General features: G+C 28.4%; 4 protein-coding genes across 6 annotated transcripts; 3 read left to right on the forward strand and 1 right to left on the reverse strand.

The window, feature by feature from the left end:
- Positions 1-32059: 32059 nt before the first annotated feature.
- LOC136084619 (uncharacterized) lies at positions 32060-64384 on the forward strand. Of its 2 annotated transcripts, none has more exons than XM_065804941.1 (5): positions 32060-32162; positions 58956-60787; positions 60909-61040; positions 61126-61324; positions 61429-64384. In XM_065804941.1, the coding sequence occupies exons 2-5, from the start codon at positions 60165-60167 to the stop codon at positions 62353-62355; spliced, it is 1881 nt and encodes a 626-aa protein (XP_065661013.1). In that variant the 5' UTR covers positions 32060-32162; positions 58956-60164; the 3' UTR covers positions 62356-64384. The 2 variants fall into 2 exon arrangements, with proteins under 2 accessions (XP_065661013.1, XP_065661012.1); XM_065804940.1 differs by lacking the exon at positions 32060-32162 and adding an exon at positions 58693-58832 and having other exon boundaries at positions 61429-64072.
- Positions 51679-119723, reverse strand: LOC136084618 (uncharacterized). Its single transcript, XM_065804939.1, has 3 exons — positions 116233-119723; positions 77653-78166; positions 51679-52063 (listed from the first exon to the last, which is right to left on the reverse strand). The coding sequence occupies exons 1-3, from the start codon at positions 119658-119660 to the stop codon at positions 51746-51748; spliced, it is 4260 nt and encodes a 1419-aa protein (XP_065661011.1). The 5' UTR covers positions 119661-119723; the 3' UTR covers positions 51679-51745.
- LOC136084617 (uncharacterized) lies at positions 101640-107684 on the forward strand. 2 transcript variants are annotated; one of them, XM_065804938.1, is made up of 8 exons: positions 101640-105629; positions 106086-106183; positions 106287-106417; positions 106489-106622; positions 106839-106908; positions 107032-107122; positions 107210-107362; positions 107499-107684. In XM_065804938.1, the coding sequence occupies exon 1, from the start codon at positions 103128-103130 to the stop codon at positions 104373-104375; it is 1248 nt and encodes a 415-aa protein (XP_065661010.1). In that variant the 5' UTR covers positions 101640-103127; the 3' UTR covers positions 104376-105629; positions 106086-106183; positions 106287-106417; positions 106489-106622; positions 106839-106908; positions 107032-107122; positions 107210-107362; positions 107499-107684. The 2 variants fall into 2 exon arrangements, with proteins under 2 accessions (XP_065661010.1, XP_065661009.1); XM_065804937.1 differs by lacking the exon at positions 107032-107122.
- A 15989-nt stretch (positions 119724-135712) lies between the features above and the next one.
- On the forward strand, positions 135713-136267 carry LOC136085320 (uncharacterized). The gene has a single exon (XM_065806615.1). The coding sequence runs from the start codon at positions 135713-135715 to the stop codon at positions 136265-136267; it is 555 nt and encodes a 184-aa protein (XP_065662687.1).
- Positions 136268-144179: the final 7912 nt, after the last annotated feature.

Raw genomic sequence — 144179 nt, forward strand, 5'->3', positions numbered from 1 at the left:
TATATATATATATATATATATATATATATATATATATATATTATATTATATACACTTACTCTTGCCGACAATAGTGAGCAAAACATGATTAAATATGTTACCTTTCTTTAAGTGTTTTTTTTTAAGAAAATTTTAGTTTATTTAGTAGTGTTTTTTTAGAAAAAAGAAAAATAATGAAAAAAAGCTGATCCCTGCCCTAACCTAAACCTTTCAATGTGCTATCAACTTCCTTGCAGGTTCTTCCTAAATGAGTCTATGCATGTACCCTCATCTATCTCTAAATCAATGTGATGTCAGTTTGATGTATATATATATATATATATATATATATATATATATATATATATATATATATATATATATATATATATATATATATATATATATATATATATATATATATATATATATATATATATATATATATGTATATTACTATGAGATTTACAAGAAAAAGCTAACAAAAAGTTTATTGAAGTACTATCTTAATAAATTAAGTAACTATTAACTAAAATTTTAAGCAGAATTAAAGTAGTTTTATGCCATTAATGTTTTAAAAAGATATGTGGCCATGAAAATAGACTTTTATGTTGAATATTTATGTCAACTTCTTCAGTTGCTTTCTTTATTTCGCATCGCAATGAACGAGTCTTGAAGGTTTTCTTTCTCATCTTACGTTTTTCAATAATATCTTTGGGATAAGAAAATGAACGAACTCTTACAAATAATGTAATTAAGTGAACTAGCAAATTCTTACTAACTTCAGTTGATTCTGGATCATTGCAAACTTGTTTATAAAGGGATAAAACAATATAATTTGTCGACATGGATTCGATTAGAATTTCAGGATCTAGTTTTGAAAAAACTTGTGTTGTTTTTCTACGAAAAATATCTCGCAAGTCAGAAAAAGATCTAGAATTGTATTGTTTACTTTCCACAAACCCCCTCTATCTCTAATATTTACAAGTGTCTGAGTATCATCTTCCATAACCCTCCAGCGAAGTAAAATTGAAACACACTGTTGGCTACTTACATACATTTTTATTACTTTTAAATTTAGTATACACTCTCTGAAAAATATATATAATTAAGATATTGTAAACTCTTTCTCTCTATATCAGTTATTTCCTGAGTTGTATTTACAGATTCAATAGTATTTGGTTTTATATCAGAAAGATTGTTTAATATAAGAGAAGACATTTCAGTGAGTAGTGTATTACTGAAAGTTAGATCGCTGAAGTGCGAAGCTAGTAGATTTTCGCTCAACAATCAATAATAATCTTGATAAAATAAATCACTATTGTCTTTAAATTTTTCTATTATTGGTTTTAACTTTTGCCAAAGATTTTCAACATCATCTATTGAATAACTAAATTTCTTGCATGAGAACTGTTTTCTTTTATCAAATGGCAGACACATGTCCATTTGCAATAAACTTGCACATTCTTCGACTATGCTTTTCAGCTTTAGTGGTGACAATGTATTAGAAGAGTTCTCCTTATTATGCATTTTGGAAGAATCTTTTTCAAAACTCTCTAAAATATGCTTCGATGCAATGTGTCTCTTTAAACCTCTAATTGTCTTGTAAACTTGGGGACACTGAATGCATGCATGTTGTTCGACATTGTCTCTATAAATATCGATATCAAAAACAATAGAATCTATATCTGTAATTAAGTTAATGTCATTTTTCAAAAATCCTTCTTCAACCACGTCAAACAAACATTCCAAATCACTATTTATCTTTAAAACGATGTTAAACAATGCCATTTTTTAAACTTGTGCAGGTTCGCCGGGTCGTTGTGCAGTTTTCAAGTTAAAATTGAAAAACAATGGAAACGGTTCCTGTTTCCAGACTATGTATTCTTATGACTATGGTGCTATGTAAATCGAATTTTAACTATATTTAAATTGAAGCCATTGCAATCAGTCTTTCCGCGCAGGTGGAATTGCAATATGAAATTTCCATTTAACTTAACCTAAATTTTATAACAATTCATTTTTTATAAGTTTTATAACATTTCATGTTATAAAATTATAAAAATCTAACAAAAAATCTTACAGAAAAAAAAATCTTCTATTTTATCTTAAATTTTTTACTTAAAATTTTGCAAATAATCTTCCTTTTTATATTTTGTCAGTGTTTATATAAAAGCAAATATATACTCTGGGCCGCCGATTGCCGTCACGCCGCCTAGGACAGCAACCCTGATTAACGCCCTTATTTATCAAAGTTTTCCTATATTATAGATGAAGGACCTTTTTTTTTTTTTACTTTTATCATATATATATATATATATATATATATATATATATATATATATATATATATATATATATATATATATATATATAAGTCCTTCATCAATAGTATAGGAAGATAAAAAATAGAATAATAAAAATTTAAAGTCTGTTGTAATAAATTCTAATTGTAATAATAGATTCTGTTTTATGAAAATCGACGGCGGAGACAGGAGTTCGATTCGCGGAGAAATTCATATTGAACTTTTTTTTGTTTTAATAACGAATCAAATAAAAATAAACTATACTTAAGACGGACGCTTTTTCAGGCACCCCTCTTTATTAAGTAAAAAACGAGTCTTACGCAAGATCAGTAATATTGAAAACAAAGGCTAAAACCCAGTGCCGAGGGTAGGCTACCCATACCCCTAATTTGGAGGGGGAGGGCAGCAAATTTTGTGCCCTTTTACTAATTTAAGAAGCTTTTTATATTAGCAAAACCTAGCGGTAAAATTTGGAAGATTTAGAGACCCTAATGACACGTTTATTTGGGGGCTTCAACCCATCAACTACACCCCTGCTAAAACCTGCTTTTTGTCGACTCAAAATATAGGTTGCCTGAAATACGCCTTACTCAGGGCCAGTATATAAGGGGTGGTATGTGTGCATGGGCGCCAGCAGGATTTTGATGTTCCACCTAGAACACTTTCATACATCGTGCAAACTCCAAATTTAAGAATGTTTATATGCCAAATGCGGTGACCTTGCAAAAAATTGAGATGGCAGAGATCTGGGAACAAAAAGCCCTATAACGCTTGCCTCCCCCCTTCCCGACCCATACGTGAGGGCAGTATGTAGTAAAATTTTCACCTTTACCATCTAAAACTAAATTTAAATTTATTGACAGATTTTAATTTTTATAGAAAAATATTGTAGGTTACAAAAGTTATGACCATGCAAAATTTACACCCCTCTCATTTTGGGGGTCGGAGAATTTGGATGATCGTAATTTACAATATTTTTCTACAGAAACTAAAATCTGTTGATAAATTTAAATTTAGTTTTAAATGGTAAAGTTGAAAATTTTACTACATTAGTGCCCTCGCGTATGGGCAGGAAGGGAGGGGGGGGGGCTTTTTGTTCACAGGCCTCCGCCATCCCAATATTTTGCAAGGCCTCCTCATTTGGTATTGGTATAAACAGGCTTATGCTTGGAGTTTGCACAATGTGTGAAAGTGTCCTATCTGAAACACCAAAAAATCCTGAGGACGCCCATGCATGTGTGTGCATAGAAGGAACCTTCTACTTCCTGTACCATACATCTTTTTATGTTGGCAAACTTTAGTCAGAATGTAATTTTTCTATTAATTACCTGGTTAATTTTGATAAATCTGAAAATTGAAGTACGTACTTTTAAATTAAACCCTCTTCCTCCTCCCATACGCTTAGGTGCGCTTTTTGAAGACCTCCCCCCTCACCCCTATGAGCGTACGTACTTTATGGACAGCCCCTTACGTTCACCGTTATGTTAAGTTAAAATTATGTTTAAAGCGTTATAACGAATATATGATCATTAATTAATTGTTGGTTATTAATTATTTATAACGCATATATGGTTGTTAATTAATTATTGGTTATTAATTAACTAAATTATTGGTATGGTAATATATATTTGTAAAACGTTTGTTTAACCGTTATGTTAAACAGTTTTATATTATCAGTAAAAAATAGCGCGAATTTTAAGAATCAATGCAAATAAATTTTATGTTCATAAAGTCTTTTGTATTTTAGTTTTCTTATTTTATTTACTCAAGGTATTTACTACTTAGCGATTAAACAACATTTGAACTGTTAATGAATAATAATATATATTTATTATAAACCTCCACATATCAATAGGCCGGATTACTTACTTTTTATCAATAGATTATATGTTCTTTTAATTGAATTAATTATTTTTAGATTATATTTATAGTCCATTGTACCTGGCCTCATTGGCAATATGCAATGATGTCCAAATTTTCTCTAATTCGTCATTATTTAACATTTTATCAGAAACTTTAACAGATTTAATATTTTCTTTGACATATATGCATACTCCTCCTCCTCGTCTACCTACTCAATCTTTGCGAAATGTATTATAACCAGAAATACTATTTAATGACATTTCATTAAACCATGTTTCACTTATAAAATGTATCTGTGGGTAAGATGTGACTATTTCAGCAATTAATTCATTGTATTTATAATTTAATGATGTAGCATTTACAACATGATAATATTTTAACGTCGTTATTATTAATTGTTGGTTTTTTTGTATTTTTATATAATATGTTTATTGACTTGTTTATTGACATATAATAAGTTTATTGATTTTTTGACTCGTAAGTTATTTTTTTAAATATTTCTTAGATGATTTTTTTGTTCCTGTTGGTTGATTTATGATAATCGATTTTGTTACTTTTATAGTTTTATGGTAATTGAAATACATTGATTTTCACTACTCGATCATATCTGATGCTGAAGTAATAATTATTTTTATTTCTTTGTTTTCTTTCAGTGTTCATTTGGTGACATTCTTCTCTTAAGAGTCTTGCTTTATGTCTTTCTGCTTCTGTAAGATCAGGATTTATAAATCCTGATCTTACAGAAAAAGATTTAAGAATTCTGGTAAAAATGTCAGGTTTAGTAATAAACAAAATTCAATTGTACTAGAGCTGGCTTGCAGGAGGCATGTTTATGAATTACATCTAAAAAATTGCTGTGAAAAATAGTGCAATGAAAAATTGAAATCTCCAGAAAACTTAATGTTCAAATGGTTCCAATTAAACTGGAATAACATTAAAAGTGGCATAGACTCTTTAAAGTTTTTGAAATATGGTACCAAATCTATTGCTAACAATTTCTTTGAAATCCATACACTTGACGCTGTAAAGTTTTGCTAGATGGCTCTAAAAAAATTTTTTTCCCTAAATTACAAAGAGCTATTGAAACTGACTCTTATGTACTTACGCCCTGAAATAGTTTTTTAAATTCAAGCTCCAGGGTGCGTGTCGCAAGTGTTTTACGTAAGAGTCGTATTTTAAAACGAGTTCAATAAATTAATATATTATAATAGTATTATTATACAAATATGCGATAAACACAAAAAAGAGATCGTAGATCACAGTTATTAGTAGAAGAGTTGCTCGAGTCCGTTGTTGTTTAATCGGTTACTCCAAGAGGGCGAGGCTTCAATAGACACGCTATTTATACAAATTCCCAAGGGGGACATTAACAGTTATTTACAATCAGCCAATCCAAACGTTTATTACAATTTACGTTTATTACAATTTACGTTTATTACAATTTACGTTTATTACAATTTACGTTTATTACAATTTACGTTTATTACAATTTACGTTTATTACAATTTGATTAGCGCATTAGTTTATTACAATAGTTTATTACAATATTACATTAGTTTATTACAATAGATTAGTTTATTACAATTTGATTTACGTTTATTACAATTTGATTAGCGCAACAGCATACACGTTTTATGTCCAAAGCAATTTATTATCTCAAAATTCAGATATTGAGTTCGTCTTTGAGTTAACTTTCTTATGAATTGACAAATAATCAAAAGAAAGAAGTGCATTTTACGGCCGAGTTTATCTCAATCTTTTATTCCGTCTAGTTTTTGAAACTTCTTTACCTTAAGCTGCGCCTTACCTAGATATAAAACGACTATGCAACAATACCACGAGGATTGTTTAAGTTGAAGAGTTACCATATGCTTGCTATATACCATATCTTGCTAGCTGCCATATACTACCATATATCATATCTTGAGGCAACAAAACTAATAACAACAATACCACTTTTAACGATGTTGCGGTAAGTTCATTAAGTCTTTTTATCTTAAAAAGAACTAAAATAAATTATTCCTATTAGGCTGTTAAGGTTAGCGTTAGGGTCAGTTTACCTGCGAGGATAAAAGAAAAATTTTTTTAAGATATATATATATATATATGAAGAGTACACGGGATAAAACTTCACATTTCTTTGTATAAAGTTAGGTAAATTAATAAAAGTTAATAAAAGTTACAAATATTTTATTAAAAATGTAAACTTCAGATTAATTAATCAAGAAATAACTTTTTCTAATTTACTTCTATGCTTTATATGAAAACTTTTATAAATGATAAATATATACATTCTCAAAACTTTTTAAATGTGACTGCCGTTTTTTCCCATATACTCTTCATATATATATATATATATATATATATATATATATATATATATATATATATATATATATATATATATATATATGTATATATGCCATCATCAGTACGTAAAACGATACCTTTTTTGATGATATATATTATATTTAAGTTATTAAATATTTATACTATAATATTATTACCATATTAATATATGTTATATCAGCTCGTAAAATAACACTTTTCACTATTTTGATGATGCTGGTGAACTCTACCCAGTGAAAATGTCTCAAAATAAATTATTATTTGTATTAAGAAAACTCGTAATATTTGATGTTTTCATAATAATATACCACGCACTTTTATACACAATGTAAACACTTAAATCATACCCTAGATTGGTCCAACGTTGGGCTAATGCATGGTAATACACTGGCCCAAAGCTGAAATTCGTTCGATGTTGGCCTAATGCAGGTTTAATCACTGCTTAGGCATTGGCCTAACGTTGTGTATAACATCGGCCCAATGTTGTATACAACGTTTACTCAACGTTGTATACAACATTGGCTTAATCTTGTATCCAACATTGGCCCAATATCGTAGACAATAATAAGCTAATATTGTATAAAACATTAGGCGAATGTTATTATAAAATAACTCTATACTAAGTTTAACAAAAAATGTTGTATATTGGCCTAAAGTTTTATGCAACATTTGATCTTCGTTACAAACAGATGATTTGTATCGCTATATTGAAATTTACAGAGAAATAAAAACAAAAATGTATGATGCAAGTATAAAAATTCACCTATTTAATTTACATAATTTCTCCGTTAACTATACATATTACAAACACCAAACCTAAACGAAAAACTAATACATAAAATTTAAAAAAAAAAGAAATTCCTAATAACATTTATAGATAAGTTTCGATATTAGCTAAGGTACTTTCCAGACAGCAAGCTTACATTGGCTCAACGTGAGTTTTAACATTTGCAAATTTATTCCGTTAGGCCAACATTAAGCCAATGTTTTACGATTACGATGCAATATTTCAATTCTGCAAATCGGTTTTTCGCAAACATTAGGCCAACATTTAGCACATATTTTTTTTTCGGCATAATATTTCAATTATCCAAAGCTGTTTTACGCAAATATCGTTCTATGATGGGCCAACTGCTCATCACTTGTGTCATTAAATATAAAATTCTATATATGACTACTACAGTGGCATTGTGGTTGTTAAAAGCTGATGTTTACATTTTAAATATGTTTCTTTTTTTTTGATTTTTTCTGTGTTTGATTGTGAAACCCTATCTACTAACATATCAAAACAGTGTACACAAAGGAATATATACAGGATTGCTTTGATTTAAATTATGAATAAATCAGTTGAATTAAATTATGATCTACATCGGATGAATAAAAATCATGATTTAAATTGAGTTTTTTTATTTTAATAGTTTTTAATGATTATTTATTGCTTTAATCTCATAATTCATCAACTATTATAGACTAGTCATTGGTTATATATTAAAATGCTGGCAATATTAAAAAGCTCTACATAAGTAGAATTTTGATTCTAGTAGCATCAGCTTTTAAAAACTGTGTTAATATGTTTGTAGATAGGGTTTCACAGTCAAACACAGAATAAATCAATTAAAAGAATTATATTTAAAATGTAAAACATCAGCTTCTTACAACTACAATTCCACTGTATTAGTCATTCAAAAAATAATAACACAAGTGAAGCACAATTCGCAGGTAATATTAATACATTAATCAACTAAAAATTAAACTGTTATGAATAAATTAGCAAAAAAAAAGTTTTTTTTTATACTTATTACTATATGACATTTCAAAAGATTAATTTTTTTTAATAAAGAAGACATTTTAAATGTCTTCGTTATTAATAAATCAAACATTTGAAATGTCAATACAGTAATAAGTATTGAAAAAAATAACTGTAACATCTCACACAAAACCAACTTGATTATTGCCTTTTCTATTAAATTTAAAATTTAGATTGTAGTAAAATGTTATAAGCACTTTATTTAAATGTTAATTAATATTTCATTATTTAAAAAAAATAAAGTATCAAATCAGGAGAACCTCATGAAGTGAATTCTTATAAGGTAACCTAAGATTCTTAGAAGATTGATAAATACTAGCTGGCCGGACCCGAAAATTGGGTCACGTTAGGTCTGTTTCACACCTACCATTTATATACTTGTTAGAATAAATAGTTACTCTTTATTTCAATTAAGACTGAAAATAATTCATTTTGGCTTTAAGTTAACTATTAACATTTTATAACTTTAAATTAACTTTATATCTTTAATTAAACACCGAGGTTAGAAACCTAACACTTTTCCGACTTCCTCTTCCCTCCCCACTCTTATCGTTTATGAGTTTTAATGTAGAAACATTAAAACTCATAAGCGATATTAGATGAATTCCACACGAGAGTAAGGGTGGAGGTCGGTTGGAGGACTTTTAATAATTTTTACTTGTTATCAACAAAAAAAACAATACCACAAAACTTAAAAAAAAAAAATTTAAAAAAGTAAAATTTTTAAAAAACTTTGATTTTTTAAAATTAATAAACTTTTATTTCTTACCATAATTTAAAAGTTATGTGAGGATAATAAACTCTATTAAATTATATTGAAACAGCTGTAAAAAAAAATTAAAAAAATGCGCATTTGAGCGCAAGCTACACCCTAGACTATACTCCCCTCCCTTTCCTTGTGTTACGCCCCCTAAGAAAAAATTAAAAAAAAAAAAAAAAATTGTTTTGCAGGATTTATTTTTCATTAACAAATTGTTTCTTTTAAGTGTCAAGTCCGTAGCAGCCGGGTGGGCAGCAGGGACATTAGCCCCACAATAATTTTTTAAATAAATAATTTTGAAGAAACTGACTGAAAAAATGACTGAAGAAATAACTTAAAAAAAAAGAAGGTCTTTAAAACTATTTCAGAGTAGTATGCCCCCCCCCCCCTCCCACTATAATTCTTGTTCCAACGAGCCTGAGTGTGATTTATGTAATTTAGTAGAAACTTTAATATCTCAAACTATAGATAAAAAAGGCATTATCCTAACAATTTTCATTGTGTATTTTCATGTTTTAAGGCATTTTTTGAAAATTGAAAACTTCATTTGTTAGATTTGAGAAATATTTCAGCACAATTGATCTGTGAAACGGGCCCTGGTAGGTTGCTTTCACACCTAACACTTACATGCTGATCTCTTTGTAGTCTATTCATTTCAATAGGTTTTAGGAAATGGTAGAAAATAATGATAAAAATATTTTCGATTCTCAAATGTAATAAGCCACTCCTACCTGTTTATTGTTCAGGCAAGAATAGTTATTTTAAAACTAAACGGAAATTAAAAAAAAAATAAAAAGTATATAACTGCAACCAAATTAAGACAACGTAATGAATGTCAATTTAGTTCTCTAAAAAGCCCAAATACGTCATTAATCTAAAAGAAAAAAGTAAAGAAATTAAGATATATAAAAATAAAGGTGCATCTTATAAAAAACCTGGATACTGATATAACTATTTTCAATAATCTGTTGTAATACAACAACATGAGTTGTTGGCAGTGGCGTCGCTAGGTGGTGCTGTCAACACCGGGTGACACCATCAGAGGGTTGACACTAAAATGAATATAAAATGCCTGAATTTTTTCTAAAGCTTCTTTTTTTTCCAGAAACTTCTAGATATAAAAGACTTTTTTTAGTTTTTAGTCTAGAGGGGTGACACCAAAAGTTTACCGTTCCGGGCGACACTAACCTCAGCGACTCCGCTGGTTGTTGGTGCTGCTAAATTGCGTAATACAACATTAAAGAGATAACAATTATAAAGAAGTCACAACTTTTGTTACAATTGCAGTTTCCATTAAAAAAAAATTAGAACCAATATTTATTGCCAATAGCGAGGATGATTAAATATTTATCAATATATTAATATGATTGTAAATAAAGTTAGTTAAAACAACAACAACAAAAATTATTTCACAAAAATAGAAAACAGATAAACTTTATAATGAGATCTTTTTGCAATGGTTTCAAAATACTTGTTAAAAAGCTACTATGTTTAAAAGTGCAAACATATTAACACTAGCTTTGTAATAAACAAATGTAACATTTGTAATAAACAAATGTAACATTTTCTATTTTTATAAATATTTAATAGCGAAATGTCTTTTAGTGAATGATTAGAAGCAGTGAGTTCTAGTAACAAAACTAAGTACTAACTATTTATAACTTTTTATGATTAAAAACAATAAATTAGGAGTTTGTGGACTATATTTACTTACTCTCCAAACTTTTAGCATGCAGTGTATGTATAAAACGAATGACTAAATAACACAGATTTTTATTTACTAAAACTGCATTTTATTTTAAGGGTAAAATTTAAATTTTGTATTAGACAATATTTTGTTAGATTAACGCCTTATAAACATAAAATGCGCTAACATCTGTTGAGGTTAACTTTAACGCTGTTTTAAGTTAATTACTTTAAGGGGTCGTCCATAAAGTACGTACGTCGAAAACTTTGAAATTTGACACTCCCTGTTACCATTAGTATTTTGAAACTTGACACCCCCCTGTTGCCGTTAGTACTTTTTTCAGGACCCCACCCCTTTAAAAGTATGTACTTCCCAGTGGGCACGGTACATTTTTACAACGTTTTTTAGACGTTTTATAGGGTTTAAACCTAATAAAAACGTGCAAAGAACGTTTTAAAAACGTATTGTGTCCACTGGGTTTTTCAAATACTCTCCCTTACTTTTTTTGTTTTTCATTAAAAAAATTTATATAAAAAAACGGTTGAGGAGGTACATTAGTTACTTTATACGATCAAAAAGTCCTTTGTTTGCGGTACAATTTAAAAAACGTCTTAAAATATATTCAAATATTAATTTTAATAAAGATAAATTCTCTGTTTGCGATGAGTGTGCTTGACCGAGAGTTTAATGATATATACTTCGACGGCGGTGTTAGGAGATCGATTACCGGTCAAATCCTAAAGTACTCTTTTTTGTTTTAATGACGATCAAATAAAAATAAAGTATACTTAAGACGGACGTTGTTAAGGCACACCTCTTTAGTAATTCCGTTAAAAACGAGTCTTACGCGAAATCAGTAATATTGAAAGCAAACCCTAAAACCCAGTGCCGAGGGTAAGCTACCCATACCCCTTAATCGGGTAGGGGGAAGAGGGGGATAGAAGGAGCAAACTTTGTGCCCTTTTGCTAATTTAAGGAGCTTTTTGTTTTAGCAAAATCTAGCGGTAAAATTTGGAAAGTTTTAAAACCCTAATGACACGTTTTTTTAGGGGGCCTCCGACCCATTAGCCAGGGTACTGCTCAAACCTGTTTTTTGTTTACTCAAAAATAGGTTGTTTGAAATACGCCTTACTCAGGGCCAGTATATAAAGGGTGACATGTGTGAATGGGCGCACGCAGGATTCTTTGATGTTCCAGATAGGACACTTTCTCACATTGTGTCATAAAAACCTATTTTAAAATGAATTATATTTTTACATAACAGCCCAAGTAGCAAGCGATATTGGTGCAATATTGTAAACAATATTGCGCCAATATTGCATGTGAACATTTTGCTAATATTCGCCAATTTTGGCGGTACAATGTTGCGCCAATAATGTCAAGTCATTAAAGAAGCATCCATTTCATATGCATCTTTGCATTTTGGATGTACAAATACTTTCTTTATAATGAAATTTGGTGAGAGACCAGTCTTATCAAGATTGTATCTACTACTTGGTACAATATTATTATTATAATTTACATCAGATAAAATAGTTAAAAATTTATCTACAACTTCGTATGTTAAACTTTTAGGTCTGGACAATGTAAGCATTTTAGGTTTACGTTACCGCAATTTGTTAACATGACGCTTCCTAAAAGAAACTGCCGAATCTTTTTCAGGAATTCCATTTTTAAAATGCGTTTTAATCCTCATTGTTGTGCAAAATTGGACTACTAGATTACAAATGTCAGGAGAGTCTAATGAATGACTATATTTTTAATAATACTGAGCCGCAGCTATATTTTACAAACATAGATCAAAATTACCCCACCGGATTATATTTTAAATTTTAAACAAACCACATACATTAGTGTCTTAAAGCTAAATTATCTTGAAAATTTATTAATCTAGCTTTCAAATTAACCAATTTCTATTTCCTTATGTCTTATTTGAATATATTTTCTCTGAAGTTTAATAACGGAGAAAAAAATGACTGTGTTGATATATCTAACATTTTAGCTAAAAAAGTGCCGTTTGTAACGGCTTAGCTGCGTTATATGTTAAAATTAGTTAGCTTAATTTATTATAACAAAGTGGCAAAAATAAAAACGTTATACCTAAAGCCATTATTAATATAAAAGATAAAAACAAGTTAAACCCATATTACTCAGTAGAGCTACATTACCCCACCAAATATAATTATTAAAAACTACGATTACGATTTGCCAAAAAATAAAGATGATGTCAAAGATAAAGAATTATTTTACTATGTATACTTAATGTTTACTTAATGTTAAATTTGGTAATATTCCCATTTGTTGTAACTTCCCAGTAGACATGCATCGTCCGGGGGACGTTTGTTGAACGTCTTACGTACGTTTAAACGTCTGTGAGTCGTCCCCCAAACTATGCAGGTCCGCTGGGTTCCGACCTTTATAAATTGATAAAATTAAATATGTTGAAGGCCACTGCTTGGTCAAAAAAAATACAATTTTTTAAAAATTAAATTATTTTTGAGCTTATTAAACTAAGAAAATTTAAATTCATTTAAACTAGAGTTTTCTTGTGAAACATAACAAGAAATTCATTATCCAAAAAAAATAGTGTAACGTTTATATATAAAAAAACTAGATGCTCAATCCCTTGAGACTAATACTGTAAAAACTTGATATTATATTTTATTATTGAAACTATTAAATAACGTAGTTATTTAGTAGTCTCAACAATAAGGTATAATATTTTTAAAAACAGCTTAAATAATCATATAAAAAATCCATATTACCCCATCTGATTATGTTGTAAGTTACAAAAAATCAATGCATCTTTCTGTCTTACTAATTATAAAAAATAAAACTACACAGCCGGCATTGTATAGTGTACACTAAAAGAAATGTTGAATTTATTGCTTTAGGGTAGGAAATATAATATGCCTTTATTAAGGCATAGTTTTCTACGTTATAAGATAAAAAATTATATTAAAAACAATGTTTTGTCATAAAATTTTTACTTTATTTCTACCCTTCTACTTTTTTATTCTACCTAAAGGTAGAAAACTATATCTTACTTGGGTATATCACATACCCTATCCTAAGGTAGAAATTTTTTTCTTCTTTTTTTAGTGTGTACAAAAAAAACTTTTACCTAAAACTTTTCTCCAGAAAAATTCGTAGATAACAATTAGATGAACATTACCCAACCCTAACCTACGACCTGAAACTATGTGATTGTTGCCTCAATGGCCAATTATTAGACCTGAATATAATTCAACACGTTTAAAAAAAAGTATAAGTACTGCAATTGTTTTTTAATATAGTTAAAATATAATTGTTTTTATATGTTTATTTATATTCAGGTACAAATCTAAGCAATGGCTGTTGTATACCGGTAAATGGTAAAAAATTTATGTACATACGCGGTCAAAAAGTACAACATTCTATAAGAATATCATCATATATTTTCTTGGAATCATCCTTAGAATTAAAATTCTAAGAAACTTGCATTAACTGAGTAAATTATTTAACTGTATTGTATTATATATTCGAATATTTGATTATTACACCTTTGTTCGAATTAAAAATATGATATAACGACAAAATAATTTATTCTTATAAACAACAATCTCGTCTATAAAAGCGTTCTATATTGAAACAAAACACTTTCTATTAATTTTTATGTTTATTTTTACATACTTTAACATGAAACTAAATATATTTTTAGTTTTTGTATTTATTTTAAAAAAGCTATGTTTTAAATTAGCGCATTTCTGTATTAATTTTTAATGAGTACTATGGTTACAATGACGAACAAAATATTTTACAAACTAGCAACTTTAAAGTTGCTAGTTTGTAAAATATTTTGTTCGTCATTGTAACCATTGTTAAATATTGTGTTTGTTTATGAACGATCATTTAAGATCTTAAAATATTGTTTAGCTATACAAGAACTGTAAAGAAAATTGCAGGACTGACATTGAGAAGTTCTCAAATAGCAATGAAATTCGCAATTTTTTTTTTTTGCTTTCCGTAAGCGACCGGTCCCTTTCATATATTAAAGTATGTCTTTAAAAGCTGTTTTCGAGTTAGATAAAATTGTTTTTCATACTTTTAATTTCAATAAAAATTCAGTATCAAAGTCATTGTACTCTAATATTTCTCTCAATAACTTTATTTCTATTCTTAAACAGTTTGAATTGCTTTAAGTAAAAACGAATCTTGGGTCAAGCTTTAAAACTAGGTTGGTAAAATCTATCTTTTATTACTGTAATAATGGAATACAAAATCTTAAATTATATCTTACGATAATGTTGCTTTGGACATGATAGATGATTTACAGCTTATGAGAAGTAATCGATGTTAAAATCTTCAAACTTTTGTAGGCTCTCATTATTTTTCCTTCTTTAAAGAGAGGTTGATTTAACGAAGTTAAACTATTTTAAGCTTTAAGTTTTAAGAACTAAAATCGTAAATTGTTTTAATCCTAGATCTCCCCGATTCTCATGACTTCATTGAGAAGTTATACAGTTCTTGTTGTTTATCTTTTATTGATAAAAATCATATATAAATAAATGTGGTGATAAAATATGGCGAATAACTGCGACATTCAGTAACAAAGGTTTTTGATTGATTGCTATATGGAAATCTGTTGTGCTCATTTTTCTTTCTCATTATATTACTTGCTCCGTCATATATCTGTCCTCGCAGACCTTGAATCAGTAACTCAAATCTGACTCCTTTTTTGCTTACATAACTGTATCACTTTTAATATTTGAAATATCATATTACCCTAAAAAATCTTCTTTGGTACATAGAATTTCATCTATCCAGCATACACAAAGAGATAACTGCTTTTTATTTGTTATGTTAGTATATCATTGCAAATTATATTAAAGAATTTACTATCTTCTATATAATTCAATTTATTACTTAAGACATCATTTGATTTACAGTTAATTTTTGTAGTCTTGATGATTGAACTTTATTTTGGTTGCATTTGAGTTAGAAAAGTTCTTTCAAAAATCATCGGGCCATCTTTATTCATCAAAATCAACTGTTGCGTCAGGTTATCAACATCATGATTAGATCCTTTCAAAAGTAGCACTTGGTGAACCAGATATTTGATGCACTCAATTACTGCTTTAAGATATTAACGTTCTTCGGATTTTGTTTCTTCAGCATTGTGGAAGTTTCTTCAGCATTGTGGAAGAATTTTCACAAAAAGGAAAAATTTTTATGAATGTAGATGCAATCTTGTGACATTTTATTTTAGTGAGTTTGCAAATAATTTGGCGCTTTTTTCAAATTTCTGAAGCCAACTGATTTGTACGCTGGCTCTTCTTTCTCTCCACTGTTGACTTTATTTTGAGTTTCATACAGTTACCAATAAAAATATCAAAAAAGATTCATACGTAAGCTTTTTCAATTCCATAATGTAAACAAAAGTAATTTTCAAACTATAGTTTGAAAATTATAGGATATATAGCGCAAAATCCTTTATCAACTATATAGTTGGCAAAAACGATTTTACGCCTATAATTTCATCTATCCTATCTTTGTCGATGGAAAGATAAAAATTTTTTTTGGAGTTTCTTTCTTAAGTGACACTTATTTATTACCTTTTTCGGAGACATCATACACATCTAAACTGCTTTTTCTCATAATTAAACAGCTACTCTACATTCTGTGCAGAAACTATAGAGTCAGTATTTATATCTGAAGGATGAATAGCTTGATTCGTAGTACGGAATAAATTCGTATTAGATGAAGTTCAGGATGAATAGCTTGATGATTTGATGATGATTCGTAGTTTACAAAGATTACAAATTATTGTTTTTTTGTTCTTTATTATTAAAAAAAAAGTTATTACAACTTATATACAAAACGACATGAAGAATTTCATTTGCATAAAGAATGCCATTTTTTATTTCTTTTTTATTTTTTAAAAATGATTTCAAAAAGACCAATTTCATGTGACGTAAAAGCGAAATGTAAACAAAACACGTGCGCATACTGGCAGGCAAAACAATTATAAAATAGCGTTTTTAACTAGTGTCATTATTCACTTTTACTTGAAAAACACAGCATTTAAATATTAAAATCATACTTATCATTGCTAAAAAAAAATGAGTTTTACAAACGTGTTCAAAGAATTAAATCCGGAAAATTTTAATGAACGTGTTTGGCAGAAAGACATTACAATGTTTCGTGACATTATTTTAATAATCTTGTTCTTTAGAACAAAATTATTAAACAGCCTAAGAGCATCAACTATGTTTTAAGTAAGTAGAAACTATTCTTATACTGAGCTATCATTTTGCATATCGGCCATATGCAATAAGTGTGAAAAGTGGTATAAATGTGAATGAAAAAGTCTCAGGATTGTATTGACGTAAAGTTTCAAAGTCGCTGATATGAAATATGATAGGTCAGTATAAGAAAAGTTTCTGTTTACTTAAAACATAGTAGTTGAGAATGTTGAAAAAGTTAGGATTCAGTTTTATTATTGCAGGTAGGATATAAAAAAACTAGTTACAGTCTCTGGTTAACAACTTATCTCATCTTCTGAATCTAACTCATTAACTGAGTCAGATTCAGAAGAATCTGACTCAGTTACTGGTAAATAATAGATAAGATGGTTTTCATATTATGGTTGATATGCTTTTTTTAGGAGCAGAATATTATCTGCTCTTGTCATGGAAAAGGTATTTTAGAGGTATAAGTGTCTATTTTATAATAAAAATGTTTTTTTAACTAGTAAAGTGGTGATGAATTTCTTCTTGACAGTGATGGTCTAAAATCAAATCACCCTTTATTTTTTACAGATACAATTACTGTTTGTTGGCAAAGTTACCTTTGATGAGTTTTTTATGTGGTCCCCAGTTTAGTTGAACATTTATTTTCAGAGTACTTTACAGTGTAATAATGCTTTTCTTGAAGTTTCTTTATGTTATGGTAAAGCGTATGTATTATATTTTTATTAGATATCGTAGTACAACACAATAAAAAAGTTTAATATATAAATAAAAAAAAGTTATTTATTACAACAACAAATAGTATGTATCTTTCGATTCTAAATTACCGACTGCAAAATGCCTTAGGCTTGTAACATACTTTCAAGGTAAACAGATCTGCAACATTATTAGCTGTATGATTCATTAGTCTCTGTGATGTTAACACAACTCAAATTTTCCTTAGGTTTTTATATAATAAAGTAAAACTACCACTTGTTATATATAAATATATAAATAGTCGCAGTGAGTTAATTATAGTTTTAACTTCTTGCAGACTAAATTAATGTTTTTCTTTTAAAAAAATTGGAAAGTAAAGGTTTGTTCCTTTCTCTGCAAGCTCATTTTTAAATAGAAATCCGCTATCTGCTAAAATGTAATCTCCAAAATTTATATATTTGAGAAACTTGGATCAATTTGCTTGCTCTTAGTGTGAAACTCAGTCCCCCAATTACCAGAAATAAAGTAATTGCAAATGTTGAACTGATACCTATTAAATATTAAATTGTGTTTGTATGAACATTACTAAGCACAAGTTTTTGGTTTGATGGTCTCTCAATAGTCTCAGTCAAATCAAACGCCAAGCATGCAATGATAAAATGGTAGAAGATTTTGATTACATATTCGGTGGCGTAACTCATTGGACACGCATGTACCAATACTATATATATATATATATATATATATATATATATACACATATATATATATATACATAAGGGTGTCCCAAAAAACAACATTTTTGAAAATAATCTGCTCCCACCCCCTAAATGAGTTCTATTTAATACAAAAACACTAGGTCTAAAACTTTCTTAAATAAAAAAAACATTTTAAAAGGTCCCTCAAGACCCTCGAATATTTAATGGGTCCCTTAAATTTTCAAAAAAAAGTTTTTTAAAACTATATCAACCTGGTAATCAAATAAAGTAAAATTTTTTTTCAAAATAAATACTATTTTTGATATATTTATAAAACTTCGCCACATTTGAGTACCAGGTTAACATATTTTTTTAAAAAAAAAGTTTTTGAAAATATTTGGGAACCATTAAATATTCGAGGGTCTGGAGGGACCCCTAAAAAATTTTTTTATTCAAAACAATTTTAAACCTAGTATTTTTGTATCAGAAAGAACACATTTAGGAGGTGACAGCAGATTATTTTCAAAAATATTGTTTTTTTTTATAGTATATATACGTATATATATATATATATATATATATATATATATATATATATATATATATATATATATATATATATATATATATATATATATATATATATATTGATTTTAATAAAAAAGGCAGCGTATAACTATTTTTGAAATATATTTTAGATATAATAATATATTAGCAATATTTCGTAATTAAGCATCAGAGTTATATTTACTTCACCTCCTAATTTAAATAACATACTATGCAACAACAAAACAAAACTACCACCGAACTCGAACCCGGGTGTTTACAATCTTAAATGCTCATGCGGAAGTATATATATATTGGTGAGACGATACAGAAAATTATTTCAAGAAGTGCGGAACACCAAAGAGCCAGTAAAAATCAAAAATAGTCGAGTTTAAGAGCCACAGAACGTTCTAGAACATGCCGTGATACTTTTGATTGGCTGAATCCTAAAACCTTGGCAGTCATTCCAAAATACAGGATAAGAAAAGTTAGAGAATCCCTGGAGATAAATAAAGCTAGAATTCGACACGAGATAGCTATTGGGCAAACTGTTCTAAATAGAGATGACGGGAATAATGTGAAAACAAAAACTTGGGGACCAATTTTGACAAAAACTTAACTGACGTCACTTTTATATTATATGAATGCTTTTTATAATTTACGCTTTTTAATGTCTTCTTTTTTAAACAGTTTGTTTTATGTTGTTTGTAACGTTTTTTCATTACCTGATGATGCTGACCACAATAGGTCAACGAAATATCGTTAATATATTATTATATCTAAAATGTATTTAAAAAATAGTTATAAGCTGCCTTTTTTATTAAAATCAATATGTATATTTATAAACATATCGTATAACAAGAAATGACTTTTAAAGGTATATATATATATATATATATATATATATATATATATATATATATATATATATATATATATATATATATATATATATATATATATATGGCCGCCTAGAGGTAGGGGGGCGGGAGGAGATGGGAAAGATTCACGGGGCCCCGTGTGTGTACAAATAATTTTTATTCATGAAGTCTTATTTATTCATCACTTATTAAATCTTATTTATCGCTTCCAAAAAATCCTAAAGACAAAAAATATTTATAACAAATATGCTTCTTTTTATTCTTGCTATTTTTCTTTCGTAATATTAAAATTCAAATTTTTTTAATCGAATTTTTTTTAATTGAGTTTCAATTGAACTTAGAATTCGAATTTTTTCAATCGACGTTCTTAACTTTTCATTTGTTATTTTTCTTTTAAAACGTAAACAGTTGTAAAGATTGCATAACTTGATCATTAATGCTGCATTTAAAATTTTTTGTTTTAGACGCTCCTGATGCTTTTTGTAAGCGTATATTTTTAATTTTAATTTTAGTTTACATTTTGTAAATAACATATAGGTGTTAAATTAAAACTTTTGACAAATTATTATTTTAATTAAAAATATTATTATTCAAATATTATTATAATTAAAAAAATGTTATTACTCATAAACTTCAATTTGCATTAGTTATTTATAAATTCTGTATAAAGAGCTACGTTTTAATTTCTGAAATACAGAATATGAATTCTCGCCATAAATCTGGATACGAAAAACGAAAAGAGCGACAAGAAAGAAATGAAGAAAGTTCTAGAGGTATGAGAATACTAGAAAATTTCTTCAAAAAAGCAGAACGATGACTATTGCGATAATTGAAACATTGGTTCGGACCCATTAAGCGCAAGAAATTATACGAAATTTGTTGGAATTTCCACGCAGTCTGATATTTCGACACTTTCTTTGTATACCGACTGTGCCAACATCGATATTGGAATGGTAAAAGTAAATGTAACACCAAAAGGCGTAGAAGATGCTATTCTAAGAGGTCCAAAACCACACCCAACAACATTTCATGTAGATAAACGCGGTTGTCAATTCCTATCTATTTATTAAGCTTTCATTTAAAAAATAAAGAAATAGTTCCCCGTGATTGGTTAGTTTTGAGCAAATCCAAAAATGCTTTGTTTTGTTTTCCTTGTCGTTTATTTTATAAATTTCATGAGCAATAATCAATTTTTGCTACAGAAAATGTTTAGCAGGCTAATAGAGGGTACAAAAAATTATAAGACTGATACCTGACTATGAAAAATCTAGCAATCATAAACCTTGTTATATCCAGTGGTGAAATTTAGAAAAAAATATTAATAAACATACCACAATTGATTGCTTTATAGTAAAACAAATACAAAATGAGACACAGAAATGGAAAGATTTATTAAAACAATTATTAGATATAATTTTGTTTCTTGCTGAACGTGGATTGGCCTTTAGAGGTGTTACTCATTTGATTGGAGATTCGAACAATGGAAATTTTCTAGAATTATTAGAACTTTTAAGTCATTACGATCCGCTTTTAGAAGGGCATTTAAAAAACGTAAAGCAGACACAAATCGAAAAGTAGAGATTTCAAGTACATAACTTATCGCCAGACATTCAAAATGAGTTCTCATCATGCTGTACAGATTATTTGAGAACTTTTATTTTAAAGGAAAGAGAAAATATGAAGTATTATTCCCTTATTGTAGACGCAACATCCGATTCTGTGCAAATAGAACAAACTGCATTCATTTTACGGTACGTTACTATTAAGTCCAACAAATTCGAAATTATGGAAAGATTTCTTGCATTTGTTGACTGCAATAGGAAGACTGGAGAAAATATTGCTAATTTAGTTCTTGAAACGCTACAAAGGTATGATATTTCTATAAGTGACTGTCGCGCAGAAGGATATGATAAAAGATCTAACATGAGTGGATCATATAAAGGTGCACAAGCTCTCATTTTGCAAATTAATTTTAATAAAAATAATTTGCCATTTCAATTTTTTCTCCTTGTGCATGTCATAGTTTAAATTTATGTGGTGTTCATGCAGCAGAATCTTGTATTCATGATGTAAGATTTTTTGGCACTATACAAAAATTATACAATATATTTAGTAGTAGCCCACAAAGATGGGAAATATTAAAAAATAATACTGGATGTTCTTTGAACACTATGTCAAATACACGGTGGTCAGCATAAATTAAAAGTGTTAAGCGATTTGCTGAAAAAATTAATGAAATTAAAATAGCAATAAACGCTGTTTTGGAATTAAACTTAACGTCAGAAACTCGATCAGATCTTATCAGAATAAAAAAATGTATGGAGTCTTTTGAATACTTAGTACTGGCAAAAATATGGCACAGAGTTCTTGCATCTATAAACTACAGAAGTTCTGTTTTACAATCTCGCAATACAACAATTGATGTAGAAATAACCAATTTGTCAAGTCTTCTTGTTGAGTTAAATACGATAAGAGATAGCTGGGATACTATTTTAAATGAATGTAGATTGTTGGACACATCTTTACAGATAAACATAGAATTTTTGGAGAAAAACTATACTAAAAGAAAAAAAAAAACACATACGAGTTAAAAAGAACTCCGGCAGAAAAATTTAGAATTTATGTTTTCAATGTTTTCATAGATAGCATTATTGGAAATATGACAGGAAGATTTAATGCAGCAAAAGAAATAGATTCTTTATTCAATATATTATGGTTGTTCCGTGACTTAAACGATCAAGAAATGCAAAGTGCGAAAAGTTGCAAAAAATGTATGAAAATGATACTGATGATCATCTTACAGATGAAATACTACATTTAAAGTCAATTTATGATGCCAATATAAAAAATATTTCTCTTCAGCCCGCTGAATTGTTAAATGAAATTAAAAAAAGACATACTGGATGTGCTGTTTCAGACATTATAATTGCAATAAGGCTATTTTGCACAATTCCAGTGACAGTTGCCCAAGCAGAAAGATCTTTTAGCATGTTGAAAAGAATAAAAAACGTATTAAGATCAACAATGATACAAAATCGTTTAAATGACTTGGGACATTTATCTATTGAAGTCGAAATATATATATAGATACTACTTTGTTAATATTGATCCAAATTTAGCTACTTAAGTTCCTTTTAACTCTATTCCATATGATTTATATTGAAAAACTTAAGATGAACTTATAGACTTATACTTAAAGAACTAATTTAAAACTTAGCGAGCTGAGAGATGTTTTAAGCAAAAATAAAAAAAGTAAAGGATTTAATAAAATTTGTGTTGATATAGTCTAATCACCCTAGTAGCAAGAAATCTTGGTGCAATAATGGTGCTATGTTTGATTATTATATCTTGTCCAATATTGGACAAGGTATAGGATCTTGCGACCATAATGGTAAACAATATCTCGACAATACTAGTATACCAATATTGGCAAGTATTAGCATACCAATATTGCTCTAAACTATTTGTTCAATATTAGAATGGTAATATTGGAGCCGCATTCGCATCCACATATTGACCAAACTAGTAGCAAGCAGCATTGGAGCAATGTTGGTACAAATTTATCTCAATGTTGTTAAATTTTGTTAGCAATATCACATCAATATCAAGTTTCTACATTTTGATATATATTGCCAATATTGACGTACAATATTGGTTATACATAAATTGCAATAAAATGCCAACATTATTTTTTTAACATCAATTAAAAAAGGCATAATTAGAATGAGTCATTTTTATTCGAATACAGTCGATGTATATACATGTACATGCTTATACATGGGTAAAGAAATATAAATTTCCAAACAAGAATTATTGCACTAATACTTCTGGCTATTTGAAAATATTGATATGCTAATATTGGCAGATTTTTTTAAATTTGTTTTTAAAATCTATTATTATTTTTTTAATTTAATATTGGCTCGTTAGGGCAGTATTTGATGTTATTGAACCTTTTTTATTTAATGTTTTTGATCTTTCTTTTAAGTTTAGGTATTGTTCCTGACAAATTTAAAATTGCTATCTATCTATAACTTGCTCACTTCCTCATTGCTTTTATGGCCAATTTAGGACCATTTTTATTTCTATTGTATATAAACGACTTATACATAACAACAAATCTTTTAGGCTTAACTTGATTTACTGAAAATTGCAATCTTTTTTGTTCTCACAGAGGTATAAAAACACTTTTTAATATAGTTAATGAACAATTATGTAAAGTTAATGAGTGGTTTGTATGTAACAAACTACCAGTAAATGTGGATCAAACAAAATATATACTTTTCCATTAAGTAAATAAATCAGAATACATTCTTCCTAAATTATTAAATCTTATTATTATTAATATTTGTATTAAAAGGTAAACAAACTTAAACTTTTTAGAAGTATGAAATAGCTGGATGAAATTTTATTGTGGTATTCACAAATAAATAGAATTGAAACACTCTCAAAAAACATATCGCAATAATATATAAGGCTAAGGCTTTTCTAAATACAGCATCCATGAAACATTTATGTTTTGCCTTTACTCGCGAAATAAACTACCCAATATATATATATATATATATATATATATATATATATATATATATATATATATATATATATATATATATATATATATATGTTTTAAATGTTGACATCTTGTACGAGAGTATATATAAACTAATTTAAAACATCAATTAATACGAATTCTCTCAATACTAAATAATTTATTTGAAATTTTCACCGGATTATAGGCACCGGCATCATTAGCATTTAGTATAATATAATTACAAAAATTGCGAGACTGTGAGAGGAAGTCAATCAATATTAATTTAGATCATAAAAATAAAAAAGGTTTAAGTTCTTTGTTGCTATTGAGTTGCCCTAAGTGTTCTTGGAAAACAAAGTTTTATACTAGTAAAAAAGTTGCAAGTAAAATTTCTGAAAAGTCTTTTGATATAAATATACGTTCAGTAGTTGCGATGCGTGAAATCGGAAAAGGGCATAGTGCATTAGAAAAACTATGTGGTTTTTTAAACTTACCACCTCCAATTCAAAAAGCCACGTTTAATGATGTTCAAAATAAAATTTTTCTGTCATATAAATATATTGCAACGCAATCAATGATTAATGCTGCTCTTGAGTTTAAAATGAGAGATGATACTGGAGTTTCAGATATTACTATTTCTTGTGACGGTACATGGCAGAAATGAGGACATAACTCTTTAAATGGTATAGTAACTGTTATTGCAGTTGATACAGGAAAATGCCTTGACTATCGTCTTCGCACAAAAAAATGTAAAGCTTGTGAACTCTGGGAGGATAAGTTTAACTCTGGTGAATATGAAGAATTTATGCAAAAACATAAAAATGACTGTCACCTTAATCATATCGGATCTGCTGGATCTATGGAAGCAGCAGGACTTGTTGAATGTTTTAATGCCTCTGTTTTAGAAAGAAAATTAAGGTACATAAATTATCTTGGAGATGGTGACTCTAAAGCATTTTCAGTCATTTAAAAACAGAATCCATATGGTTGAAAAGAAATAACCAAGCTTGAATGTGTTGGTCATATTCAAAAAAGAGTTGGAGCAAGGTTAAGAAAATTAAAAGCAACTAATAAAAGCTTATTAAGTGATGGTAAAAAAATAGGAGGTGTTGGTCGTCTTACGGACAAAAAAATTAACAAGTTACAAAATTATTTTGGAATTGCGATTCGTCAATGTTGTGGAAAATCTGTTTATGAACTAAAAAAAGCTATAGGAGCTGTATTATTTCATTGCTCTGAGGCATCATCTTCTGATGTAAGACATGCTATGTGTCCTCAAACTAATAATACTTGGTGCAAATACCAAGCAGATAAAATTAATAAAACAAATGTTTATAAAGAAAAACCTGGACTGCCTATTGTTATCAGAGACATAATTAAACCAGTATTCATAGATTTATCAGATGAAAGCTTGTTAAAAAAGTGCCTTCATGGAAAAACTCAAAACAATAATGAAGCCTTGAATGCAATAATTTGGAAACGGTGTCCAAAAGATGTTTATGTGGGGCAAACTGCTTTAGAGATAGGTGCATCATCAGCTGTTATTAATTTCAATGAAGGATTAGCTGGTATGTTGAATGTTTATTTAGAGCTTGGTATAAATCCTGGCAAAAACTGCATTACATTTTGCAATCAAAAAAATAGTCAAAAAGTTAAAAATATTGCAAAAAAATTGACTGATGAGGTAAAGCAACGTCGGAAACAAATAAGGGCAAAACGAAAAGGTTATAGTGATCAAGATGAAGAAAGTGAAGGAATAGCTTACGGTTCTGGATGTTTTTAGTGATTTTACTATTTTTTAATTAATATAACTATTTGTTTTAAAAATTTAAGTTTGGTTATCATAATTTTACTTTTTTTAAAAAAACTTTTTTTTAGTTCAAAATTTTTATATTTTTCTTAACATGGATACTAAACTTTTTATGGTACTTATAAAATTAATTAAAACTCATTATAAACTTAGTTTATTAACATTGTTGTTAGCTAATTCATTGAAGAGTGATTAGAAATCTTTAGAAATAAAATCAGAGCTTATTTTATATTTTAACTTGTTTTTTTCCATGTTAATTTTTTTAAATTGCTGTTTTCTCAGAACGACATTTTTGAGCACAGTGCGATTCAGAGTCTCAACGTGAGAGCACCAAGTTGATGAAGTATTTGTTGTACTGTTCTTAACTAGACTAATACTCATCAATAAATTTTAAGTTTCATAGTAAAATATTTTAGCTTTCAAAAATTATGATCATATAAAGTTTAAACCCCCCTCAATTTGATGGGGTTATAAATTTTATATGGTCATTATTTTTAAACGCTGAAAAATAATACTATGAAAATTAAAATTTATGAATGAATATAAGTCTAGTTGAGAACAGTACAAAAAATACTTCATCAACTTGGTGCTCTCACGTTTGGGGCAGGGGGGGGGGGGGCACAAAGTTTGGGGCTTTTTTGTTCCCAGCCTCCAATCATAGCAAATTTTTGCAAAGCATCCTTATTTGACATAAGTATAAACATATAAATGTTTGGAGTTTGCTCCATGTCTGGAAGTTAGCTATCTCAAAGATCAAAAAATACTGGATCCGCCACTGTGTAGGGTAAAGGAAGGTATGTTCGTGATAAATTAACTAGATGTGTAATTACAAAGTCAATTTCAGTAATTTTACTTAATTACTTTAATTGTTTGATATACATAGAGTAAAGTTACTAGAATCTATGCAGTTTTGGGATTTTAAGTCCTTTGATAAGTTTTTATAAAAGCTCAAAAGTCATTGAGAAAAGTTAGGTAATTTTGTGATATGATATTTAAATTCGTGATAGTGGTTAGGTAATTTCGTGAATACACAATAATATTTAAATTTCTAATTTAAATTATAAATTTAAATTTTATTGTGTATTCACGAAATTTAACAAAATTATAAGTTATAAAATTATAATAATACTTTCATTACTTTATATTTATATATAAAAAAAATATACTTTTAACATAGGTAGCTTAGAAAATAAAATAACAGACCTACAAAAAACTCTTAATATAATAACTATAATATTAACCATACTTATATCTGATTAACTTATTTTTCTAAATCACATTCTTGTTAACAACATGTATCACACATAAATACTTCACCAATGTCCTCATATGTTTGACAACTCTCATGATAAGGTACTAAACAATAGGAACACTGCACCCATTTTTTTCCATTTTTTTTTTTTACATCACTGTTGTAACTTTTTTTACAAACACCGCACTCCCAATCATCATCTTTTGAAGCATTTTTATTTTTTTTACTTTTTTTAGAACATACAGGAATAGAATCCTTTGAAGTTAATGGAATAGGTTGATCAGGAGGAGTCAGACACTTTGCACTTGAATCCCTTTTTGGCCTATTAGGGTTAGGTGTGGTTGGCTCTACAGATGGAATAGTTAACAATGTTTGTATAGCAGTATTACTGTGTGGTTGAATTTCTGTACTTTGAATCTCTCTGTTTGTTAATTTTTAATGTCATTATATTTAATAAAACAATTTTTAATGTCATTATATTTAATAAAAGAAACATGATTAAAAATGTAAATTCATTTGAGGTGAAAACGTTAAGAAAATGTGTAACTGCGATAAGGAATCATAAGTTATAGGAAGTTAATAAAAAAACAAAAGTTTTACCATTAAATCAAGCATCTTTTCTAGTTTAATATTTAATAAAAATAATTTACTTACCTTAAAACACAAGTCTGGAAATAAAAATGTTGGACAAGTACTCCAAACAAATGTGCTGAACGCACGTTAAATAATGCTAAAGAATGTAAAAACTGATAGTAAACAATTGACGTATCACACGCACCCAACGACTATTTGTGAATCGACAGTAGTACCCCGGGGTACCATTTGACGCAATTTCGATGTTTTTGACTAATAGGTATGTTCGCTACAAATGCCGAGCGAAATATCACGAAATTACATATATCACGAACATACCTTCCTTTACCCTATATGTATATATATATATGTATATATATATATATAAATATATATATATATATATAAATATATATATATTTACAAATATATATTTTTATATATATTATACATATATATATAGATATATATATATACATATATATATATATATATATATATATATATATATATATATATATATATATATATATATATATATATATATATATATATATATATATATATATATATATATATATATATATATATATATATATATATATATGTATATGTATATATGTATATGTATATAGTAGATTGCAACACTATGTGATTTTCACAAATCTAAATTTCATACTGTTGCAATCATCAGGTGAAATATAAATTAAAGGGTGTATATTCTACTATATTACAGATCTGACTAAGTTCATCGAGCACTTTCTTGATAGTATATGCACAAAACAACATTACTACACACACGCACACACACACACACACACACACACACACACACACACACACAAATATAACGGGTGACAACTAAAAAACGAGACTAGATTTAAAGACACATATTTCTTTAAAGAGGTAAGATAAAACAAAAAGGAAAAATGTTCTAGAAAGTATTTTTATTCTAGTTTTTAAATATATAATCAGTTGTTCTCAATTAAACCATTTCTTCTGACTTTATCAACTAGGCCTGGTATAGACTAAGCTAGGCTCCGTATGTGCTCAATATCAATATTAAGGCAATACTTGATTGTAGAACGTAATTTTTTAAGATTTTCGGCATGCCGATTATTATTTTAGACAAGACCTTTCAAAAAAAGTTTGCAGGGTTATCCGCTTTCTCAACATGACTCACGTTTTCCTTGTGTAGGTACATGACTACTGTTTTTGCATAGTGAGATGATGCTAAATCTGGCCAGAATACATATGCACCATCTGAATGATGCTTATTGATGAATGGAGTAAGTCTCTTCTTAATATATTTGCTTAAATAGAATTTACAGCCAGTTCACTTGGTACAAAATAAGATTGAGAAATTCCAATTTCAGAAAAAGCAATCCATAAAAGTAATTTCTTTTGAAAATTTTGTTTTGCTTGGTATTTAACTGTAGATGGAGTAGATTTTACATCATTGGTATAAAATATTTCATTTCCATTGATACTTGGTTTAACGTGAAATAAGACTCATTGTCAATAATTGGTTTACAATTTTTGAATTTCTGACACAATCAACTACACTTAGTTTTAACTGCTGCTTTTTGATGGTCAGAGCGTTTTGGAATCGTCTTTTTTTTTTCTTGATTTAATATTCGTTCTTTTTTTTAATGTTTTACTTATGTGTTGCAGAGTACTGTTGAACTTTTTAGCTGCCTGTTGTTGAGAAACTCCGTCTTTATGGTCAAACATGAGTTTGAGCCTTTCAATTTTTGTCCTGGTCATTTTTTTAGCTTTTACTCCACTTTCTTGAACTCTTTGGTACCCAGATTCACTTTCAACACATTTAATATCTAGTACGCAGGATAAAAAGTTTTATAGAGTTTCTATAAACTCTTGGAACATATGGTCTATAGAAATTCTATAGAATTTTATAGAGTTTCTACAGAACCTCTGTTAATTTCTATAGAAATTCCAATAGAACTTTTTTTTCTACTTTTTATGTTATAGAAAAAAATGTTTTATAGCAATTTCTATAGAAATTATTAGACATTCTATAGATTTCTATAAAATTTCTATAGACCATATGTTTCAAAAGTTTATAGAAATTCCGTAGAACTTTTTTTCCTGCGTAGATAGTACTTTTAGGTATATTCTCAACTTTAAAGTGGTCATGAGTAAACTTTTTACCAGCATTTTTGTAATTTAAATAAAATTCATACACATGTTTTCTAATCTCTTCTTGTTTTGAATTTATTTTTTAATTCATCTTTCTATAAAAATAAAAGCAAATGAAATATTTAAAAACTAGAACAAAAATACCTTCTAAAACAGTTTTCCTATTTCTAAAATCTTATTCCTTTAAAGAGATATGTGTCTCTAAATCCAGTCTCGTTTTTTAGTTGTTACCATATATCACATATATATATATATATATATATATATATATATATATATATATATATATATATATATATATATATATATATATATATATATATATATATATTTAAAGTATAGTATATTTACGTATACACTTACATAAATGTACTAGGTTGGTTTATTTATGTGTGTGGATATAATTAGTATAAGGTTAGTATATTTATGTGTGTATATACATATACCTACTTTTATTTTTAAAAATTATATTTTTAAAAAAAAAACGTGTTTAAATTATATCTTTATTGATAACGCTATAGGATTTTTGAATTTTTATACGGTACTTCTATCGCAGTTGGAAAACTACGCCACCATCTTGGTAGGGCAAAACTGGCTTCAAAAATTTTCCCTAAATACGCTGTCTAGTTAATATTTTGAGATCAGTGTGCAAAATCTACAAAAACTAAAAAAAAAAATGATGTCATTACAACGTAGCAGATTTAGACTTGTTAAGTCTAATAAAAAGTGGTTTCCGTTGGCGTGTCATCACTAAATTACCATTGTCGCAAATAAAAATAACTTTTGTTTTACTCCAGTTAATTGAACCACTAAAATGTTGGGCATGTTCAACTATTCCTGATGTCTTCCAGCTACCTTTAGTTAAGTTTTTCTCGTGTTCAGTAACGCGTTTGGGAATTTTTTTTCTTGTTTCGCCGACATAACTCGCACCACATGAACTAACTGATTGATACCAGGATAAATATTTTGATCCAATATTGATATATTGCGACATAAAATATTAAGTAAAGAATTACAATAGCGAAAAACAGTCTCTATACCTACTCTACTCTCTCTCTCTCTCTCTCTCTCTCTCTCTCTCTCTCTCTCTCTCTCTCTCTCTCTCTCTCTCTCTCTCTCTCTCTCTCTCTTTATATATATATATATATATATATATATATATATATATATATATATATATATATATATATATATATATATATATATATATATATATATATGAACTAATCACTTTATATATACTAGCATGGTTGCAACTTGTAGTTTATGCAAGTTTAAAACAATATAAATAGGGGCCTATCAATAAAAAAAAGAAAAAAACGATGTTAAAAAAATGGTCTTAAATTTGTTATACAAATTACAAGCAAATGCGTAGCAAATCTAGCATGTGGCAAAGTACCGCTTTGAATGAATTTACCGTTTTAATTGAATTTACAACACCGCTATTTTAAGACGGCTAAGAAACACAAAATTTAAAGTTTAAACAAACCGATTGTATAACAAATTGAAAAATGCAAAGTATTAACATAAGTTGAAAAACCTAAATTTAATTCATTATGTAAAAGTTTTACATAAATTGTTATGTATATATTAAGTTAATATATGAATAAGTTATATATATATATATATATATATATAAATATATATATATATATATATATATATATATATATATTTATATATATATATTTTTTTTTTTTTTTTTTTTTTTTTTTTTGAGTGTGAAAACATTAAAAATAACTCTCACTTTGAATAAAAAAATAATTTAATACAAATAGATGAGCAAACAACAAGCGATTGCGAAATTTTTTGAAAAGAACAACAAAAAACTTTTTATTTAAGTTATTTTTAGCGATAATTCAATAGCGAGTAAAGCTGTTTGCATTTGTTTCAATAGCCGAGTCAAAACATTTCTACTAGAATAATACGTTATTGCATATTTGATAGAGGTTGAATATAATTAAAACTTTCAACGCTGTGAAATGGAAACGCAAATTAACTTTTTTTTCTTAATTATTTGGTTAACTTTTTCAGGTATGCTTCGTTAAATTATAAAATGCCAAAGTTTATTTATAGCAGGTTGTATCAATTATTTAAATGAATGATTGTTTTGGTTTATGAATTCTAATCCTCAAAGTGAAAGATTAGAATGTAGCATAAAACATTTATATTGATAAAATTATAAGTTCTTATACTGAATGTTAAAAAGTTTTTATTATCAATTCTTAATTTTAATTTTAATTATCAATTCTTAAAGAGATTGCGCTCAAAATTTGGTTTTTCTAAATATAAAATATTATATCTCAATCATTCGTTCAAAAATGGATGACATTCATGAAAAAGCATTTTTTCATGGAATTGGTAACTTTATTAAACTAAAAATATAATTTTATACATAATAATAAATTCAAAAGATGTGTATATACGAGGATTGATGTGACAGATGGTCCAATATCAAAAACAGTTTTTGTTTTCGTTTTTTCAAGTTAATTCACTCCCAGCAAGACTGCGTGTACCTACAATTCAGTTAGGACTAATAGAGTAAAATCATGCGATTTTTTAAATGACGAGTTGTGCACGAGAATAACTTTTGATTGATGAAAGTGGTTCGGTTGAGCAGCAACCATGATAGTATTTATAGAAAAGAAAAAAAGATGCAACCATAATAGTATTTATAGAAAAGAGAAACTTACGGCGATTAGACAGTAGCTCAAGCTTGGCTGACGGAGTAGTTCCAAGACCATTAGCCATGCAATTTTCAACCTTGTCTTGTAATGAAAGAGTATATTTAGAATAACCAGCCCCAGTGTGATAACAGTATTCCGTACAGTAACAAATAAGATATTTGTAGGGGTTGTAGAGGAGTTGGGATTAATAAAATAAATAACAAAATAAAAGAAACAACTTTAGCAAATGCTAACTTTGCATTTTATATATGGGTTTATATACTTCAAATAGTATATATGGTTTCCAAGAGGTCAGAAGTGAATGATAATCCAAAAAGACTTAAGGGAGAGAAGTCAGTTTGAGGGCTGCCATTCTTCAATTCAAGAATATCAATAATACAGCTACTTGCTGTTACAAGAATGTCAACAATATTGCGATAGCTGCTTGTTCACAATTCGCTGCAATTCACAAGTCGCTGCAAGCCTCAAGCTATTACAGAAGGGAATTTAGATTCAAGATTGGCTGCCTGCTCTAAACAATAAAAAAAGAACACTTTTTCAAGAAAGAAACATAAAGTTAAGTTGTTGGCAAATAGAGCCACTTGATGTAAGATTGTCGAGAAAATTATTAAATTAGGCAATAAAAGATACAGAATCAAGGATAGAACCTCGTGGTACATATGAAATTACTGGAAATTAAGATGAGAGTCAGACTTTTTGAGGAAAACTTTGAGACTGTGGTAAGAAATAAATAAACTAATGCTCTCAAAAAATTTCCCAGATGCACCATATAATGCAAGTTTTTGGAGACAACTAGCATTTCATACTTTCTCAAAAGCTTTTAATATGTCAAGAGCAATTGCTCTTGTTTCGTCGCCTCCATCTAAGGCACAAAACATTTTAAAGGTACAGCAATTAGAACGTCAACTATAGAATTAAATGATTGAAACCCGTATAATTGTCAGAGAGAAAATTATTAAACTTAAGGTGAGATATTATAAGTTTGTTGAATAAAAACTCAAAGACCTTATTATTAATATAGAGAAGACTAAACGGATAGTAGTTGGAGGGGTCATTGTTCTCCAGAATATTTTAAAAACGGACCACAGATGCCATTTTCCACCAGGTAAAAAGAGTAAGGTTCATTCAAGTCTTATTATATAGTTTAAGGAAAGTTTAAGGAAGTGAGAGATTTTAGTAAAAGAATTTTTACCTTAAGGTGGTAGTATGGTTAAAATTCTAAAATCGTTTTTTTTAACCAAACAATATTTATTTTTTCATACAATATTAAAAAACTGCATAAAACATAAAAATAAAAAATAAAAATTTTACATTTAAACCCAAGTTTTGGGTCGCGAAACCTAAAAAAGTCAAAAGGCGCTGCGATAAATATTGAGACAATGGTAGGTGCTATAAAACTCAAACTTTCAGTGTTCACTTGTAATATATTAAAGAACTCATGGAAGCAAAATTATAAAGTTAGCTTAAAAGACCAAGGAGATACAGTATATACAGCTAACGGGTCAAATTTTACCCCAAAACAGCCCCCTTTAAGAGCCCATAACTCTGCCAAAAAATAATATTAAAAAAATGTACTGCTTCAATGAGTTTATCATATATATTATTACAACTGCACAAAATTTCAAAGCACCATAACAAGTAGTTCTCAAGTTATTTATCGCACTGTGCTCAAAAATGTCGTTCTGAGAAAACAGCAATTTAAAAAAATTAACATGGAAAAAAACAAGTTAAAATATAAAATAAGCTCTGATTTTATTTCTAAAGATTTCTAATCACTCTTCAATGTATTAGCTAACAACAATGTTAATAAACTAAGTTTATAATGAGTTTTAATTAATTTTATAAGTACCATAAAAAGTTTAGTATCCATGTTAAGAAAAATATAAAAATTTTGAACTAAAAAAAAGTTTTTTTTAAAAAAGTAAAATTATGATAACCAAACTTAAATTTTTAAAACAAATAGTTATATTAATTAAAAAATAGTAAAATCACTAAAAACATCCAGAACCGTAAGCTATTCCTTCACTTTCTTCATCTTGATCACTATAACCTTTTCGTTTTGCCCTTATTTGTTTCCGACGTTGCTTTACCTCATCAGTCAATTTTTTTGCAATATTTTTAACTTTTTGACTATTTTTTTGATTGCAAAATGTAATGCAGTTTTTGCCAGGATTTATACCAAGCTCTAAATAAACATTCAACATACCAGCTAATCCTTCATTGAAATTAATAACAGCTGATGATGCACCTATCTCTAAAGCAGTTTGCCCCACATAAACATCTTTTGGACACCGTTTCCAAATTATTGCATTCAAGGCTTCATTATTGTTTTGAGTTTTTCCATGAAGGCACTTTTTTAACAAGCTTTCATCTGATAAATCTATGAATACTGGTTTAATTATGTCTCTGATAACAATAGGCAGTCCAGGTTTTTCTTTATAAACATTTGTTTTATTAATTTTATCTGCTTGGTATTTGCACCAAGTATTATTAGTTTGAGGACACATAGCATGTCTTACAACAGAAGATGATGCCTCAGAGCAATGAAATAATACAGCTCCTATAGCTTTTTTTAGTTCATAAACAGATTTTCCACAACATTGACGAATCGCAATTCCAAAATAATTTTGTAACTTGTTAATTTTTTTGTCCGTAAGACGACCAACACCTCCTATTGTTTTACCATCACTTAATAAGCTTTTATTAGTTGCTTTTAATTTTCTTAACCTTGCTCCAACTCTTTTTTGAATATGACCAACACATTCAAGCTTGGTTATTTCTTTTCAACCATATGGATTCTGTTTTTGAATGACTGAAAATGCTTTAGAGTCACCATCTCCAAGATAATTTATGTACCTTAATTTTCTTTCTAAAACAGAGGCATTAAAACATTCAACAAGTCCTGCTGCTTCCATAGATCCAGCAGATCCGATATGATTAAGGTGACAGTCATTTTTATGTTTTTGCATAAATTCTTCATATTCACCAGAGTTAAACTTATCCTCCCAGAGTTCACAAGCTTTACATTTTTTTGTGCGAAGACGATAGTCAAGGCATTTTCCTGTATCAACTGCAATAACAGTTACTATACCATTTAAAGAGTTATGTCCTCATTTCTGCCATGTACCGTCACAAGAAATAGTAATATCTGAAACTCCAGTATCATCTCTCATTTTAAACTCAAGAGCAGCATTAATCATTGATTGCGTTGCAATATATTTATATGACAGAAAAATTTTATTTTGAACATCATTAAACGTGGCTTTTTGAATTGGAGGTGGTAAGTTTAAAAAACCACATAGTTTTTCTAATGCACTATGCCCTTTTCCGATTTCACGCATCGCAACTACTGAACGTATATTTATATCAAAAGACTTTTCAGAAATTTTACTTGCAACTTTTTTACTAGTATAAAACTTTGTTTTCCAAGAACACTTAGGGCAACTCAATAGCAACAAAGAACTTAAACCTTTTTTATTTTTATGATCTAAATTAATATTGAATGACTTCCTCTCACAGTCAGGGCATGTTCCAACTTATGTAAGAATTTGTACAATTATATCAAGATCAATTAAAACATAATTAGACTCGTTTTTATTACTTTGAGGTTGTAGAATAGGTTCATTATTTGCAATAACATTGCTAATTGATGTTGTGAAATTAGTTAAAATGCTTAAGTTATTTCTGTCAATTAATGACAATTCTTTGCTTGCAGAAGTATTTTCATTTTGAGGAAGAATTACCAATTTTGATTTTTTTGAAGTGCTTTTTCTTTTTTTAAAAACTCTTGAGGCACCAATTTTTCTTCTTCTTAATGCTTCAGTTTTCATTTTAATTGATTAGAAATAGTAAATTTATTTTAATCTAAAATGAATAATTTAAAAACAATAACAAAAAATTATACTCTAGCTATATTAAACATTAGTAACTGAAATAGATAACATATGCTTTTATTATGCAAGTCACCTAACAATCATAGCAACAAATTAGTTGATAACAGCTTACATAAGTGCTGGTTTTAATGTTTTCACGGCAAAAAAAGAAGCCAAATATTACTAAGTAATTTCTTAAAACTTACTATAGAAAATACTTGCTAAAGGCAGTTCAATAAGATGATATACATGATGTTTACCTTTGTTGCTATACCGTTGCTAAGGAGAATTATTTTTTAGTACTATTTTTTATATGAAAAATAGATGGTTTTATAAAGAATACATTAAAAAATAAATAACACTATCGTTTTCAGCATGAATGAAAATGCCAAGAAAAGTTATATTCAAAAAATCAAAAAATTTGAAGTTTTTGACCATACTACCACCTTAATTTTAAGATATATCAAGTGCATTTATCGTATCAAGGATGGGGTGTTTAAACATACCCTCTTCCTTCTTAACCTATTCAGTCTAAAAAATTTTTTATTGAAATGAAAATTGTAATTTATTTATAATAAATTATCAAATTATCAACAACTTCTAATGAACTGATACAATTGCTAGTCAACAGTCGTAATAAAAAATTATTGAATTCAAAACCTTTCAAAAAATTATTGAATTCAAAACCAAAAGCAACCTTTAAAAGTTTAAATCTTTATATATTTACATCGGAGATTAATTTTACGCCAATTTAAACTTCTATTAGGCTTCATGAAGTTTTATATAAGGACCTATTTAAATCGGGTCAATATTGTTTGTAATCCAATTCAGTTACGTAATTTATGACAACCTTAAAAACAAGTTATATTACTAATACTTTTTTCGGCACATTTTATTTTTATGTCGTTTGTTATAGTTTTAAACTCCAGCTTTTATGTTTTTTGCTTTGGCTCAGTTTCCGTCCACGTTAAATATCTTTTAAAACTTTCGATTACATATTTTAAGTATTAGAAAAAAAATAATTTTCCGTTTCCAAATTTCCATTTCCATTTTCGAAAATCATCCCATAATTTTCATACCACATAGACATAAAATGAATGGAAGGCCATTCCATAAATATATTACGCAATCAATAATTTAAACTGAAAGTTTATATTAAATGTTGCTGAAGGAGCCAAGGAAACAGCAGTTTTTCAATTTTTTTTAATTCAAAAGTCTACAGCATTAGCTCCGGCTCAGGCTCCCCACCCCTGGTTGTAATACACATCCTTAACATCCTAAAAAGTTATATTATATCACCACCGCAGTTAGCAACTATTAAAAATAATGTTCTTTTACCATAAATAACATTTTATTTAATAATGAGTTTTATTAATTTATGTAAACAAAAAAAGTGCAATGGAAAAATTTATAAATTTGACAAATACATAGCATTTATGCTAAAAATAAAAATAACAACCGTTACACAGCAAACATCCCGGTTACGGACCATCATCTGAAATGTTGCTGCTAGCATTTAGATAGCAGTACATAACTTGATTTTTCTACAAAATGCCAACAGAGATTACACGTTGGGCTATTTTTGTTTTTGTAAAGAGTGGCGATTTCGTCAATGCAGCATTAAAGTCTATTTGCCTAAGATAAAATCGCTAACTTTACCTATACATATAGTTTAGACGCATTATTTTTAATATAAAACAATATTTAATATGCTATAAAAATTGTGTTATATAGTACAAAATTCAGTGAAAAATGCTAAATTATAATTATGTTAACGGGTTCCTTCGAAACCTTAAAAATATACTACTTAATAAACAGTTTTCAAATATGTTTTTCAATATTGTATTAAAAGATTATACAAATTATATTTAAAGTATTTTTGATAACTATTTTTTGTAGCAATTTATTGTCTATAGGCACTAAATTGATCAGTTAGGCACTGATTTGTTTAATAATTAAAATAATAAAACATTAGTTTTTCTTACTTATTTTTGTTTCTAATGCGCGTAAATATAGAAAGAAGACAAATAACATAAGTAAGACACTAAACTATTAATAATAAAATTAATGATGTTTTCAATTTATTCTTAGACACCATATATTGTTTAAATATTTTTTTCAAACATTTCTTTGTATAGAAAAATAAATAAATAAACGAAACAAATTATGGAATAAAAAATAAAATAAAATTCTGTAACGTTAATACCAGAAGATTTACACAAAAAGAAACATTTACAAAACTATGCTTTGGTTTATTGGGACCAAGTTTAAATTTAGAATTGCACTCTCTTAATTGAGAAGAGAGTCAAAAAATGCAAAAAACCCTCAAATAATAAGCAAAAAATACCTTGATAACTAATAAAACGCAAATAGCTACAAAGTAAAATACTAAATGAAACAAATCAAAAAAATATAAGGACTAATTTATAAGCTGTATCATCATATATACAGTGAAAAAAAACAAAAACTTTTTATTTCTAAAATAATAAAACATTTGTAAAAAAATCTTTTTTTTATTTTGTCATTTAAAGTTATGTAAATAAAAATAAAATGTTACTTAATGATTAAAAAAGTGTTACTTAATAGTATATAACAACATTTGTGGATTTTTATTATATGCTATACTTTGGTAATTATTTCATTTTATATATATGACGAATTTGTATTGTTTAAAAAATTAATAATAAGAAAAAAAAATTTAAATAACTGAATTATTTTGTCAAAACGTTATTAAATGTAGGACTAACCATTATGTTATTTATTTTCCGTAAATGTTCACTTACTCACTTCTATCGTTCATGTTAAAAATTGGAATAGTATTTCTGATCGAGGTAAAATGCTGAAATTTTTAACGGGTAAAATGCGGAAGTTTCTTTTTAGCTCCTAACCATTTTTCTGTTTTAACCCAAACATGATTCATGTATTAGAGCTCCCGAGCCCTAAACTTTTTTTCCGCACTTTGTTCTCGCATTTTACCCGTACAAAATTTCCATACTTCCGCATTTTACCCATGAACAGTCCGATCCGTTGTGCATTGGTAAAATGCTGGTGAGGGGTTTTGTGTGGTAGTGTAAAAGTGTGGCAAAAAAACCGTACAAAAAAATCCGGAAATTTTATCATTTAAAAAAGCTAAAATTGCTTAAAGTTGATAACATTTAGATAGCATTGAAACCATTATTCAGCATTTTTTATCTTTTTATAGTAATAAAAACTAAGAAACTGTAACAAAGCATAATTTATGTAACTTTTATTTTGTACAAATTTGAAGCATTACCAATATTATTTATTTCTTATATAATTCCAAAAACCAATAAAGTTATACGTAATCCTTAAAAAAAGCGCAACAACAACCAGTTAAAAATGAAGGAAAGGCAGTGAATTTTATATTTACTGGCTAGTTAAAAGAAATTTCATTATTCAAAGTTTATTTTATTGCAAAATAACTAACTTTCATTTGAAAATGAATAGAATATGTCTTATGAATTATATAATTGATAATACTTTGTTGCATAATGATGATAATTTACACGCGTTAAATTTAAGTTTCGTTTCCGAAAGCAATATTAAAGAATTTAACAATATTTTATCAATTATTTCGAAATTCATTTACTAAGAAAAAAGTGGAATAAATCAAATAGAACAAGCGCAGAATTTGACTGGAAAAAATAAAAATTTAAAACGAAAACCTGTGGTACGTTTACTTTATCTATACATAAAATTTATTATAATGTATACAATTTGTTTGTAAACTTCTTATGATAGTTAAATTAATGTAAACTATTGTTATATTTTGAGGTAAACGCGTGGAGGTCCATCAGTTTTGTTTGAAGACACGCCTGTTGAACGAAACATTGCATAGTTTCTGAGCTTTTGGAGATGTACAACTCGAACGAACTTTTATATGTAGCGATTAAAAGTTTAGGGATCTCTTACGCCAGAAATGTCATTAGCGTTAGTATTTTATGCTTAATTATCCAAAGAAACTTTTCAGAATTTAAGAAATTATGATCTTTAATTTAACTCTCTATACCCATCATATCATTTATTAAAAGTGGCTAAAAAATCTGATGAATCACTTTTTATTACTTGCTTAGTTCTTTAGAACTATATTGTTTCTAAGAACTTACTCTTTAGAACTATGTTGTTTCTAAGATAACAAAAAACAACTAGTTGCTGCAGGCCTGTCAGATTTATATTAGGCAAAGATTTTTATCTCAGATTTATATTAAGAAAGATAAAAGCGTAACATTATCCGTTGTATCTGTTCTGTTGGAGGACGGTACAATAAAGGATATTTAAGTACAGAATTTTGTAAATTTAACAATGATGAACGGAGTTATTCAATTAGTAATTGATGATCATTCGCACAAAATCCCGGCTTGTCGAACAGATAACAAGCCAAAAAGTATAAAGTTTCAGAGTTTTTCGTCAAGAAAGTTCAGAAATTTTACAATTTTAAGTCTTATCGAGCCATTGAATATCCAAACCAATCAGATAAGGAATCACTGACAGCTCAAACTTGAGCACGAAAGCTTTATGACAAAAGACTCATTAAAATAATTATTGATGATGAAACGTGAATTGCGACTTCAAACAGCTCCCAGGTCCAAACGTGTATACTTGTTTGTGGACGTGTCAGCAACAAGTTTAAGTATAAATCATTGAATAAATTCGGTAAAAAACTTCTTTTGTGACAACCAATATGCAGATGCGGTTTGAGACCTCGAGCTTTCGTCACATTATCAACTTTAAACTCGTATGTTTACAACAAGGAATGTTTGCTAGCTAGAATTTGCTAGCTAGACTTTTGGCATTTTATTCGAGTCAAAAAGTCCCCTGTTATTTCTGGCCTGATCTTGATGCTACTCATAATTCTAAAAACTCCGTAGAGTGGTACAATTCGAGAGACATCAAATTCATAAAAAAATGCTTGAATCCACCAAACTGCCCACAGTTCTGTCTCATTTAGAAATTTTAAGGGAATTGGCAAAAGATATTTACGCAAGAGTAGCAAAATAATAAGTACAGCTAAAAATTTGATTAGAAAGTGGACATTTGTTGGAAAAAAAAAATTTAATTAGAAAGTGGACATTTGTTGAAAAAAAAAATTGCCGAAGACACTGTGCAGAAGTTAATGTTGTCAATTAGTGTTAATGCTCACTTATTTATTCGATGCAATGAAAAATATTAAAATAAAAAATATTTTTATAATCTTCAAGTTCATTAAATTAATATAAATGTTGAAGTTTTTGCATTATTTTAATTATTTTATACTTTTTTTGGATTTATCATTGTTCTAAATTTAACGATCGCATGGTTTATTCTGGCCACAATGTATTTTGCTATGACATTGACTCATCAAAATTTAAAATATTCTGTTGGGAAATTGCCTCGCTCTATGTAGACCTATGGTATCCTTTGACCAAAACACTTCATAAGATTCAGATTCATGGCTGTATAATAAGTCAAAGCAAATGTAAAATTCTTTTCCGCAAATAAAAATAATTTTTTTTTTACAACATATAGTCTTTTTAAACTTACTTAAAGTATGCCATTTGATTTATTATATATATATATATATATATATATATATATATATATATATATATATATATATATATATATATATATATATATATATATATATATATATATATATATATATATATATATATATGTATATATATATATATATATATATATATATATATATATATATATATATATATATATATATATATATAAATTTGTTGAAAATATATAAACAAAAATTTTACTCATTTAACACTGTGTTTCATGAATAAAGACTCATCAGAAATGCATGATCAAATTAATAAAACTTCAATTTATACCAAAAATAAATTTATAGGAAGTCGCAAATGTCTTGACAACTGTAAATTATCACACATTTGTGATGCTTGCTTACACTAATATAGAAAGAATTCTTTAGAAATGATTACTTATGCTTTTTTAAAAAAATATTTTTTAAAAGGCGGATTTATTAAGATTATTATTTCAGCTCACCTATTTTTATACTTTTTTAGGAGAGACATTTTTGTGCCTGCATTTAGAAAAAAATTCAGATTATTTGTTTAATAAACATTCTTGGTTTGCTTGTGTAATTATTTCAAACTTTTCTTTTAGGCATAGTTTTCATTTTTTAGAAATATTGTTACATGAAGGTGCTGTTTCAAGTATGGACCAATACAGTACAAAATCATCAATATTTTTATCTTTTAATTCCCATATATATTTAGACAGTATGGTGTTTTTTAAATACTTTTATTTTTAAAAGATTGCTTATGATTGGCAAAACGTTTTTCCTATTCACTTTCTGTTATGCAAATACATTGTTTATCTGGTACATTCTTAGAGGAAAAAACACATTTATATATTATATTTTTTGATAAACAACTTCCACGCAATGAATCGTTATTTTTTGTTTACAATTATAATTTTCTGTAGTATTTTCATTTAGGACTTGTTTTTTGTTTAACGATAATTTTCGTCGCGATAAAGTCGTAAATCATTGATATCGATTATTTTACTTAAATATTCTAAAATATATAGTCCAACAAATTCACAAATGTCTGCTCCGTCATAACTGCCCATTGTTACATTAAAGCAGTCATGTATGTTCTTTTGCACTTTTAGCAGTCATGTATGTTCTTTTGCACTTTCATGTATGCTCTTTTTCCAAGTTTCCTTATTAAAATAAAGTAAGGCTTTTCTACAATGTTTTGATACACTGATTGTTTCTTTAGGAATAACTATGAGGCTTTTTGCAAACTCGACTGTTTTATCTAAAATCTCTGCGGTTATTGAGGGGTAAAAATCATTAATGTCAAATTGAATAAATGTACAGTCATTTTTATTTTTGATTATAGAGAACCAATTTATAACATCACTGGTATTTTTCCACTGTTGCAAGTTTAATTTTTTTCTAAGAATATTATTAACTTAGTCCAATTTTATATTGCTTATATGTTTAATCTCACTTTTTGAAGGAGCCAATAACCTACAAGGAAGTTTGTTTTAAAAATTTGGTTTATTGTCTTTTATTCATACAAAAGCTTGGGCAGGGACAGTTGATTCGATTCTGTTATCAAAGTTTAATATCTTAGCAATACTTTGCTTTTCTAAACAAATTGGAGTCGCCAAATGTTTAGGGGCTTTCTCGTTGAAACTAGTAATATTGTCGCGTAACATTTTTTCATTCGAGTTAGTAAATGTTAATTGTTTTATCAGCAAGAACCAAAATATTGGGTTTGATTTAATTTTTTTAACATCTAACTTTAGATCTGTTTAAAATTTGTTTTTTTATAGGGCGAAACTTTGTTTTATTTATTAACTATTGCTTTAACTAAATGCAATGGGTCATTTTCAAAATTTTGAAAACAGAACTTTTTATAAATATAAAAAAAATGGAGTTTTTTGATAACTAGCGTAATTATTAATAAAATTTGAAGTTTTTTCAAAACAAATTTTTTACGCATATTGTGTTTTTCAATATAATAAATCATGTCTAATAAAAAAAAAGTTATACATTTTTTGTTGGTTATATATATATATATTATATATTATATATATATTATATATATATATAATATATATATATATATATATATATATACATATATATATGTATATGTATATATATGTATATATATATATATATATATATATATATATATATATATATATATATATATATATATATATATATAATAATGTATATATATATATATATATAATTTGCCAGGAAACTATTTCTTAAGAAGATTCACTCATTTGGCTATTATGCACAAGTCCAAATAGCAATGAGTTTATTTGGACTGAATCAATATTTGTTTATAGATATGTTTGTTTATGAAATTACTTATAGTGGAATTATTATTGTAAACATTAATTTGATAAGTGTGATTTTTTAGACGTTGTAGATAAGTTGGAGTATTTTTATGAAAAATGTATTTTATCTCAATAATAAATAGTACATTTCATGTATTTTTACAGTTTTATAAGAGGATCTATAAAGTAAAAATGGCACTTTCTACATGAATTTGTAAAGCTGCTATTGTTTGACTTTCTATAACTTCTTTGTGTAATAGTTGATTTCTTCCATTACGTGTTATACCAAAAAGCTTAAGCAAATCCGATATTAAAAATCTTTATCATTACAGAATGTCAACTCTTCTATAGCTCTCTTTTCAAAAGTCTAAGCCATGTTAATAACAAGAATAGTTGGTCAATCATGTTTCACCTACAACCAGATATGTAAAATATGAAGGATATGTAAACAATTCTTTGGGTAACTTTTCTTTAGAATGATGTTCAGGATGATAATACTTCATACTTTCACGTTCATTTCTAGGATTTAAATATTCAAATAAAATGCCAAAAATTTCTTATCTCATGCCAGTCAACGAGCTAAAACATTTATCGTCTTTTTTGTAACTAAAAATATTATTTTTCAATTGGTCGTTGATTATTTTTAAACTTTTATATTCTTCAGGCAAGCTCTTTTAGTTTTCATAAATTACTACAAATCTTTTTTAAAATACTTCATTTCTTTTTTTAAGATTTTTTACTGCAACTAATTTTTATCTCCTAAGGCCTAAAGTGAAACTCCCGCACTTTAGTGTGTTTCATTATTTCAAAATTATTAGCACCTTCTTTACGTCTATATTAACATATTTTGTTACACCAAGCTTTGTGAACATCGAGTTTTTTCTGTTGGTTCGGACCGATATCAGTTTTTTTGATATTGTTATTATAAAATGAATTTCTATACAATGATATACAGTAATACTTCCCTCTTCCACTTTTTTTCAATATTAGTCTGATAATGCTAGAGTTAAAATAAGACATTTTTATTTAGTACGAATATAGTTTGTTTACAATTTTGTCCTTATTGGCCTCTTTTTGAAGCTGAGAAATCAGTTGCGCAATCGAATTAGAGAAATGTCTATTGATTTAGCGTTACCTATCAATGGATGCGCCACCTAACTTATTTCTGGCAAAACGCTTTTACTCTACTTTGCCTGTAAAAATTTCACGTGTCTTTTGAAACATTTCACGTGTTTTTTTGAAACATTTCACGTGTCTTTTGAAACATTTCACGTGTGTTTTGAAACATTTCACGTGTCTTTTGAAACATTTCACGTGTCTTTTGAAACATTTCACGTGTCTTTTCAAACATTTCACGTGTCTTTTCAAACATTTCACGTATAATTTGTTGTGCTTCGTGTGTCGTTTAACAGCTAAAATCGTCCTGCGAGATTCATAAAGTTTTCTGTAATTTTACAAGTTAAAAGGATGATCAATGAACGAAATTTTTAAATCAAGTGATATGACCATGTTTCCTTAATTCGATTAAATGCGAAGTCACCGTGAAATGCGTTTAAGAAAAATAAACTTTCTATAATTCGAAAATCTCTCAAATTCTAACTTTTTATTTTTCCCCATAAAATTCGAATTAGAGAGATTCTAATGTATTAGCCTGCTTCGTTTCTTTTTGTTTTACGAAATGTTTTCGCACCAATGATTAAATTTAGATATTTAACATAGTTTTTTTTGAAAACAGATGAAATTCCCTGCTTACATGACGCTGTTCACAAAAACAATAAAATTCAAAGGGATCCCGTTTGCAATAAGGAGATGAATTTTTCTGTAGATAAAACAGTTATTCGAATAAATTTCTTGACCATTTCATCGTATTATGAAATTGACATTCGTTTCCTTATGATGTGTTGTCTTCTTTGAACCGAATATTAACACAATTTATTTATTTTTTTATAGGTGGCATTGCCTTTCAGCATGATAATTTTAAAGGAAACAATTATATTCTTTTAAGATTTATTTTTTGTCTTTGTTTGTTGTTTTTTTTTTTTTTTATCTTGCTTAGATACAGCAAACTCTAAATACACATGTGATAAACGAGAAACTATTTTTATGAACTTATTCTTTGTATTTGGAATATTATACTTTATAATATTTTTATTTTATTGGCATAATTAAACATACTTGCTCTAACCTTTTTAAACTTGTGTACGTAGTTGTTATATATTTTCATCTTGCTGGGATGCAGGGGCTTTATACATACACGTTTTGGACATATGTTTGTAATTTGTACTGTCAATGTTATGTTTTTTTAATCTTGCTTTCAAGTTCTGTCCAGCGTTTGATCAGTTCATTATCAACGGTTTATAAAATATATTTTTTAATTTTCCAACCTTACAAGCTGTAATACTGTAAGCTGTAATACTGTAATAGCTGTAAATTAACAATAAAATTCAAAGCGGTCCAGTTTGCAATGAGGAGATGAATGTTTCTGTAGATGGAACAGGTAATCGAATAAGTTTCTTGACTATTTTATCATATTATGAAATTGACATTCGTTTCCTTATAATGTGTTGTCTTATTTGAAATAAATATTAACACAATTTAATTATTTTTTTATAGGTGGCATTGCCTTCTAACATGATAATTTTAAAGAAAATAGTTAGACAAGCAAACGGGGTTCAGATTATGTTCGACATATGGTGTTACAAAATGTTATCGGTAAATTCAACCACTTACTTATTAAATTAGGCCATTCAAATTTTTATAATCTATGTTCCTACGTAAACTAAATATTAACCAACAACGTTACAGTTTTCATTATTATATTTCAGATGACGTAGCCTCTCAGACTGATGGTGTGAAAAACGATGGGGGGGGGGGGCAATCGTACAGCTGAGTACAAATGAGGTAGCAACTTCAATATATAATAAACAGAGCGATTGAGGTTGTCTACTGGAAAAATTGAAATGCTGCCTAACGAAGCACTTACAACCGTTTCAGATAATACTTGTATTCGACCAAACGTACCTGCGAAACTATGCACATGTTTGAAGAAATGTGAACCTGGACGATGGAAAAGAAATATTCCATAAGAAAATAGGTACCAATGTTAGCCATATGAAAGTAGAAAAGGTGTTGCAGGACTTGCAAAAATACCAAAAGTAATAGACGGCTTTTCATGTAAATTCAAATGCACAGAAAAAAACAAATGAGGAGCGAATTCGTATTAGAGAAATCTACTGGGGACTTAAAAGTTTTGAGCGGAAGAAATATTTTATTTTAAGGAATGTGGAAAGCAGCGTCCCAAAATATCGTAAGGTGGACACCCCGGAAAATAAGCAAAGAAAAATTCTAAATTTTACTAATTATATTTAAACACCGATTCAACAAGAGAAAGGGTCTGCCAAAAGTTTTTTTGCTCCACTTTATGCATTTTCAATACTGTCCTTTTAAATGCATTTAGTAACCGGGATGACCAGAGGGGCTTCAAGGGGAAGGACATGAGAGGCTGCAGAAGTCCTTCAAACAAAACAAAGCAAGAAGACATAAAATTTGAAAAAATGAGCGTATCCATCAATGGAGAGCCGTTACGCAAGACCTGCATCCATGCGCCAATATTTTGATAGCAGCCTCTTAATTAAAAAAAATGTACATACAGCACCAAGAGTATTGTCATAATCAAATAAAATCTGTAAGTCAAATTACATGTAGACAAAAATTACATATAAATCAAATTACATATAAATCAAATGAAACCTGTAAGTCAAATTTCATATAGACGAATATTTGGGTTGCAGTATAATCTCAGCTTTATTCACCCTAAAAAAGACCAATGTGTTACATGTGTAAAATACAAAAAATCATCAGGAGATGAAAGGACTGCGTTAGAGACAGAATACGTGAAGCATATTACTATGAGAGAACCGGCTAAGAAATCACAAAATCTTGACAAGGAGTTAGCAAACAATAATGTTAAGTGCATTGAAGCTACTTTAGATTTGCAAAAGGTGTTGAGAGTTCCGTCATCATTGGTTTCTTTGATGTATTACACGAGGAAATAAATATGCTTAATTTTACTGTTTATAAAGGTGCGCTCTCAAACAGAGGCTTTTGTTACGCCTGGAAAAAAGTTGACGGAAAACGAGGGGCCAGTGAAATTGATTCTAGTTTGATGAAATACATTACAAACAAGTTCCCAGAGCATGTTGAACATCTCATTTTTTAATCTGACACGTGTGATGTACAAAACAGGAATGCTCATATTGCGGCCTTTTTTTTAAACCTAGTCCAATCTAGGAATAATCTGCGGCTTATTGAACATAAATTCCCAGAGAGTGGACACACTTAAATGGAGGTGGACAACATGCATAGCTCTTTCAAACTCTGCCAAAAGTATATGGACGTGTTCAGCGTACAAGACTGGTTAAATATATTTATAATGAGTCAAGCAAAATATGTCAAAAATAAAGTAAAGCCACCCTATGAAGCAACATGGTTAAGTTTTTTAGATATACTTGACTTAATTACATTATCTTCTACTTTAATTAAAAACAAAAATATGAATACCGAAAATGAAAAGGTGAATTGGTTAAAGATTAAATGTGTAAGATATGAAAAACTTTCCCCAGGTTAAATATACTACATGTATGGTTATACTGGGGAGTGCAAAATAAACAATTTTATGAAAAATCGTTGTATACGAATCACAAACCATGAACTCATCGATATTCCAAAGGCGTATGATGCGTAGCTACTCCTTAGTAAAGACAAGAAAAGAGATCTTTTCAGTATGTGTGAAAAAAATAATTATTCCTCAGGAACTACATAACTGGTATCAAAATTTACCAGTCTTGGAAACTGTGAAGAATGTCGCTCCTTAACCATCGGAGATGAATTCGGATATCGAGTCTGAACAGTAGTTTCAAATTTTTATCTGTCTCTATTGTCTTCTTTTTCCCTAGCTTTTGTATCTATTATCTTTTTAATAATGGTGCATTTTGAAAATAAACAATATAAAAACATGTTTAAGACTTTAATTACTCTATTATACTATTGCAGTACGAGATATAAATAATACATATTTTAAAAAACGCAGTAATAAAAATGTCAAAAAAGGAAGCAAAACTAATAAAATTAAAAAGTTAAAATTTAATGAAGGAACAATTTTCTTCATTTAACAATAAGTAAATAATATAAATTATTATTATTTGAATTGTGTAATACCTAAATATATTATTTATACAAAAATAATGAAACCAGCCAGTATAAAACAAGTGACAGACAGACAAAAAGCACTATTACAACTTTTTGTTAGAACAATAATTTCTGGCAAAAAATCAATAAGTGTTTTCAATTTGGAAATAAACTTAAAAAGCTATTACTAATAATTAAAATCAAAAAAAAGTAAAAGCCATAAATATCTTTTTAAATAAACACTTAACATTATGGTGTTTTTAATGTCAACACCTAATGCAATTTCATTACATTTTAAAAGTTTCAAATTGGTAGAAAACTTAAATGATTGATTTCTCTAGTCACGGACTTTTGAGTTGACGTTTTTTGCCTGTTTACCCACGATATATATATACATATATATAACATATATATATATATATATATATATATATATATATATATATATATATATATATATATATATATATATATATATATATATATATATATATATATATATATATATATATATATATATATATATATAAGGGATATTATTTGTTTGGCTTCTCGGAAGTGATAAGTGATTTTTAAATTAATGGAAACAGATGGTTGTACGACAATTATTGCAGATGTTGTTGCGCGACAGTTGTCGCACGACTGTCGTGCGACTATATGGAAACCAACCTTTATAAAGCAAGCGCTCTAACCACTGCGCCACGGCCGCATAATTACTGGAACGCCATGCTTGAATGCAACTTTTCTCAGTGATGTTTTATTTCCTTTCATATCAGTTAATGTGGCTAGTTTATCGTCTTCCTTGTATGCTTTTTTTTTAGTTGACATGTTAAAGTGAGTGAGTTAAATTGTTTTAAGTGAGAGATGATTGTATTGAGAAATAATACAATAATTGGTTTTTAATAAATAAAAGTCTATTATATTAACAAATAACATTTCAATATTAACAAATAATATTTATTATTTTATATAATATATATATTTTATATATAGTATATAACTATTATATTAATATATATATTTTATATAGTTATAATGTTAATATATTAATATATATATTTTATATAGTATATTGTTATTATATAATAATATATACATTTTAAATAATTTTATATAATAATATATATAATTTAATAATATATATTGTTATTATTTAATATTTCAATATTAACAAATAATTTTTCATTCACAATTAAACTGGAATTAACTTTAAGTTAATTAGATAAAGATTAGCACTTCGTCACTTGCGAAAAACTAAACTAAGTAATTAATCGAGTGCGCGGTTTTATCAGAAAAAAGAGCTTTTTTTACTTTTTTGATTTTTTATTAAACTTTTTGTTCTAGCTGCATAAAAGTTATACTATCAGAATTAAAATTAAATTTCCAACAAGATAGTGCTAAAACTATTTTTATATCAGTTTCGCCATTTTGTTCGCAAGGATAAAAACTTTATAAAAAATTCTGACTTCCGTTGTATAAAAGTTGTATAAAGGTTTGTATAAAAGTTGTATAAAAAAAAAATAAAGTAGAGTTAAATCGGTATATAATTTTATCAATTCGAATAGAGGAGATAGTTCTGTATTTGAACCTATTTTTATTTTTTTCATAGCCATATCTGTTTAGTTTTTATTTGATAATTTCGATCAGCGTGCAGAATAATATGGTGTGCGGTTTGACCCAATTTTACTCTACTTTTTTAGAATCTGAGACTTTTTTGACACCGCATTTTTTGTATATTTTTGTATATTCGCCGTTATACGTGGTTGTTATGACAACATAACTACATGTAGTTTGACAATTCTATATTGTTAAGTATAATCTTTCGTATGGTCAATATCAATTTTGTTAATAAGGTTTCAATTAATATTTTCTTCTAATGTAATTTTTAAGGGGGTATGCTACCTGAAAGTTTATATTTTCAAAATTAATAAAATAAACAAAAGCAACAATAAAAACTTAGCGTTGTAAATTCATTTATATTTTAACAATGATAGTTTAAAATTTTTGTTTTATTTTGTGCTTATTATATATATTTTTTCTGTTGAATATTTTCTTTTGTCTTTCTTTTTTTAATCTTTTTTTTTATTTTTTTTTTTTGTTGCGTTTCTGCCGTTGCTTCAATTTCTTCTTTATCTTTAACTTTGCATTGAGTTATTTCTTTGTTATAATCAGTCGTAATAAAACTACCAGAAAATTTTAGTTCAATCTCTTTCAATTCTTCCAGATTAAGGCCAGGATTAATTTTTTCCGGAATAATAAATGACCAGGTTGTAAATACGGTCGGAGATGTAAACAAACCTTCAAATTTTTTGTGAATATTTGCTGTATCAATAAACGTTACCTGAAAAAAATTAAGATTGAGCTAGAACTATACTTCATATAAAATAACATAACTTTTAATACTTGTTTTATTTAAAATCTTTATTATCACTTGTTTTTATAATATTTATAATATTGGTTGATTAAATGTAAATAAAAAATCAGATTTTTTTACTTTACCCTAAAAATAAATTTTAATTTTATTTTTTTTATTATTATTTATCAATATTAAAATATGTTGTCTTTCATTCTTTTAGTCATCCATACATTTTTTGCTTTGAATCCAAGGCCAACATGAAGGAGGTATTCGGAAACCAATAATCGGCAAATTAGGATCTTTTTAAATCTCCAGTGGCCCAGTGGGCATTTGGACGTCCAATGACGTCCAGCGGACGTCCAAATTGGACCTAGGACGTCCATTTTGGACGTCTAATGGACGTCCGGTAGACGTCCAAATGAAACACCTTTCGTCCGTCCATAGCGGACGTCCAAGGACGTCCTTTTTAGACACTTTTTGGACGAATTAAGACGTCTAGCGGACGTTTAAATTCGTCCAAAATTGACGTCCTATCAAACGTATGGTCGTCGTATTTAGGCATGACTCCGAATAATTTCTTTTTTCAAGTTAAAAATTTATTTACTTGTTTAAATGTTATAATACATGCTACAATAGAAAAAAATTAAAGAATTTTTATATTATTTAATTCCTTCTTTTTGCAATTTCGGCATTGCACGTTTTAACAAGTCGTCAACAAGTGTCTCAATGTTGCCCACGTCAAAACCATCTTTTTCTGAGATGAGCGCTTCTAAAACAAGCAAAATTTAGAACTATTTTTCATTTATATTTAAATGTTATTATGACTTTTTTGTTCTTTATAAAATATCTGTGGATATCCTCCTTTTAAATACAATAAAATACAACGCATTACTCCTAAACAAACTAGATGCATATAGTTCAATGGAAACTGTTGAACAAGATCTAGTTGTTGAATTTCATACAATGGAGTCACTATATGCTGATGAGATCTGTTTTCATTATCTAGTTGAGCATACTGACCCGAACATAACCCATAATCAGTTCTTTTTAAAACCAAACTACTATTAATTGTACCATAAACTATACGGCCTTTAACACACACAATAGCCTCATCACATTTCTCACAGGCATAGTAACCACTATATTGTACAATAGCGTTCAGAAGACTGCGAGCAGGCGAACCACATGGTATTGCAAAGATTGAGACATAATAGGATTTACCACATAAAACAACTGTTTTATTATGCAGCTCTTTCAGCTCATGTGTAAAATTGGTCAAAAACTCAATAGGATTTGGTTTTTTCTGACCACCATATAAGGCAACAGTAAAAGGTTGAAAAACAGAAAATTGGGATGTAATGGGCCATAATTGGTATCCCGATGATTTAAAAATAGGGAGACCATCTACATTAAAGAGTAGCTTAATTTCATCACAGTTATATGCACTGCGCTTTAAAATTGTTTTAAGGCCTTCCTTTATGCCAAGGTATTTAAATTCACCTTCATTTATTTCGGTTGTATCAACTTTGTTCAATGTTCCTAAAACTGTTCTTGAATCTTTCGAAAGTTGGTGCCCATAATTTCTTAAAATTGTTAATAAGTCATTAATATATTCTCGTGTAGTTTGATGTTTTAATACCCAAATGCGAATGTCTTTTAATAATGATTGACTATCATCCGTTAACTCACAAAATTCAGTATCTGAAGGATAAATGAAATTATCAAAACTTTGCGAAACACTATTTATTTTGGGCTGATGATCACAATCTGATTTATTCTCACTTTCTGATTGCAACAAACAACCATAATTAAAAATTTTTAAAGCTAAGTTTTCACTAAAATTTGAATCATTTGCTGGGGAATCAATACATTGTGAAGTTACATACACATGAATATGGTTGTTATGCCAGTTAGTTATACGCTTCCTAAAAAAACACTTTGCAAATAATAAACTTGTGTAAAATATACACATAATAAAACTGATTTAAATAGAGAAAAGGTGGTAAATTTATTTTACTCAATTTGTAACTAATATCATTATTACTAAAAACTTTTTCATATATGTAATATTAATTTATTATAATAAAGTTGAAATGAAAATTACGAAAAGATGAAGTTGAAATTAGTTGAAATTTAAAACACATTTAGAATTAAATATACATCATTTAAATTAGATATATCTTTTGAATCTTACCTCTAGGACTCCTAGAATTAAAATTACCAGAAAATACTAATATATATTTTAAATAAGTACTCCAAAATTTCAAAAAAGGATAAAAACATGGAAGCTGTCTTTAAAACATGTAGATAATTTTAAGGTATTTTAGTCTATTAGATTAAAATATTTATACGAAAACTCTTTTATATAGTTTTAGTATAGATATTTTAGTCTGATAGAATAATATATCTGTAGATATTGTAATCTAGAAATACTACTAGAAATATACTATATATTATACTAATATAAAGCTATAACTATAGACTATAAAAGCTGAAATAAATGTTAGTTAAAAAATTTTATATACTATATACTTATGTAGTTTTTCAACTAACATTTATAACAAATGATAATAAATTCAGCTTTGTTTTACTCAAAATTTACTTGTACCTTTGATATTTTTTACTTGAATCTCTTTGAAATCTTTTCGTAAACGTTTTGCGTTCCATTATTTAATTTTTCAGGAAGACAGAATGATCAACTGTAAGTAATGTGTAATGTAGGAAATCAGAGTAAGCAACTGTAACAAGCAATGTTGCAATTAGCTCGCTGTTATATAACAGCGTAAATAATTATATTCAAAAACACAATTACAATGGCGGTTTGCGCAAGCGTGTTAATACTTCGACGTCCGTAGACGTCCAAATTTAAAATTAAGACGAAGTTCGACTTATTTGGACCTCCAAGGACGTCTAATTAGGTCTCGGAAATCCGTACCAGATTTGTTTGTCTTTGGACGTCCGAGGACGTCAAATGCCCACTGGGGGACACTCTGTAACCTTTTTTAAATACAGTCAACAAAACGAGACTTAGACTATTTATCTCAAATAGCACATTTAAGAATTTTTTTAAGGAATTTTTTTTTTATTTAGTCGGCGTAACCCGTAAGACACAAGTACACATGAAACCTTGAAACCTACATGCGCCGGCCCTTTTTCGAAACGCTATATATTCTTCAACGGACGAGTGGAAACTGGTCTATACAAAGAATTTTCTGTGTAATTCTAAAAAATTATTCGTTATTAAAACGCAATTAATTGTTTTAATGACAATTGAGAAGGCCATCTCTTAGTCACTTTTTTTAGTTATTTCCATTTCTATATTCTATATACTGAAATCTATCGTCTATTTAAATAATAGTTCTATTAAAAGGTTCATAAAAACAAGCAAGGGAAATATCAACACGTTTTCAAACCTCGTCAACTGGGTAAAAGCTTCAAGAGCCAATAAAGTCAGGAGCCAATCACATATACTTATAGTAATATTAACTTAAAGTATACAATAGCTATCTTATAGTGTATAATAGCTTTTTCTTCACGCATCAAATCACCAAATACAAACTGGCTGAAATTACAGAAAGTTTTATAGCTGTTGGAGAAAAAGCAAACAACCATCTCACTAATGCAATTTAAAAAAAATAAGACTTTAAATAATGAAACTAATTATAAAAAATGCAAAAATTGTTTTGAAAAATTTAAAAAAACTATTACTCATATCTGCTCGAAAATTCATTAGAAAAAAATGGGATATAATAAAAAAAAGTAACTGGAAAAAAGAAACAAAACATAAACACTGTTTTTCCCAAGCGTTTAGAAACAAAAATGAACACAGATGTTTTTGACAGAGACAAAGTTGCTGGTATGTTTAATAAAGTCTTTATAAACGTTGGTAAAAATTTAGCTGAAAATATAATTCCGGGAAACAAAACCCCTAAGTCTTTTTTTAAAAAAACACACTGAGTTATAAATGAGTTTGAAATATCCTCGGATGAACTTTAAACAGCTTTAAATTTACTAAAAACCAACAATGCAATTGTATTGAAATCAGTATTTGATATTATTGAATCGCCTCTTTTAACAATATTCAATTTGTTCTTAAAAACTTGTGTTTTTCCTAATCAATTGAAAATAGCAACATTAGTCCCTGTTTATAGAAATGGCTCTTTAGCACCCAACTATAGGCCTATATCAATAGTTTTTTGATTTTCATTACTTCTCGAACGTGTTATTTATAATAGATTATATAACAACCTTGGAATAAAATTCTGTGTAGCAAACAGTTTGGTTTTCGCAAGAGCCACTCAACATATCATGCAAAAATTGAATTAGTCAATAAAATTTTGAATGGTTTTGAAAATAAAAAATATACTCCAGCCTTGTTTATTGATTTAACCAAAGCATTTGATACAGTTGACCACGAGATCTTCCTACACAAGCTAGAGATATATGGAGTAACAAGCAACAATCTAAAATGGTTCAGATGTTACTTAACAGGAAACAAGGAGTATCGTACAACTCAGTATGAACACGGTTACAAACAATTAGTTGTGGTGTACCCCAAGGCTCAGTTCTTGGGCCTTTAATATTTTTACTCCATGTAAACAATATCTACTTAACTTCAAACTTCTTAATTTTACTCTTTTTGCTGATAATACCAATATTAAACATCCTCAAATTCATATATATTTTCTTTCACAAACCATCTAACTCTGTTAATTTACCACTTCAGCTTCCCCAGCTTATGATCATCAACATTAATATAGAAAAAAACCAAAAGTTGGAAGAATCATATTTTGCACATAGAAAATAAAATCTCCAAGTCAATCGGCATCATGCAAAAAGTAAAACACTTTCTAAATAAAACTTGCTTGAAAAATATATATTATTTGTTCATCCACAGTTATATCAACTAATGCAATATCGTTTGGGCGAGCACATACTCTTCAATACTAAAGAAAATATACGTAAAACAAAAGCAAGCGTGTCAAATAGTATGCAATGCTAACAGATATACCCACGCAAAACCATTATTTAGGGAAATTGGAGCTCTAAACATTTATGAGCTAGCTATTATTTACGTTTCAATCGCAAAACAACATGCTACCAAAATACTTTGAAAATCAATTTTCCACCATTGATCCCAAATACCCAACAAAGTACTCTTTTTAAAACTTTAAAATTTCGAAGACTTTATATAAAATAACTGACTTCTCTGTGTTATCTCGAAGACCGCGGGTATGGAATTAGATTCTTACAGAGGAAATAGAAAGCGCACCTAGTGCCGTCAACATACTCTCCTATTTTTAAAGTTGAATTAATAATAACTAACTAAAAATAATTTATCCCTTTTTGGATTACTACAAGCGATGATTACACCACAATTCTACTTATGAATTTTTAATGTCACGTTAATCTCAAGTGAAATTGTATGTCACGTTTTATTGTATTACTATTGCTGAAGAGTGATGCCCGGGTGTGTAAAAAATTTAGTAAAAATAATAAAAAAATAAATAAATAATAGTATATATATGCTTATAATTTATTTTAATAACTTTAAGGTTACTCAAATGAGAAGAAGGGAGGAGCGACTCTACGTAAAACAGTTTAAAATGTTTTGAATGTTATCGTGGAATATAGGCATTATTTAGCTCCTTATTATAAATGCATAAAAGGTGAGCATTGAATGCGAGTTTGTAGCTATTGCATCTTATATACTGAAATATTTTTGTTAACAATAAATAGCAGAATGTGAAGCAGTAATACATTGCTCATTTTTTCCTATTTATTATTTGCAAATATATTTGCGGTTGTTTTTTATTTTAATTTAGTTTTTCATATCTATGCCATTCCAAAACCAATAACAAGTATTTTAATATGAACTTTTATTGTGAGTGTCTTTGTTGAATTTACTGTTTCTTTACTTTGCTTTTGAATTTAATATTTTACTTTTGGTTTTCTAAAACATGCTCTATGATTGACAGACAATTTTATGATGAATATTATTTCTTTAAATACTATTGAATGTGTCCATTTGGTTATCATGCAAGCAACATCGAGTGTGCAATTGATGACATATTAAAACGAGCCGAAATATCAGGCCCGGTTTTAAGCGTAGGCGACGTCGGCGACAGCCGACGGCGGCACTTTTCTAGAGCGGCATTTTCTTAATTTATTTTGTGTTTTCCCAAAAAAAAAAAAAATTTTTAATTTTTTTTTTGTAACAAGAAATTATTTTTTTTTTTTTTTAAATTTCCAAGTTCTTCTACGTACTCACTCCATTTTTATAATTTAAAGTTATGGATTTTGTAGATTATAACATTTCCTATTTGTCCACAAATTTTTTGCTTACGCGGCGTTGTATTTTACGGGAACTTTAATACATACTAATTTTTTCAAATAAATAATAAAGTAATAAAAGCGTTTGTTTGTATACATGTTTTACATTTGGGATTTGGCGAAGAAGAAACAGTAAAAAAAAGTTTCTTTTTTCTTTTTCAGGGATGGATGTTAGCAAACCGCCAAATATACAAACAAACGAATTCTATTGGTTCATAAAATACGCTGACTAAGCAAATTAAAGTTCCAGAATATTCCTAAGAAACTTTCTTAAAAATTTTATTGAAGTTATCTTTGAGATATCTATTGTAAATTGTTATAAAAGTGTATTATTAAACGAACTTTAACTTTGAAAAAAAAAAAAGAATTATTATACCCTTTTATAAATTGAATAATATTTGTCTAACAATAATTTTCATAAGTAAGTAGTTAAAGTTTGTTTTTTCGTTTTCTTTTTCATGTATTCGAATAAACTTATTATTATTATTATTATTATTAAATATAAAAATTTAGGTATATGTATCAATGCTATATTTTTTTTAAGTTTAAATTCTTTAAACGATACAATATAATGGACCGTGGTAAAAGACAGCGCTTGTCTGGGTCACAATACAAGAAAATTAGGCTTCAACGTGAAGCAAATTCTGCCAAACAGAAGAATGCTTTGTTGCACTTTTTGAGCAGGTCATCAAGCGAAAAAGCACTGGCACCTATAGTTAGGTACTTTAATATCGGCCGTAACTTTAGTCGGAAATTGCACTTGGTTTTTCATATACTTAAATAAACCCGATTTTTAGTCATCTCTGGATAGTGTGTTTTTTTAAAACCAGACTGCTCTTTAAATTCTCTAGATTTTTAAATATGCTTGTTTGTATTTCAACATTGAATACTTAATCTTTTTATAAATAACTTGGAAATCCTTCATCCAGTGTGTTGTTAGTGAAAAATTTGATTTTCAAAACAAGGTAAGTTTTTATTTTCGAAATTTTTTGCTTTTTGTGCTAGATAGTCATTTTTTTATTAAATTTGCATAAGGATGTATGTATCTAATTTACTTTTGTGTATTTTTTATGTAAATAAATTACCCAATTTTAAAAATAAATGCTTTCCAACGAACTTACCCACTAGTAACCGGTTATTAATACCGATAATGGGCATTTGTGGTGTTGCACAATCCTATTTAGAATAAATACAAGTTTCAACACAAGTTTCTTAAACTACTATTGTTATTTTTTTTAAATATGGTTGAATTCTAATTTCATAAAATTTGACATTTTTTTTACTTAGTTATAATGATTATAAAGTGTAGTAAATTGTGCTTAGCTTAAATGGCATAATAATTAATAAATCAATAATAATATAAATAATAATAATAACTTTTCAAGTTAAGAGAGTAAACCAACTAATTAAAAGAACCTCACGCCAGATCTCAAAATATTAGTTGAAGGCCCAAAAATATGAAGCTGATGTTATATCTTTAACAAAATCCTTGAAAAAGTTGAATCTCAAATGCAAAAGTTTGGTTAAAGAAAATAAAAGTTGTAAGAAGAAGATCCTGACATTAGAATTTACTATTTTAGATTTAGAAAAAAAACTTAGAGTTCAAGACTTAGCATTGAAAGAAAGTGATATTACCATAGACCAGCTAAACTGCGACATCAATCAAATTGAAAAGGGTTCAATTTTTACAAAAGAAAAGAAAAGTTTCAATGCCTCATTGCGTCTGGTTGTTTACCATTGTATTGAAAGCAACATGCCTGTAGATGCCATACCTAAAGTGATCATGTCATGTTCAAGTCTTGGTAACGTGAATTTGAAGCCTCAAGATCTCCCCAATCTGTCAACGATTGCGCAGATGTCCAGAGAAATGGGAGTAATTGCTCTGCTACAAGTGGCAGAAACAATAATAAATGCTGATGTTGTGACATTAGCATTTGATGCAACAACAATTAAGGGCATTCACATAAATCAAATTCATTTTGCTACTAAGCAACAAATCCTTACAGCCAGCATCACTGAATTACCAGGAGGCAAGGCAGAGGACTATGTAAAACACATTACTGATACCATTGAGGATTTAGCCAACACATATGCAGCATATTATAAATTAGAGATTGCTGATGTAAGGAAAAAACTAATGGGCAAAATAATGTCAACGTTGACAGACAGGGCCTCAGTTAACCATGCAGCAGTTGTGAAGCTAAACAGCATACTTGAAAAAGAGCTGTTAGAGTTAAACTGTCATCTGCATCCACTTGATGGAATAGCCAGTGAGACCAGGAAAGCACTTCAAAAGCTGAATGATACAATACCCAGTACCACTTATGGGTCAGATTGCAGAGCTGCAAATCTTTTGTACAGCATTTCAAAGTTAAGGTCAATGTTTGAATTATGTATTTGATCCAAATAATGTAAACAAACTGCATATTGTTACTTTTTTTATAAAATCAGAGTTTAATTGCTTGCTATATTTTAAATCTGCATTATTGTATTTCAGATACAAGGCCAAAGGAGATCCGCATGGTTTTAAATCCTTTCTCAAGCAAAGTGGATTATCTTGCAGTACTTTTCCAAGGTATGGTGGCAACCGATTGCACATACTGTTTTGTTCAGCTGGCATTGTATACAGGTACTGACAATTGGTATTCAACTATCTAGTCCATGCATTTGATTTTCCAATAGCAAATGCATAATTTGTTTTATTCTGTTTTTAGGCACAGACAAATACTAGTCAACTATCTGGAGAAGTACTGCAACAACACGACTTTACTGAGGACATCTCTACTAAGAGATTTCAAGAATGAGGAGATAATGATCCATCTACAAGCCCTTGGACTCTGGGGCAAATTCTTAACTGGACCTTGGATGGCCCTTTTTTATGCAGAGGAAAAACAAAGAAACCATTTTGAATTGGTATGCAATTTTTTTTATTCTTACAATGTAACTTAAACATTTAATGCATGTATTAATTTATGATCTAAAAAAATAACTTCTAATAAAAAATAACTTCTTTTTAGGCTGAGTATCTCAAATCTGCAATTAAGGTTGTGGAAATACTTTGTAATGAGCCGGAATTTCTATTGTCGTCACAGTTAGATGCATTTGGTCGCCCACTGATTTCTGATGAGACATTGGTTACATTACGCATTATTGAAGGGAAGTATTTGGAGCAATTGCTTTCTGTTTTAAAAATAATAGCTAATGCTACAGTGACAGTTTTAAAAAGGCAGCTGTCAAGGTTGACTGGTGAACTCTCTACACCGAGCCAGTTCATGCAAGATAAGGCAGTTAGTGCCCCTATTAATAATATTTGGGCTGAGAAAACCCTTGGCATGATAGACTTTTTTACTCGGAGAGCGCCTAATGCTGAAATTTCATTTTTAGATGGCAAGACAAAGGTGAAGGTGAACAAATCTCTGGACTGGCTGTATAATAATACAAAAAAAGAGCAAGAAAAAATAGTTAAATTTTGTATATCTAGGGGGGCAGTTTCAAGAAAACAAAGTAAAGAGAGAAGGTTGAGAGGAGAAGAGTTAGCAAAGTTACGGTTAAAAGAAAAAGGTCAGAAAAGAGAAATGGAACAGAGAAATAGATTAGCTAGAGATATAAAAAAACTTATTTTAGAAAATAGTTTAGATATTGTACATAATTCCATTTTCTCTTCACTCTCAGAATACCAAAGAGTCAAAGTATTAGAAATGTTAAATGAGGATCCAGTTAAAATTGAAGGAGCTAGAGTTGAACATTTATGGAATGAGGAGGGGAATGAAGTAGCTTATAAGGGAAGAATAGTTATGAAGTTACCACCAGTTACTGGAAAAGTTGTTAGTTTTATAATTGCATATTGGAAAGAGGATGAAGAAGAAGATGATGCAGAAGACTTTAAAATACCAGTAGATAGCCTCTTGGCTGACGTTGCTCTTGGTGATTTAGTTTTCTATTGATTCAGGTTCTACATTTAGTTACCGGTATTTAAATATTAGACAAATGTTTACAATAGTATTTTATTTTAGTTATGCATTTTAATTTTTTCGTTCTTTTGAATGTATCATTTTTTATGATTAATTGTGTTTAACTTTATGTTGTTGTCAATTTTACTCCATTTTAAAAGATTTTCAATATTATATTGATAATTAATATTTATATGAGCCTCCTTTCAGCAGACTAGTAATTTGTACCTTAAACATAAAGTTAATGTAATGAGTCATATACCTTAGAAAAATAAGTCTTCTTTGCACTTAGTTTGTGAACTATTAATTTTTAAATTGCATCCTCGTCAAAATTCACCCCCACTCCACTTTGTTTTTTGTATCTGATAAGATGAAAATAAGCTATTTGATCCATAAAAAATTTAATAAATTAAAGATCTAATAATGATGAATCACTGTTTTAAATTTTATTACATTATCTCAGTCGGTTTTTTACTTATGCAGTTTTTAGTGCCAGTAACGCAAAATATTGGTCACGGTTTTTCTTAATTTTCTATAGCAGAAATTACCACTTTTACACGCGGAAAAAAAATCATAACTTCCGTCATAGTTAACATAGACAGGCAACTTAGGCGTCATTGGATAGCTCTCATTAAGCTCTATGTAACAGCATAAGTTTTGTAATAGTATTATTATATTGAATTTTTTATCAAAGTACCTACTATAGTAGCTTCAACTTCAAACCAAAATGAAGTTGAAATTTCTAATTTGTTTGCTCCTTGGTATTGTGGTATGACATTTTATTCCAAATTAATATTGTCAGCAAAATGCTCACAGGCTTTAGACTTGTCGCTTGCTCTAGAGCATTTAAACGCTACCAAATCTTTCCTATGCGATCATCGCTGTGATTAAGCATTTGCCGCAATGGTTGAAAATGCAAAAAAATTAGCAGTTGAACTAGAAATTTTTGAAGGATTTGATGTGGATGATCCCGTACGCGTACGCAGAAAGAGTAGACAATTCCTATACGAAGGTCGTGATGAACCGATAGTATCACCAGCACAAAACTTCAGAGTATCTTTTTTCAATCGAATATTGGACATCGCAATTCAAGCAATAAATGAAAGATTTACGCAATTATCGGAATATAACGAGTTATTTGGGTTTCTTTACAATATCGGCAGCAAACACTTTACGGATGATGAGTTATTGAAACACTGTAAGGACTTGCAGTTAGCGCTTATGTCTGATGGCCAATCTGATATCAACGGGGTCGAACTTTGGTATGAAATTAAAGCTATTCGGAGACGACTTGATACTTCTAATAGCGATCCAAAAAGTGTATTAAAATGTATTTACACATCTAATGTTGTCGAAGTATTCCCAAACCTTTCGATAGCTCTTCGCATACTACTAACGTTACCAGTTTTTGCTAGTGCTAAAAGAAGCTTTTCAAAGCTGAAAATAATAAAATCCTATTTCAGATCACAAATGTGTCAAGATCGTTTAGTTGGTCTAGCCACGATTTCCATCGAGAAAGAAATTGCTGATCATTTGGACATTTCGCAGAATTAAAAGCTAGGAAAATTCACTTTTAATAACGATTTGTTTTTTATTTTTTCATGAATGGAATTTGTTTTGTTTTTTATTTTTGTATAAATTCAGTTTTTTTATTTACTTTGTTTTTGTGTAATTTTTCGTAATAAAATAAAAATATATTAAAGTTTGATTTTCAGTGTTTTTCTATTTTCCTTCAAATTGGAAATTATTGCATTTTTAATTTTTGCGGCGGCAAATTTGCATCTCGCCTACACATAGAAAACTGTTAGAACCGGGCCTGCGAAATATAATGATTTTGCTAGATTGTATCTATATGTTAATATTGTCATAAATAATACTCTTTTTATTTGTTTGTAATGATTTGTGTCAATACTGGGATTTATTTATTTATGAAGTAACCTTATTATTATCCTAATGAGGGTTGACACTCGTGTTGAATTCCAAAAACACTATATATTAAATTTAGGCTTTGTGGGAAAAAAAAGGAGACTTTATTTCTTATATCAAAACTCAATTTTTTGTAGTTGCTAGAAATAGAGTCGGTATGAGAATAAGCTGATAAAAATTAAACGCTGCACAGTGGAGTATTTGTATGACAAAATCGCTCAAAAGTCAAAAAATCAAGTTCGCACAAAAATCTCATTAACTTTATTATTTTCAAGCTAGATAATTGCTTCATTAGGTTATGTAACAGAAAATACTTCTCGATTTTTCCTTTAGTCGTATTTTCCTTCAGAACGTGGCGTTGTTATTTAAAATTTCGTGGGAAAAAAAAATAATAAAAAATTTGTGACATTTGCTATTGCAGCTATTATTATAATATTGTTTAGCTTCGAAAAAATAAACGGCTAATTATGGCAGAGCAAGGTATGACCTATATTTTAAAATAAAATTACATTAAATTTCTGTCGTTATTGTGCATAATATAAAGCGTTTTTATGATGGACTATTTGAGTTTTAACTTTTATAAAAAATTATAAGGTAATAATGTTTTTGTTAGCAAGTATGGTCTTGTCAAGATATAATTTTTTTACGAGCAATAACTGTAGGCTGTAAACAATCAGATACTTTTGTAAAACTATCCGCCAACGTCCGCCACTTTTTATTTTAACGCTTCAAAAATAGTGTGTAAACCATTTCGTAATATACACAATCTCGTAAAAAGTCTTGAAACAGCTATAAAATAAATTCTTGTTGTCTAATTTTTAAACTTAACCAAACTACGTAAATCTTAAATTGTATCTAATATATTAAACTATTAAACTATAAAATCTCAAACTAAAAAATATATTTTATTAGTCGTTCATTAAGGGCACACCACCATGTATTATTTATCATGTAGGTTCGACAGAAGTCAAAAAGTTGTTCACTAGAAGAGAGTTATATGAAATAATAAAAGATTGTAAAGGTAAAAATTTTGATGAAAAGTTTTCGTTGTTGGAAGAACACCTTATAACAGTTATGAAATATCCAATAGATCAAAAAAGTACCATAACAAGAATTTTAAAATTCTTTAAGAGCGATTTCAAGAAAAGATAGATAGCTGCATGTTATAAACAAGAAAGTTTTATAAAAAGCAATAAACAATGGCTTAAATCAAACATCGAGCTACCTTATTGGTCAATAAACATTCGACAGAAACCTGAACGACCATCAAAATCATTTATAGAACTAAGTGGTTGCAGCCAGCGTCGAAAAACTATGGATTTACGCAAATAGGTATCTGTTAATGAATTGACGTATGCAGCCAGAATGAGCCAGCACACTTCAGGAAATTCTGGTGTTTCAAAATTTATTAAAGAAATTACTGCCACACCTACCAGAGCAAAGAAATACCGAAAAGCATTCAACTCTGCTTTTAAAAAAGTAACTGTCAATAAGTTAACACCTCAAGAGGCACTGGCACTGTTTGTAAAAGGCGATTTTACCAGAAAAAAGTGGGAACTTATTTAAAGTAGAAACAAAATTGTCTACCCCTGCTACTCAATAATACAACAAGCCAAAAAAGAATGTTTCCCTAATAAGGAATTGATACAGGTAACCGAATTAACAGCTGAAATTCAACTACAGGCATTACTTGACCATACCACATTACGCTTTTATAAGTATGTCTCGGAGGTTGTAGAAAAGTGTTCAATTGAAGAACTGAAAAATATGGTTTTATTATCAAAATGGGGCTTTGATGGATCACAACAAGCAAAATTTAAGCAAAAATTTCAAAACAACACCGACAGTGATGCAAATATTTTTTAAAGTTCTTTAGTACCTCTGAGAATGATTGCTAAAATTGATAGCCAACAGAAAAAAAGATATGGCAAAACCCAGTCACCTCATCTCCAAGGTTCTGCAGGCCCATTCGAATACATTTCATTAGTGAATCTAAAGACGTAATAATGGACGAGATAGAGCACGTAAAAAATCAAATAAAGAATCTTAGGAAAACAAGGTTGCCCAATGAAATTGGAAAAACAAAGCATACCTTGCTTTTTACAATGGTAGATGGTAAAGTGTGCAACGCTGTAACTGATACTACATCATATGAGGTGCTACATTTATGAATAAACATCGAAAGATTTTAATAAATTGATTAAAAAAGAGCCAAACAATACAGAAACCATCTCGTTTGCACTCTCGATTCTTCATGCAAAGATCCGCTTTTTTGAATTACTTCTTTATTTAGTTTACAAAATACCTTTATAAAAGTGGCAAGCTCAATCAGACGAGGAAAAAAAAATTGTAAAAGAAGCAAAGAAGAAAATACAAACATCTTTCAAAGAAGAATTAGGGCTTCAAGTAGATATACTTAAAGCAGGGTTTGGAAATACAAATGACGGGAAAACGTCAAGAAGATTTTTTTCAAACCCGGAATTATCTTCACAAATAACTGGTGTTAACTTGGATTTGATAAAAGATTTACACGTAATTCTTAAAGTCATTTCAAGTGGATATAAAATTGATGCTGTTAAATTTTACGCTTTTGCTCATGAAACTGCTAAACTGTATATCAATCTGTATGGTTGGCATCCCATGTCTCCAACTATGCATAAAGTTTTGATGCATGGTGCCAAAGTAATAACTCATGCAATCCTCCCTATCGGCCAGTTATCCGAGGAGGCAGCTGAAGCCCGAAACAAACACTTTCGGCAGTACAGACAAAATTTTAGTCAAAAGTTTTCTCGTATCGATTGCAATACAGACGTATTAAATAGGCTGCTATTGAGTTCAGACCCATACATAAGTAGTTCTAGATTAAAACAGCACAAAAAAACGTTGCCTTTTTTCAAAGAAGAAGTCAATATGATGATCTCAGCATAAAGCTTTGATAAGCGAATATGTATTTTTATTAATATTAAATTACTCTTTAAAAAATTTCATTTTTTTATTTAAACATTTAATCTTAATAAAATTCTGTGTTTTAAACTAATAAAGTGAAAAAAAATCGTTAAAATATTTTTGAGCGGTTTTGTCATACAAATACTTCACTGTGCGATAAATGAACGGACAAAATTTAGACGTCTGCTAGACGTCCAAAAGCGTCTATTGTAAACCTCCTAAGGGACTGTTTTTATTTTTATAGGTTTGAACGCCCATTGAACGTACCAATTGCAACAACTTTTTTCCGTCCAAAATGGACGGAAAAAAGTTGTTGCAATTGGTACGTTCAATGGGCGTCGACGGGCATCTATTTTGGACGTCCTTAGATGTACTATGGACGTCCGTGTGCCCATTTGGTAAGTACAGTTTTGATTTCGTTTTCTTTTTGCTTTATTTTATTAAACTAAAGTAAAAATTGCCAAAATTAAGTGAAAATAGTAGCAGAAGGTTAAGTTTGGCAACTTTCGCTATAATCTGTAAAGTAAAAATTTTTAACAATATTTGCTGGTAAAAATGTCGTTGGTACATGTTATATGAAGAACACGGAAACTCGAAGAGGATCGTAAGATCCTGTCACCGAGAACCGTTTAACAATATAAAAATAATAAACCAATTATTTCAAAAAAATATAAAATGAAACGTAAATACCGTTTAAGAAAACCTTCATACAAATAAAATAAGGCACCTCAATTATAAAACAGTTTAACAAAACAATAAAAAATAAAAATCAATTATTTTAAATTAGCAAATACCGTTTAAGAAAACTTTCATACAAATAAAATAACGTTTAACAAAACAATAAAAATAAAATATTTTAAATTACATTTAGATAACACTTATAAAAGACAAACGAGATCAGAAGAACTCAAAAATATTTTCTATTGAGAAAATAACTTTTTTCAGTTTGTTTTTAAAAGTAAAAAAGTTCCAAGTTTGGGAAAAATCAAAATTTTTTAAATCTATTTGGTTCCACAAAAAAGCTCCGCGATAAGATATAAGAGACCTTCCAAAATTTGTTTTTGGGCTTTATTGCATATAAATTTTGAAAAGATATAGGTGTTTAGTTTATCTTACATTTGAATATAAAGCAAAGAATGTTAAAAACATTTAGTTGGTATATAATAAGAATACCCATTTTAAATAAAAGTGGTTTTGCATGAGTAAAACGATCTTTAAAGTTTATGAGTCGTGCTAGATGCTTCTGTTGCCGATAAAGGGGATCTAATTGACTTTTTTTAGCACTACCCCATGCGATATTTGAATAATTTAGATGACATTAAATAAGTGAGTATTATAGTTGAATTAATGCGTGTCTATTTACAAAACTTCTCGCTATATATAATACTTCAATATTTTTTAAAACTTTGTTGCGCAAGGTTTCAATATGATTTATCCACGTAAGGTTTTTATCAATTGTTTTATTTTAATATTATTTATATATATTTAAGGCATATCATTTGGTATAAGACATTTTTTGGATTTTGGATGAAATAGAGTCTGTTTAGTTTTGTCTATGTTAATTGATAACTTATTTGAATTAAACCATTTTGAAATTTTAATTAGCTCTATGTTCATGTCATTAAATAGTGTTATGATATTATTGCTAGACAGAAAAAAGTTTGTGTCATCAGCAAACATTACTGTTTTTAAATTCGAGGCATTATAATGATCATTGATATAAATGAAAAAAAGAAGTGGTCCTAGTATAGACCCTTGGGGGACACCATCTTTTATATCTAGTAAATTTATTGTAAAGGATACATCAATTTGCACATACTGTTTACGATCGCTTAAATAGCTCTTAAGTAATTTTAAAAAAATTCCACAGATTCCATAATTTTTTAGTTTTTTTAATAAGAACCTCATGATTTATCGTATCGAAGGCTTTTGATAGATTTATGAAGAGTAAATTGTGATTTTTCAAACGAATCTGCAATATTTCTAGTCAGATAAAGCACTGCGTGTTCAGTAGGATTATTTTTTTAAAACCCATATTGGGTTGTATTTAGTATTTTATTTTAGAAAGATGATCATAAATTTTATTGTAAAGGATCCTTTCAAAAATCTTTGAAAAATCAGAAAGTACAGAAATTAAACGATAATTAGTTATATTTAATAATCCCCCCCTCCCCTTTTAATATTGGTGTAACGTTGGCTATCTTTAGTTGATCAGCAAATATACCTTGTTTTATTGAACAACTAAAGATCTGAAAGAGTATAGTTTTTATGATCTCGTGAACTGATTATAATGTTACCTATTATTTGATCTGGGTCTATCGCTTTATTAATTTTTAGCATTTTGTAAGCACATTCAAACTCTTTAATGGAAAGTTCAAAGTTATTAAGTATAGAACTTTCAGGAATAATAAAATTATTTAATGTGTTAGTTATAACTGGAATATTTTTTGCTAAATTTGGACCAATAGTTACAAAAAAGTTATTTGTTTGATTTGCTATATCTTTAGAATTATATAAAAAATTATCATTGTTTTTAATAAATTTTGGTAAGTTGCATGTTTTAATTTTTTGATTGCCAGTAATTTAATTTAAAATTTGCCATGTGCATTTAACATTATTCTTAAACTTCTCTAATAAGTTTGGATAGTATGTTTTTTTTATGTTTTTTTTTGACTTTCAAAAATCTTTACATAATTTTTATAATTTTCCTTATTTTTATCTGTTTTTGACTTTAAATACTTTATATACAATGCGTCATATACATTCGTCTAAATTTATGTCACCAATTATGTAATTTAATTTCTTTTCTATTATACATTTTATTATAATATCAGTAATTAAAAAGGACTAACAAACTATGTATTTCACCTGATGGTGGGCGATAACAGCGGCTTTAAAGTATATCTTAAGTGTTTTTTGGCTAAAATTTTAATTGTTAAAACTAGAGATGGGCCGATTCCGAAAAATACCGATTCCGATTCCGATTCTCTGTTGCGATTCCGATTCTTTACCGATTCCGATTCTTTTGCAATTCTTATTATTTTAATAAAAACTGGTAGTCAGATTGATAATTTAACCGTTTTATAATGTTAATTTAATACTTATGCAGATTTTAAAAGTGAAAACACCAAAAATAGTTATATTTGTACAGGTAAAACTGGACCAAAGACACCAAGGCCCTGGAGCATGCTCCTTTTAAAAAAATTGACTTATAAATAGACATTTTTTTTCAAAATAAGGGAGTGTTTTCCCTCTATTTTGAAAACCGTGTCATCGGCCCTGTGATAGCAACTAAACAAGTAACATAATATTAAACAATATATATGTTTGTATGGAACTTATTGTTATTAAGAAACAAATAATATAGTCATAAGTAATGGTAAAAGTGATCAGATACACAAAATGTTGTCTTTTCAATCAGCTTTTACATATGATATTAGTACCGCTAGTACTGATAGTTAAGAAAGGGGAGGTTCTTGTTCAAAAACACAAGCATTTGCACTCGTTCCGGAGTTAAACGGCTTCTTTTCCGGTCGCAGATAAGACCCGCAGTACTAAACAACCGCTCCAAAAACACTGTACATAGAATTGTCCCTAAATATTTCTGTGCTAATTTTTTCATGTTAAGAAATTTGGATTTCCTCCAGGATTCAAAGACGTCCGCGTGACTTGCAAGTAGAGGTACTTTCAAGTACACTGCTACTTCGTCTGACATTGTGCAATGCGCAGTATAAATCTAAAACATTAAAACAATTCATATGCTTGCAATACTTAAAGTACAATACTAATATAGAAGCACAATACTTACTACAGAATTTGTGTTGATCAATTAGTTATATAATGACCAGACAGCACCTGGAGCAGTTGCGGTAGGTTCTTGATTTTCGGCAGCTTTAATTTCATGACCCTCGTCTATGTCCAATGCATTTAACTCGCCAAATAATAAATTAACAGCTTTCTTAGCCATTGTCCTGCTCCTAAAAATGTTGTTTTTAAATCTGGGATCTAGTATTGTTGCAAAAGCATATATAGGTTCATTCTCGCAATCTCCGTAACGTCAATGCAAAGATTGACACAGAGATTCTTTGAAATTTCTGTAGTCTTTGATGCGATCAATTGACATGTTAACTGCATTTATTATTGGGATGACTTCTTATGTGATCAATTTCGATGAACTTGCAGTAAGCGTGACCTCTTCAAACACTTTCAAAGCAGCAGCGAGAGGAACAAAACTATCCCAATCTCCGGTTGACAACTCCTTGGTTTGTTTTTGGGAAACGTGACGTTACCAACAATCGCATCTTTTTGTTCAATTAAATGGTTCAGCATGTGAAAGTTGTTATTCCATCTATTTTGCTCATCTTTGAGTTTTTTAAGTAGTCCCCAACGCTCAAGTGATTCATTCATAAAGTTAACAAGATTGGTTGTGGTGTGGGACTCATAAGGAAAAGGTACCATGTCAAGACAAATGTGAATTTGTTTAATATCTTCTGTGAGGAAATGTGCTGTAAGGCTCATCAAATCAACATTGGCTGTTGAGCTTAACATGTCAGTAGTTATACTAACATGATTAGCTTTTTTTGCCAAGAACTGAACTTTCTTTGATACCTTCTGATAAATGATAGGAATTTCAATAGTCGAGAAGTATTTTCTGCTTGGTATCGTATACCTTGGCTCCAAAAACTGTAGTGACCTGTGCATATTATTTCAGCAATAAGCCTTGTAATTTTTATTGCCTTCGGATCTGTAGATGTAAGAGGCCTGGTCTTTGCAAACCTTTGGTGTATTGTTGGTTGTTTAGTAGATGAAGATCTAGGCTTCATTTTTATAGAACTAATTGTAAAAGAAGAGCTTTTAGTATTGATCTCCGCATCCTCAGACTTAGGGTTGAGACTTGTGAATGCGGATGCGAGTGTAGTAGATCGAGGTTCCCTTGGTATAGGAGTTTCAAAAGCAGGGTTAGGACTGGATTTACAAGATGGTCCTGCGGTAGAGCTATCTTCGCATTATTAAAATCGATAACGCTAGCTTTATCATGTTTCTAATTTTTGATTTCAGATTTATGAAAGGTTTTTAAATGGTTTAGCATGTTCGATGTTGTGTATGACTGACAAACTCTGCCACCACCCCTGGATATAACAGTTTTGCAAAAGTTGCATATTGCAGAGTTAGTGTCATTTAAATTAATCACAAAATAGTTCTATAGCTCGCTTTTTTCACGTTTCGGCATGATAAGGACAATATATATATATATATATATATATATATATGTTTATATACTGAATTTAAAACAGCATTTATTATAATACATAATAATAATACTAACAATAATAATTATTATAATAAAACAAGGAAATAAGATTTTTATAATAATACTTACCGTTGGTAAATTGATTAAAATTGAAAAAAATAAATCAATTGAAATTTAGACTATAAACTTTTACTTTTATTTTCAACGTTTACTGTTGTTAAGATTTTCCTTTACAGTTACTTAACTTCAACGATGATATTAAATGCGAAAGTAAAGATTTAACGTAAATTAAACAAAAAAAATCTCATCGGCAAAGAGTGTTTATATTAACTTAAATTATCAAGAAAGTAACAATATAAGAAGTGAAGTCGTTAAAAAGTTTTTTAAAATGAATCGGAATCGTTAAAAAAAGTTGAGAATCGCGATTCTTACGATTCCTTAAGAATCAGTGGAATCGGGAAAATCGGAATCGGAATCGGCCCATCTCTAGTTAAAATCTCATTATCGGCATCAGAAATACACATGTCAGGCCTATTTATAAACCGCATTACTTTACTTACATAAAAAAGTACTCCACCGCCTCATTTTTTTGTTTTACGTTCTAAAGATACAGCATTAACACCTGGCAGGTGAAGATTCGAGTTGGATATAGCCTCGTCAGAACTACGCCATGTTTCTGTTAAGCATATAACGTTAAAAATATTTAAAGTTTCCTCAATATTATTCTTAAAATTTTCAAAATTCTTTTTTTAAAATGTATCACATTTAAGCAATCTCGCTCAAGAAATTCTTTTAGTTCATTGTTATAAAAATAAGAACAATTGTTTAACAAAGCACCTGCTTTACTAAAATAAATTGAATCAGTTTCATTGTTTATTGTTTGAAAAAAGTCAAAAGTATTAAACTCAAAATTGTTTGCATGTTTTGAGTCCATTTTTTAGTTTTCAAATATAGAAATAAAAGAATTTTGGTAAGAATTTAAGCTTAAGATAAACGTAAATGTTACATTCATTTAAAAATATCAAGTTAATAATTTAAAGAATAAAAAAATTGAAAATATCCCATAAAATAACAAGTATCAAAAAATAAAAAGTATAAGACTAATTTGGCGATTTTTTGCATTAACTTTCTTTTCTGCCCATTCACGAATGATAAGTTTGTCCTAGGAGATAAACGCATTTTTTCCTTGTTTTCTTTCTCTTAACATTTTATCTCTTAAATGTTTTCGTATTTGAACAGTTTCGTAACAGAAATCCTCGTTGATATAAATGTTCATTCCTTTAAGCCTTACAGATTTCTTCATTATATCAATCTTATCTTTATAGTTCAGGAGTTTTAAAATTATTGTTCTATTTTTTTTGGCATCTCTTGGTCCGGTTCTATGTGCTCGTTCAATTTTAACATTTTTGATTTCAAGCGTCTCCTCAAATAGTTTTGAAACTTTTAACTCCCAGCTTTCGTGTTCACTTTCTTTTATTCCAATTATCCTTAGGTTATTTCTTCTCGATCGATCTTCTATTTCCCTTAACTTGTTGTTTATTTTATTAACAGCGCTTTTATCTTTTACCTGACCATATACTTCTTTGTTTGCTCTTTTACTTTTTCAAACATTGATGCAACTATTTCATCGTTTGCATGAATTAATTTTTTAATATCATTTAACTCGTTTTCTAAGAACGATATCTTATGATTAGATAGTTCCATAGCTTTTGTAATACTAAAAAATTTTTGTGGAACTGTTTATAACGACTGTTTCAAGTTTATTAAATCTTTTGGTGATAATTTTTAAATTAGCAGTCGTAATTGCAGTAAAACTTTTTTCTAATTCTTTTAATAGCTTATGACTTTCTTCAACTATTGTGTTTTTTTGTTGTTCCAAAAGTAAGTAAGTTAATTGTTCTATACTTTCTATTGTAAGATCCATTTTTAAATTTATCTATTAAAATTGCCAAATTAAAATAAAAAAATGCTAAATTAAAGTGATAATTGGACAACTTAAACGCAAAAAGATGAAGAGTTTAACACGTGTTTTTTGAGGTTTTAAACTCAATTTTTGATGAGGCATGCTTCTATCAGTGGTTTCAGATTCCTTACCAAAGTTTACTATAATACTATACTACGTTTCCGTACGGTGAAACCGATTATATTTTAACTAGACCTTTTAGTATTTAAGTTGGCTAAATTTCACTTTAATTTGGCAATTTTTACTTCACAAATTAATGTGAAATTTACCAAACTGAAATAAAAAAATGCCAAATTAAAGTGAAAATAGTTGTAGAAGTAGATTAAGTTGGTCAGTTTTCATTTTAGTTTGGCATTTTTTAATTTTAATTTAGCAATTTTCACTAAAACTTGTAAAGTGAAGTTTGCCAAACTAAATTGAAAAAATGTCAAATAAAAGTGAAAATTGGCCAGTTTAAACGCAAAAAGGTTTACGGAAAACGCAAAAATTTCACGGAATGAAAACCATTGTTGGCACGTGTTATTATTTATTTTTTTGAAGGTTTTAAACAGGCAACAGAAACCAAACGTAGCTTTATTTGAGTTGTACCAGCTGGAAAGCGAGAAGCAGCAACATAGCTACAATTATATGCCAAGCCCCTTTACGATAAACTTTTGTCAGGGTCACAAATAACTATTTCCTCCCGATAAAAAAATGATACTAAAACAAGTATATAAAAAAATGATTATTCAAAGCTATTTCGTAAAAAGTCTTTCTTTCGAAAAAAATTCTCGAAAAAGCGCGTTTCAATGAACAGTGTCTTAGGCAAGCGTTGCATGCATGGGAAGCAACCAGTAGCATTACAAGAAATTATGTCCCCTGCTCTTATCCCCCCCCCCCACCAAAGCGTCATTATTGCCACTAACTTATTTTTGCTCAACAAAAATATAAAGTGAAAAATCAATTGTTATTTAGGAGCCCTTGCCCCTTTCAGCACTATAGCTCTCATGCGGCAGGGCCCCGTCTCTACGCTATTGGTATACCCGCATGTTGGCTATATTTACCATCTTATTATATTTGAATCAACCTTTATGATATACGTAAAAAAAAATTCTTTAACAATGCTCCACCTCAAACACTGACCACATATATCAGAGTAATACCTAAAGCATTACCCAAAAGCACCTACAAGCATGCGATGTTATTGAATACGCTGATTCAAAGTTTATGTTAAATCGACATGAAATAACTGTTTTTTGAAGAAGTTAGCAATATAACTTACATTTTACTTACTTACAATTCACAAATAAAGTAAAGTAAACAATTTCAAAGAAAAAATTTACTTTTATTTGGAATTGTAAATAACGATTTTTTTTAAATTACTTTTATGTAAGTTGTCTTTGCTAATTAGTTACTTTTACACATGAAAGTAATTTCTTTTTACGATGTATTTTTGTAAAGTAAGTGTTATGTTTTTAAACATTATATTTACATTTATTATTTAAGATTAATTCAAAAGTAACTTTAACATATAAAAAATACATTATATTTCAATGTAAATATTTTACGTAACTATAATCAAAATAACTTTTCAAAGTAAATTACTATACGCTACATACCATTAGGGGTTGCCCATGAAGTACGTACGCTTTTATTTTGACCTCCCTGCATTTTACGGTACCAAAGGGCGGTTTTAGGGAGGTGGAGGATACTCAAAAATGCATACGCTTTTTTGAATACCCTCTATCTTCCTAAAAGTATGTACTCTTTTAACCTACCTACCTAACATATTTATAATATTTTTTTTTAATTTAGTGTCTTGTTACTTTTATTATTGACCACCTGCTCCCCATCTCATATAGACCATTTACAGACCCCGTCTATCCGAGCGTACGTACACTATAAACAATCCCTTCAATGTAAATTACATTTTTAAGTTAAGTCTTTTAATGCAAATTACTTTTACCTAAAAATAACTTACTTTTTCAAGTAACAGTTACGCATTTAAATAACTAAACTTATGTAATTAAGTTTTACATGTTATATAACTTTATGTAAAAATAAAAGAATTACCTTTAAATGTAAATAAATTATATATTTTAATTTGAGTTATGTAAAGTAATTTAAGTTTAAAAGTAATTTGCGTTTTTACATCAAAATAAGTAAAAGAGCTAAATAAGTAAAAGAGCCATATACGCTACTAAATATAAGTTTTTAAAAAACCAAACCACCGTCATAATCTGTGCATAGAATAATGATTAACAGTGTCGCTTTTATTAGATTTTATTCGCTTTTATTTTATTTTCAATATCCAATTTTCTTAAAGTGCAATTAAAGCCAAAAACAATGAAAACCAAACTACATGAATTGGTCAAGCACGTCTAACTATCTTCGCAGAAAATACTCTGAATATAGCTGTTTATTTGTTTTTGAAATCTGATACGTACCAGTATTGCAAAGAAAACAAAATGCATAAGAACAAAGTAAATGGCAAAAAAAAGAGCAAAGTCACAGTTCTTATGATAACTGTTTAACATAAAAGTAAAATAACCGAGCGCATATAACGGAACAGTTTACCATTGTTTTGCACCAAAAGTTTTATCATAAAATACAAAAAGATTTCATTCAAAATTTCTTTAAATAGTAGAATAATTTATTTAACATATACCTTATATAACTATGTGGTGCAATTTTTTTTGTTTTGCACAAATTTCGAGATCAATTTTTTATTTAGGAGTGCCATTTTTTAATGAAGATAAAATCCATATAATGAAGGTAAAATCCATACAAGTACAGAAAACATGATTTAACATAAAACTAGTTTAAGTTAAAACATGTTTCTTTTAAAACAGTATTTAGTGTGAAATGGGTATTTGGGTGTTTATGGGTAAATGAGTAGAGCAGTCGTGGCACAGTGGTAACGCACTTGCCTCAGACGCAAACCCAGTGACACGGTACGTTTTTAAAAAGTTTTTTAGACGTTTTTATAAAGTTTAAACCTAATAAAAACGTCTACAGAACGTTTTAAAAACGTACTGTGCCCACTGGGAAGGATTCGTGACTCAAACCCCACTTCTTCGGGCAATATTTACGACATAGGTTAGGAAAGATGCCTGAACTTTCTATTAAATGCTCATCCGGGGTGCTCTATGATAAAACCGTAAGGACTTCTTGAAGCACCTTAAAAATATAAATAAATAAATAACTTATACAAACTTAAACAAACCTGATCATAGAGTTCTCTTTCTAACAATTTAACCAAGTTCGGCGCAATATCTTTTTTTTGAGTAACATCTGTATTAGCTTCATTTGAAATGGAACTTTTTGAGTAATAAGATAGCAAGCGAATCCATCTATCACCAATAAATTTATAACATTGATCTTTGTATCGATCTTCAGAAATACCGGTTGATTCAGCATATATTTTGACAATTCCGTTTGTCGTTTTTGCGCCTTTAAAAATAACTTTAACTTCGTCTATCCGTACTCGTTCATGTCCAATAAAATAAGACGAATCAATGTCTACTTTATAAACAAACTGCTTATTCTTTTTGACATTTTCAATAGGGTTGTTTATACAATTGTCGAGTAAATCATTAGCTATTTTTCGTTCCTTCAATTTTTCTAAATCTTCATTATCAATATGCTTTTTAGTTAAAATGGTATTTTCTTTTAACTTTTTATAATCTAAATGAGGTATCAGACATTCTTTAACACTTTCATACATCTCTTCTACAGCTCTATAAATAAATGTAATTTTATTATTTTTTTGTAAATTTAAAGCAAACAAAAAATTAACGTACTTTAATTCAAAAAACTCTTAATAATAAATAAATAGGCTTATTAATAAACAAAGTTTATCATTTTGTTTGACACAATTTTCTAGTTTTTACTGCTTTATGTTACCCGTTTCTAAATTATCGATAATAAAATATTCAATTTCTGTAAATTTTTCTATTTAACCCAGTAAACACAGATCGGTTTAGAAATGGTCAATATTTAGTCAAAATTGGTCGGAATATGGATGAAACGTTTTGCGACCTATTATTGACATAAAATCGACGCTTGATGTTAAATGCATATTTCAAACTTTTTTATATACACGTTTACTAAACGTCGATCTAACGTTTAAAATACTGACTCACATTAGTCAATATTGTAAACCTATAATCAAGCTTTATTAAACGTAAGCATTTATAGATTTAAAATCTACGCTTTTAATCTTTTTATATATACGTTTATTAAACGTTTACATTACTGACTAATATAAGTCGTTATTCTAGACGTCTGACAGACGTTTAATAAACGTTTATTATATTATAATATAGTGTTATAGGCATTGGTCAGAAGACTCACATAACAGCTTAAGTAACTCGGTTTAAATAAGCATAAATAAAACGAAATAAAAAACTTATTAAAAAACTGATTTTTATTGGCTAAATAGTTAAATTAGACTTGAATACGTTTTCAAGATTCACTTCCTTTCAACAACTGAAAGCAAAAAGACTTATAAATAAATAACAAAAAAATGTCAGGTGCATCATTTTAATTCATGGAATTTAAAAGCTCTTATCGCGACAATCTACTTTCTAAATGCAACAAGTCAATCGACTCCGATGTTTTAGCAATTATTGATGGCGACATTGACACAGTTAAAAAATATGAGTTGCTGGTCTCTCATTTTGAAAGTCCTTCAGCAAAAACTTTTTTCGTAAGTTTTTTAAACAGTTTAAATTTATTTTTTAAATGCGTATAATTGTGTAACAGTTAGTATTCATTTTTACAATAATTAAGAGGTTTCATAATTAATTAATATTTAATAACTAAACATTTATTCCACTTAGAAAATCCTTTATATGTAAGGTTGTTCTCTGTAATACCATTATTGATTTATGAATGTACATTTAAAATGTTAACTATTTTATCCTAGTTTTTTGTGGTTACAAATCAGATTACAAAATCAGACGATCATGATACGAATGTAGAAGATGATGTTGCACAAACAGGTGCATTTTGAACAAGCGGTTGACGGTATTTTACTGAGATTTTTAATAATCCATAAACCAGAGAAGACAGTGCTTCAAAATATTTGTTTTTGAGTTTAATAATTCTATTAGTAATCTTTGACTTAATCTTAATGTAAACTTTTATTTTCTGCTAATGAGAATAAATTTTAAAAAGCATGTGATGAAAATTGTTACTATAAAATTTCTACTGCAAAAAGCTTAATCATTTAATTTTTTTTTAATTATCGAAACAAAAACTAGTATAAGAAATGTACCAGAAAAAATCTGCGCGTGTTCCAAAATGGTGTTTACGGAAAGCGTGCATCATTTTAAATAGCTAATTGTTTTAAAATATCATTGTAGAAGTGTTATTCAAAATATAAACAACTCTGTTATCAAAACAATTACTTTAATTTGAATTGTTATCAAATCAGTTCCTCGTCGTGAAGAATAGCAAGAAAATGTCGCAATTCATTGTTCAAAGCTGCTCTATAAAAAATTATATGCCAAAAAAACTTGTTTGATTATTGAAGATGAAACTTATTGTGCTGCATATCCAGGACACCAATATTATTCAGCAAGAAACTGATTTCCGATTTCAAATGCATCGAAATGCAAAAGTTTCCTAAAAAAGTCTTAGTTTGGCAAGCAATTTGTAAATGTGTTGAAAGAAGCTCTTGTTTTGTGACTACAGGAACAATTAACACCAAAGTAAACATAAAAGAATGCCTCAAGAAACGGGTTTTGGCGTTTTTAAGACCACACACGGGTAACGCGTTATTTAGCCCCCATTTAGCTTTGTGTAACTACTCTGGGAAAACTTAAGCTGAATTAGAAAACATAAAGTAGATTTCGTTAAGAAACACTGCAGTCCACCAGGTTGTCCCAAACTACGTCCTAACGAAAAATATTGGGCTCTCGTCAAAAGAAAACTAAGGTTCAATGTAAGAGAAATCAAAAACATTAAAGACTTAAAATATAAATGGATTAGAGCTACCAATAAAGTCCAGCCGAAGACTGTGCAAAAGCTGATGTCGAGTCTAAAACGCAAAGTGCGTGCGTTCTCACATAAAAAACTTCACAAACTTTCTTAAGTGAAATTAAATGAAATTAACACATGTACTTTAAAGATATATATTACATTCAATATCGACATACAGTAGTTCATTAAATAACCTTTAAGATGTCCGCGCAGATTTTTTCTGGCACATGTCTTAGTGCACAAATATTTTTCTTTAAAACCCCAGATGTTTTTACGTTTAAAGGTCACCCATAAATAATGTCAGAAAATATAGAGGAGGAGGGGGATGTGTAAAAGGAAGTGCTGGAAAGTTTGACACTAACTTACAATAAGGAGGGGGTTGTTGAGGCGAAAATGATGTTAATTTAAATATTTCTGTTTAGTTTTAATGAACAGATTTTTACGGTATTTACATCTACTAAATACTAGAGAAATAATGTTTTGTTTGTGGGAAAATTAATATTAAATGCGGGAAATTTGATATTATATTTTATTACATTATTTATAATATAATATCATAAATTAGTATAATAAGTTTCCCAGAGACAATAAATAAAAACTATTAACGTAAAAAAAAAATTACTATCGTTTTACTAATATATTACCATATGACTGCGAATCAAATTATGTTAGAAATATTAATTCTTTGTATATAAAATTCACAATCGTTATTCGCTCCCTAGCGGATTATAAAATGTGGTTCGAAGTAAACTCATAAAAGTAAACTCATAAATTTGTCTTTTTTTGAAATTAAACTGTCGTTATTTCAAATACGAAACTCTAATTGCGCTCTAGTTGATTGTAAAACGTGATGCAATGCAAACACATAAAGTCTATTGAAAATTCGAAACGCTAATTTCTCACTAGCGGGTTGAAGAAACTCTTTTAAAAAGCTTGCGCTAACAATGAGCAAAATCATTATTCTGATTGTGATGTAAACAATACTAGTAAATCAATATTAAAGTATGGATAAAACCGCATTACTTAACTTATTGATGGTCTCGTATGGAAATGCTCATCCCAATAAAAAAAAGACTTATATCCAGAAAGAAGTCCATAGCATATGGAATTTATTGAAAAAAAGAGAAACTGGTGCATAAGGATCTTGAATCAAAAGTGATGTATTTAATCAATTTATTTAATGAAAAGGCAATGAAGTTCAAGAGCAAGCAATTATCATTTTGGGCCAATACTCCAAAACAGTCTGCCCCCACGTATACTCCACTTGAATTTGACAAGAGTTCCTCACAGTTTGTTGAGCCCACCAATGAGCGATCTGTTATTGATGATCAACAAAGTGCATTAACTTTGAGTTTGTTGACCACGAAAAATCAAAAAAATGCAAGAACAGTGGCTCAAGATCGACTCAATTCTGAGATTTAAATTGTGAAGTTGCTGGACTGAAGAATAGAAAGAGAAGTGGATTCATTGCTGAAGCTGAAGAGGATGATTTGAAAAAGAAAAAGAATAAACTAGCTCATCTATGTAAAGAACTGGCCAAAAAAAAGTATGATCAAGCTCAACAGAAGAAAACTAGAGAACTGATAAAAGCTAGAATGGAGGAAATCTGCTTGGAGCATCCAGAAGTCAAAGAAAAACTAAAAGACAGAAAGAAACCTGGTCAACCGTCATTGGAAGTAGATCAACCTCTTCTTTAAAAGGCGATTATGGATATTGCTCTCCATGGTCCGTCCGTTGATGAAAGACGTCGGTCAGAGGTTCTTCGGGTAATGATAGTTTAGCTATGTTTGTTAATATTGTATTTGTTAGAACTTTACTCTTAATTAGTACTTGCACTATTGTAAATACCCTTAAAATGTTAATAACTAGTTTCAAGATTTGATTTGAATATAATTTACGAAATAAATCCCGTTTTCTGTAAAAAAGTTAATTATATCCAAATGTATTTCTTTATTATTTAGAGCATTAAAACTCTCGATAAATTGGCATCCGAAATGAACAAAGTTGGATTTGCAATCAACAAGAGCGCTCTCTATACTCGTCTACTTCCGAAAATTTACGGAACATTAGAAGACAAAAGGCACGTCAAAACATTGACTGTTCAGTAGAAGACAAAAGGCACGTCAAAAGATTGATCAGTCCTCAGACTATATAACATGTGGAAAAAGTTTGTTCTATTTTAGGGCCAGATGAAGTGTTTTTCATTAGCCAAGACGACAAGGCTAGAGTGTCAATTGGAATCACAGCGGCAAAAAAACAGCATTTGGAGTACCGGGTAACTCTCCCGGACCACGACTGGGTCGTGGATGCTAAACACACGCTTATACCATCTGTATACGCTGGAATTGCGATCAAAAAAGATGGTCTCGGAAAAAACAGATGCTGTTACTTATTCTGGACCTACCTACATTGTTGTTCGATCAGGAAAACACGCATCCTCGACCGCCTTCGCTCATGAATTAGACTTTCAGCGGCTCTTGGATATCAAAGAATTTGACTCTATTACCAGAGATCCTCAAACTAATATGGTTAAGCCTATCGTTGTGTTTAGCGTCGATGGAGGACCCGACGAAAATCCCAGATACCAGAAAGTAATGGAATTTGGGATTCACCATTTATTGAAGAGTAACCTTGACGCTCTTTTCATCATGACAAATGCTCCAGGCCAGTGTATTCAACAGAGCTGAGCGACGAATGACACCTCTAAGTAAAGAACTATCTGAGGTGATTCTTCCGCACGAACATTACGGAACTCATCTTGATTCTCAAGGTAATTACATTGAAAAAGTTAATTTGTAAAAATATTAGTATAATTTTTAATCTATAATAACCAACATATCTTTTTAAATCAGACACGACACTATATGAAAATTTAGAAAAACAGAACTTTGGTTTTGCTGGACAGGCTTTGGCTGATATTTGGTCTTATCTACAAATTGACGGTTAGAGCTAGAGTCAGGGAGCCTTTTATTACAAGATCAACGTTGGATTGCTGATCATCTTCGTACAAGTCAATATTTTACTCAAATTGTGAAGTGTGAAAATCGTTCTTGTTGTCGGACTATTAGAAGCTCTTACTTTACTCTAATTAGAGCAAGATTTCTTCTGCCACCTGTCCCTGTCAACCAAACGAGAGACGGGCTCAAAGCAGTAGATGTCTCAGAAGGAGCAAAAGAATTGTTTCCATCATCCGTATTTATGCTCATTGCATCAAACATTGAAAGTGTTCTTCCTCGTACTGCCAAAGGATTTCCAATTTTGCGGTATGATGCATTTTGTCCATCAATTCAGTCTAGCCTAGCTGATAGAATCTGTAAAAAGTGCAATATCTACTTTGCCTCTCAAGCTATGTTAAAAAATCACGCTTCTTTCCATTCTTCTGATATAACATTCCTTCTAATCAAAAGGGTTTAACCTGTTCCTATCGCTGCCAAGCGTCAGACAGAATTTTTGGCAGTCATCGCCTTGCAGAAGAGCTCGGAAACTGCTGAATGGTTAGATGCAAATGAAGTTGACGCAACAAATTTGATTGTAGCTCAAGAATACGATATCCTTTTAGAGCGCGGAGAGCATTCCCTACCTATTGTTTCAATTGATGATCACTTCAACAACCTATGGGAAGATTATTTCAAAAACATATAATACTATTTGCAAAAAGGGGAGGAGGAGTCGAAAAATTGAGAAAAAACACTGACATTATTTATGGATGACCCTTTAATAGACGTTTGTGTGTTAACTGAGAAATTATTAAAGTTTTTTTAAATCATTTTTTTTAGCCTTTTCTAAATTTCTCTTGGAAAGGTAATAATTTTGATGTTTATTAATTATATATTGTGTATTATCATATAATAAATTTTGCAAATAAATGGCACTAATGCTCATTTGTGCGTGTTTGCGCAGAACTTGCGGTACCCATTAAACGAGTTAATGGCGAGAAAGAGTCTCTCGGCACTTTTTTATAATATAAAAATTGTGAACAAAGTTGTATAAAAATATTTAAATTATGCTAATTGAAATTATGTTAAAGTTTATTTTAAGCTTCCCTATTTTTTTTTAAAAGTTGTTTAAAGTTTTTTAAATTAAGTTCGCGTAAGGAAAAGGGAATCTAACTTTTTATTATTCTGTTCTTATTTTAAATTTTTTAAAATTACGTTTCGTCATATATAAAAAATTTACAATGTTCTTGTTTTACAAGTTTTAGAACGAGACAGAAGTCGTTAACCCTCTACTCGTTAAAAAAATATAGCCAGACGTCTAAAACACGTATTATTACGTACTTTATACATTTTAAACGCATCTTGTATCCACAGATAGCAACTACCCAGCAAGCAAACAATGTTGTGATAACGTGTAAGCAAATTTGAAGTTTTTAACGTTGGAATATTCAAGTTTGCCTCAACGTTAATTTACCCTCGATAAAGTAACGTTGAACAACACGACTTTTTTCAACGTCATAGTGATGTAGAAAGTATAAAGTTGGACATTTCCACGTCATTTCCACGTTGATTTATAGTCAATAAACTAACGTTGATTATTCAACATTAAAACGACGTGTCTTTTTTATATCTATTTGATATCGAGGCAGATTATTATACGTTTTTTAAAAAATAAAAATGGCTTTTCGCCGAAGTAATGGCTTTTTAGTTGTATGTTATTTAAAAGTAATAATATTTAAAAATTATTCATAACATCATACAATATTTTACTTGACATTTGTAAATAGCTATTTACAAATTATCATAAGTATATTTTAGACTTATGGATAACAATTAATAAAAGTTTTTTTTGCTTTATAATTTCATTTTTTATTTTGTTTGCAGAACGTTGTCATGACTTAATGCAATTTTAATGTTATTAGTAATAATTCTTGAGCAGAATCCGTGTTTTGTAATGTGAAACTGTTTTACATAGCTTTAATTACAAATTGACATATTTTTTGTTTGTAATCAAACCTAAAAGTGCTGGTAAAATAATCAATAAATTAATAAAAAGAGAACTCAAATTGATATTGATATTTATATATGATATATATTAATTGTTTTATATTAAAGGTGCATCAATGTCTACTTTTAGCAGATGCCGATTGGTACAAGCCGATAATGCATTGGCATTAGCCCTAAATTTGAATTTGTACTATTTTCGATTTTTATAAATAGGTAATGGAGCCTCTTATGATAAAAAATTGTTCAAAAAGTATTTTGAAATGTTTAGTGGTTGCAGATACGTCTATGGATTTTCTTTTATTGAATATATATATATATATATATATATATATATATATATATACATATAAATATATATATATATATATATATATATATATATACATATATATATATATATATATATATAATATATATATATATATATATATATATATTTATATTTATATAAATAAAAGTTTAATTGTTATTACTATATTTATTTATTTGTAATAATAAAAGTATTGTTGCTACGGGTTTTGAAATCAAGTTTATACAAAGTATGCAATAAAAACATTTTTATTCTAACACTCTATAATGAACATTGTTACTCAGCAGTTGCTCCTTGTTTATTGACTCGATTTCTACGCATACATAGCGCATGAGCACGCTTTATTGCTATCATGTGCTCTTAACAAGTTTACTAATAGTCTGTGCTACAGCCAATTTTTGTAATATCTTATTTTAATAAAAAGTGCAATTGTTCTTTCAAAAAGAAAAGAACCTTCTAAAAGACTATACCAAAATAAGAAATCAAAGTTTCATGGAAACTGATACGAAAAGGTCTGCAAAAGTAATAAAAACACTGCTATACCTTTAGAGCTTTATGAGCTTTACCTTACTTAAAAAGCAACAATGGTTCTTAAATGCCCATTGTACAGAGTTAGCTAATTTGCAGTTTGATTCTTCAAAAAAATATGGCCTATGCATCGGACTAAAAATTTGTTGCAGTGGTTGTGAATGGAAAACGGTTTTTTTTTCACCTGCTAAAATGGATAAAAAGAAAGATTGTGTTGGACTTGAACGCTTTGACATAAACACTCATATAGTAATTGCATTTCGTGAAATGGGTAAGGGATTTTCAGCAATAGAAACTTTTTGCGGAATTATGAACATGCAACCTCCAATGAATAAAAACTGCTATAATGACACATTGCACATACTGTTGGATGTATATCAAATTTTGGTTGATAAAAGCCTGACAAATGCAGCAAAAGAATTACTATTAATCAATAAAACATCTACAGATATAACTTGTGGGTTTGATGGATCGTGACAAAAACGTTGATACATCTCAAACAATGGATTTGTAACAGCTGTTGCTGTAGAAAATGATAAATGTATTGATTTCGAAATAGAAACAATAACTTGTAAGTTTTTAAAAATACACACATCATGAAGAATATAACAAGTTTCACTCCTTACATTATCAAAAGTGCAAAATCAGTCATACCGGTTCAGCTTCCTTTATGAAATCAAGTGGTATAATAAAAATATTTTTGCGTTATGAAAAAAAAAAAACAATTTAAGATATACATATTTCTAGGAGATGGAGATAGCAATTCATATGTTAATGTTGTTTTGGTAAAACTTTATGGAGATATTGAAATAAAAAAAGCAGATAGCAAAAAGTTTGGAGGAGTAGGTCGCTTAACTGAAAATGTAATAAATACACTGCAAAATTATTATGGCAAGGCAATGAGGCAAAACGTTGAAAATTTATATAGAATGAAAAAGAGTGTTGCAGCTGTACTTTTTTACTGTTCTGAAAGTTGTGATGACGAAACACGTCATCAGTTTTGCTTGCGTACCAAAGATTCTTGGTGCAAATTCCAGGCTGATAAACTGACTGGAAAAATGTCATATAAAGAAAATATTTGTATTACTGCGGCTGTCTGCGATGCCATCAAACCAATATTTATATTCTGGTAAACTTCTTGAAAAATGTTTACATGGAAAAACGTAGAACCCCAATGAATCTTTAAACCAGTTGATATGGAAGAGATGTCCAAAAGATGTATTTATTGAAAGAACTGCCCTATGTATAGGAGTAGCGTCAGCTGTGCTAAATTTTAATGATGGGCCAATGTTTTTAAATAAGTTGTTTAATGAACTTGGAATGGAGTTTGGTATAAATGCGCAAAATTACTGTTTACGTAAGGACAATAAACGAATCATTAAAGCAAAAATATAATGTAGTTCTAAAGCAAAATCAAGAAGAAAAATTTTAAGAGCAATAAAGGAAGGTTTTAGTGACCAAAATGAAGAACTGGAAGGTGTACCGTATAAAAGTGGAGAATTTTGAACTATTTTTATCTTTTTTTTTTTTTTTAAATGTTTTTTTCTTAAAATCGCGTTTTTGGGTCTGGCGACGGGGATATTTTTAAAAACCAATAATCAAATTGACTTAAAATTTGGCACACATACTCACTACATTAGTATCTACAACATACACTAGAATAATTTGCACTGCTTCTCTCATTCAGTAATTTTTAATGATTTTTTTATCAACTACCCCCAAAATTGCATAAACTTACACAAATCAAAAATTTTTTATTTTTTTTGACCATATTAAAACATTTTGGTCCATGACACAATGCCACATACAGTATAAGACAAAAAGTTTGCAACCAACATCGAACAATGCTAAAAAGTGTTCCTAATTTTACATGTCATAAAAACGAAACGAACTATACTACCACAGCAAACATTTCAGGAGTGTCTGGAGTCGTAGCATGCCATGACATGAGCAATCAGCTGACAGGTGACAGCACACAGGCAGAATTTTGTTGACAAGTGCCATTTTGCAGCGGACAAAACAAGTGCAACTTTTTTGGTTTGTTTCATTTTCTTAAGTCTGGTCCGTGTCAACGTCACGGAAGTTTTTTAATAATTAAAGGAAGTATCCAGAAGTTTCCAGAAGCATGCAGAAGTTTCCAGAAGTTTCCAGAAGAAGCATCTGGAAGCATCTAGTAGCAACCAGAAATATCCGGTAACATTCAGAAGCATCCAAACGCATCCAGAAGCATCGAAAAGAAGCATCTAGAATCTTCCAGAACAGGTTCACACAGTCTTCCAGAACAGGTTCCGACAGTCTTGGATTGGAACTAAGAAAGAAAATTATTGGCGACTACGTAAGTGGAATGTCACAAAAAAGTATTTGTGAAAAATATCGCGTGAAAAAATGGACCGTATCAAGACTATGTTCCATATATCGTTCTACAACGAAGGAGGAAGACCGCGTTCCACCACTTCTAGATAGGATTCTATGATCGTCAGATCCGTCATGACGGATCCCTGGATATCATCAGTCGAGATACAAAAGCAATTTGAGCTGCCTGTATTGGACCGAACAATCAGACGACGTGCTGTTTTCACTAAAAAACCAGAAGAAAAGACTCCTGTTTGCTACAACTCATATTTAATAGAATGTGCAGAAATGGCAAACTGTCCTGTTCAGTGATGAATCGAAGTTCAACATCATTGGGAGCGATGGCATTTGCCGTGTACGTCGACCGGCCGGAAAACGCCTCGATTTACGTTACTGCCATAAGACCGTGAAGCATGCTGGAGGCAATGTAATGGTATGGGGGTGTTTTTCTAGTAACGGTCTAGGTCCAATACATCGAAAAGATGGAATAATGGACCGTTTCATGTATAAAAATATCCTGAAAGATGTTATGTCACCTCATGCTGAATGGAATATGTTAATAAAATGGATTTTTTAGCAAGACAACGATCTGAAACAAACTGCAAAAGTAGTCAAGCAGTGGTTTCAAGACAACCACCTATCGACAACCTGTGGGAGATCGTCAACCGCAGAATTGATTGTGAAGGTGTTCGTAATAAGGATCAACTGTTTGAACAAATCCAAAAGGCCTGGACAGCGGTTCCACAAAGTTTCATTGATCACCTAATCGAATCTATGCCTCGAAAATGCAAGACTGTGATCAACAACAAAGGATTCGCCACGAAATATTGATAGCGAAATACAGCTTGGTCAACATTTTGTCGAGTTGCACTTGTTTTGTCCAGAAAGAAATCAACTTTTTTTAATTCTTTTGATTAATTTATTAATTTTCGTGTACAAATAATGAACTTTGTAATGAATAAAACTTGAAGAACTTTGTCTCTGCACAGTTACATATTTATTTCTCTAAATTGAAAAAATGCAGTACTTTTATATAAAGAAACTAAATTAGCATTATTTGGTTGCACTCGTTTTGTCCGATACTGTATGTAATATCACCAGCCAAAATTTCAATATAAAATATATAATGGTTCATGAAAAATCTCTGTCGCCCTCTACCCCATTTTTCGGACCTTTCAAGTCAAAAAAATTTTTTTTTTTGTTTTTGCTCATTGATGTTATATTACACATTGTAGAAATTTTTTTTGGTAAAAATTGTTTGATTTTTTTTTCTAATTAATATACTACCACCTTAAACAATATAGAAAATAAATCAGTCAACATGAAAATTTTACTCTTCAAGTATTTATATGAAATAATATAAATTGAAAATTTTCTTTCCTCTTTTCTCTTCAGTTTTGTTTGCTTGACTTGATTTGAATATTTTTGGGTTTATTTTCCAAAATCGATTATGCGCTATTATGCAAAAACAACAGACGAAGAAACTCGTTCATAATTAGCCTCCTGCTTGAAGTATGCACCTCATCTTTTAAATGGAGGTAAACGGAAATCCTATAAGCACAAAAAAGAAGATGAAGAAGTTAATAAAAGAAGGTGATAAAGAATATCAAATAGATGATTAAAAGTGTCATCTTTCAAAAACGTCTAAAAAACGTAATTTATGTTCAACGTTGTTCTTTTTGATATTGAACCAAGGTTGATATTTCAATGCCGCTTTCTTTATTCTAATTCAACACTTAAACCAACGTCGGTTCAACGTTAATTTATTTCAACGTTAATTTGTTTCCAAATTAACAATTTAATCAACGACCTTAAACGTGTTTTCAAAGTTAAGTCAACATTAAAATGCTTGCTGGGAAATATCAATTGCATTCCATGGGTGATCTCTCGTCAGCCAATGAACTATATTATTTACCACCTTTATACAGTATATGTGACAACTGTGCCAAAGCATTCTAAATAATTTTCATATCAGGATATCCAGCTAGTCACTTTAATATTTCAATTTTACTGTTGCTGAAATAATCCTTAACTATCTTAGCTATATGAAAGCTAGAACTATCTTGCTAAAAACCAAAACTTTAACCACCAATGACAAATGATTCATATCGTTAAAATTCTTCGACAATAAAAAGATAACCTTTAGCCTTCATTTTTCCGCCAGTTCCAAAATGAATTTCTGGTTTACCCAATCTCACACCAAATTATAACACCACCACCACCCATTTGACGTCGTTGCTTTACTGTTGTATTACTGGTTTTTTACGCAAATTGTGATAATAATAATTCTATCTATCCGGCCCATTAAAATAAAATTGTTTTTCTTCAGAAAATACCACTTGTTGACACTCTTCTTTCCATGCTAAGTTCAGGTATTACCTTTTTCCAAATATTTTCTGAACTCTGAATATTTTTCTTAACTTTAAGCTTTTCCGGATATTTAAAACATTTTCCATACATACAAGTTAAGGCATATATTTTTGTAATATATTTGTTTTTTGAGCTTTTTTACTCATCACTCGTACAAGTATACTCGACTCTACCATATATCTTTATTTGCTTTAAATAAACATTTTTATCTTCAGAATGCAACCAAAGTCCATCTCCTTTTGTTATATCTAATAACCATCAAAAGTACCTGGTTTTTTGATTTTTGTTTGTCTCTTTTTAATTAATTTTTTTTTTTATACTCTCGGCACCGATCTTTTGTCTATTGTTGAAAAATTCAAACTATTTTTTTTTTAATTGTCGTTATTTTGTATTGGTTAATTATTTGACGATTTGTTGGCATTTTATATATTGTTCCTAATGATTCTTGAGATTGACTCTTACGTATTTTTTTACTTTTCTCAAAGTGAATCAAATTCTTTTTCCATACGTCTCTTGATATTTTGGTTGCGGTAGAACTTTTCTTTGACATATTGAATGGTTGTGTACGAACTGAACTTGTAGTGCCTTATAAAATTTATTACTTGATTAAATTGAATTACACATGCTCATTTAAAACTCTGTATCTATGTTACTATATATATTAAATATATATATATATATATATATATATATATATATATATATATATATATATATATATATATATATATTTAATTTAAAAAATTTTTTTATAATGAATAGTAATGAGTAGTTAGTAGTTATAATGAAAAGTAGGAATTGTACAATTTTATCCATCACTTAGTACTAAAGAAAAGATTGGCAAAAATGCGTGCCAAAATTATTTATGTATGGAAAACGCAGTGGAACTCCCCATATATCGTGGCAGATAGAGGTCACTGACGCCATCACGAAAAATACGGAGATATTTTAGAATAAAGGATTGTTGATAGGTGTTGGTCTTTGCAATGTTCAAAGCAAATGGGAATCTGTTTGGGTTTCTGCTGTTGATGTGAGATAACTTAGTATTAACAGAATAGCATGCGTCAGCAAGGATCTTTTTAAGAATAATAATGTAGATCTTGTCTAGTAACTCTTCAATAGAAAAATTAATATTTAAGATGCTCGAATTGGTTATATCAATTCCAATAATGTTTAGAGCATTTTTATGGAAAAGCTGCATCTCTTTTTTTGTAGCAGGACTACACGAAGTAAAAACTGGAGCAATAAATATCAAGTGACTAATTGCTTAATATCTATAGGCTAGTAGAAGGTTGAGCTGAGTGTGTCTGATTTGCTTTAGATGTTTGAGTAAATAAGGAACTAATTTTATACTGTTGTTCACATTTATCCATTGTTCATTCCAATCAAGATTCTCATTCAGCATGGTTCATAAGTGTTTGTGGCTGTTGACTTTTTAAAGCTCAGTATTGCTGAATACAAAAGAAGATATAACTATAATTTTGGAGCACCTAGGATTAATTCTAATGATTTTAAATATAAAGCTATTAAGTTTCATTCCATTTACAACAGACCATAGTCCAAACACCATTTATAATAGATTGAGGTAAGTTGGCCGGATCTTTATCATAGATTATATAAGTTAGGAAGTCATTAGCATATTTGGGAGAATGGTTTCAGAAGCGACTTTTTGTCGTTAATGTCAGAAATAAAGAGAATGAATAAAATTAGACCAAGAAAACTACTTTGAATTACTCCGACATTTATACATTTCCATTCAGTGTTGAGATCATATTGTTTAACTCTTCGGCGAAGATTAGATAAACATGCTGCAATCCAGGAAGTGAGCCAACTAGGTAGAATATTTATTAGCTTTAGCAGTTATTTTTCAGACTGACAAGGTTAAATGGTTATGCAAAATTAAGGTATATTGCAAAAATTGATTTGTTATTATCTTTAACATAACTCCAGTACTCTATAGTTTGAATAATAGCGTCCATTGTACAAGATCCTGGAAGCCAACCAAACTGCTTGTTTGAGACCCATATGTGCTTGGTGTGATGAATAATGAAACTGATAATAATGCGTTCAAAAATTTTGCATAATGCAGATTTAATGGCAAACGGACAATCAGTAATGGCAATCGCAAATCAGATATATATATATATATATATATATATATATATATATATATATATATATATATATATATATATATAAATATATATATATATATATATATATATATATATATACATATATATATATATATATATATATATATATATATATATATATATATATATATATATATATATATATATATATATATATATATATATATATATATATATATATATATATATATATATATATATATATATATATATATATATATATATATAAATATATCTGATTTGCGATTGATTAATACATAAGCTGGCATTTTTTTAATTAAAATATGCGATGGAACTTTTTAAAAAATGGAATTTTTGACGTCATAAAATATCCTTTATTTAATTTTTGTATTTATTAACTTTTTAAAGCTACCACAATTTACTAAGTTACCGCAACATGAGTTAAAGTGAAAAATAAACATAATTAACTAAAGAAATGTACACATTTTAAATGTAAAACTTTTATTTTGCTTTTTTTTTTTTCTATACCTGTCTAAAATTTAAAAAAAAAAAAAAGTCAAAAAAGTCAAGTTGTAGGTGATTTCTGCTCCTGGAATTTTTCGCACTTTTTTAATTTAGTCTAGGTGTTAAAAGTTTAAATTATGATTAAACATAAAAACTAAAATCTAACTTCTAAAGCACTTCTGGGTTTGTCCATTGGCCAATATTTGTCTACTGGTGTGAGTTGTCTTCAGAAATTTAACAAACAGAACAGAAGTGTCCAGTCTCAGTAAATGACTCCAACTAAATAAACTTTTTTATTTACAGGTTAGTAAATATAATGGTAATAATAATGATAGTCCTGTTAATTAGAATTAATGAGTGACTCTTGTATGGAATTTTTTGAACTATTTAGTATAATGGTTGGCGATGATACTCCCTTCAACTATTACACACAGTTAGAATATTTGGGAAAATACATTTTTTTGTTGAGCATAAATCATTAAAAGTTTGCAATATATTAAAATATAAACGATGTGTTGCTTATAAATTTCAACTATAGCAGTTTAATTTAGTTTTTTTACAGGTCTTGTTGAAAACAGATATTGTATAAAGAAAAAGGTGCTGAAAGAAGTGGTTTTAAAAAACATTTTTTATTGTGAAGATGATTCACGATTAAAGAACAGCTAAAATAGTTGCTTAATAAAAATGTAATTTTTGCTTTTTGTTCAAAAGAAATAAGCATACAAAATTATATAAATTCCTTTATATGTTAAACAATTTTATAGTAGTTTTGAATTGTTTCACAAGCGGGCAAACCTTATGGGGCCCAGTTGGAAACCGCGGTTGAATACCGCCGGGATCCCGGATTGCATCTCATATGAGGCCCTTACAGGTTAATAGAATGAGATCCCGGAGGGTTTTACCTTATGGTTCAAAAATACGGGATATGTATGGGACCCAAACAGTTTAACCGATGGACATACAAATGGGCCCCGAACGGAAACCGTGGCCATGAATCCGCGGATCCTGGAGGTCTTCCCTCATGGATCCAATTTGACAACCATTACAGGCCCTACACAGTATCCATATCAAAATGCTGGCTGGATACTTATACCATGTAATAATACTGTAATAATAGTCCATTCAAAATGTTAATTTTATGTTATTTGAATGTCAGGCATTTATTACAGTTATTAATTTTATTGTATTTATGACAGAGTTTGTAAAGTGTATCAATTATGAAAATTATAATTTAGGGGTAAAAAAAAAACCAAACAAATAGAAGTATATAAATTTAAATAAAGAGTAGAAATATTAGAACTTAATAAACATCTCAACAAAATCATAGAATAATTGTGATGGATTGAGGTATTACACTTAAAATTTTTGTTGTTGTTGTATTTTTATGAATAAATTGGTCTGGTACATCAGAAATATTAAAAAATAGTTTGTTAAAAGATCTTATTTGTATTCAGGACCCTCAATCAGCTCCTTTTTTTTTATTTCAGAACGCTAAATCACAACTCATAGGCAAAAAGTTTGTTGCATTATGCTTATAAATTGCTAATTATTATAGTTTCACAATTTTTGTAGCTGGTGAAAATTGAGTCTACAGAAAAAAAATTTTACAACATGATATTCAAATTTTAATAATATTAACAGTGTGTATGAAAAGGTTAACAACTAAGTTTATTTGTGGCTTGTTTATAATGTTTAAGAATTGATTACTTTAGACATCTACCATGGGGTATCACACAGCAAGTAAAAATCTTTAGTAAAATTAAAAAAAGTTTTTTTTTACTGGCATTTGTTGTGATATGCATACTTATTCTTGTTTAATTTATCGTTATTTCATCGGTAGCCATAAAAAACAAGTTTGATATATGAGTTTTTAAAAATGCTTAGATATATTTTTGTACTTCTTTTGTTTCTGATACAAATCGAATTGTGGAACTTTTTCAAACATCAGATAAGGTAATTTTTATTACAATTTTTTATAATTTAGTTTTTATTTAAGATATTATTTCATTATTGAATTGTTACAAGTTCTTTCTTTTGATAATGATATCAGATGTAAATAAAATAACAAAATTTCTGCTAAAAATCTGTTGAAAAAAGTAGAAAGAATCTTTTAAAAAAAAGATATTTCTTATAATCAGTATAATTAGGTTTTTTCTTATTTTTGCATTATTTATGTTATTTTTTAAGTTATTTATTTTATCTTTAAGAAATTGACAAAAAGTAGCTGAAATTGAAGTGTGAACATATGTACAAATAACAACAGTATCACAAACCAAAGCTTGGTAACATTAATTTATTTTAAATCTTAATAATATCATAGTTGTATATATGCGTGTGTATTTTATGTAAATATACTATATTGAAAGACTATATTTAAAAGCTACTTTGCTATAATAGAAAACTTGAATATTGAATTATAATATAATAAAAATTTTTTTTGTGTGTCTATTCATGTCTATTTCAATTTCTATTCAAATCGTTTATGAAGCTTGCCTACAAATTGAGCAATATAGATCTCCTAACTATGTTTCTTTGTATAAGAATCCCTACGGGAATTTGTTTTTTAAAGTTACGTTCTAAATCTCTTTTAAACGTTTTTAAACGTCTTTTAAACATTTACATAAGAATGTTTAGAAGACGTTTAAAAAACATTTAAAATACATTTAGAGCGTAACCTTTAAAACCAAACACCTGCTGGGATTAGTTTTTATATCAGATAGGTGTAAATTTTTTTTATTTTATTATGGTAAGCATCAATGTGTATTAATGTAAAATATCATAATAAAATTATCCCCAATTTATAAATATAATATATATTTTGTTATAATAAAATCTTGCCTACTTTCTCTTTATTTTTATAGAATGATTTTTCTTTAAAATATTAATTTTTTTTAACGGAATAGCAAAATCTTATTTCAACAGATTGATTGTTTTACTGATGTTATAAATCCTTAGTTTTAGCAGAATAATATCAACTGACTTAATAATAATTATAATAATAATAATAGTAATAATAATAATAACAATAATAACAATAATAATAATAATATACAATACTGTTGAGATTTAACGCCATGTTAAATCTTTTACAGACTAAACAAGAAAGTTAAATATACTCGATTAAGTCATGTTTAACTTTAAATAGTTTGAGATTTTTAACTTCCACTGTTTCAATTAGCAATTTGTCCCAGACTTTGACAGTGCAATTTGTAAAAAAAATCTCACAATTTCGAATCCCTCGAATATTTGGTGACGGACCTGAAAAATTTACAGAGCATAAATTTTGAGGAGATTTTTCAAAGATATTTTCTATATTTCATAATACCATTTGTACATTTGCAAGAGATCTCCTCGTAATTTTCGTTGTTTTAAAGATGTCAATTTCATTTTTTATAGTCTTTCATTGTATGATAGAGGACGTAGCTCAGTTACGGGAATTGTTAATCGTTTTTAAATATTTTCTAATATATTTATATCTTTTTCAAGAGAAGGGCTCCAAACCTGTATAGTAAAATCTAAATGCGGGCGTATATAACTACAATATCAAAATTGTTTAATTCCCTATCTTTATACTTAAATAATTTGCATAATACCAAGCTTAAAAGGGTCATCCATAAATGATGTCAGTGTTTTTTCTCAATTTTTCGATTCCCCCTCCCCCTTTGTCAATCTCTGTCAATTTTTGGCCAACCCCCGTTATAAATGATGTCAGTTATTGTGTACTTCCTTCCCCCCCCCCCCCTTAATAACAATAAAAATGTATAAAAACTATTGACTTTTTTTTCTGACAAAATTATACATTTATATAATAGTAGATCTCATCAAATTATACTCTATAATAGTCTAAACTCATTAAATAATCAACTAAGCAAGTATTATATATCTTTAAAATAATTTTCCCATAGGTTGTTGAAGTGATCATCAATTGAAACAATAGGTAGGGAATGCTCTCCGCGCTCTAAAAGGATATCGTATTCTTGAGCTACAATCAAATTTGTTGCGTCAACTTCATTTGCATCTAATCATTCAGCAGTTTCCGAACTCTTCTGCAAGGCGATGACTGCCAAAAATTCTGTCTGACGCTTGGCAGCGATAGGAACAGGTTAAACTCTTTTGATTAGAAGGAATGTTATAGCAGAAGAATGGAAAGAAGCGTGATTTTTCAACATAGCTTGAGAGGCAAAGTAGATATTGCACTTTTTACAGATTCTATCAGCTAGGCTAGACTGAATTGATGGACAAAATGCATCATACCGCAAAATTGGAAATCCTTTGGCAGTACGAGGAAGAACACTTTCAATGTTTGATGCAATGAGCATAAAGACGGATGATGGAAACAATTCTTTTGCTCCTTCTGAGACATCTACTGCTTTGAGCCCGTCTCTCGTTTGGTTGACAGGGACAGGTGGCAGAAAAAATCTTGCTCTAATTAGAGTAAAGTAAGAGCTTCTAATAGTCCGACAACAAGAACGATTTTCACACTTCACAATTTGAGTAAAATATTGACTTGTACGAAGATGATCAGCAATCCAACGTTGATCTTGTAATAAAAGGCTCCCTGACTCTAGCTCTAACCGTCAATTTGTAGATAAGACCAAATATCAGTCGACCAAAACCCAGTCGTGGTCCGGGAGAGTTACCCGGTACTCCAAATGCTGTTTTTTTGCCGCTGTGATTCCAATTGACACTCTAGCCTTGTCGTCTTGGCTAATGAAAAACACTTCATCTGGCCCTAAAATAGAACAAACTTTTTCCACATGTTATATAGTCTGAGGACTGATCAATCTTTTGACGTGCCTTTTGTCTTCTACTGAACAGTCAATGTTTTGACGTGCCTTTTGTCTTCTAATGTTCCGTAAATTTTCGGAAGTAGACGAGTATAGAGAGCGCTCTTGTTGATTGCAAATCCAACTTTGTTCATTTCGGATGCCAATTTATCGAGAGTTTTAATGCTCTAAATAATAAAGAAATACATTTGGATATAATTAACTTTTTTACAGAAAACGGGATTTATTTCGTAAATTATATTCAAATCAAATCTTGAAACTAGTTATTAACATTTTAAGGGTATTTACAATAGTGCAAGTACTAATTAAGAGTAAAGTTCTAACAAATACAATATTAACAAACATAGCTAAACTATCATTACCCGAAGAACCTCTGACCGACGTCTTTCATCAACGGACGGACCATGGAGAGCAATATCCATAATCGCCTTTTAAAGAAGAGGTTGATCTACTTCCAATGACGGTTGACCAGGTTTCTTTCTGTCTTTTAGTTTTTCTTTGACTTCTGGATGCTCCAAGCAGATTTCCTCCATTCTAGCTTTTATCAGTTCTCTAGTTTTCTTCTGTTGAGCTTGATCATACTTTTTTTTGGCCAGTTCTTTACATAGATGAGCTAGTTTATTCTTTTTCTTTTTCAAATCATCTTCTTTAGCTTCAGCAATGAATCCACTTCTCTTTCTATTCTTCAGTCCAGCAACTTCACAATTTAAATCTCAGAATTGAGTCGATCTTGAGCCACTGTTCTTGCATTTTTTTGATTTTTCGTGGTCAACAAACTCAAAGTTAATGCACTTTGTTGATCATCAATAACAGATCGCTCATTGGTGGGCTCAACAAACTGTGAGGAACTCTTGTCAAATTCAAGTGGAGTATACGTGGGGGCAGACTGTTTTGGAGTATTGGCCCAAAATGATAATTGCTTGCTCTTGAACTTCATTGCCTTTTCATTAAATAAATTGATTAAATACATCACTTTTGATTCAAGATCCTTATGCACCAGTTTCTCTTTTTTTCAATAAATTCCATATGCTATGGACTTCTTTCTGGATATAAGTCTTTTTTTTATTGGGATGAGCATTTCCATACGAGACCATCAATAAGTTAAGTAATGCGGTTTTATCCATACTTTAATATTGATTTACTAGTATTGTTTACATCACAATCAGAATAATGATTTTGCTCATTGTTAGCGCAAGCTTTTTAAAAGAGTTTCTTCAACCCGCTAGTGAGAAATTAGCGTTTCGAATTTTCAATAGACTTTATGTGTTTGCATTGCATCACGTTTTACAATCAACTAGAGCGCAATTAGAGTTTCGTATTTGAAATAACGACAGTTTAATTTCAAAAAAAGACAAATTTATGAGTTTACTTTTATGAGTTTACTTCGAACCACATTTTATAATCCGCTAGGGAGCGAATAACGATTGTGAATTTTATATACAAAGAGTTAATATTTCTAACATAATTTGATTCGCAGTCATATGGTAATATATTAGTAAAACGATAGTAATTTTTTTTTTACGTTAGTAGTTTTTATTTATTGTCTCTGGGAAACTTATTATACTAATTTATGATATTATATTATAAATAATGTAATAAAATATAATATCAAATTTCCCGCATTTAATATTAATTTCGCCACAAACAAAACATTATTTCTCTAGCATTAAGTAGATGTAAATACCGTTAAAATTTGCTCATTAAAACTAAAAAGAAAAATTTAAGTTAACATCATTTTGTCCTCATTATCGTAAATTAGTGTCAAACTTTCTAGCACTTCCACCCCCCTTCTTCTTCTTCCTAAATTTACTTACATCATTTATGAATAACCCCATAGTTTGCAATAGATGATCTTTAACGGATTAAATAGACTTTAAACCGTTAAATATCTAATCTGTAACTTTAACGGAAGTTCCGTTGGTGCAATAACGGCGGATTGATTTGTTACCCAGGCCTTTGTATACAACTGCTTGTTTTTTGTTTTTTGAGTTCATTTTTTTTACACATCAAAGCAAGGTAAATGTGAAATTTTATTTATATTTTGTACATGTCTTACAATTTATTTAGTATAACAACAAAAGTAACAATATACTTATGAGTATGAAATAAAGCTCTTTTCTGTTTTTGATTATCTAATAGCTTTTTATATGTGACTCTTAAGCACAATGAGACTTTGCCAAACTGAAATTTTTCGTTAAATTAAGTATACAAAAATATCGCAACAAAGAGCGGTTTTTTGATGCAAGACCACATAACCTTCTGCAAGTTTCCCGCGTTCTATTTGCAGCGTTACTTTTTTATATTTATCATTTGTGCTTAATTTAGTACTTGTACCAAAAAAAGTTCTTAATATATGTACAATATTTTATTTTTTATATTGTAAACGATTCAGTTTATATTTATAATAATGTAATTGTAAAACTTGAACAAAGAAGCAAAAAAAAAAAAAATTTTATTAATGCACTTTCATATATACATAATACTAATATACAATTATGCAACTATATTAAAATAATATTACATAGTAATATAAAATTATATAGTTGATTATACATTTATACAATCAATTATACATTTATATAATCAATTAAACATTTATATAATCAATTATACATTTATATAATCAGTTATACATTTATATAATCAATTATACATTTATATAACCAATTATTGTTACAAGCTATCCAGGTCTGTAAATACGGGTCTTGGTAAGTCTAATCTACACCAACCGTTTTTATGCATATTCCTTACTTACTTTACTTTTAGTTTGCATAAGTAACACTATACATATTATCTACCTTTTAAAGCTATGAATGAAAAAATAATTTATAACATGATTTACTTTAAAAAATTTTGAACGGGTCAGTAATCGTTTCGCATACCACTATTTGTCAGCAGTTCCAATATAAATACGTGAGGCGGGTATTCTAAATATTATTTAAAACACCCGCTATAAATGTCTTGATTAATCACAAAACACAAACAGTTCAAAAATAATAAAAAACTTAATTGACATACGCTTCTTTAACAGAAACTGTAGACGTTTGCTAGTTTATTATACCGTTTTAGATACAGTTAGAAACTTCCCGCTAACACAAACCATTGAGTCTATTTTCAAACAATTAAAAACCATATCAACCTCATTTTGAAAAAATACTGGAATAATACTTAGGCTCTTTTAAAAAAAAGCGATTCTATTACAATCGGTTTAAAAAATTTTAAAAGCATTTGGAATTAGACTTAAAAATATGTGGAATAATAAACTCACCATGACCCGTATAATACGAATCATGGTAAGTCTATTTAACACCGACCATTTCTATACCTTATCTTAAGTAGCTATATTAAGCTACTAACTTATTATACTTACTAATATAAACTTATACTTATACTACAACTTATACAAACTTACCAAACCGTTTATTGAAATAACACGACCATATGGTCGTGTTATTTCTATAATTTTCAGTAAGTGGTAGAAAATTAAAGTCTGTAAAATGTTTGTTTTGAGTTAACATTTAACCCTTACGTTCCGAAGTACGCCTTTTGGCGTTTTTAAACATACCTATATATTTTACACAAAAACTCAAAAACTAAAGGTTGCATTACGTTTCTGACTTTCAATTTCAAATCAATGGTCCACAGCAGTCCGTAAAATCAACAACTTGATATGGTTGTATTATAAACTTTGCTTATGTTTTTACTTTGAAACAGTTAAATTTTGACTTCCTGGTCGCTTGGTGGGAAAAAGATAGCTAGATAACTAAAGGCGTGTTTATAACGTCTAAAAAACGTATTGCTACGTATTTTATACGTCCTGAATGCAACTTTTACCCATACGTAGTGACTAGCTAGCTATTCGTTAGCTAGTCGCATGGCCAACTACACGGGTTTCGAAGTAGGATGGGGGGGGGGGTTCACAGTTGTCAATTTTTAAAAAAAGTCTTCTTCATTTAAAATATTGTTCTTCAAAAAAAAAGTAAGGGGGGGGGGGATGACTTATCCCCGAACGCGCGTGTCGTCGGCTCTGAGTTTATTTCCCACCGGGTTGCCACAATCCCAAGTTAAAAATATTGATAAACTCAAAAATAGTAAGAATAATGTTTTTAATGATAAATAACTGATTTTTCACCCTCTAAAAAATGAAGCGTTGATTTGATGTTGATCAACGTTGATTTTGCGTTGATATTAGCGATCAACGGCGATCAACCATAAATGGATGTTGTAGCAACAGCAATGTTATCAACAGCAAATCAACGTTTATTTACAAACACTGAGCGTTCGTTGATTTACTGTTGACAAAAAACAAATTTATTGAGCCGTTTACTAACAGTAATTTGCTGAGCATTTTCTGCTGGGATTTTTTTTGTTATTTTTGGTGGTTATAAAACGTTTGTTCAAATTTTAATTGTATTATACGGTATAAAATGAGTATAAACTTATTGAAAAACATATATTTTATTAAGTAATTATTTTTTCAGTTCTTGAATAAAGATTATCCTAATGAAATTAGGGTGGTTTTTTAACTATTTGAGGATAATAGAACATCTTAATATAAATATTTTAACAATTTAACATGAAAAAGTCACAACTTAGCAGCAATTTGGCTTATTAATGCTTATTATAATAACATTACTATTATCATAGCAGATTATTAATGGCTGCAAGTATTTGCCTGATAAATTCTGACTGCAAACTTAAATCATATAGTACAAAATGCAATTTAAATTGATTTTTTCTGTATAAGAGTAATAATGCCTTTATTTTTTTTTCTTTTGTGATGTAATAAAATAAAGATAATAATGCCTAAATATGACAGAGGCCTATATATGAGAGAATTTATGAAAGAAAAACGAAATACTGAAAAAAGAATAAAATATCTTCTTGAAGAGTGCAATATTGTTGGTAGAGGAAATTGCGTTCATCTAGATTTAGACATTCAAAAGATTTTTGAAGTTTCTGAAGATGTGCACAGAGATATATTGATGTTTTCAATCACTTCGCCAGAAAATAAATTTTGTTTAAGTAAAGTTGAATCTAATTATTGTGATGTTGATGACATTGCATTTAAAAATAGTTTATACAGTAGTATTGATACTCTAACTTCAACAAAAGATTTTTTATATGAGTGGTTATTAAAATACTGTATAAAAGATGATGCTTTAAATGCACTTTTATTTCACTTAAATAAATTTACTCCATCTATACCAAAATGCTGGCAGACATTACAAAAATCTCTTCAAAAAGTTAATGTTTTATATGTCAGTGGAGGCGATTATATATATCTTGCAGTTAAAAGTGCAATTGATTATTACATATCAACAGTTGGAAATAAGGAAAAGCTTGATCTAATTGTAAGTATTGATGGTGCACCTATGTGCAATAGTAAAAAGACTTCCATTTGGCCTATACTAGTTACAATTAACAGAAAAGGATCCTATGCTGTTGCAATTTGGCATGGTCAGGGAAAACCAAACAATTTGGATGAGTGCTTTGAAGATTTTATTCTTGAAATGAAAAAATTGCAAACTAATGGGTATAAACAGCTGCTGGTGACTATTAAAGCTTTTGTTTGTGATGTGTCTGCAAGAGCATTTGTTAAATGCATTATAGGGCATAGTGGCTATCATAGCTGTGAAAGATGTATGGCAGTTGGCACACAAAAACATGGCGTAAGATTATTGGAAACGACTACTTTACTTTGTACTGACATGGCTTTTAAAAATAATTTTTATAAAGAAGGTCACCAGCTTGAGAGTCTTTCTCCACTTGTTCAGTTAACTTTCCCAATGGTAACTGAATTCCCATTAGACTATATGCACCTTATATGTCTTCGAGTAGTTAAAAAACTTCTAATAAACTGGTGTAAAGGTCCCCGATGTATTAGAATAAGTCAATCTGTTAAAGACAGTATTTCAAATGAACTCATAAATTTACGAAGTTATACACCATCCAATTTTCAACATAGACCACGCTCTTTAAATGAACTTGAGAAGTGGAAAGCAACAGAGTTTCGATTATTCTGTTTTATGCTGGACCAGTTGTTTTAAAAAGGAAAAATAAATAAAACTATGACTTATTTATTTCTCTTTCAATTGCTATGCACATACTGCTTTCTAATAAAATGGCCAAAAATGAATTGTTAGTGGCATTTGCTAAACAGCTGCTTATATAGTTTGTCAGAGAAGTACACATTTTGTATGGGGAGATCTTGGTAACATACAATGTTCATAGCATGATTCATTTAGCTGATGATTGTGTTAACTTTGGAGAGAGTCTTGATCATCTATCAGCTTTTCCTTTTGAAAACTTTTTGGGCTGAATTAAAAAAATGGTGCAAAAATCACATCAGACTGTTGCCCAAATAGTGAATCAATTAGATGAGAGAAAAAAGTTGGATATTTTTCTTAGAGAAAGGAATGGTAAAGAAATTTCTGCCCAAGTGGTAAATAAAAAGATCACATCAAATCTATGAGACAGATTTTATTTTATTCAAGACAAAGGGTTTATTTTAGTAGAAGAGGTTTTGGTAGATCTTGTAAAATGCAAGGCTCTAAATCCTCATTCAGTTCGAAAGTTGTTTCCTGATTGTTTTGAAACATCTTATTTAGACGTTTGTTATGTAAATTCATTAGCCAACCTAAAAACAATTTTTCCGAAAAAAAAAGAACTTTTGAAGAAAGGCTTGATGATACCTGTTTAAAAAGGTGGTTATGCTTTTTTTGTGCTTAGACATTGTGATATTGCTTATGATCACTGATTTCTTGAATTAAAAACACAAACTTTGATTATACTTGCAGACCATCAATTTTTAAAGAATGTCTGTGCATGTGTCATTTTGTAAAATTTGTTGTAAATTTGTCAAATATGTAGTTCATTGAACAAATTTAAAGTGAGTTTAATGCATTTTAATTTATAAATTTTTTGTGTGAAACAAATATCTGGTATGCTTATAGAAATAATAAAATATTTACACTGGTGTTTTACATTAATAAATCTAAAAAGTGTTTTACAAAGTTCATTGTTTTTAATCTCTAATGTATTTTTAATTTTATTTTGTAACTTATATAAGATTGTTTAGAATTAAATTGCACCAGAATATTGAAATTTCATTTACCATTGTTGAACTTTAAATGAAAAAATTAAAAAAGTGGAAGTGATTGCTAAAAGTTGGATGAAAAATGATGGGAAATGCTTCTGGCTGCCATTTAAAAGTTCCGCTGCGATTCGTAAAGCTGTCAAAACCTTGCAGGCATCAACCTCTGATTGGAAGATATACCTTGCTAGGATTTTATACACTACAGGTTTGCATATTACTATAAAAAAATGTAAAATAATTGAATTAGATATTGAACTGTATGTTTTGACCAGGGCACTGAAGAGGATAATCATGTGCTGGTGCAAATTTATTTTAGGCCTGCTTTACAATATGACTATAGTCTCATTTAATATACTTATTTTAAATCCAATATTCCAACGGGCATTTGTTTAAATTATATGTTCTGAATGTCTTTAGAATGTTTAAAGATGATTTCCAACGATTAAAAAAAGTTTTTTTAACTATGTTTTTAGTTGTTTTTTTTTAACTTTTAGTGTTTTTAAAAATTAAAAAATTCATTAATTTTCATGGGTTTTTCATTAAAATTCATTAATTTTTATGCGGTGCACCAATTGCACTCCATTCTCATAGGACCTGCTTTTGCCGCAAAAATTTCAATTACATCTTCATTAGATATTGATAAATGATTTTATGTACATAGATTTGTGTTTATGAAGAAGCTCAGTCACACTTAGAGAAAGCAGCAGATACTTCAAATATTGAAACTGACATCGAAGAGAAAAAAGGGACAAATCAAAAGTAAATTTTACTAAAATTAGTTTTTAACAAATAAAAATTTTGCAATAAAGAATTACACAAATCATGCACTTTTTTTGTTTATAAAGTAAAGTTTATATTAAAGGAGAAAGACAGCAATGACATTTTGTGAAAGTGATTAAGATATTGTGATTGGTGATGAAGAACTATATGGAAGATACTATTTTGATAGTTCAAATAGCTAAAGAACATCTAACGTGATTCCAAATATAGCAGGTTAACTATTTTTGTAAAAGTAAAATAATGGTTTGTTAAAATAAAATGCTTTTTTTTTAATTGAATTATAGATGTTTTTAAATCAATATCAACTCCCCATTTACACAGTGAAATAGCAAGCTTTTCAGTTGCTGAAAATAACAATGACTTCTCGAAAGAAACTAATCTATCTCAAGGGAAAATGATGTTGTCTTCAAATATATTGGTAAAAAAAAGTCCTAATGTTGCTTTTGTTCTAATTAAAATCTGTGTGCGTGTGCAGTAAAAAAATTAATAGAAATCAGAACTATATGTTATAGAATATAATTTTGTTGGCAAATATTTTATAAATATATGTTTGTTGACAAGTTTAAATAAAAATCACTATATAATGTTTAAAAGTTTTATTTAATTTTTGTATGTATAATTTATCTATACCTAGGTAGAAAATGGCTCTAAAAATTGTGTTTTGGATAAAGAGGATAGCAAAGAAAAACATTTGTCTTGCCAGGGTAAATTAAATAAAAGTTTTATTTATTTTTTCCATTTAGGTAATTTTTCATGGTTAATTTTTTACAAAATATTTTACATAAATAATAATAATATTGTTTATTTTACTACATTTTTTTTAAAAGATTTTCAAAAAAGATTTGCGTTGAGTTGCGTTGAGATGGCAAAAATAGTTAAAAGAGAAAAGTGATTCAAGAGTCAATTTTAAAATTCCATGTATTGAAATTAAAATAATTTCATTCATATAGAATAAACATAATATGTGTTCTGACCCTTAAGTAATTTTTATTTTTTTAATAATAGATAAGTTCTCTTAGTCGTTGTGGAGGTAATATAAATCGGCTTTTGCTTTCGGAAAGTTGTTGATGAGCGAGGACGCTGGGGCCTGTTTTAATGTCTCGGGTGGTTCATTGAAGATAAATTTTAAAACATACACCCTGTATCATATGATAGTGGGTAAGAATGGTTTTATGCATTTTTTTAGATTTTTTATTTCACAGTTTTGTTTATCCTAGTCAGTCATTTATGTAACTATTTGCTATAATTTCTGCAGTTTGATTTTTTTCAAATTTGATTTAAATTTTTGATTTAGATGCGATTACACGACAGTATCATGATGCAAAAATTTGCGAATGTGATTCAGGCATTTCGAAATTTTTAAGTCAATCAAGAACACGACTCAATCGAAAAGTTTTGAAAATGAACAATGCTGCAAACGCTAAATAAATTGTTTGAAAATGTAAATTTTGTGTTAAATTCAATAAAAAAACTTTCTTAATGTAGTGCCTACTTTCTTTCATTATTCTTTTGAGTTAGCTTTGAATTGTTCTATCAATAACTTTTTTGCTAAATCCTTTATTTACAGCCTGTTTTTTACAAAACAAATTAAGATTTGAGCAATATGTATAAATTTTATATACAAATATTTTATATATATATACATACATAATATATATATAGATATATATATATATATATATATATATATATATATATATATATATATATATATATATATATATATATATATATATATATATATATATATATATATATATATATATATATATATATATATATAAATTATAAATCAGTAGAAAATCACTTAACAAAGTTTTTTTTCATTTAACACTGTGTTTCATAAATAAAAAGACTCATCAGAAATACTGAGTTTTTTATTGATGAGTGCATTTCTGATGAGTCTTTTTATCGATGAAATACAGTGTTAAATGAAAAAAAATTTTCTTAAGTGATTTTCTACTAATTTATAATTGCTCAGTTCTTTTAAGAACATTGAGCTCTCTATTTTGTAGAATACATTTTAAAGTTGTTTAAATATATATATATATATATATATATATATATTTCGTAAACTGTTGATATATATTTTTTTGATATATGCATCAAAAAGCGATATCAAAATACCGTCGGCTTTTATAAAAATCAGTGTTGAATCACCAGGAAAAAATGATTGTTTATTAAATGTTGAAAAGCAACATTCGATCAACGTTTTTTGTAAACACCAAATCAACGTTGATAAGTGGCTAACATTTTGGACAAAAAATCAATATGGAATCAATGTTGACGAGAAACATTGAATCAACATCAAATCAACGCCTCATTTTTTAACGGGCATGACTGTATATATATTTTTCTATTTTTCAAACCTTAATATGTTTATTTATGCTTATGATTTAAAATCTTAAGTGTTATTTACACTTCTTATCAATTTTGCTTCATAGACATTATTTATGTATAATTATATGTAAAAAGTATTGAAGAACATGTAATAAAGCTTTATTTAATTAAGGTAAAACACAAGTACTCAATATAAAATAATAATAATGCTTTATTTAATTAAGGTAAAACACAAGTACTCATTAACTCAATTTTTCAAAATATGAAAAGAATAAAAGTGTTATTAAAATAATATGTTTTATTTATTCCATTTAAATATGCTTTAGGAATGTTAAATAATTTAATTTTATTTCCTACATAAATGTTTCCGCCTTTTTTTTTTCAATAGCGATTTATTTATGCAATATATTTTCAAACAGAGTTATTTTCTAAAAGCAATTTTTAGAGACACAATTGCTGCTTTTTCTGAAGCTTCTGTGTATTTTTTTTGTCAGCATGGAGGACCTGGTGTAGCACCTCTTTATCAAACTGTAAACAAATTTATTGATTTTTTTTTTCTTTTAATCACGGAATAAAAGTAAAAGATTAAAAAAAAAAAAGATTTTTTCCTATAAGAAAAAAATCATGTGTTGAACGCGCATACTTTTACCTAAGCACTTTAATTTCTTTATCGTGACAAATAGGCAAAAAACTTCTACCGCTCTCTTGATGTTTATTGAAAAAGCTTTTTTACAAATTCTCTCCTTTTTGTTTGTTATTGTATATAATATATTTACACATGTTATGTATATAATATCAATAAAACTTTAAAAATGTTTTATTATTTTATTTTAAAAAATTAAAAAAATTGAAAAAAAAAAAATTATTGTGCAAGCGACAGGATTTAAATCCTCGCATTGTGCTTCGGAAGCTCAGGCACACTATTCTGCCAATTTTTAACACTATTTAATAAACAAAAGACGAAATTTATAAAACGGCATATAAATGCTAAAAATCAAAATTAATGAGATTTTGCCGCAATTCTTTATAAAAGTAAAAATATCTATAGAACTTCAAAAGTGTTTTATTTTGTATTTTAAAATATCGAAATAAGTTAAAAAAAATAAGTGGAATCGCAAGGTTTGAAACCACGGCATTTCAGTTCAGAACGCTGCGAGTTAACCACTTTGGCCACTAAGGCGTATTGTTTGAAGATTTTAATACTACTTAAAAAACTTTACAGAACGGCAAAGAAATGCTATTAATCACAATTAAGGAGATGTTGCCGCAAAGAAACTTTAGGTTAAAAGTAAAACTTTAAAACTTGATATATATTTTAAAGTTTGGTATTTGCATACACTTTTTTTCACATTTTCTAATACATATAATGCTGCGACTTTTTTTTGCTTTGGTGTATTGGCTGCTGTGAGTTCTGCGCAAACAAACACGAATGAGTAACGGCAGCAGCAGGAGCATTAAATTCGATATTAAAATATTATACAATTTTTTAATCAATAATGAGATTAAAAAAAAAGAAGAGCTTTTCGATCAATCTACATGCCAAGTTGCCATGTGCAGCCGTGGTGCAGTGGTTAAAGTTCTGGCTTAGAACCAAGAGGTCTATGGTTTAAAGCTAGCTCAGAACCAGTGAGCAAAATTAGTAAGAAAGGAGGTGTGAACTTTCTAGTTAAATGCTCTCCCGTGGTGCTCTGTAATAAAGCTGCAAGTACTTCTGGGAGTACCTTAATAAGCCCCCTCCCTCCTTCCTGACAAAAATGATTATAATATGATGCCTAAATAGTTAAAATATCCTCTTTATTCTTTTCTCTATGAAAATTCAAAAGTAATTTTTCTTATATTTATTAGAATAAGTTAAAAATTGCATCAAATATTTATAGATAAGTTCAACAGTTTGAACATCTTTACATAATTGTTATATTTACTTTTAACATCGTCAAAAAGCTTGAAAAAAAAAAAAGACACCTGACAAAACAAAAACGTAAAATTCTAAATTCTTTTGTGTACTCATTTATGTTTCAGGGACTGGAAATTAGAATATGCTAGTAATTCTTTTAAAGAACATTAAACTTTATTTTAATGTTCTCAAGTATGCACATTGATAAAAGTAAGAAAAATAAATTTTCAAAAATCAAATTGTAATATATCATTTTATAGCTTAAACATTCAGCTTTTATAAAATGTATATAATTTTGTATAATTACCATACCGTATAGAATAAGCCGCAGAATAAAAAGGTTTTTTTTTTTTTTTTTTTGTGTTACTAATAAGTATAAAATGTATGTTAATTTTAAAACCTCTCTTTTTATTGCATAGTTCAATAAAATCAAGTATTATCTTTCAAATGAGCTATTAAAACACTATTTTGTACGTAAGTTATGTCAAATAAAATGATTTAACATGACAGCGTATTTAAAGTACTTGTTTCAGTAAATTTTCACTTATATAGTCGCATACTTTTGCGGTCCCAAGCGGTCCAGTAATATGAGAATTGAAATACATTGTTCCATTTGTATATTATCACTATAAATTTGGTTTATAACCAGCGAATGTCCGCCTGGTCTCTGATAATGATTTTTACAAGTTAAATGATGTATTCGATTTTATGTCGCGAAAACATTATATTGCGTATTTTATTCTAAATGGCTGTGTAATAACTGGATTTCAGCAAGACTAGATTAGTGTTACAAACTTGTTATAATATTAATATATCTTAAAATACTTATTTATAAAGTTTTGTAAATGTAATTCATATTTATACAGTTAAAACATAAAGAATATTGATATTTATTTATACATAATACAAGAAAACTTGAACTTTGCAAATCCTAATATTTTGGATGCTATAACCTGTCTAATTTCATAAAGCATCTTTGACAAAGGTATATATATATGCAAAAACTCTAAAATTTGTTTTAAAAAAAATAACAAACAATGGCTACAAAATGAACAGATATTAGTTTAACTTGTAATTGATAATAAGAAAATTCTACTAACTGCTTCCTTTGATAAAGAAAACTTTGCTCTTATCCAAATGTGGATAACATTTACTACTTAAAGTATCACAAGTGAATTTTGATACTTTAAGTAGTAAAACAAAAGGAAGACGTTTGACGCCATTAGTGTTAAACACTTTTGTGTTTTGCTTTGAGTATGGCTTGAGCGATATCTAACGCAACACAAAAAGCATTGGAAACCGATATGAATGAAATTGATACCAAGGACAGGTAAAAATTTACAACAACTTTTGATACATTTCGAATGAGAATGACTTGACTTTTTGCAAGGGTCACACTCTTGTCATATTCACACCCTACTAAACTTGTCATACTCACACTTTACTAATTTTTAAAAGTACTAGTAATACTACTACTATTTTATAAAAAAATTTTTCTCTAATTTTATTAAACAATGAAATGTTTAAAAAATTGTAAGTAAACACAACGGAAAGTTTTGTATTCGCCCTGAGTATAAATATAAAAGCTTTTATACATGTGTTTTTATACGTGTTAGTAAAATGCATAGAGGGTTTCCATGGTATTTTTCTTGTTAGAAACATTTGTGTCGCATACAACAGTTTGTTATCATTTGAAGAGTGCTCTCAATAGAATAGCATAACATTTATTCTATAACGTTTTTTTATATGCTTACAATATAAATAAATACGAAATATTTAAATATTTAAAAAGTTATTTCTCATAAATATAAATATTTCAGAGAATATATTTTGCTGTTAAATAAAATAAGTTACATAAGATTATCACGTAATAAAATATATAAACAAATAAGACAATTTAAAAAAACAGACCGGGACTCAAAGAAGATATGGGTGATACAATACCACCACAATCTTTTCATAGAGCCCCTTGAAAAAATAAAATGTCGTCAAAATGTTCAAATAAACTGCAGATAAAAGTAAGATGTAAAAACTTCAAATTTAAATACTCAAGGATTTAAAATATATTCACCATTGCATAAATAACTACAAAAGATATGTACAATTAATTTTTCAAAGAATAAAAAAGTAAAACTATTTTGATAAAACTTAACGGAGTTCTTGTAATTCCTCCGAATTAAAAATGTGTTTTTTTTTTTGCTAGCAACTTAAATGAGTTTAATGATTTTACCATATTATCTTTTTGAGCTTCTTTTTTTTTTAAATAGTTCCATATTTTTGGTCCGCGAAATGCTATTGAACACTCAACGCCGTTAATGCATGTACTGGAAAATACACGAAATTTGCGTTTTTATAACAAGGTTGTGTTTTACTGGATTTTTTTTAACCCGAATAATTTTTTTTTTTTATTTTTTTTTTTATCCTAGCGCTTTAGTTTGCCTAAAATCAAACAAAGTTAATTTTTTTTTAATTACTTAAGTTTAGATATAAAATTTTCCTTTATAGTTAATGAACCATATTTTGGTATAAAATGGTGCTGCTCTTAATGAAGATAAAACATTAAATTGAGAAAACAACTTTTTCAAACAAGTTTTGAGTTATATTTTTAATTTCTAACCAGTCATATGTCTGCAAACATATTAAAGGTCGAAAAAAATTAGTTATTTCAAGTTTAAAATCTGCTTTTTCCATTTTATATGAAAGTTTTTATTAATATGAGTGTGAAGAACACACAAATTGACATACGACTAGTTAGACTTTATTAGTTAAACCTTTTAAGATTTATTTAAAAGTCTAAGCTCAAAATTTAAACATTACTGTGATGTAAACCACCCCTATTTTATAATGCCATAAACTATTTAACTAAAATTCCGGTCTTTAAATTACCATGGTATATTTAAGTGAATAAAATATATTTTTAATTTTTTTTGTAGAAAATATGTATACATATTTTTTTACTCCATCGCAAAAGATATGTTGAGTTTTAAACATTATTTATAGATATTATTTAAACTTAACATATCTTTTAAAACTTAACATAAATTGTTTATAAACAAAAGTTGCAGACCGGAAAAAAAATATGTTTGTTACCACCGAGAACAAACAAGACAAAAAAGTTTGAGAACTTGCATTAACGGCGTTGAGCACTCAGTATACTTGTTTAGTTTCTTAGGCAATTTAAAGAAATTTGATTGGTTTGTTCTAAGGAAATACATTTCATTTATATTTTTTTTAAACTTACAATTAAAATTTACTGGAGTTAGGTCATTTGTAAACTTATACATAAAAATTAGGTGTTGATAAATATTTATTTCATAAATAATCATCATTTTCATGTCAAGCATTAAGGGTTTCGTGTGCTCCCTTCTTTTTTTTCCGTATATAATTCTAAACGCATGTTTTTGAACACTAAGTATTTTTTTAAGTTTAGTAGTTTGCGTGCTGCCCCATGTAATATTGGGATAACTGATAAAACAATGAATTAAAGAGAAGTAAATTAATTTAAGACATATAATATTACCATAAGGACGAACTCTGTACATCATGCCGATGGCTTTACTAACTTTTGATTGTAAATATATAATATGGGGAAGCCAAGATAAATGCTTGTCCACAAGTATCCCTAAGAACTTTAAAGAGTCTTCCTGTTTTATTTCTTTAAAAAAAGATTGGGTAGTTTGAGGGGAAGGTTTACTTCTTGCGACTTTTTATAAAATAATGTATACTTTGTTTTTTTAACGTTTAATGAGAGTTTATTTGCTTGAAACCAATCATTTATCTTATTTAATTCAAAGTTCATGTCAGCATAAAGTTGCTTGATACTATAGTTGGAAAGAAAGAGATTTGTATCATCAGCAAACATAACTGGGTTTAATTTCACTGATGCATTACTTAAGTCGTTTATATAAACTAAGAATAAGAGAGGGCCTAGTATTGATCCTTGGGGTACTCCACAGGGGATTTTTTTTATTTCAATATAAATTATTTCAATGTAAATTTCTCATTATATATTATATGTCTTAAATTAATTTACTTCTCTTTAATTCATTGTTTTATCAGTTATGCCAATGTTACATGGGGCAGCACGCAAACTACTAAACTTCAAAAAATACTTAGTGTTCAAAAACATGCGTGTAGAACTATATAACTATATGCTTGACATGAAAATGATGAATATTTATGAAATAAATATTTAACAACACCTAATTTTTATGTATAAGTTTACAAACGACCTAACTCCAGTAAATTTTAATTGTAAGTTTAAAAAAAATATAAATGAAATGTATTTCCTTAGAACAAACCAATCAAATTTCTTTAAATTGCCTAAGAAACTAAACAAGTTTACAGAGTGTTCAATAGCATTTCGCGGACCAAAAATATGGAACTATTTAAAAAAAAAAGAAGCTCAAAAAGATAATATGGTAAAATCATTAAACTCATTTAAGTTGCTAGCAAAAAAACACATTTTTAATTCGGAGGAATTACAAGAACTCCGTTAAGTTTTATTAAAATAGTTTTACTTTTTTATTCTTTGAAAAATTAATTGTACATATCTTTTGTAGTTATTTATGCAATGGTGTATATATTTTAAATCCTTGAGTATTTAAATTTGAAGTTTTTACATCTTACTTTTATCTGCAGTTTATTTGAACATTTTGACGACATTTTATTTTTTCAAGGGGCTCTATGAAAAGATTGTGGTGGTATTGTATCACCCATATCTTCTTTGAGTCCCGGTCTGTTTTTTTAAATTGTCTTATTTGTTTATATATTTTATTACGTGATAATCTTATGTAACTTATTTAATTAAACAGCAAAATATATTCTAAACTAAAAAAAAAAAAAAAATACAAGTCTCTATTCGGATTTTGGCTGTTACACCTAAACTTACATTTGTAGAAGATTTTTTTTCTGTATAACATAAGTTATTTACTTAATTATCTTTTAAAAACTGTAAAGCATTTCATTTGGACATAATAAAAACAAAAAAAACTTTACGTGAGTCCCTTCAAAAACGTTCAAAAAACTTTTCGAAACACGTTTGGTCACTGTTTCTTATGGATTTCAAAAAACCAATTCGTCAGTATAAAGTCCAATTCTGAATAATAATCAGTTTACAATTGAATATTTCTTAAAAAAAGTCCCAAGGGGTACTACCCTCATCGCCTTTTCCTCCCTAAAACCCACCACTGGTAGAACAATGTTGCAAGCCCTACCGTAACCTCGTGTAAGTTGCAAGAAAGTATTTTATTAAACAAGTGAACAAAATCTTATAACACAGTAAAAAGAAAAACATTTTAACACAGAGAGTAAGTGTGAAGGAAGCTTTAGAAAAAGAAGTCCGAAAGTGTTGGACAGAAATATCAAGAAGCCAAAAGTTGGTGAAAAATGTCAATCATCATCTTAAAAAAATGTAGACAATCAGACACGTTATAGTATAAAGCTGGTATAAAATATATAGCGTTTGTATTTATAAGATTAAAACAGATTTATTCAAGCATTTCAATTTCAAATTAGGTGTGGCTTACCTCAAAAAAGTCTAAAACAACATTTTTAAGTAAATGTATGCCTCTGCTCTACACAAAAGAGCGCTAAACTTTTAGATTATAAGCCATAGGGTTCAATATTACCATTTTATATTTATCAAAAACTTTGATTACTCTCCTTATATACTCATTTAGTCTTTATATACACACTTACTCTTACTCACACTTGCTTCCTCAAATATATACACTTACTCCATATATACACATTTTTTTGACTGCATAATAAATAATTAAAAATTTAACATCACCTTTTTCTATAATTGATGTCGTCATTTGTGATTGTGATCACATTTATTTCTGCAGAATCTTTTTTAGTCTTAAATATTTCAAAACATTTACAATATTTTGGCTGCTCAATAGTGATGCTAAGATCTGTGAATGTTTGTGGAGGAGGGAACAAGTTTTGAAGCTTTGAATTTGACTGATAAAGAAGTATATTTTGAATGGAAAGAATCTTTTCAAGATCGTCTGATGGATTAATACGTAGATCGTCTTCACACTTTTCTAGGTGAAAATAATAGTAAGCATTACAGTATTCTTCATTTAAATGAACAAGTTCAAGTTTAATCGCCAACTGTTCCCATTCTATATCTAAATGTAACGATGAATTCAATTTTTTAATTTCATTCGATAGAGTTTCACCGCTAGGTTTGTCACCTTTTAGATTTTCTTTTGTTTTTTCAATTTCATTACCGATGGAAATACCTTCCTCAGTGTACAACTCCCATGCAAAACAAGATGCAGAAAAACTGGTTTCAAGTACAGCTTGATCTAAAGCAGCTTGTGTTCTAGTTTCTCCAGTAGTAATCAATTTCAAAAGAGCTGTTCTATAGTTTGTAGCTTCTGGAACATCGTCTGAAAGTGTTGTATCCATCATCCCAGTAACATGTTCTTTAGCTATTGTCCATTTGAAAACGTCAACACTGCTTAAATTTTGCCCAAGATTTATTGTTTCGTTGACACCAGGATGCTTAAATTTTTCTACTGCCTCTTTAATTGTTGTAAATCTACTATAATTGAACCCATCGTGTATGCCAGTTAGAGGTTGGCCAGGATCATAACCTATTTTAACAGTTCTAATCGCTTTTGTAAGACTTATTGTATTTTCAACAATTTCCTTTGTGCTTTCAGCAGTACCTTCTTTTTTAAAAAATTCTGTAATTTTATCTGAATATTTATTTACCAGATCTTTGTCATTTTTTTTTTTATTCCACCACTCCAGTAAAACATTTTTTTGACTTTGAAAAAATGACGTCAGTTTTGGCCCCATATTTTTCCATGCTTCTTTTACTTTTTTGAAAGTCGTTCCTAAAAGTTTTCGCTTATCAATCAGGCTTTTAATTGCTCTCATAACTTTTATAACTTTTGGAATAATACTTCCTAATTTAGTGAATATCTTTCGTGCAGCATTTAAAGCTTTTGCAGGGTTGAAACCACCCGAAAAGATACCAATTATGCAGTTAACAGCCTCTGCTGCTGCTTCAGCTACCGCCAACGAAGTGGCAAGAATGACACCGTTTTTAAAGGTGACTGATTCTGTTTCAACCTCGGTTTTAAATGTTTCAAACTCTTTTGTTAAATAGTCTATTAGTTGTTGAGTTTGATTCCACTGCTTTTCAATATCCTTTTGCTTTCTCTTTTCGATTTCCCCAAGAGATATTGATTTCTTCATAGATGCCTTTAGAATCGAGATTTTGGAATCTCCAATTGCTTGAAGTGTTTGCTGAGATTGACTATTCAGTGTCTTAAGAGTGTTTAAATGTTTTGACTTATCTCTGATATCTCGGCCAGCTTGCGCTAAAATTTGAATATTTTGACTTAATATTTGAATGGAAAGTAAAGGTACGCGAGTCATTTGGGCGTTCATGTTATCGCTCATCGTAATATAACTTTGCAAATATTTAAAAGCAGATTGACTTCGTGATATTTCTAACGAATTGTACAAAGTATCGTTATATTTAAGTGAATTTTTAATAATGTTATACCATGTAGATAGCATCTTGTTGTCAAGAAGCAAACTATTTGGTGCTCTTTTATGATACACTCCAACGTTCATAATTAAACACGTTGTAATTGCTCTTGTGAAGATAGGGTCTGGTTCATCAAAGTTTTTCATGCTGATAAATTGCAACTGAAAGTATTTTCTGTAATGAAAACTTCCTCGAAAAGGAGTATCATCACCAGGATAAAACCCATTAATTTTTTCTTGTTTTGTTGAACCAATGTTTACGTAGTAAACTATAAATTTAATGCCTCCGTCTTTATACAGTTTTTCTTTAAAAATGTTATAAAAACTTTCATACGGTTCAGTATCAATATCAATGTTGTATGTATAAACTCGTATATCTTTGCTATTTTGAAAATGTTCTTTTAGATCAAAGAGTTGAGACAGTTTTAAATGAAAACCGCGTATAACGGCAATATTTTCAACGTTATCGACGTAAACATTCATGTCTGAGTTTTTTAGTATTTTCTCTCCGTAATTACATTTTTCAAATTGTGATTCATCAAAACTTGTTTGTGGAGCATATAAAATTGGTATATCAAAATTTGAATCAAAGTTGTTAAGTTGTAAAACTAGCTTGTTTTGCAAACCAAGTTCGTAAACTTTTATTAATAAACTTTCAACAATTGTTCTTTCACCTTCAATGTGTATTTCATTAAGAACATTTATGTCTGCAATAGTATCTTTCGCTTGAAGCAAAACATTTTTAAACTCATTTCTGTATTCTTTTTCGTATGGCATTATAAAATGAAATTTTTGAAACTCAATATTTTCAAATAGTTTTTTTTTTTTTTCAAGTTTAATTTCTGTATTAGTTTGCAAGGTCGAACATGGTGTAACTCTTTCTGAAGATTTATCGTACGAAAGTAGAAAATCTTCAATCTTTTTAGGCAATTCCATTTTTCCATAAATATTCAAACCAGTTTTTGTAAAATCTTGAATATTATTAAAATAAATTTCAAAGTTGCTTAACCCTTTAGGATTTGACAAGCACATTTCATTTTCGAAAGCACAGTACAGATTTACAGCATTACCGACTTCAATACGAAAATCAAGTAAATTTGATAAATCAACTAGCTCTATGTCGAGTGTTTCAGCAGACGATTTAATTGACAGCATGTATAAATTTGGTAAATATTGCAGAAATTTTTCACCGCTGATTCTATTTAAACAGCTTGTTCCTCTAAATGTAAGCTTTGTTATGTATTTTAAGTAATAATACTCGTCGTATTGATTCATTTTTGTTTCAAAAGAAGCTTTGCTCACCTCGTCAATTTCTACTTCAATAATTTCAAAAGTTTTTTTCTCATTTTTACTGCTCTTATACCCATTATAAATGTTGTCAGAAATATCTTGTATTTCTGGTGGCAATGCTTCATTATATTCAACAGGTTCATCATATTCATTTGAATCTTCATTATAAATCATTTGTTTTCGGTCTAAAAATATTTTATGAAGATTGTTGAATGTTGTACAATGAATATATATTTTTGACCAAGTAATATGGCGATCTTCATCATTTTTAATAAAGGCATCCGTTTTACAGCGGCAAATGTTTTTGCATGCATTTAATATTTTAGTTTGGCTAAAAACTTTAGAAACTTCATTTTCACTTGAAACAAGCGATAAAAGTATTACCAAGTTACAAAATATTGCTGCGAAAATAAACATTTCTTTGAAACGTCGTTTGCTTGCTTTAGTGAAGATTTAGAGTAAGTATTTAAAAAAAAAAAACTGTTAAAATCATGTCCATTGAAGTGTGTAAGCAGTCTGTAAATATTTTGCATCATATGCCAAATGGGAGTTTAAAAAAACAATATTTTTGAGAATAACCTTTCATTAATTACTTTAAAATAGTTTACGAACTTTTTTATTAATTTATTTTTATCATTGCCTTGAATAAGGTAGCCTACTTTTGTTTGTTACCTTAATCAAACTTTAAACCATTTGTTTAGATTTTCATAATCGGTTTTAGTCCTTATTGTTGCAAAAAAATTCCTTTGAGTTTTCATAACAAAATCATTTTGTTGCATTGGTTTTAATTTTAGTTTTTAAATTAAACAGCATAAGCATTTTTTGCATGCAATATTTCGGTTTTAATAAAATTTGTATTATTATTTAGTACTTGATGTTAATTTATATTTAAACATGAATAAAATTTTGATACATATTAGCGTTTTTTTCATGTTTAAAAATAATTTAAGTCGACGTTTGCATCAGTAAACTGTTAATATTATTGTATAATACAACTGGACAGAAAGTTATTCCAAAATAAACTTTGGACATTATCCTGCACTTGACTGAAAAGTCTAATAGTCAATATTTAAATTCCTTTAAGAAATCAGCTTGTAATCTCTTATATTAAAATAAGAAATCATTTTTTACATCATTATCATTTATAAAACGTTAACCTAAAAATTTCAACATTTTTAAATACTCACGGTGTTAAGTAAAAAGCAATCACTTTTTACCCATTTTTTTATAACTGAAATCTTAGTTGTCCTTGTACTCAGAAAATTATCTAATAGAAAATAGAATGACATATTAAGCATTGATGTATTCATGATCGCTTATGTATATATATTTTTTTTGTTCTTTTTTACAATATTTATTACTATTTAAATAAACAAAACTTTATTACAATAATAAAAGTTAACAAGTCAATATATTGTTAAGAAATAAACAATAAAAATAAATATAAAGAACGCGGATACTAAAGGTCTTGATACTCAATAATCAGGTCTTGTCACAGAGAAACCGCTAATTGCTTGTGGATAAAAAAACAAACAAAAAGTTAAATAAAAAAGAATATACATTAAATATATACATATACTAATATAGATAAGGAATTTTCAAAAAATTTTAAAATTTAAAAGTAGATTAGTATATTTTCAGTTGAAAAAATGAGTTTTTTAAGATTTTGTTTAAAAGAATCAAAATTACATTCTTGAGAAAAATCTTTAGAAGTATTTAGAACTATACTATTCCATAAAAATGGTCCGCGAAATGAAATAAAAAATTTTAGTTTGAGAAAATGCTTGTTGAATTAAATTATCGTTCCTTAAAATATATTTATTTCTATCTCTTTGTATATACAAGTTACGAAAAGAAATGGGTCATAGGTGGGTCTTGCATTTATACATAAAACAAAGAATATTAAAAACATTTAACTCATATATATTGAGTGCTTTCATAAAATATAAAAGAGGCTTGGCGTGAGCAAAACGGTTCTTGAAATTTATAAGGCGTGCTACATGTTTCTGTTGCCAATAGAGAGGTTTAAGTTTACTTTTATAAGTGCTACCCCAAGCAATGTTTGCATAATTAATATGGCAATGAATTAGTGAATAATATAACTGAATTAAGGTATGTTTATCTAAAACGTTTCTTATTTTGTATAAAATGCATATACTTTTTGAAATTTTATTGCACAAGTTAGCAATGCAGCTTTTCCAATTAAGATTTTCATCAATATATACACTTAAAAATCTTGTCACTAGAACTCTTTTAATAATTATGTTATCGATAAAAAGAAAGGGTAAGTTGCTATGCAGCTGGTGCTTTTTACCATAAGGATGAAGAAGAATCCATTTAGTTTTATCAATATTTAATGATAGTTTGTTTAATCTAAACCATTTCGAAAATTTTGGCTAGTTCAATGTTGCTAAAAAGTGTTCATGTTGCTAAAAAATGTTGCTAAAAAATGTTGCCAAAAAGTGATCATGTTATTAAAAAGTATTCATGTTGCTAAAAAGTTTAAAAATTTTTATATGAGAAAGAAATGAGTTAGAATCATCAGCAAACATAATTGTCATTAGGTTAGAAGCTTTTGGTAGATCATTAATATATATTAGAAATAGGAGGGGTCCTAATATGGATCCTTGAGGAAATCTAAATGAAATATTTAACAAATTAGATGATACGTTATCATCCGCATAAACAAATTATTTCTGATTATTTATATAACTTTTAAGCCAAATTAATATATTTCCAGTAATTCCGTACCACTCCAACTTTTTAAAAAGAATTTTGTGATCAATCATATCAAAAGCTTTTGCCAAGTCAATTGAAAACACCTAAAGTAAATTGAGAATTTTCAAATGAGTCAGATATATTTCTTGTAAATTGTAAAATGGCTTGTTCAGTGGAATTGTTTATTTAAAATCCATATTGGTTGCTGTGTAATAAATTGTTTATAGTAAGATGATTATAAATTTGATTGTACAAAATTCTTTCCAAAACTTTAGAGAATACAGAAAGTAGTGAAATTGGACGATATGTACATATATTCTCAATGTCACCACCTTTTAATATTGGTATGACTTTTGCTAATTTTAGAGCTTGTGGAAAAATTCCCTGTTTAATTGATATTAAAAAAATCTTTAAGAGTATATCTTTTAAAACATCATATAAACTTATAATAATGTTGCCGTTAATACCATCAGGGCCTACTGCTTTGTTAGATTTCAACAACTTACATGCAATTTAAAACTCTTCAAAAGATAATTCAAAAGAGTTCAAGTAAGAGTTTAGAGGGAAACATAGATCAACCATTAAACTGTTTGCAATAGGAATGTTTTTTGCAAGATTTGGTCCTACTGACACAAAATATTTATTAAACTCTTCCGTAATTTGTCTTTTATCATACAAAAATTCATTATTATGTTTAATCATGTTTGGCAAAGGGTGTACTTTTTTTGCTGCCAGTAATTTGTCTTATTATAAACCAAGTGCGTTTAAAATTTAATTTATATTTATCTAGTAAATTTAAACAATATCTTTTTTTTTTTTTTTTTGAGGCTTTCAAATAGTTTAGCGTAACTTTTATATATAATTTTATTTTCATTTGTTTTACATTTTAAGTAATTAATGTATAGTTTTTGTTTAATTTTTGAAGACTTAGGCAAACCCTTTGTAATCCAAGGCTTTTTTTTTTAACGTTATTTTTGCGTTGACTTTAGCAATCAACAGCGATCAACTATAAATGGATGTTGTAGCAACGGCAATATTATCAACGGCAAATCAATGTTTATTTACAAACACTGAGCGTTCGTTGATTTTCTGTTGACAAAAAACAAATTAAATGAGCCGTTTACTAACAGTAATTTGCTGAGCTAACAGCATGTTCTGCTGGGATTTTTTTGTTATTTTTGGTGGTAATAAAACGTTTGTTCAAACTTTAATAATATTACGGTATGAAATGAATATAAACTTTATTGAAAAACATATATTTTATTTAGTAATTTTCAGTTCTTGAATAAAAATTATCCTAATGAAAATAGGGTAGTTCTTTAACATTACTATTATCATAGCAAATCAGTAATGTTTATGACTGCAAGTACTTGCCTGATAAATTCTGACTGCAAAGTTAAATTATATAGTACAATATACAATTTAAATTGGTTTTTTCTGTATAAGAATAATAATTCTTTTATTTTCTTTCTTTTGTGATGTAATTAAATGAAGATAATAATGCCTAAATGTGACAGAAGCCTATACATGAGCGAATTTATGAAAGAAAAACGAGATACTGAAAAAAGAATAAAATATCTTCTCGAAGAGTGCAATATTGTTGGTAGAGGGAATTATGTTCATCTAGATTCAGACATTCAAAAGATTTTTAAAGTTTCTAACGATGTGCACATATATTAATGTTTTCAGTCACTTCGCCTGAAAAAATTTTTGTTTAAGTAAAGTTGAATCTAATTATGGTGATGTTGATGACATAGTTGAAAATAGTTTATTCAGTAGTATTGATACTCTAACTTCAACAAAAGATTTTTTATATGAGTGGTCATTAAAATACTGTATAAAAGATAATGCTTTAAATGCACTTTTATTTCACTTAAATAAATTTACTCCATCTATACCAAAATGCAGGCAGACATTACAAAAATCTCTTCAAAAAGTTAATGTTTTATATGTCAGTGGAGGCAGTTATATATATATCTTGGAGTTGATAGTGCACTTGATAACTATATATAAACAGTTGGAAATAAGGAAAAGCTTGATCTAATTGTAAGCATTAATGGTGCGCCTATGTACAATAGTAAAAAGACTTCCATTTGGCCTATACTAATTACAATTAACAGAAAAGGACCAAATGCTGTTGCAATTTGATATGGTCAGAGAAAACCAAACAATTTGAATGAGCACTTTAAAGATTTTATTCTTGAAATGAAAAAATTGCAAACTAATGGGTATAAACAGCTGCAGGTGACTATTAAAGCTTTTGTTTGTAATGCGCCTTCAAGAGCAATTGTTAAATGCATTATAGGGCATAGTGGCTACCATAGTTGTGAAAGATGTATGGCAGTTGGCACACAAAAAGATGGTGTAAGATTATTGGAAACAACTGCTTTACTTCATACTGACATGGCTTTTAAAAATAATATGTATTAAGAAGAAAGTTACCAACTTGAGAGTCTTTCTCTGCTTGTTCAGTTAAATTTCCCAATGGTAAATGGATTCCCATTGGACAGATATGCATCTTATATGTCTTGGGGTTGTTAAAAACTTCTAATAAACTGGCGTAAAGTTCCCCAATGTACTAGAATAAGTCAATCTGTTAAAGACAGTATTTTAAATGAACTCATAAATTTACGAAGTTATGCACCATCCAATTTTCAATGTAGACGACACTCTTTAAATGAACTTGAGAAGTGGAAAAGCAACAGAGTTTCAATACTTTCTGCTTTATGCTGAACCTGTTGTTTAAAAAAGGAAAAATAAATAAAACTAGCTATGATATATTTATTTCTCTTTCAATTGCTATGCACATACTGCCTTCTGATAAAATGGTAAAAAATGAATTGTTAGTGGCCAAACAGTTATGTTAGTTATGCCAAACAGTTTCTCATATGGTTTGTTAGAAAAGTGCAAATTTTGTATGCGGAGATCTTTGTAACATACAATATTCATAGCATGATTCATTTAGCTGATGATTGCATTAACTTTAGGGAGAGTCTTAATCATCTATCAGCTTTTCCTTTTGAAAATTTTTCTTGTCCAATTCAAAATATGGTGCAAAAATCACATCAGACTGTTGCCCAAATAGTGAGTCAACTAGATGAGAGAAAAAAGTTGAATATTTTTCTTAGAGAAAGGAATGGTAAAGAAATTTCTGTCCAAGTGGTAAATAAAAAGATCACATCAAATCTATGAGAGTTTATTTCATTAAAGACAAAGGGTTTATTTCAGTAAAAGAGGTTTTGGTAGATCTTATAAAATGCAAGGCTCTAAATCCTCATTCAGTTCAAAAGTTTTTTTCTGATTGTTCTGAAACATCTTATTTAGACGTTTTGTTATGTAAATTCATTAGCCAACCTAAAAACAATTTTTCTGAAAAAAAAAAACTTTTGATAGTTCTTATGATCACTGATTTTTTGAATTAAATACAAAAATTTTGATTATACTTGCAGACCATCAATTTTTAAAGAATGTCTGTGCATGTGTCATTTTGTAAAATTTGTTATAAATTTGTCAAATATATAGTTTATTGAATAATTTTAAAGTGAGTTGAATGCATTTTAATTTATAAATTTTCTCGGTGAAACAAATACCTAGTATGTTTATAGAAATAATAAAATATTTACGCTGGTGTTTTACATTAGTAAATCTAAAAAGCGTTTTACAAAGTTCATTGTTTTTAATCTCTAATGTATTTTTAATTTTATTTTGTAAATTATATAAGATTGTTTAGAATTAAATTGCACCAGAATATTGAAATGTCAATTTTTAAATGGAAAAATTAAAGAAGTTGGATGAAAAACGATGGGAAATGCTTCTGGCCGCCATTTAAAAGTTCCGCTGCAATTCGTAAAGCTGTCACAACCTTGCAGGCACCAACCTCTGATTGGAAGATATACCCAGCTAGGATTTTATACACTACAGGTTTGCATATTACTATAAGAAAATGTAAGATAATTGAATTAGATACTGAACTGTATGTTTAGACCAGGGCACTGGAGAGGATAAACATGTGCTGGTGCAAATTTATTTTGGGCCCCCTTTACAATATGACTATTCTCTCATTTAATATCACTTATTTTAAATCCAATACTCGAATGGGCATTTGTTTAAATTATATGTTCTGAATGTCTTTAGAATGTTTAAAGAAGATTTCCAACGATTAAGTTTTTTTAATTGTTGACAAAAACATTTTTATTTTGAAGTCTTTATTAAAAACAGTTTTTTTAACAATATTTTTAGTTTTTTTTTTTAACTTTTAGTGTTTTTTGAAAACTAAAAAATTTATTAATTTTCATGGGTTTTTCATTAAAATTCATTAACTTTTATGCAGTGCACCAACTGCTCCCCGTTCTCATAGAGCCTGCTTTTGCAACAAACATTTCAATTACATTTTCATTAGATAATGATAAATGATTTTATGTACATAGATTTGTGTTTAGATTTTTATGAAGAAGCTCAGTCACGCTTAGAAAAACCAACAGATGCTTCAAATATTGAAACTGACACCGCAGAGAAAAAAGGGACAAAGCAAAAGTAAATTTTACTAATATTAGTTTTTAATAAATAAAAAATTTTGCAATAAAGAATTACATAAATCATGCACTTTTTTGTTTAAAAAGTAAAGTTTATATTAAAGGAGAAAGACGGCAATGACATTCTGTGAAAATGATGAAGGACTATACGGAAGACATTATTTTGATAGTTCAAATAGCTAAAGAACATCTAACGTGATTCCAAATGTAGCTGGTTAACTATTTTTGTAAAAGTATAATAATGGTTTGTTAAAATAACCAAGCTTTTTTTTTTACTAAATTTAAGATGTTTTTAAATCGATATCAACTTCCCATTTACACAGTGAAATATTGACTTCTTGAAAGAAACTAATCTATCTCAAGGGAAAATGATGTTGTCTTCAAATATATTGGTTAAAAAAGTCTTAATGTTGCTTTTGTTTTAATTAAAATCTGTGTGCGTGTGAAGTAAAAAAATTAATGGAAATCAGAACTATATGTTATAGAATATAATTTTGTTGACAAACATTTTAAAAATATATTTTTGTTGACAAGTTTAAATAAAAATCACTTTATAATGTTTGAAAATTTTATTTAATTTTTGTATGTATAATTTATCTATACCTAGGTAGAAAATGGCTCTAAAAATTGTGTTTTGGATAAAGAGGATAGCAGAGAAAGATATTTGTCTTGCCAGTGTAAATTAAATTTTTAAGAATGTTCATTTCAATGTGTTAATCGAAGTTTTATTTGTTTTTTCCATTTAGGTAATTTTTCATGGTTAACTTTTTACAAAATAATTTGAATAAATAATAATATTATTTAAATCCATGTATTGAAATCAAGATAGTTTCATTCCAATAGAATGAACATAATATGTACTCTGACCCTTAAGTAATTTTTTTTTTTTAATAATACATGAGTTCTCTTAGTCGTTGTGGAGGTAATACTCCATATAAATCGGCTTTTGCTTTCGGAAAGTTGTTGATGAGCGAGGACGCTGGGACCTCTTTTAATGTCTCTGGTGGTTAATTTAAGATAAATTTTAAAACATACACCCTCTATCATATGATAGTGGGTAAAAATAGTTTTATGCAATTTTTTAGATATTTTTTTTTACCGGAAATATATTTTGTTTATCCCAGTCAGTCATTAACGTAACTATTTGCTGTACTTTCTGCAGTTTGATTTTTTCAAATTTGATTTGACTTTTTGATTTAGATGCGATTACACGACAGCATCATTATGCAAAAATTTGCGAATGTCATTAAGGCAATCGAAAAGTTTTAAAAATAAACAATGCTGCAAACGCTAAATAAACTGTTTGAAAATGTTAAAAATCTTAATTGAAAATGTTAATAGAAAATTGTTTGAAATTTTGTGTTAAATTCAATAAAAAACTTTCTTACTTAACGCAGTACTTACTTTCTTTCATTATTCTTTTGAGTTAGCTTTGAATTGCTTTATCAATAAATTTTTTGCTAAATCCTTTATTTACAGCCTGTTTTTCACAAAACAAATAAAGATTTAGGCAATATGTATAATTTTTATACACAAATATTTTATATATATACATATATACATACATAATATATGTATATATAAATTATAAATTAGTAGAATATCACTTAATAAAAATTTTTTTCATTTAACACTGTGTTTCATCAATAAAAAGACTCATCAGAAATAATAAGTTTTTTTATTGATAAGAGCATTTCTGATGAGTCTTTTTATTGATGAAAGACAGTGTTGAATAAAAAAAAAATTTGTTTAGTGATTTCGTATTAGTTTATAATTGCTCTGTTCTTTTAAGAACATTGAGCACTCTATTTTGTAGAATACATTTTAAAGTTGTTTAAATATATATATATATATATATATATATATATATATATATATATATATATATATATATATATATATATATATATATATATATATATATATATATATATATATATATATATATATGTATATATATGTATATATATATATATATATATATATATATATATATATATATATATATATATATATATATATATATATACATATATATATATATATATTTCCTAAATTGATGATATATTTTTTTTATATATGCACCAAAAAGCGATATGAAATTGCCGTGGGCTATTATAAAAATCAGTAATAAATCACCAGAATAAATGTTTGTTGAATTAACGTAGAAAAGCAACATTCAATCAAGTTTTCTGTAAACACCAAATCAACGTTGATAAGTGGCTAACATTTTGGACAAAAAATTAATATGGAACCAATGTTGACGAGAAACATTGAATCAACATCAAATCAACGCCTCATTTTTTAGTGGGTATAAAATACCCCGCCAAGAAATAAAATATATTTTTGTAAAGAAAACTTTGGAATTGTCACCAATTTTGGAAGATTCTGTAGAATAATTTTTTAATTTTTTTAACATGCTCCTATTATATAATTAATGTTCAATCCATTATATATTATCTAAGAAATGAAAAAATTTTATAGGATAAATCTTAAGAACCCCGCCAGGCGTTTACAACACCCAAAAAAATTGTCCAAAACCTATCCGGCGGAGACCCTAAAAATCATATATATATAAATATATATATATATATATATATATATATATATATATATATATATATATATATATATATATATATATATATATATATATATATATATATATATATATATATTTATTTATTTTTTGTTCAAACTTATTTTCATATAAATGATCAATTTATAAATCGATTCGCTAGTTCAATTTCAAAAATTGATAAGATATGAAACACCCTAATAAATATAATATATATATATATATATATATATTTATATATATATATATATATATATATATATATATATATATATATATATATGTATATGTATATATATATATATATATATATATATATATATATGTATATATATATATATATATATATATATATATATATGTATATATATATATAATATATATATAAATATAAATATATATATATATATGTATATATATATATATATATATATATATATATATATATATATATATACATATATATATATATATATATATATATATATATATATATATATATATATATATATATATATATATATATATATATATATATATACATGTATATATATATATATATATATATATATATATATATAAGGGTTATGACTTTATGACGAAAGGAACTATTATTTGTATATCTTTTGAAAAAAGTTCACCTCGCCATTGAAAAATCAATTTTATGTCAAAATCGATTTTTACAATTGCAAGTTGAACTTTTTTTAAAAGGTATGCAAATAATAGTTCATTTTGTGCTTTTTAGGTAAAAGTTCATCAAACTATAATACAGAAATACAGAAGCATGGAGTTAAAAAAAATCATTTCCCTAATACTTACATTTATATACATATATATATATATATATAAATATATATATATATATATATATATATATATATATAAATATATATAGATATATAGATATATATATATATATATATATTTACATATATATTTATATATATATACATATGTATATATATATAAATATATATATATATATTTATATATTTATATATTTTATATTTTGAAAAAAGGTCACCCCAAAACCAAAAAATCGAATTTTCAATAGGTACACTTTTGTACAGTAAATGAATATTAAAGGCTGAAGATGTTGTAAGAGTCATACTCCTGTTGTTATTTTATTTATTTATGCAACATGTACTGTGATATAACAAAAAACATTATGTGATATATAATTATACAAGTATTACAAAATTAACAGTATCAAAGCGTCTAGTACAACAATATACATAACTGTCTGTGTCTATAGGCCTACTGTGTTTAGTACATGGGTCACATGATGCTCACGTCTCATAAAGAGTCTAGCGCTTATTACTTAGAATGAATCGAAGTTGCAGTTTGTCTTTCTTTCTGCAGGAAGCATACAGGTCTTGCATCACCTTGATTGCACGTTCAGCTATCTGATTACTTCGTGGTATGTCGATGACGGATGGCTCTTTCTTCCAGTGATTTTTGAATGACTGCAATGCCTTTTTGTAAGGCTTCAATACATCAGATAAATTCTTGAAGTCATTGTCATTGTACTTTTGACTACTAAACCAATGTTCTGCCCACTCATATGAAATGAACCTGCAAACCTTCTCCAAATTCTTTCTCGCTTCAGGCATAAGAATGAACGCCAGAATGGCGAGAATGGCTCTTGAGTTCCATCTGGCATTGCTCATATTAGGAATGTTCTGAAAGTGAATCAGAGGGAAGTTTCTTTGTTCTTCATAGAACCTAAACACTCTTGTTAAATGGTACAAAAACTTCATATCGTCTCTCCACCCTGATTTATCAAGAATTTCTACAGTTCCATTCACAAACTTATCCTTCAGTTCATCATACTTATTCAACAGTTCAGACACAAATGGGTATTCAATGTTTGGAGATTTGGTATCACCCCCAAGTTCTTCGTCCATCACCAGACGGAGAATCCTGTCTAGTACGTGATGCTGACAACCGATAAATTGTGGTATTGTGACACCCTTTAATTTAAACATACGTTGCAACTTCACAACAACTCCATTTCTCTTCCCAGTATTGACGTTTGTTGTATCAGTAATGATCATCTTAATTGAATTCCACAAATTGTATTCATCAATAAGTTTGGCAATTTTTCCAGCAACAGTTTCAGCTTTGCCATCTTTTAAACGCAGTGCATCAAGTTTTACGTCAGTTCTTTCATTCTGAAGTACAACTACCTGATATTCCTTATCATCTATTCGTTTGCCGTCAAAGTGTAAGGACCACTGTTCCATTTTAAGTTGTTGTATCATTTCTTTTTTTAATTTACCTGCCTCTTTGAATATGGACTTGTAAATTGCTGATTGACTTGGAGTTGGAATATCAATACCTTGTTGTGATAATACATTGCATATTTTAGCAGCTTTCTTTGTGGAAACTCCACTTGATGTAACCATACTTACAGCAAATTTACTTTTGTAGTGCTTTCTAGTTTTTTTCTGAGTGTCCTCATCATCGTCTTTATCACCGTCGTCGTCTTCATCATCTTCACTCTTACTTTTGCAGTTTTCAGATTCAGTACCACTGTCTGTGGTAGACAGGACTTGTGATGTGGAAGGTATTGCTGTTCCAGACTGGACTTTCCTTCTCTTGGAAGGGTGAATGGTTTCTTTACTTGCCACTTGTCCTGTTGAGTACCCCACCTGTCCTTTACTTTCTTTTTGTAGGTGGTATAGACGTTTATCTTCCGAGGATAACCACTGGCCATTCACTTTCGTGATGTCAAATAATGCATTGAGAACATCATATTTTCCACGCTTGACACATTCATCATAGACCTTCAGCACCTTCATAAGCTTTGCTCTTATCACTTGATCAGACACACGTGGAAAATTCAGTTTATTGTCCCACAATTTTGTAATTTCCTTAGAAATTTGGTTTATTCGTTCTTTTCTTCCTTTAACATATGCTCCGAGAAACTGGTATCTTCCTACGATCTGCAATTGAAGTGGTATTCTGGATTTTTCATCGAGTGAATGTTCTTCTACAGCCACGCTTCCTCTTCTTCTGTGTGACTCTTGAAATCTCACCAAATTTTTAGTCCAAGTCTTCTTGTTCTTTGTTACTGTTATTGACTTTTCTTGTGAGACATCATATAATATTGTTACGACTTTACGGATAGCTGAGCGTAAATATCCGTTTAATAAAGTCGTTTAATTAATAAAATACTTTAACTGTATAGTAATCCAATTATAGTTCGATAATCCAGTCAATGTTGATAACAGTTCGATAATCCAGTCCGTATCTTAACGATAATGCTACAACTACTTATACTTCGTACACTTACAGCGTCTTTAGTTCGCTACAGTAGTTCCTTATTAGCTCAGTTACACGCAGAGTACTTCATAGAACTATTCACATTATCAACACTGAGCTCTGACAGCAGCTCGCTTATATAATTATTTAGAGCTTCCAGAATGTTCTACTAAGTTCTATAATCTTCTACAGTCTGTTACAGTCGTCTATATCACCGTGGTAACACAATGACGTCATCACATAACAATTCCAAGTATTTGCCGGCACACGGCCGTTTCGTTGCCATGGTAACGTGTGGCGTTATATTTATAAATTCATAACAAAATAATGAAATAAATAGAATTAAGCTGAGAATTAAGCTTAAGATTAAAACATCGGTAAAAAATGAATGTATAAAAATGGTAAATCAAATTTTTATTTTGGGGGTGACCTTTTTTTGTTGCAGAAAGCTATTTGGGCCTTTTTTCATGATTTTAGGTAAAAGTTCATCGATTTATGATACAGGAAACATTTTATTTGAAAAAAAATTAAAAAGTCATATCCCTAATATATATATATATATAATATATATATATATATATATATATATATATATATATATATATATATATATATATATTATATATATATATATATTTATATATATATATATATATATAAATATATGTATATATATATTATATATTTATATATATATATATATGTATATATATATATATATATGTATATATATATATATATGTATATATATATAAATGTATATATATATATATATATATATATATATATATATATATATATATATGTATTAATATTTATATATAAATATTTGTATATATATATATATATATATATATATATATACATATACATATATATATATATATATATATATATATACATATATATATATATATATATATATATATATATATATATATATATATATATATATATATATATATATATATATATATATGAATATATATATGTATATATATATATATATATTTATTTATAAATAAATGTATATATATATATATATTTATATTTATATATAAATATATGTATATATATATCTATATGTATATATATATACATATATATATATACTTATATCTATATCTATATATATATATATATATATATATATATATATATTATATATATATATATATATATATATATATATATATATATATATATATATATATATATATATATATTTATGTATATATATATAAAAAAAACACATACTGAAATTATTTAGTCCCTGTGTAATAAGTGCAACACTGTGTTTACAAGTTCTCAACCACGAGGTAATCCACTGTTATTCAGAGTGGTAGCCCTCTTATCAAATGTAAAATATCAAATTGAGCAAGTTGCAAATCATTGATGATAATGACCACACCTTATTCAACTGTCAAACTTGCAGCTCTAGCAGCCAACTGGCCAGGCTTTGGTCCAGGTAACCATTTAGCTGCTTCTCAAAAGCTTGATGCTACGATATCAAAACTAATAGCCACAGTCAGCATGCTCCTCACCCGCGTGTCTGTTCTTGAAACTAAAAATATTACTCTAAAAGCCAATCTTTTTCAACAGCCAAAGTCAGCATCTCCGAGCTTGACCACAACTCTTAACTGGGCAAGCGCAGTCAAGCACAGTTCAGAAGCCAATTAAACAATTATCACAGTAGTCAACGAAAAATGCTAAAATTGTAAAAACAAAATCAAAAAGAGCTATAGTTGTCGGTCTTCCAAAATCCTTTGACAATAATCAGAGGCTAATTTCAGTTCAAAGTATGCATAAAAAACTTAACTATAATGTTGCTTTTAAAGTTGTTGGGCACTTCACAAAAAAGATCAACAACACCACCAGTTTAACTACAATAGCACCTGAACCAAAAGAATTATTCATCATTGAGTTTGACTCGAATAAGCACCGCAATGATCTCTTATCTAATGCAAAGCGACTTGCCTCAATAGATGAATTAAAATCTGTCTACATTCGCCCAGACCGTACACCTCTCGAACAAAAATCAAATGCATTGACACATCCAAAACAGTCAACATCAATGGAAGAGAGAAGAATCCATTCCTCAAATGGAAATCAGCTGCTGAAGCCGTTCAGTCGCTCTCAACATCTCACTAGTTCAACATTCTTTAACAAGGCCAGCTCTTCCATCAAATTATCTCATCTTTCGTGCTTCTACACCAATGCAACCTCCCTCAATCCAACAAAACTCATTGAACTGTACTTACTTGCAGAAACCATTTTTTTTGACATTATTTTTATCACCGAGACATGGTTCAATGACCAATCAACTCCCTCTCTTCAGAACTACAACCTCAATCGTTTAGAGCGTCGCAACCAAATCGGAGGAGGTGTAGCTATATACATAAATAGTAAAATCATTTCAAACAAAATAGAGGAATCCCTACTACACAAAAATTATATTCCTTACTATTCAGAACAGCTATGGGTTGAACTAAAGCTTTTGAATGAAACTCTGCTCCTGGGCTGCATTTATAGACCTCCATCCTCCGGTATCGAAGCCTTCTCAGAGATTTTAAGTGCTATTTTCCATGCCAAAACTTTAATATCGACTAAAAAATACAATGGTATCATCATTGCTGGTGACTTCAATTTCTCAGAGATTACTTGGACTTTCAACTCAGTCTTTTCCTCTAGTAAAATTGGTCTCAGTTCTTCATTTGTCTCTCTTTTTCAAGATTGTCATCTTTACCAAATCGTCACTGTCCCTACTTTCAAACCAGCTAATTGTCCTATGACAAAAACTCTTGATCTCATCATATGTGACTCTTCATATCGTGCTAGCGAAATCAAAATCGGTCCTTAAATCGATTTGTCTGATCAATATCATTGCACTATCACCTGGCATTACAAACTGGCTTCCAGCATAAAATTATCATGTTTCAACAGCTCTAAATTTATATACAAGCATGGTAACTACAAAAAATCAACAAAGAATTCAATAATGTTGACTGGTCGTCTATTTTTAAAGACTTCAATGTAGAACAATGTTACCAACTTTGGCTAAACAAATACAACGAATGTTGTCTTCAATTTATCGTATGCCAAATAAACCATCCCCCAAAAAACAACCATGGATGACAAAAGAACTATTATCTATTATTCGTCCTAAAAAATTGCTATGGGCTCGTAACGTCAGTTCAAAATGGAAAATTACATCACTGTTTGGGTAATATAGGGAAACTAGAAAGTTTGTTCAAAAATTAAGTCATTCTTCTCTGAAATCTTTCGAAATTTCCCTTGCCAATGGTGAGCGTAATCCTAAAAGACTGTTTTCATATATAAATAGTAAACGCTCTGTAACAAATCAGATCTCATCTATGCGAATTACCAGTTCCAGTGAGATCATTAGCTCTGACAAAATTACAATAGCCAACTCACTTAACAATCAATTTCAATCAGTTTTCAGCAAAGAGCCATCCAATGACAATCTTCCCCGTTTTGATCGTAGAACTAACACAATCCTCAATAGCATATCTTTTGATACTCTGGCCACTCTAATGGAACTCTCAGCACTAGATATATCTAAATCACTTGGTGTAGATAATGTCAGTCCTCATGTTTTACGCTTTTGTTCTACCTCAATGTCTTCTCCACTTACTCTCATCTTTCAAAAGTCATTTGACAATGGTGAAATTCCAAGCTCATGGTCCAAAGCAAATGTAACACCTTTATTTAAGAAGTGCTCCAGAATCGACCCATCAAACTACAGACCAATATCCCTCACCTCGATTCCGTGTAAAATAATGGAAAAATTAGTTAAGAAGGCAATCATGCAGCATTTAAAATCAAACAATCTTTCATCAAATAGTCAACACGGATTTTTAGAGAAAAAGCATGCATTACAAATCTCCTTGAAGCAATGGACTTCTTGACTGGAAATATAGCCAGAAAGCTACCAGGTGATGTCGTTTTTCTGGATTTTGCTAAAGCTTTTGACAAAGTCCCACATCAACGAATGCTTTACAAATTAAAAATGTACGGAATCGAAGGCAATCTTCTCAATTGGATAAAAGCTTTTCTACTCAACAGGTCTCAACGAGTCATCCTTGGCGACACTCAATCGAATTGGTTACCTGTGACAAGTGGAGTTTCGCAAGGATCAGTCTTGGGTCCAATTTTATTTGTTTTTTTCATCAATGATCTGCCAGATGTAATAAGCAAAGAAAACAGTTGTAAGATTTACGCCGATGACACTAAAATCCTAAGCATTGTCAACTCCATGCTGCTCAACGTCAACTCCAATCAGATATTGACCAATTTTTCCAGTTGACTAAATCTTGGCTCATGGAGCTAAATGCAAAGAAATGCTAGGTAATGAACTTTGGCCAAACAAAATTAACACCTTTCAAGTACTCAATGGAGGAATTAGGCCCTTGTTCAATGACGACTTGAACTACATTGAAAGCAACTACCTCTGAGCGTGACTTGGGAATTCAAATTACCAATGATCTTAAAGCAGAAACCCAATCCATCATTGCCTCATGTAAAGAAAATCAAATGCTTCTTTATGGAAACAACTCTACTCCACCTACATCCTTCCTTCACTTGAGTTTGCAATTCCAGCTTGGAACCCTCATATGGTGAAGGATGAACAAACTATTGAATCAATACAGTGCAGAGCCACAAAAATACCAGACAAACTAAAAAAGTTAGAGTACAAGTCCAGATGTTTACAACTTGGCCTATCTTCTCTTGTTGAACGTCGTAAACGTGGTGACCTCATCCAAAAATATAAATTTATTATTAACATCGACATAGTCAACTGGCACTTTCCTCTCATTACAATTCCACCAAGAGCAAATCACAGAGAAAGAATTCATCGTGAAATTAACAGCAATAAATTAGCTCGTTTCCACTTTTTCAATAAACGCATTGCCAATGCATGGATTATGTTTCCAGATAAAGTAATCGGTTCTCCAGCTGTAAACAGTTGGAGAATTGATTACCTTAAAGCGGTAACATATTCCATGCATAAAGCAATTAAAGCGAGCCTCGATAAGCTCTAATGTTACAACAGCTCGCAGCTATCCTTAGTGAAAGTTGCAATATGAGCTTCACAAAAACTAACTATAATCGGACATTCTCTGATTTGTATTTTGTCAATTATTTTTACTTTTGTTGTGACAAATATACACTACTACTATATATATATATATATATATATATATATATATATATATATATATATATTATGGTGTCTCTAAAAAAAAAATTTTTGAAAAAAACAAGTTCTGACCCCAATAATTTGTTCTATATAATACTAAAACACTAGGTTTAAAATTTTTTTGAACAAAAAATTATTTTAGGGGTAGCTCAAGACCCTTAAAAATTTGACTGGTCCCTAAAATTTTGAAAATAAAAGTTCTTCTAAAGTATGTCAACCTGGTACTCAAAAGAAGCGAAATTATATATAAACTTTAAAAATAATAATCAATTTACAAAAAAATAACTTTTTTCTTAAATAAATGCATAAAAACTATTGTTTTTAAGCTGAAAATAAAAAAAGTCATTATTTTCAAGTTTTAAATAAATAGTTTTTTTAAACATGCTTTTTTTGTAAAGTGATTACTGTTTTTGAAGTTTTTATATAATTTCGCTTCTTTTGAGTACCAGGTTGACATACTTTAGAAGAACTTTTATTTTCAAAATTTTAGGGACCAGTCAAATTTTTAAGGGTCTTGAGCTACCCCTAAAATAATTTTTTGTTCAAAAAAATTTTAAACCCAGTGTTTTAGTATTATATAGAACAAAGTAAAGGGGTCAGAACAGGTTTTTTTCAAAAATGTTGTTTTAAGAGCCACCCTAATATATATATATATATATATATATATATATATATATATATATATATATATATATATATATATATATATATATATATACATATATATATATATATATATATATATGTATATATATATGTACATATATATGTACATATATATATATGTATATATATGTACATATATATATATATATATATATATATATATATATGTATATATATATGTACATATATATGTACATATATATATATGTATATATATGTACATATATATATATATATATATATATATGTATATATATATATATATATGTATATATATATATGTATATATATATATATATATATATATATATATATATACACATATATATATATATATATGAATATATGGACTTTATATATATATATATATATATATATATATATATATATATATATACGTAAGTGTATATATATGAATAAAGAAAATATCTTTATATTATCATGTATAACATTGTATACTTGAAAGAGTGCTCAATAGATAAACTAGAGATATACATATATATATATATATATATATATATATATATATATATATATATATATATATAAACAATTTTGTTTTTAAAAACAAAACAATAACTATTTTCAAAATAGTAAGTGTATATATATTAATAAAGAAAATATCTTTATATTATCATGTATAATATTGTATACTTGAAAGAGTTCTCAATAGATAAACTAGAGATATACATATATATATATATATATATATATATATATATATATATATATATATATATATATATATATATATATATATATATATATATATATACATAAATATAAAAAAAAGCCACACTAATATTTTTTCTTCATTTTATGTATAAAATGTATAATCAAGCAAAACAAAAAAAATTGGATGTTGCAGTGGAAAATTTAGGACAGAATAGGTATGTTTATATATAAACTAATATTTACATTAATAAAATCTTTAAAAAAAGATTAATATGGAAGCATTTAATACTTTAGAAAGCATCTAACGGATCTAGAAATTGGACGAATTGTTGAAGCTCCTGACCACAGAAGCATTGGAAAGCGTTTTAAACGAGAAAACTCAACTATTAGTAGATTGGTAAAGAAATATAAACATACTGGTAAAACTGAAAAGTCTGCTGGATCTGGGGAAAGCCTAAAACTTCAAAAAAAGAAGAGCGCTACATTCTTAACGCTGTAAAATAAAATCGTAAAATCACATGTTCTGAGATAAAACTAGATTTGAACCTTAATAATATCTCAAAGAGGACAATATCTCGCAGAATAAAAGCATCGGGTGATTTTTTTTCTGGAAAGCAAATTAAAAAACCCTTTGTTAGTGAAATCAATAAAAAAAAAAAAAACGATTAAAGTGGTGCATTGAGCACAAAGATTGGACATGTGAACAGTGGGCTAAAGTTATCTGGAGCGACGAGTCTCCTTTCGTTTTGTTTTATAATGGTCGATCTCACTGTTGGATATCAATTTGGGAAAAATTCAACCCCCAAACATGCAAGGCAACAATTAAACACTACAAAAAGATTAATGTTTGGGGTTGTTTTAGTGCACACAAAGTTGGAAAACTTTACCATAATATTGGATAGAAAATTGAAAGATCGTAGAGCAACAAATAAAGATGATTTGTTCCAAATTCTTCTTTATGGTTGGAATGCTTTTCCAAACAAATTATTAAAAAGACTTGTAGATAGTATGCCTTCTAGATGCGCAGAAGTCATAAAAAATAAAGGATGGCCAATTAAGTACTAAAACAGCTGAAACCTAAAAAATAGTTTTGAAATCCTAATTTCTTTTTATTATATGTAATATACAATGATATTATATACATTTTTCTCAAAATTGTCCTATATTACTCCAACTATATAAGTCTTACTCATTTTTAGTTGCAGTTGTTATAAAAAAAATTAGTGTGGCTTTGTTTTGAACCCCCTGTATATATATGTATATGCATATACATACATATATATATATACATACATAATGTATATACATACATATATGTATATACATACATATATATATGTATATATATATATATATATATATATATATATATATATATATATATATACATGTATATATATATATATATATATGTATATATATATATATATATGTATATATATATATATATATATATATATATATATATATATATATATATATATATATATATATGTATACATATATATATATATATATATATATATATATGTATACATATATATATATATATGTATACATATATATATATATATATATATATATATATATATATATATATATATATATATATATATATATATATATATATATATATATATGTATACATATATATATATATATATATATATATATATATATATATATATATATATATATATATATATATATATATATATATATAAGTTTATATATTTGCGATTACAGATAAACAAGTATAAATATATGATGACATCAAGGTCAACTCTATGGTGAAAGGGTAATTCTATGGCTACCACTTTATTAGAAAATGATAATAATATAAAGTTTAATTGGTAAGTTTTTCTTTCGGCCAAATCCAATTGGTTTGATATGTTTGAAAATGATTGTATGTTATCTTTAACTTAATTCTCTTCAAAATAAAAGTAACTCCTTTTCACTCTGATAACTTCTTTTTTTTAATTTCAAATCACCTCCCCAAGGCAATGAAAGCCACTATAGTTTTTTTTTTTTTTTTTTTTGGAGGGGGGCAGTTTGTTTAGTTTTTTAGTTTATTTAGGAATCGTTTTTTCTATTTCAAATGATATTGCTAAACAATTTGCAATAAATAATCTTTCGAGAGCAGAAAAGTTCAGGTGAGTATCAAATAGCAAGTTAGTCCATTTTCTGGTATTTGTGGTAATTTCTATTTGTTCATTCCGAATGTATTTTTATTCCATTTTTAAAAATGCCTATAATTTTATTTGTAACTATGTTTCTTCATATATTTTCCTCTTTTAGTTTCAAGCAGAGAATACGCGAATTATTTGAACATGGTTGAAATTTGGAAAGAAAGTTAAAAACAAACTAGTTTTACTTTAAATTAGTGTATATACTTTTCAAATTTTAAAATAAAAGTATTGCAAGGTCTATTTATTTTTAGTCTTTTAATTTCCATATTCAATCATTTGCTTGGACTAATATGATTACCGCGTAAGACCTTAATAATTAAAAGGCAAAAAGAACTTCACAGCGCAACGTTACACAGTGTAACATTATGCTTTATTGTTCTTTGCAGCATAAAAACATTTTTGTTTTTGTCATTATTCCAATGTCTAAACAACGATAGAAGAGACATAACGTCTTAACGTCATTTCGATCAAAATATAATGTTTGCCCAACATTTCTTTAACGTCTTTTTTCTCAAAATTTAACGTTGCTCTAACGCCTTTTCGACATCATTTAGCTTAAATGTAACGTTGTTTTTACGTCATATTACATCGTTGCAATAACGTTAGCAAAATGACGTTTTTCCGCTGTTTTGTTTGTTTCATCATACCAAAGATATGGATGACGTTGGAACAACGTTGTTTCAACATAATTTTCTTTATTAGGTGTTATATTTTTGTTATTTTGTGTAATAGCTAATTGTCTTTGCAATAAATGTCTTTTCTTACAGATTTTGATTATTTTTAACAATGCTCTAAAAAAAGCATGAGCAACAGGTAAATTGGCTGACAATGTTAGTCTTTAATGTTTTTACTTCTTTTATCATCTCTTATTTTATTTATTTTTATTTATTTTAGACATCTAACAATGCTTTTTCAGCTTATTGCAATAAGAGGATCAAATAGAGGGCGTCTCTACGTCCCTACGTCTCATAAGGCACTTAAGGTGTCGGCTTAATTAGGGCAATAGCTCCCCCTTTTTTTTAATATGAAGTGCTGATTCTGTAGAAAGTAAAGTATGAGGAGAGTGGTGGGAAAAAAAATACGCTGCATCTATAATTACTATTTTTGTAGTTGGATGATCTACCAATTAGTGATAATTGGCAATGCAAATTTAGTTAAACTTTTTTTGTAAATTTATACTTTTCTTTATATATTTTGTTTTATTATTATGCATAAAAAAATTAATTTCCTGTAGTGAATTTCTTTCTTTTTTTAATTCGTTTACTTTTTTAAATTAAACAGGCTACGCACTTGTTTAATATAGGCATACAATTGAAAACTATGAAAAATCATTATGTTTTTTTAATTAACAAATTAGTTAACAAATGTGTAAATGAAAATATATTTAATTCTATAAAGCTATTGGGCATATTTTTGAAACAACAATTCGTCATGATTTAATATGTGCAAACGAAAGTCTGTGCAAATATCTAAAGTAAACTTCAACTTATTCAAATTAAACTTCAAGTTATGTAAATTATTTGATTTACTTTTACTTGAAAATATTATTGCGGCAATATTTAATAATTATTACATTAAAAGACATATATATCATAAGTAACTACTAAGAATAATAAGTTCTTTTAAATAAATTTACAATTTTTTTTTTTGGAATTATTATTCCGCAAAATTAAAAATGTATTATTTTGCTTGAAACTTTAATGAGTTAAATGATTTTATCATAGTTGCATTAGTTTTTTGAAAAGAATTCCATAACTTAGGTCCTCGATATACTATTGAATATTCTATATATTTATTTAATTCCTATGGCAGTTTGAAGGAATTTCATTGATTTGTTTTTAAGAAATACTTTTTATTTACGTTTTCCTCAAACTTACAAAGAAAATTAGCTGGAGTAAGTTATTAATATGATTCATTAATATAATTAATATAACTATACATGAAAAATAGGTGCTGATAAAAATTTAACAATTCTACATAATATATATATAAATAGTTAATAAAACCGTTTCCTTTGCAAAACAACACACCACAATAACAGACAACCAACTTGGAATGCTAAAACATAGCCAAAATTCCATCCTCTACTACAACAAAAGCTTGGATAAAAAAAATCATTCATCAAAGTTTTGATGTAATAACAGGCAGCTACGATAGTGCTAAAATTTGTGAACTTGTAAGGATCTACATGCTCAACGAAGTGTTCAATATAATTATTAAAACCGACATTGAGCTTTACCGTGATGATGGCTTGTTGATAATACAGATTTCTATCGGCCAAGAAATGGGGCGAATGCGAAAAAACATAATCCAAGAGTTTAAAGATGTTGGATTTCAAATAGATATAAAAACAAATCTTACATTAGTTAACTTCATTGTTGTCACCTTTAATTTAGCTCAAAACACCCATAAGCTTTTCCAAAAAGCCAACGATAATCTTCAATACATCCACATATCTTCTAATCTTGCACCACAAATTATCAAATACTTATCTACTTCAATATCCAACAGACTTTCGCAAAATTTCTCAAACGAAGTTATATTTAATCAATCTAAAAACAAATATGAGCAAGCAGTGAAAATATAAAAAAAGTTATAAAAAACCGTATCAAAAAAGTTATCTTCCCAAGAATTGAAAATAAAAACCCAAAATACTACTATCGTAACAAAGAAAAATGCCCCCTGAATGGTAAGTGTAAACCCGCAAACATTTTATACAAATGCATCATCACTGCTAAAAACCAACCCAACAAAGTTTATATTGGATTAACGGAAGGTGAACGGAAAACCAGATATAACAACCACAAATTATCCTTCAGTAATGTTAAATACAAAAAGTCCACCACCCTATCAAACTACTTCTGGGATTTGAAAAACAATTTTACTGAAACTCCTGTACTAACATGGTCTGTTTTGATGTCTGTAACCCCCTACTCAAATATTTCCAAAAGCTGCTCACTATGTCTTTATGAGAAATTTGCTATTATATCGTATTCAAACCCTGAGGAACTACTAAATAAAAGAACCGAAATTGTATGAAAATGTCGCCACGAAAATAGATTCTTATTAAAAAATTACAAAGTAGGGAGT

This window comes from Hydra vulgaris, chromosome 09, assembly GCF_038396675.1.
Source record: "Hydra vulgaris chromosome 09, alternate assembly HydraT2T_AEP".
NCBI lineage: Eukaryota > Metazoa > Cnidaria > Hydrozoa > Anthoathecata > Hydridae > Hydra > Hydra vulgaris.

What these genes read in the sequence shown, in the direction of transcription:
- LOC136084618 (XM_065804939.1), bottom strand. Translation starts at nt 119,660, where the DNA reads ATGTTTATTTTCGCAGCAATATTTTGTAACTTGGTAATACTTTTATCG. An exon ending in GACATCAATTATAGAAAAAG is followed by an intron (nt 78,167 to 116,232) that starts GTGATGTTAAAT and finishes ATTTATTTATAG; the next exon opens with AGCTGTAGAAGAGATGTATG. An exon ending in AAAGAGAACTCTATGATCAG is followed by an intron (nt 52,064 to 77,652) that starts GTTTGTTTAAGT and finishes AATTTTTTTCAG; the next exon opens with GTAACGTTTATTGATACAGC.
- LOC136084617 (XM_065804938.1), top strand. Translation starts at nt 103,128, where the DNA reads ATGCCTAAATATGACAGAGGCCTATATATGAGAGAATTTATGAAAGAA.
- LOC136084619 (XM_065804941.1), top strand. Translation starts at nt 60,165, where the DNA reads ATGCCTGTAGATGCCATACCTAAAGTGATCATGTCATGTTCAAGTCTT. An exon ending in TACAGCATTTCAAAGTTAAG is followed by an intron (nt 60,788 to 60,908) that starts GTCAATGTTTGA and finishes ATTGTATTTCAG; the next exon opens with ATACAAGGCCAAAGGAGATC. An exon ending in TCAGCTGGCATTGTATACAG is followed by an intron (nt 61,041 to 61,125) that starts GTACTGACAATT and finishes TTCTGTTTTTAG; the next exon opens with GCACAGACAAATACTAGTCA.
- LOC136085320 (XM_065806615.1), top strand. Translation starts at nt 135,713, where the DNA reads ATGCGAATTACCAGTTCCAGTGAGATCATTAGCTCTGACAAAATTACA.